General features: G+C 38.4%; 8 protein-coding genes and 1 pseudogene across 12 annotated transcripts; 8 read left to right on the top strand and 1 right to left on the bottom strand.

Moving 5' to 3' along the window:
• Positions 1–5042: 5042 nt before the first annotated feature.
• tppp3 (tubulin polymerization-promoting protein family member 3) lies at positions 5043–16488 on the top strand. Of its 2 annotated transcripts, none has more exons than XM_017706146.2 (4): positions 5043–5189; positions 11318–11515; positions 12418–12571; positions 14806–16488. In XM_017706146.2, the coding sequence occupies exons 2-4, from the start codon at positions 11328–11330 to the stop codon at positions 14995–14997; spliced, it is 534 nt and encodes a 177-aa protein (XP_017561635.1). In that variant the 5' UTR covers positions 5043–5189; positions 11318–11327; the 3' UTR covers positions 14998–16488. The 2 variants fall into 2 exon arrangements, with proteins under 2 accessions (XP_017561635.1, XP_017561633.1); XM_017706144.2 differs by lacking the exon at positions 5043–5189 and adding an exon at positions 5213–5332.
• A 9278-nt stretch (positions 16489–25766) lies between these two features.
• LOC119262474 (leucine-rich repeat-containing protein 36-like) lies at positions 25767–32376 on the top strand. Of its 2 annotated transcripts, none has more exons than XM_037534728.1 (6): positions 25767–25943; positions 26185–26338; positions 27494–27762; positions 27869–27959; positions 28052–28169; positions 31501–32376. In XM_037534728.1, exons 1-6 carry the CDS (start codon positions 25830–25832, stop codon positions 31511–31513), a joined length of 759 nt encoding a protein of 252 aa, XP_037390625.1. In that variant the 5' UTR covers positions 25767–25829; the 3' UTR covers positions 31514–32376. The 2 variants fall into 2 exon arrangements, with proteins under 2 accessions (XP_037390625.1, XP_037390624.1); XM_037534727.1 differs by lacking the exon at positions 31501–32376 and adding an exon at positions 28876–29447.
• Positions 32377–45391: 13015 nt separating this feature from the next.
• Positions 45392–47800, top strand: LOC108432396 (low choriolytic enzyme-like). The gene is made up of 8 exons (XM_017706183.2): positions 45392–45555; positions 45965–45995; positions 46088–46153; positions 46341–46499; positions 46587–46704; positions 46959–47137; positions 47295–47376; positions 47474–47800. Exons 1-8 carry the CDS (start codon positions 45487–45489, stop codon positions 47598–47600), a joined length of 831 nt encoding a protein of 276 aa, XP_017561672.1. The 5' UTR covers positions 45392–45486; the 3' UTR covers positions 47601–47800.
• An 8129-nt stretch (positions 47801–55929) lies between these two features.
• Positions 55930–61906, top strand: LOC108432397 (high choriolytic enzyme 1-like). Its single transcript, XM_017706184.1, has 9 exons — positions 55930–56013; positions 56134–56155; positions 56257–56322; positions 56513–56665; positions 58342–58459; positions 58821–58999; positions 61385–61466; positions 61580–61723; positions 61834–61906. Exons 1-8 carry the CDS (start codon positions 55945–55947, stop codon positions 61704–61706), a joined length of 816 nt encoding a protein of 271 aa, XP_017561673.1. The 5' UTR covers positions 55930–55944; the 3' UTR covers positions 61707–61723; positions 61834–61906.
• A 3884-nt stretch (positions 61907–65790) lies between these two features.
• Positions 65791–65979, top strand: LOC119262480 (annotated as a pseudogene).
• Positions 65980–70979: 5000 nt separating this feature from the next.
• On the bottom strand, positions 70980–77427 carry LOC108432398 (low choriolytic enzyme-like). Its single transcript, XM_017706186.2, has 10 exons — positions 77355–77427; positions 76125–76197; positions 75991–75994; positions 75850–75894; positions 75597–75746; positions 74556–74673; positions 73220–73398; positions 73039–73120; positions 71361–71485; positions 70980–71156 (listed from the first exon to the last, which is right to left on the bottom strand). Coding segments are annotated over exons 2-10 (765 nt in total). The 5' UTR covers positions 76185–76197; positions 77355–77427; the 3' UTR covers positions 70980–71154.
• Positions 77428–78489: 1062 nt separating this feature from the next.
• Positions 78490–89168, top strand: LOC108432362 (low choriolytic enzyme-like). 3 transcript variants are annotated; one of them, XM_037534435.1, is made up of 9 exons: positions 78500–78566; positions 79520–79604; positions 80340–80343; positions 81455–81520; positions 84702–84857; positions 85269–85386; positions 86218–86396; positions 86555–86636; positions 88382–88514. In XM_037534435.1, the coding sequence occupies exons 2-9, from the start codon at positions 79533–79535 to the stop codon at positions 88512–88514; spliced, it is 810 nt and encodes a 269-aa protein (XP_037390332.1). In that variant the 5' UTR covers positions 78500–78566; positions 79520–79532. The 3 variants fall into 3 exon arrangements, with proteins under 3 accessions (XP_037390333.1, XP_037390332.1, XP_037390331.1); XM_037534434.1 differs by lacking the exon at positions 78500–78566 and adding an exon at positions 88632–89168 and having other exon boundaries at positions 88382–88506; XM_037534436.1 differs by lacking the exon at positions 80340–80343 and having other exon boundaries at positions 78490–78566; positions 81454–81520.
• Positions 89169–92673: 3505 nt separating this feature from the next.
• On the top strand, positions 92674–98221 carry LOC108432363 (low choriolytic enzyme-like). Its single transcript, XM_037534437.1, has 10 exons — positions 92674–92698; positions 92889–92965; positions 94015–94018; positions 94156–94221; positions 94489–94638; positions 95623–95740; positions 97365–97543; positions 97674–97755; positions 97858–97982; positions 98114–98221. Coding segments are annotated over exons 2-10 (798 nt in total). The 5' UTR covers positions 92674–92698; positions 92889–92893; the 3' UTR covers positions 98116–98221.
• A 4161-nt stretch (positions 98222–102382) lies between these two features.
• On the top strand, positions 102383–118183 carry LOC108432364 (low choriolytic enzyme-like). Its single transcript, XM_037534298.1, has 9 exons — positions 102383–102507; positions 103390–103393; positions 103510–103575; positions 104778–104933; positions 105021–105138; positions 106084–106262; positions 106384–106465; positions 106582–106762; positions 118001–118183. The coding sequence occupies exons 1-9, from the start codon at positions 102436–102438 to the stop codon at positions 118181–118183; spliced, it is 1041 nt and encodes a 346-aa protein (XP_037390195.1). The 5' UTR covers positions 102383–102435.
• The last annotated feature ends 11817 nt before the right edge of the window (positions 118184–130000 follow it).

Genomic DNA, 130000 nt, shown 5'->3' with positions numbered 1-130000 from the left:
GGTCAACTTAGTAAATTGTTAGTTGGGGACAGTTCTGTTAAATGATAGGGCTGTGATTTAATAAAGTTAATTATTATTTCCTTAGTGCCTTTCAACGTCTGATTTAATTAGCATGTGGCCTGCAAGTCCACGCATTAAATAACCACTCATTTTCAATGTTTTGCCATTAATACCCAAAAACTAAATAAATTAATACAGAATTACTCAAATACGTCATTTTTCTTATACGTCTTAGCGTGTTATTAGCTTTCATTTATATGTTTCTGTGTGTATAGTCATAATTAATTTTATATTTAATAAATATATTAGAAAATGTTCTGTTCTTTAGGCTATTTTGGAAATTTAAAACTGATATAAGTTATGTAAATAACATCTGTTGTGAATTGCTGTTCTGTATTATATTATTCAATAAGCCGTCTGATCTGAAACGCAGCTTATAAAGTGAACTGTTAGGGCTTAACAATTGCAATCCTGTTTGCAATTTTTTTTCACTGTCTGCAAGCACTCCTGTCAATCAAAAAATGCTATAATATGCTGCCATAATTACAAAAAACAATGAATTCAGTTCAAAGCAGGATGTTTCACAACTATTCGGACTGTATAGCATAGCTTCACTAACATTATTAACATCATCTGATACCTCCATACAGTGATATGTTTTGGAAATATTGTCATGTTAAATATGAACACTTCCTAGCATAATGTTGGAAAAAGAAAACTTTGCTAGTTAGCACTTCATAAAAGAAGAAAGACAGAAAGGAGCAATAAGAAGGATTAAGGGAGGAGGAGAAAGAGAAACATTATGAAAGGAGTAGAAGGCAAAGGACATTGGGCGGGAGAGGTGGGAGGAGAGTAAATCAGTGAAGCCAGTGAAATTCAGGATTTGTTTAAAGCATTGCAGGCCATTAACTGGTGGGACCGGCTCCAGCACAGGCTCGCTTCGCCTCCTTAATTTGAAGCAGAGATAATTAAAAATATATTTCTCAGTGACATCAGGCAGCGCTAGATCATATTTGGCCCTGAGCTGGTCCAAAGTCTCGTGACTCCTCTGTTTATTCATCTTGTACAGACAAAATGGATGGGGTTGGGTGGTGGGGTGGGGAGGGGGGCAACTCTGGAAAATGTAATGCCATTGCTGCAGACAGTGGCCAAAGAGAGAGGCCAGGGATTCAGTCTGGTCAGAACTGTTCAGTCTGCTCACTTCTTAACTGAGGACTGGCACAATAGAAAAGAACTAAAACAAAATGTCATAACGTTACCTGTTATAACATTAAAATTTACAGCAATCTTTCCATCAAATTACAAAATTACAATGTATACATGCAGAAACATGCATGACTGGTGGTATATACTCTCCTAAAAATATACACTATATTTCCAAATGTATTCACTTACCCATCCAAATCAATGAATTCAGGTGTTCCAACCACAATCTTGGCCACAGGTGTATAAAATCAAGCACCTAGGCCTGCAGACTGCTTCTACAAACATTTGTGAACGAATGGGTCGCTCTCAGGAGCTCAGTGAATTCCAACATGGTACCATGATAAGATGCCACCTGTGCAAAAAGTCCAGTCGTGAAATTTCCTCACTACTAAATATTCCACAGTCAACTGCCAGTGGTATTATAACAAAGTGGAAGTGAATGGGAACAACAGCAGCTCAGCCACAAAGTGGTAGGCCACGTAAAATGACAGAGCTGGGGGCAACGGAAGCTGAGGTGCATAGTAAGTGCCATATGCAGCAGTGTAAAGCACCGTCACTGGACTCTAGAGCAGTGGAGACGTGTTCTCTGGAGTGACGAAACACGCTTCTCTGTCTGGCAATCCTATGGACAAGTCTGGGTTTGGCTGTTGCCAGGAGAACGGTATTTGTCTGACTGCATTGTGCCAAGTGGTGTGGGGATGTTTTTCAGGGGTTGGGCTCGGCCGGTTAGTTCCAACGAAAGGAACTCTTAATGCCTCAGCAGATCAAGAGATTTTGGACAAATTCGTGCTCCCAACTTTGTGGGAACAGTTTGGGGATGGCCCATTCCTGTTCCAACATGACTGCATACCAGTGCACAAAGTGCAGTCCATAAAGACATGGATGAGCGAGTTTAGAGTGGAAGAACTTGATTGGCCTGCACAGAGTCCTGACCTCAACCTGATAGAACACCTTTGAGATGAATTAGAGTGTAGACTGCGAGCCAGACCTTCTCATCCAAGATCAGTGTCTGACCTCACAAATGTGCTTCTGGAAGAATGGTCAAAAATTCCCATAAACACACTCCTAAACCTTGGGGAAAGCCTTCCCAGAAGAGCTGAAGCTGTTATAGCTGCAGAGGGTGTGCCAACATCATATTAAACCCTATGGATTAAGAATGGGATGTCACTCAAGTTCATATGCGTGTGAAGGCGGATGAGTGAATACTTTTGGCAATATAGTGTACGTATTTGTGGTTCTAAAAAAGTCCTTTAACTGGTATAGAATCTGTTAAAGGTTCTGTAACTTAAGAATTACAAGCAGTTCTTACTGTAGTCCATGTAGTTTCTGAATTTTCTACAACAGTCATTTCCAACAACACAGTCTGATTGGATGAGAAGTGTTCTACCCATGTCATATATATCGTTTTTTACAACTGCCTTTGTCTCAAAGCAGCTTTACAGAAAATCTGCTGTAAATAAAAACAAGGGTAACAAGAAAAAAATCCCTAAGAGCAAGAGTAAGAAACCTTGAGAGAAACCAAGACTCAAAATCTGCTGTCCTCTGGTCAACACAGCAAGACCAATATAGAGGAAAAGATTTTATTTCTGATAACAGCATAGTTTTCACAATAATTGTAGCATTCAGTCAAGTACTGGTTGCTAAGTGACTGCAGTTCAGCAGTTCAGGCAAAAACACTTCTTATAACGTGAATGAGTTAAACTGCTGTAGGCTGTACGGATGTGTTTGTATATACATACAGGCTTGCAAGCACAGCATAGCATATTAGTATTCAGGAACATGGCTTAATTAACTTTATTAATGCAAACTTATGCTGTGCAAAATGTAAATAAAAACGAAAATCAATGATGTGCAAATCATTTAAACCCTATATTTTATTGAAAATAGTACAAAGACAACACATGTTGAAACTGAGAAATTAGTTTTTTGAAAAATATATGAACATTTTTTATTTGATGGCAAAAAAAAGATGGGGTGGGGGCATGTTTACCACTGCCTTTTATCACCTCTTCTTTTAAAAATACTGCAAGCGTTTGGGACCTGAGGAGACCAACTGCTGTAGTTTTGAAAGTGAAATGTTTTCCCATTGCTTAACACAGGATTTCAGTTGCTCAACAGCTCAGAGTCTTCTTCGTTGTATTTTTCACTTCATAATGTGCCAGATGTTATCAGTGGTGACTGGTCTAGACTGCAGGCTGGCCACTTTAGTACAGAGCCATGCTGTTGTAATACATGCAGAATGTGGTTTGTCATTGTCTTGCTGAAATCTGGGTGGCAGTATATGTTGCCAAAACATATAAATTGTTCAGCGTTAATGGCGCCTTAACAGATGTGTACATCACCCATGCCATATGCACTAATGCACCCCTATACCATTATGAATACTGGCTTTTGAACTGAGTGGTCTTTATCTCGGAGGACACAGTGTCCATGATTTACAAAAAGAATTTCAAATGTTGATTTGTTGGACCACAGGACACTTCCACTTCCCCTCATTACATTTTAAAAGAGCTCAGGCCCAGAGAAGGTGGCAGCATTTCTGGATCCTGTTTATATGTGTTTTTTTCTTTGTGTTCTTTGTGTTTAAGTTTATTTAGCATTTGTGGATGCAGCGCCGAACTGTGTTCACAGACAGTGGTTTTCAGAAGTGTTCCTGAGCCCATGCAGTGATTTCCACTGCAGAATCATGTCTTGTTTGTAATGCAGTGCTGTCTCAGGGCCCAAAGATCACGGGCAGCAAATACTGTTTTTTTAGGCCTTGTTCTTTACACTTAGAGTGTTCTCCAAATTCTCTGAATCTTTTAGTTATATTATGCACCGTAGATGATGAAAAGCAAAAGTTCTACATTATGTTGATAATTGTTGCACTATTTGATTGTGCATTCTTTCACAGAGTGGGGAACCCCTCCTCATCTTTACTTCTGAAAGACTCAGCCTCTCTGGGATGCTTTTTATACCCAATCATGTTACAGACCTGTTGCCATTTAACCACCAGGTGTATTTTTTAACATTACACACTTTTGCCAGCCTTTTGTTGCCCCTGTCTGAACTTTTTTTGGAATGTGTTGCTGGCATCAAATTTAAAATGGGCATATATTTTTTCAAATATATGTTTTCCAGTTCATTGAGCCCCAAATACCAAGTTAACAGAACAATAATCTGTGTTTTACATTCTGTTAATTTATTATTTGAGGTTCAACTCAACTCCAGGTCCAAGTTAAAACACTAAATTATTTTTACAGAGTACTTGCTTTAGGCTGTGGCTTTTCTTTTGCTTTAACACAGAAAAGAATACTTTAGATCATTTTTATAAAATAACATTTGATCTGCAGCCCATTTGGTCAGATTCTAAAGAAAAGCCTATATCGCATTCTAAATCTGTCATTGCCCAAAGGAGGGTTTTGTTTGGCAGCAAGAGACAACCAGCTAAACAAACTGGACTTAGCCAGAAACCAGTAGAATATAAGTCAGCATACAAGGGCTGTGAAATGCTTTGCTTATAATTTAGTAGAGGGGATTACCAATATTAAAGCACATTTAATACAGGGTTTTTTTTTTCACACACACACACAGACACACACACTTGTAGTGTCTAAACTACTTACTCTAACCATCCTTTCTAGTTAAACATAAGATACTATTTCAGCCCAGCTGATAAATGACCCTGGTCACTATGGCTCAAGGAGTCTCTCTCTCACACTCTCTCTCTTTCTCTCTCTCTTTTTATTGCCCTCCCTTGATGTTAAACAGGATGTCTCTATGGATACAGGCATAAACAGATGATAACAAGCCCTCAGCCCTTTAAAGCTCAAATGAGAAGAGAGTAACAGGACAGAGAGAGAGAGAGAGAGAGAAAGAAATAGAGCAGGTGGTGCAGCAGACCAAAGCACTGTATATAGAACGCTTTTCTGGCTGTGTGTGAGAGTGCATGTGTGTGTATGTGTGTGCGGAGTAGCCGTGCAGGAAGGAGCAGGGAGGCACAGGTAAGAGCTCCGTAACCGTTATTATTCCAGTACACACACGCACCTGCACACAGCGCTGCAACATAGCTTCACACTCCGTGTGCAGGTCGACAGCTTGCTGTATTCTTTCATGTCTCTCACACATCCTGCATATTGCCTGCATTGTAAGTATATAAAGCTTTCAATATCCCTTCTTTATTACTAATATTATTACTAACACTGTGGCAAAGCTCTTTCTTTTGCATTCCATGATGCAGAGGTCATGAGCAAGATGAGAGATTTGTGCATGTATATTGCAAGCCAATATATGTCATTGCAAAACAACTGAATGTTTTGGGAAACCAGACATCATATTTATCATATTCAGCCAGTTTCCCAGACCCAGAGCAAGCCTAAGCCTAGGCTAAGAAGAATTTCCAGTGGCAAATTGGTCAAGATTGGCCAGTTGCATTGGATATAGCAAATTGACTTAAGTAAAATTGACTTAAGTAAAAATACTTAAAAATAGTTTTAGAAAAAAAATCATATTTGCTGTTTCTAATGCTGCACTTTAATTGCACATTAATGCATAGGAATCATATCATGAACATAGTGTTATTATATTGCAATATACTTTACTGAACAGATTCATGTTCAGCATTTTATGCACAGGCTTGCAACCAAGAATCCTGAAGAAGGAATCATTTTATAAGACCATATTTTATTACAGGCCAGACCATATTTAGACTGAAGTATTGCTTGCATTGAACTGCACTGAAATGCGTTTAAACACTTTCAGAAAAAAAGTGCTACACTGTACTTTTCAGGGTATAAACGTTGTCAATGGGGTCTTTGGTACCTTTAGTTCTAGGGAGAGTCAACGCAGCGTAACTATGTTTATGGCACATCATTTGGACCATTTTTGCACCTTTCATGGTACATTTACACGGTTTGTACCTTGGGGGATAAAACTGTACCCCTTTTTTAAGACAGCACTGAGACGTCTTTCCTTGGCAAAGTAATACGATACTATCATTGCAACACAATAGCACTCAGTCTAAGCCTGTTTAATAAATACATCAAAAGGGCAGATGATATTTCCCAAGAGGCATCAAATGCCAAAGATTGATGTCATGACTGTAGTGGGTAATGACAAACGTGGAGCACTGAAGTGGATCAGGTTGTAATTAAGTGCAATTATACCTCCGCAATAGAATAGCACAGTTCCAGCTCATTCATATTAAACCACAATTGCCTAGTTCAGTGAGCTCATGCAGTTAAATGATAGGGAATGTTTCTCTTTATCAGAGAGATTTAGATCAATCAAATAAAGTCTCAGAAGGTCACCAAGCTGCAGGAAAAGTAGACAAGTAGTAGTCAAGAAATGACTAAAATAACCGAAAATTCTCATAAAATGGGTGTAAAACTGCAACTACAGCACCAAATCAAAGAAATGCAGGAGAAAGTATTTTTTCTTATACTTGTGATATCATATCGGGCAGTTTTAGTGTATAATGCTATGCTTATGTAAGGTGTGTGTGTGTGTGTGTGTGTGTGTGTGTAGATAGGTGTTTCCCAGGTTTATGTAATGGTTTCTATGGATACTTCCTGAGGCTGGACAAGCAGTAGTCAGAGTGAGAGAATCTCTTCAGAAGTGGACAGTGTGCATGTGTGCATGTGTGCATGTGTGCATGTGTGTATGTGGTATTCAGGGTGAGGTTCACACACAATGATGTCTTTATTCCGTTGCCTCGCTGTGTTTAAGAAGCAAGCGTTTCTTGAACACACACACTAACACACTCAAACACAGGGTAGTGGTCTGTTACGCTACTGTGCCAAAGCCAGAGACCACCTTTTATTTATTTAAATTTCTGGCCATTAAGTACAAAGCACTCCTTTTTCAGGTGATATTTCTGAGGAGATTAGACATATGATAATCAACGTTCACAAGGAAGGAAAGTAAGTGAAAAAGTTTTCTAAAAATAAAATATTTAGAATAAATGGGACCCCCAACAACCATGCGACCTTGCATCAGATAAACAGCACTAAAAGCTTTTATCTTGGAGAGAGAGGAAAAATCAAGCTCCGCTCTTAAGGTCTGAAAAAGTCCACAAGTGTTTCCGTCCCTCCTTCCACTGTGAGAAGACAACACTATGAATCTGAAAGGATAAGAAAGAAAATGCAACCAACTTCTAAGACTGACCTTTGGTGGTGTGTTTGATATTATGTTTAGTTGCTGAGGCTTTTGTGTAATTTTCTGTTAAATGCGTTTTCTACTTGTACAGTTTTAAACAGGTCCCCAGCAGTTCCCAGACCACTCATACATCACATGATAATTAGCCTCATCATTCCATCTCTATGTGGCTGTCTGCATATGTGTATGTGCATATGTGTGGATCTGCACGTGTTAGTTTGAGTGTGTGAGCGTCTGCATGCATGTGTTTGTGTTTTAGTGCTAAAAACAAACTACAGATGGTTTTGGAGGCTGCTAGTTGAATTCAGGCCAAGCCCACCCACTGTCATTGTCCGCTCATCAGCTCTGTGTAGAGCTCTCCCTGCCAAACCTCTGACATCCATCTGAAAGATTCCACAATAATACAATCCTTCAGGCCCATCACACCATCCACATACCTCCTCACACCTCCCCTCTTTCTACAGTCCTAGCTTTTCCCACTTCTCACATCATTCACATTCTGGAATTTTACATAAATATTATATTCATATGAAGCTCTTGAGTAATTTTAAATTGCATTGTAATGTTGGTGTGGCAGAGACGCAAGACAAGTGCATAATACATGCTGTGCTGAAAGGGCTCTTCTTGGCAGAGTAATTCAAGATCAGAATACCACATCAGCAACAGGCTCAAAGAGTCAAAACCAGGAGATCAATCAAAAAATAAAGTCCAGAGAAAACAAGACCAAAACATGGAAGATGGCTACAAAATGTTATGAAACAGGACTAAGTACTAAAATCAAGAAGACTGAGTGAAACTGGCTCAGAAAGGCAAATTAAACTACATCAAGACCTTGCCATGGTGTTCCTTTTTCAGGTGATATTTCTGAGGAGATTAGATATATGATAATCCACTTTCATAAGGCAGCGAAATAAGTGAAAATATTAAAAAAAAATTGTTTGAAAAAATATATACACACAAGTACTAAGAACAGAAAGAGTAAGAGTGAGACTGACTCAGAAAGGCACATGAAACTACATCAAGACCTTGCTAAGACAACACTATGGAAGCCTGTTCTTGCCAGGTAGACGAGAAAAAAATCCCCTATACATTTATTTTCTCCTTCTCTAAATCTGATAGTAATAGGTCATAATTTTGACTAGTATCTCGAAATAATTACTTGTTGTCTGAAAGTGTGGACTTCCAATGTCAAAATAATGATGTATATTCTTAAAATATTGATTTATCTTGACTTACTATGTCAAATTAATGGCTTATTGAGATATAAAGTCAGTATTTTGCTAAGATGAGTCAATATTTTTAGATATAAAGTCAGTTTATATTTGAGAAAATAAGTCAATATTTAAAGAAAAGAATTAATTATTTTTGGATGATAAATCAGTAATGTGAGAAACTAGTTAGACAATAAGAAGCAGGAAAAAGAAAAGAAAAGAAAAATGGATGATTTGTCCTCCTCTGCTTGCTGGGAACAGGCCTCTACAAAACACAGCAAAGGGGTAAAATACATAGACAATCAAAATGAATGATCACATAGAGGTGGTCACTGATGGTTTGAAAGTGGCTTTAAGCTTTCATCCATAGTGCTGTGGCATAGATAATAAGAACATTAAGAACAAATAAGAATACATTTTATTTATATAACACTTTCCAAAGCGCAGTGTCACTTAACTGAGTGTTAGCTTCAGAACTCGACACACTGTTACACAGTGAGGTGATTACACCACAGGGTTTATATGGAACCTTTTTACTACATTTCTCAGTGCAGGTATCATAGGCAAATGACTGATGATGATGTTGATGAAGTAGACCTGAGAGCTAGAATAGATGCTTATGGTAACCACAGTTAATGTCACACTGATGCTAGTGTGTTTGTGCTTTCAGTGCTAAAGCATTGCTTTACAGTAAGCTGGTTTGTCTGTGAGGCACCAGGCAGAGTGAGGTCACACCTCTCAGCTAAATAGCGCGCGCACCCCCCCCCCACCCCCCCCCCCCCCCCCCCCCCACACACACACACACACACACACACTGACACAAAAGAACAAAACAAAAGAGAGAGAGAGGATAGGGCCAGCAAAAGATCAGAGTATAACACATTTACAGAGAGGAAAAGTATACACAAGATACTGAGTAAGAGAGAGAGAATCTAAGACACTCTAACTCATTTAATCTGATGAACTCCTTCATTAAAAGGCCTCTCCTGTCAGCAGTGTATAAACAGCACTGCCTCTTAATCTCTATGTCAGCTCTTCAGCTCTTCCACTCCCCCTAATGTGCTACTTTTGGCTCTTTCTCAAAACGGACAGTGTGAAATTTTTGAAGCACACAACGTTTTTGGGTAAAGGCCTGAAGTCCAGCGATGTGTTGCTACAGTGTTGTGAAAGATTTCAGCTGGTCTTCTCAAAACCTTACTCAGGCCTAGAGGGCAAAAAGTCTCTACTTAACCTCCCTGAAGGGGAATTCCACTGATTACTCAAAATGTGTGCACAATTACGTCATTGAGATGTAAACAAACTCATTCTGAATGGCTTGATGTGAAGTGGTGTAATGTAGAGAAACCTACACACTCTACACTCATTCACCAATATCTGCCCAGTTTTTTTCCTTAAATCTATTCTTGAGAAAGATTGTAAGAAAAGGTGTACATCAGTTTCATGGCGTGTTCTTAAACTGCTGAATTGTTAACTGTGTGCTCTTGAGTGTGTGTAGATTCTGTTCTTATCTAAGAACAAATCCCAAATTAGAAATCACTGGTGAATGTCAGAATTTAATGAGAAATACATTAAAAATGCGTCCTCTGAACACTGACAGTTGGTTACGGAGCCCCGCTGGTGATATCCTGAATAAATAAAAATAATGCGTGGACACGCCTTATTACCCCATGGGAACGAGATCACGGCTTACTAAGACATGGCCACGCACTAGGATCTCGTTCCCATGCTTTAGTAAGTCGTGGCCACAACGTAATCATCTCGTTCCCATGCCTTACTAAGTCGTGGCCATGCATTATTTTTATTGATGCAGGATGTCACCAGCGGGGCTCTGTAGTTGGTGAATGAGGCCCACTGACTTTCTTATGCAGAAATGAAAAAAAAAAATCTCCTTTAAATTCTTTTCTTTCGTAGGGAAATATATTAGGCTATGTATTAGTCTTATAGTAGGTACTGAATAATTCATGTAAAAGTTTGCACACCCCTGGTCAAATTACATTTAGTGAAAATAAGTGAAAATAAACTCTACAGGAAACAAATTTAAATATGCCATATTTATTTCTATTTATTTCAAAACAACGACAGCAAACTAACAGTAATTGCATTAAAATGTGTAGACGTGTGTTCTGTGTAGAGGGTTTGTCAACTTATTTTCACTTAGGAAACCAACAAAACATGCAATCTGATCAGGGTGCCTAAACCGTGGCATGCAGCTGTAGTTACTGAGACTAGTAAGTCTCCTATATAAGTTGAAATTAATCATTTATCATTTATAATAAATAAATGAATAAATAAATAAATAGATAAATACATATTTTATTACTGTGTCATGACAGCACAGTGTGTTGTGATATAAACCTCACAATGCCGTAGCTTGTTCTATGTTTATATGGGGACATAAACATGTTCAAGTCTTTGGAATTTCCTAAATTAAACTTTCTGTATTTGTATCCCCTATTAAAAAAAGTTCTGCGCTTGAAAGACTTCACACCACCAGTTTAGATCCAGACCAGCTAATGACAGCTTTTAATTAACCCTGAGTTTACAAGCATTTACTGAAGTAAATGTCTGAGCCTGCATGACGACCCTTTCCATTTGTTACTTCCATTATCTTCAGTAATGCCACCTGTTTAATGATACCAATATAATATTTGCAGACCCTTTATGAAACCTAGTAGTGATTATTATTATCATTATGATTATGAACCATATATAAATTTCATACAGTACATTATAATTCTGCATTTTCCTCTCTTTTTCCTCTGCAGGATAGCTAAGATGGCAGAGAGCACTGATGTGGATGAGTTGCTGAATGCTTTTAAGAGGTTTGCTGTCCATGGCGACACCAAAGCCTCGGGGAAAGAGATGAATGGTAAAAACTGGGCTAAACTCTGCAAAGACTGCAAAGTCATTGATGGCAAAAACATCACAAGCACGGATGTGGATATTGTCTTCACTAAAGTCAAGTGAGTTGACTTTGTCTGTTTCATTTAACAACACTGGTAAAGTTGTAACACCACTGACTGCACCACCACTGACAACATTATATAACTCTAGGCTTTTCTTAAATACACTTTTATCAGTTTTCACTTTTAGTTTTAAACTCATAATGTATGTAAATTCATATTGCAATTTTATTTTAGTTTTGAACTTAAATAATGTTTCATGAGTAACACCCCTGATGCAATCAGTTTGCAACACATGATGGTGTTAGTATGTCACTAAGCGAGGACTTTTCAGTCTTTCTTCCTCTGAAGAGGAAATTAAAAAGTTATTAAAAACAATAAAATCAAAAAGAAGAATTATCCACGTTTTTTGTTCGTTGGTTAAAGAATAAAGCAAAGAATACACAGACAAAAGAATAACACAGACAGTTCTGAATTTTATTCTTATTTTAAGCTTCAAATCTGTAGGACACAGTTTGCCATTGCAATGGAAGAACGACCCAGCTACTGAATTCAGATACCATGATGTATAATTGACATGGCCCTACATAAAGGAATATTAAATACATATTTATATTTTGTATATTGCTGTTGTCGGAAGAAAACCTTGTATCTCCATTTTTGACTTTTTTCAGTTTTTGACATAATTTGAAAATGCCTGTTGCTCCTTAGATTGTATGTAAATTTCATGATGAATGGACTAAAAGAAACAACCCAAAATGACTTGAAAAAACATTTGGTTCCATTGAAAATTGAAAGTAAAGTATGTTTTTTCTTTCTCCTGTAAAGTTACCATTTTGGAGATGTGAGGTTTTATTCTGACAACAGTGATATATTTTTATGATAACTCTGTAAAACATTTTAGTTAGATGTTTGCAGCTATATATAAATTAAAACACTACCTGTTACACGTTGGAATTCAGAGCAAAGTCATCTCGGGTCATGACTTATGAGGAGTTCCAGAAGGCTCTGGAAGAGTTGGCCCCAAAGAAGTTCAAAGGCCAAAGCAAGGAAGAAGCACTGCAGTCCATCTACAAGCTGATTGAGGGCAAAGAACCCACCAACGTTGGTGTAACGGTGAGAAATGTTCCTCTGAGCCATGCACTGTACAAGAACATACATGGTTAAAAATGAAGGTCCAAATAGGTTCTTTGTAATGATGCTATTGAAGAACCACTTCTGGATGCCAAAGGAAACTTTCAGATGTGCAATGTGAAGCATCAATGTTATATATAGTGAAAGGTGTTTTAACCCCTTCACATTATGTGTAGATTCTTAAAATTTTGCACTTCATTTACAAAAATGGTTCTTTGAAAAATTGATCTTTGGGGAAGCAGAAGTGATTCTTGGCATTGCTTTTCACACTGTTACTGTATGTGTAGCTCTACAATATCTTACTGTGTAGCTCTGTAGGACATGTTCCTAGACACAAATTTAAGACTATTTGAAGATCAAATTTGCTAAACCATAATCAGAAACCATGTCAAATATGGAGTGGTATAAACAAGACTGAGGAAAAATGGTGTAGAGAAGGAATTTTAGAAGGAACTGAGGCCAATCCTCCACACAGGATCAGAGATCCTATTGTACTCTACTCTGTTCCCTCATTCTCAACAGCTACCACTCAAACCGCAGGAACCTTATATGACATCATCCATATTATCACAGCTGTACCTTGACCTCTGGCAAACTATTGTTGTCACAGAAATCTGACCCTGGAAGTCAGCCAAAATGCAATAATCCTGTAGAAAGGTGGTCCCAACAGGAAAACTCAGTGAACGGAAGTAGAATCAAAATGCCCTGCTTAACAAAAACAATTAAACGTGTATATTATGCAGCATTCATAATGATAACTGGTGTTAAATATATCGATTCTGCTTCAATAAATACAGAAAACTGTAATATTCACATTCAGTTTACAACTTCTATAATATTGTTTGACACCGGGGGGCAGTAGAGAGTTGGATGATGTCATTTTTCACAACTGTGTGTGCAAAGTGATGAGTGAGTGGCCTGTGTCACTGTCATGTAGCTTAAACAGCAAGAGTTCAAGAAGAGTTCTTTTTCAGCGTGGTGTCCTCTTAGCCCACATTTGGCATGTAATCTACACACCTGGACTTGCTTGGGCAGGCCACACAGTAAAACATGCACTGCTAGCCAAGATTGATTTCACACAGGCCAGTAAAAGAATGCCACTTAACACATTTAGTCCTGAGTCTGTTTATGTTTTTTATTCTTCAACATCTATAGTGCATGCCAATCTTTTAGTATGTTATACTTGGCTTTGTCATTGCATGATAGTTCAGCCAAAAATCAAGGGTACACAATTATCCCCTTAGCCAAATTGTAGCTGATAACACTGCAGACGTTTGGTGCCTGAATTCTGCTTCTATGGCTTTGTGCTGGAACGAAGTGGCTAATGTAAATAATGCAAGCTTCCAATCACCAATTAGCATTGTGCTAACAAAGATATGGGGAAAATGCAGGCTTGCAGATAGCTGCTGCCACTGTTTTAGCTTTGTTTGTTTCTATGGATAACAGTGTGTCATACAGTGCCAGAAACCACATAAGCAAGCCTGTTTGAGATTGCTTAACGACTTGACACGGTTTGAGACGAAGGAGTGAAGATTTAGGCATGCATTTAGCACAATACTAACAGATGGCTACAGCCTTCCATTGCTCCCGCATGGAATTCTAATATATGGCAATATGTGGATTTACAAAAATATGACATACCTTAGTATACATGGATTACAGCCAGTGTATATTAATTACTTATAGACATATATGTGACACATATAATGGGCCATTTTCAAAAATGGGAAATATATATAAACATTTATGTGTAACACACACATTTAACAATATATGATAGGAAACATTTGTATGTGGCTGCCACATATTACTCATATATGCTAGCTTCATGTTATATAATGTAAGGTTTTTATGTATCTTCTTTGTTCCTAATGAAGTGAAAATGATTATAATACATACATAATTACGCTCTTATCCATGCACACTGTAATCTAAGCAACCTGTAATCAATATATTATGCATATGTCCAGTGTTTGATATTTGACACAACACATATGTACATATATTTAAGAATATGTGCTTGATCTGCTTTGAAATACATCCATTTATGGCCATATATCAGTTTTCCGTATGGTCTCCAGTGCAAAGCTGAAGAAGCAGACTTCAGAGACTTAACATGTCTGAACTGAGTGACTGCATTTGAGCTAAAATTGTGCACATTTAATCTTTCCCCAATTCTAATTTTAAAGGCGTTCTGCGTTTTGATTCCTTTCTAGAAAGTGGCGAAGACCAAAGCGGTGGATAGGCTAACAGACACTTCCAAGTACACAGGCTCCCACAAGGAGCGCTTCGACGAGAGCGGGAAAGGCAAAGGAAAGAGCGGGCGAGAGGAGGTAGTGGAGAACACAGGCTACGTAGCAGCCTACAAGAATGCAGGGACTTACGATGAGAAGACCAAGGCCAAGTAAAGTGGCCAGTGGAGCATGAGAGGAATATGGAACTCCGTTCCCATCAGCACTTAGACCTGGACCAAAGCCCACATGAACTCTGTCTCCTGCAGCCTGTGAATGACAGGAAATTATGTAAAGAGTTGTCTTTGAGGACACAGGATGCAGTCGAATAGATGCATCGATGCTCAAGAGATTTTTGTTTAAGATGTTTCTGCAGATTAAGTCAATCAAAGGTAAAACCATCTGGTGTTGTATCCATATAAAATGAATTTCAGTTCATATTTACGTCAGTGTTTCCTACGTACCCCATACTTTCCATTATGTTGATGTCAGCAAAGTGGGCAGAGCACAGATCTCTGTCTGCTAAATTGGTCATGCACTAATTATAACATTGTTCATGCTGCCAGAACTGGCTTTTAAATGCAGTGGCCTAAACTAGCTCATGAGTTCATCGGCATTCGTTCATTCTTTAGCAGCCTTATATGGTCAAAAAAGGTAAGTTACCGTAACAAATCAAATGAACTGCTTTAGTGTGGTCTTCTGCATAGATGCAGTGAAGGAAATAGGTGAATCATATCATGGCTGAATCATATCAACCTCTCCTTTCATTGGATATAGAAATTAGAAGACGCCAAATCCAACAAAATCTCATTTGGAATACTTCTTGCTTCCTGTTAAGTTGCCGTTTTGGAGCTATGATGCTTTGCTATGACAGCAATGATATTGTTCCTAATTATATTCATTAGGCTAAGTATAGCCTAATGAAAAATGTAAACCATGAATCATTTGGATATTCGATTCGCGTGTTCTGCTAAAACAGGACTCTGTGAGGACTGTTGCGTTTGACCGCAGGGTCTGTGTTTATAGAAATGTGCCAAATTGTCTGGGAATAGCTGCATTACTAGGGCATTTGGGCAGGAAGTCTGCTTTTTGATTAAAAAGAAAAACCAAACAAGCAAAAAACCCTGGTGAGAATGATGTGCATTTAAACTGATATTAGCCAAAAGTCAAAACACCTTGTGTTTACAGATCAGAACAGTGCAAATGTACATTGAAGAAATGTCCACCAGTGAAACTATTGACCATATAGTTGACCATTGACCATATAGACCATATATTCTTGGCCCCCATATTTTGTACAAAGTGCAAAATGCACTGGCATTTAGTTGCCTTGTTTAGGCTGTGCTCCAATAAGTGCATCTAAACTTTAAATGTACTGTATATGTTGACAAAAATGAGAAAAAGGAGATGAACAGTTCTTTCTCTACTGGCAGAATAAGCATCTCATTTTCACAATACTTTCATTAATCTGCTTAAACTTTTTCCCTCTCCTTGTTTATGTATTGATGAATAAGATGTACTATCGTTATATTGCATAATGTGCATGGTTTTGCATTTCTCTCCTTTTTTCTTTTCTGTAATGTCATCTGTTGAATCTGTTGAACTGGAAGATAAGTGCATTTACAGTACATGGAGTTGTATAAAGTTACTAAATTGTCACAAGTGTTACTGTTGGTGCTGTTTTGTGCTATAATGCTATTTACATTAATGTGCTAATCATTTTTCAAAGCTTCTCTTTCTCTTCAAGAATGCAGCTTGCAATTCATATTGCAATTGACCCCTTAAAATCTCAGGCTTATCACATACTAAGGCTTATTATTCAGTAAGTACAGAAACTTCAGTGCAAACTGGTTGAGCTAGTCTGAAGTTATAGAAGTGTGTGATAAAACTTTGGACTCACCGTTAGACCCAGACCATCTAAGGGTTTAATAAAAAAATTAAAGAATTAAAAATTAGGATTACTAAACATGAATTTAATCCGTCTAATTTTGATAATATTTTTACATACACATTTTATCCTTATCATATAAGAGACTATATACGTTATTTATATATATGTATATATATATATATACATATATAGCAATAATATGTTGTGCTAATTTTTAAGTGAAAATAAGAAAATATTAGCATTTTTCTGCAAATTTTAGTGCACAATTTGTATTTACTCGTGCACTAATATTTGCATGTGACTGTATATGGTCACGACCCGTCCAGGGTGTGTCCTGCCTTCCGCCCAAGGACTGCTGGGATAGGCTCCAGCACCCCCCGCGACCCTGATGGAGAAGCGGCTTGGAAAATGGATGGATGTATATGGTCATATTAAAAATATGCATCACATACATTTTTAAATGTAGGTTTTTACTTGTAAATGTAAATATAACCATATATATTGAAATATATGCAAATGTGTAGTTAAATTTATGTTAAACTGTCAAAACTTTAATATTTGCATATGTGTAAAAACAAATTACATATATATAAATATGTTGCATATACATATATACACATATATACATATACATATATAAATACATATATAAAAATATGTTTGCCAGACCCATATATTGAAAATAATATACAGTATTTTGCAAAAATAAAAAAAAATCTAAACTATTTTAGCAATAAATCTGGACAATAGGTGTGTGCGGTTTTTTTTGCCAGTAACAAACAACATAACATTAGAAAAAATACAACAATTAAATATGAATGCAGCAAAAATAGATGTTTTGTTTTCAAAAAAGAAGAAATCAGAAAATCAGATAAATAGCTTAAATATATTTTTCTAGGTGCCTAAACCTGCACAGTTCTGTAAATTTGCTCATATAAAAGTTTATATGCACAATATATATGACTGCCAAATATATTTAAATTAAACCTTTTATTGAAAAAGTCAGCATATTCTTTTTTTTCTCACTATGATGAAATACAAGAACATTACAGATAAATACGTCACCATTTCATTTTGATGAAATGTAATAAATACATATATAAGTATATTTCAAAATGGACTTTTTGTAAAAAAATTATATTTATATATATATATATATATATATATATATATATATATATATATATATATATATATATATATATATATATATACTGCTCAAAAAAATAAAGGGAACACTTAAACAACACAATATAACTCCAAGTAAATCAAACTTCTGTGAAATCAAACTGTCCACTTAGGAAGCAACACTGATTGACAATCAATTTCACAGCTGTTGTGTAAATGGAACAGACAACAGGTGGAAATTATTGGCAATTAGCAAGACACTCAATAAAGGAGTGGTTCTGCAGGTGGGGACCACAGACCACTTCTCAGTACCTATGATTTCTGGCTGATGTTTTGGTCACTATTTGGTGGTGCTTTCACACTCGTGGTAGCATGAGGCAAATTTGCCACTGGCGCCCTGTGCTCTTCACAGATAAAAGCAGGTTCACACTGAGCACATGTGACAGACGTGACAGAGTCTGGAGACGCCGTGGAGAGCGATCTGCTGCCTGCAATATCCTTCAGCATGACCGGTTTGGCAGTGGGTCAGTAATGGTGTGGGGTGGCATTTCTTTGGAGGGCCGCACAGCCCTCCATGTGCTCGCCAGAGGTAGCCTGACTGCCATTAGGTACCGAGATGAGATCCTCAGACCTCTTGTGAGACCATATGCTGGTGCGGTTGGCCCTGGGTTCCTCCTAATGCAGGACAATGCTAGACCTCATGTGGCTGGAGTGTGTCAGCAGTTCCTGCAAGATGAAGGCATCGAAGCTATGGACTGGCTTGCCCGTTCCCCAGACCTGAATTGAGGTCTTTGATTGAGCACATCTGGGACATCATGTCTCGCTCCATCCACAGACTACACCACAGACTGTCCAGGAGTTTGCAGATGCTTTAGTCCAGGTCTGGGAGGAGATCCCTCAGGAGACCATCTGCCACATCATCAGGAGCATGCCCAGGCGTTGTAGGGAGGTCATACAGACACGTGGAGGTCACACACAATACTGAGCCTCATTCTGACTTGTTTTAAGGACATTACATCAAAGTTGGATCAGCCTGTAGTGCGTTTTTCCACTTTAATTTTGTGTGTGACTCCAAATCCAGGCCTCCACTGGTTAATAAATTTGATTTCCATTGATGATTTTTGTGTGATTTTGTTGTCAGCACATTCAACTTTGTACAGAACAAAGTATTCACTGAGAATATTTCATTCATTCAGATCTAGGATGTGTTATTTGAGTGTTCCCTTTATTTGTTTGAGCAATATATATATATGTGTGTGTGTGTGTGTGTGTGTGTATGTGTGTGTGTGTGTGTAAATATATTTCCTTGGTATAATGGATATTTGTGCAGTACATGTCTGCCTCTGTCATATAATCTCTATTAGAAAAAAGCAGCTCATATTCTCTGAAATGGTGAATAGGTTCTTAACATTATTTATTACTTTTATTTTCACAAGATCCAAATGTCCAAAATGTTCAGACAGTATAAAAGGCAGCTGGTAAGGCAAGTGGTGTAAATAAAAAAGCATCACATTAAAAAAAAATGTATGTCACAAGGTTTTCTTATGTCACTGAGTATGAAAAAGAGCCAATAAACTTGTCCTTAGCTTTTAGGTCCAGCCCTCTTACTGCCCTGCCTCACCTCGGTCTAATGAAGACAGTCTAGTTTGTCTTTACAGCGGACAGAGCGCTGTGTGTGTCTGCTTCTGCCCCCGTCCTGCACTGAAACAGGAACAGGATGCCGAAGCGGGTCCCTCTGTTGCCATGGCAGCAGGAGTGTACACAAAATAACAGCACGGCACCTGGCTCCAGCACTTCTCGCCTGCCTTTCTGTGTTTGTAACCAAACACACCAGTTCATGGCAACGTTTGTTTGGGACATCTCCTTGGAAGCATCTAATCAAAACCATATCTCGCCCGGGCTAAGCGATCCGTTCTAACCCAGCCTTTGTTGCCTGCCATCACAGCTTGATGGATGGCGACCCGCAGGGAGGAGTTCTTGCATACTTTTCCTCAGGCGAGCTCTGTGGCTCCTGCTGGTTACAATAAATTGCTTGATTAATTGCCTGTTAACTCACTTAGCACTCTTGAATGAAGCAGTTGACATTTCTTGCCACACATATGGACTGAAGTTACATTAGTGTCAGCAAAATAGTTGCCTTCACTCCACCGGCCATGTATATCTGTTCAACATGCAACAGCAGCATTAGCTGATACACTGCACACAGTGTAAATGAATGGAGTTCAAATTCTAAATTGAAACATGCAAGAAAAAAAAATTCACATTCACATTTGGAATATCACACATGTAAAGTTACAGTGAGCAGCATTCAGCTCCTGAAGAGTTTGGACACTGTCTGATGAGAATCATGAGGGAAAGCAGTATACATTGTTTCTATACCCTATAGCTTCATACCAGCTTCAAACATTACAACTGAGTGTTGAAGAAATGGAGTTACACTCTTAAAGTGAAAGTTTCTAAATGGTTCTTGGCTTGAATGTACAGTTCTGGAACCGAACTGGATGTGTTATGGGAAACTAGGCCTGTCAGAGTCTTGAAATTTTGGCTGACCATTAATTGCAATTTAACAATGTAATTGTCTTTTGCTGTTTATTGTATATAAGCATAAAGTACAGGCCTCAAGTGGCCAAACTGCCTCATTAGCTATCTTTCTTCCTCGCTGTTGATATTTAGAAGCACCTAACCGACAACAGATACAACTCGAGCTCAAACAAACCATATTGACCATTGCTCTCTGAACGTGTCATATCAATGGTATCTTGCACTCTTAGCAAAAAGGGTTCTATATAGTACCAATACGTTTTTTTTTTTAGTTTGTCCAATTTTCTTCCCAGTTTCTTTATGTCTAATTCCACCCACTAGTTAGGACTCCCCCAGTCACACCATGCCACTAGTGCTCGAAGGGTGAAGACAAACACAAGCTTTCTATAAGTGATGTGAAATGAGCCACCACATTTTTTCAAACCGCCTCTAACTCAACATCACTACACAGCCAAACATGCTTGGAGGAGAATGCTAATCACCAGTTCTGTTACATCAGCTATCAGACACTTGCACTGGCTAGCATCACGTTTAGCAAAGGGTGGAGAAGGAGGGCCATTCTTCCCACCCAGAAAGCGAGGTCGAATGTGTTCTCTTGGACTCCCGGCCACAGATCAAATCAAATCAAATCAAATTCATTTCTATAGCGCATTTCACAACCAATGTTGTCACAAAGCAGCTTCACAGAATTCCAGTAAAGACAAAGTTTTAACATGAATGTAAAAACCCCCAGGTGAGCAAGCCAGGGGCGACAGTGGCAAGGGAAAAGGTTTACAAGGGGGGACCGATCCTCCTTTGGTCAAACTACCTACAAAATTATTATACTACTAATATTAATAGTAGTAATATTAATAGTAGTAATAGCTAGGAGTCCATGAGAAACTTCAATCTAGGGTGGGCAGCTAGTCCAAGGCAAGTGGCGGTATCTGGGGCGTGGGCAGCTGGTCTGAAGCGGGTAGCAGGAGAGCTCGACAGTCAGTCGTCCATCAGTGTCTGGCCGGACAGGTGGGTGGTCGTTTACTTGTAAAAAGGTAGGGAGATGCAATTAGTTTTGTTCTGTTTGGGTGTAATTAAAAAATGATTCCCTGTTGATTCACCACTCTTCAGCCCCCAATAACGTATTTTTTAAATTCTCTAAAGTAGTCTTATTTTGGTGCTATATAGAGGTATATCATGCTTTACAGAACCATATACAATAGGTTTTCCATCATAGAGAACAGCAGTTTGACCAGGCAAACAACCTTTTAAGCATTCAGTCATATGACACAGTTTAAACAAATTACATGTCAAATTCCGCGTTTTGCTGACTGAAGAACACGTCAGACAGCACACATAAATATTTACATAAAATGTGACATAACTTTTGCAGAGGCCCACATATTTCTTCACAGAATTTGTGCATTAAAATATGCAGAACTTTGTTCCCTGCAGAGGATGTGTTCTTATTTTGACATACCATTGAAGCTGTAATTTAAACAGGGCACCCAAACTTTTGCATATGACTATATATAATCATTGTGTTTTTGTGGTGCGGAAAAAGGTTCTTTACAGAACCATCTACTGAAAAGTTTTAATTTTTTAATTTAGGTAACCAAAAGCTCTTCTATGGCAGAACCTTTTTATTGCACTTTTATTTGGAATTTGAATTCAATCCTAACCTCTTCACATCTATGAAACCTATGATTTTGCTATTGTTGGAAACTTATATTTTGAAGCCTTTAGTTTAAGAACACATCAAGCTGATGATCTAGTTGCGGCTAAAAGAGCTGCAATCCAACAAGAAGTTATATAGTCAACTTGATCTCAAGAAGATTTCATAGAAAGTAGAATGAGTGAGAGTGATTTTGTTGGATTTCATATGACTGAAGTCATAAAAAAGATATGACTGCAAAAACCACCCAGACCTAAACGGCTCGTAAGCTTTTGTATTAGTTGGCTCGTGTGAATTCCCACAAAGCCACAATCATGAGACCATGTTGATATAGCAGTTTTGTGGGATATTAAGGGAAGAGACGAAAATCAAGCATTTTATATGCTGATAGAATGACCACACTATTTTGAACATGTCACTAATGTACCTAATACATCTACTTTACCAATGAAATGTATTTATATGTATCAGCCAAATGAAGCAATTTGATGAGATTGTAGAGTCAGGAGTGTTTCCTTGTATATATGAGGAATTTGTGTAAGCCACACTTTTTCTCTGTCTTATCTTTATTCCCTGTTTTAAGCGATTTATCCAATAAACTGGTCTGTAAAGCACACTAGTGCTTAACTTGTATTTTGAGTTAAGCACAAAGTTTTATTGAGTTGTAAATGTCAATGTGCAGACGCCATGTTAATAAAAAAAAAAACTGGTTTACAGGACATACAATCTATTTGCACTGGCCCAGAGCTTGTGGTGTCATTTTTCATCATACCAGCACTAGCGGTTTGCAGCTAATTGAGCGCAAGTCATGGGTGTACAATTTCCACTAGGTGTACAGCAAGCAGTAGGGCCTTTAAGCAGTGCTACTATGTTGATATATAGCCTTTAAAGTCTCCACACCTTCAGCTGTGACGCTGTTTGATCAAGTGAACAGATCTCTATGGCTACTAAGAATGTAAGGAAACAAATCGTTTTGGCCTTCACTGCATTTAGTGGACATAACAATACACTGATCATGTCTTTTTCTCTCTTCAGAAGCTAAAATCTGAATAAATTACAGGAATTTGTCAGAACGTGAAAAGTGAGAAGGCCTGGAAAGGATGGTGCATGAGTAAGCAAGGGATGAATACTGGGAAAGAGACCAAGGAGAAGAAAGCAGATCTTCAAAGTGATCCTAAGAGGTGAGCATTGTACAAAAGATATGTACTAAAATGATGACTTACATCATGTTTAGCTAAGATAGAGAAGTTTATTATTTAATACTAGTTAATGAATATTTCAAGGAAGTACAAATGGTACAGTCACACTGCTTCTTACAGTGAGCAACAGGTATAAATGCATGCTGTTGGTAAACTGGAGGTCTGGTGTGAAGTACAGTACTCTGCAGAAGTCTGAGACCACCTTTCATTGCTTCATTTCCAGTCAAAGTGGCCATTAGGTACAATATTAAACAGATAATTACCCAGAAGCTTCAACAACTAAACATAATTTCTTACAGCTTCCATTCTTTTCTGGACACTTGTTTGTGTTTTTCAAGGAAATCGGCAGGGATATTTTTCTACACTTCCAAAGTTCAGTCTGGGAAGTTGTTTGCATTTTTTGCTTCATATGGTTTAAGTAATTCCAAACACATTCAATGATGTTGAGATCTGGACTTTATGTTGGTCAATCCATTATTCTGAGAACACCAGCATCTTAGTTAGAATTTCAAATTTTCTTTTTTTCTATTTTTTCTCAATAATGTCTTCTTGTCAGCTACACATCCTTTCAGACTCATAGTGTTGAGTTGTCTTCTCACAGTGGAAGGATGGACAGAAACACTTGTTGATCATTTCAGATACAAAGCAAGAGTGGAGCTTGATTTTCTTCTCTCTCTGAAAGATGAAAGCTTTAAGTACGGTTTGTCTAATGGGGACCGTTTTGGGGGTCTACCAAGTCTTGCATGGTTGTCAGGAGTCCCATTTTCTCTATATTTTTAAATAATGTTTGGAAACTCCAGTTTTGGAAAGTCTTTTTTCCCCACTTACTTTCCCTTTCCTTATGCAAGTGCATCATCCTATATCTAATCATTGGTGATGCGTTCCAACCTTTACGGACATTGTTTCAACACATAAAATGCTTGAAGTGAGGTGGTCCCTAATATTTCCCTAAAGACTCCACAAGTCTTCTGGACTAATAGTTTCACAATTGTAGATTGTTGGGAATTTACATGAATCAGCTAATACAAAAACTTATGAGCTGTTGCGTTTTGGTCTGTGGTTGTTTTTGCAGTAATAGTTTTTTCTCCTTCAGTCATGACAAAATTACTCTCACTTATTATAATTCCTATGAATTCTGTGGTTTAGCCTTTTAGTTGGATTATCAGCAATATTCTCATTGCTGTACGTAATTTGTCATTTTAACTCTTGAGCAGTGGCAGCACTCAGCTATCAGGTGAAGAAAGAGGCTGCTGTGTAAGAAAATGGCACACTTCAGGCTTTAATGAAGGTAAGGGAAATGTGGCATTTTGAAGAGAGACTGTAACTAAAGCTCACCAGTGATGTTATCTTACTGGATGTTTCAGACTATAGACCACTACCCTCTCCTTCCCGCTCTGCTCTGCGGTCCTCCTGCTCTCCTCCACGATCAAGTAAACTCAGAGTGACCTTCCAACAGGACAGCTCAAACAAATCCCTAAAGAGCAGTCATTCAAATGACACTGCTTCTCCTGCACTATGGAAAACTGGCCAACAGCCGCTACTCACTCCTACACAATGGAAACATAAGACAGAATCTTCATATTCCGACTCTGTGCCTACAGAAGACCCCACACCACAAAGCCCTGATCGAGTCTTGGACTCACAGTATTTCACAGATGCCTGCTGGCCTGCTCTCAAACCCAATGTGATTTCAGGGACTTGGCCCTTGCCTCACAACAGCTCTGAGTTGGAGTCACGCGCTGACAAACTGCTCCAACTTACCTCAGGTACAAAAGCAAGAGTATTCAATCCCAGACCTTGAATCCAATTTCTCATTCTGGATTTAAGAAATGCAACTCTGTCAATTAGTTATGAGTGATTATAAAAGCCAACACCAGAAACTAGATTTAAGGTCTGAAGTTATTGTTTAATAACTCTGGCTACAGTTGAATGTATTTCTATCATATTCTGTTGTCAATTTTACAAGTTTGCAAAGATCTCTACAAAGAAATACAGCAACTAGTGTTTACTTAAATATTTAAAATAATTTTAAATGAATTATTTAAATGAAGCATTACCTGTACTGTTGGGAGATCACAAGTTCGTTCCCCAGTGATGCCACAATCGGCCGTGAAAGCATGATTGGCCTTACTGTCTCTGTATGGGTGGAATTATCCTCCTTATCAGAAGATTGCAAGTTCATTCCCCAGCGATGAAAAAGTGATCTGTGGCTGGGAGTCCATGAAAGTGTAATTGGCCTTGTTCTATCTAGGTGGTCAAGTTTGCCCTCCCTCTCCCCCATTACTCAGCGTGGTCCTAGCCAATGCTGCATCTGTTGGCTAACATAACAAAAAAAACGCTGATTAAAGTTCTCCTCCAAGCATGTTGAACTGTACGATGATGTTGTATTAGTAGCAGCTTGAAAAGATGCAGTGGCAGGCCTCATGTGAATCGTCATGCACTGTAATTTACTGCCCATTTAAATTGCATTAAGCATGTGTAAATATACCCTTGTTCTCTAGATTTGTATGAGGTTACTTACCTGCCAGACGTTGCCATACCTGTGTGGAGTTTTTCTGAGGAGTGTCCAGAGCAAAGTTCACCACACTGCACTTTCTTTATGGAGTCCTTACTTCAGCCCTACAAACACAAGCCACAACAGACACTGTCAACTCAAACTGCTCCCTGGAGGCTGGATGAAAGACTTGCTAGAGGCCTGAAAACCAAGAAGCAGGTTTGTGTTTCTTGTGGAAGAGAACTTTGAATGTAACTGAACACAGGACACTATTTTCCATTAAGGACTTACTTGTAAGGAGGCTCTTTTTAGCCAACAAAGGGTTTGTGATTCGAAAGAGAATCATTTTTCCATTTTTATGAGCTGTTATAGTGAGGTCACTGGCCTTTTTTGATGGACAGAGAATGAAAAAAGTATCTGAATCACCTGCATTACAGAGTGGTGCTTGATATGTTTCTAGACTTTGTTGCCAGAAGGCATGAGGGCCTCTTGGCTGGGTCCAGTATTCCAGGCTGATGGCCCTGATCTCTGCGATGTGCTGAGGGCTCTGCTAGATTTGGTAGATCAGCACTGGAGCGGCCCCCTCTCTCTCCATCTCAGCCCCAGCTTCATGGGTATGTGTGCAATCCAGAGGCAAGTGTCTGGTACTAAGTGAGCTTTGACATTGCAGGTTTCACTAGCAACTGAATAATGAGTCACTGTGGTACAAATGATATTATACAGTCATTTTTTTACTGTTCAATGAACTTACGGTTTTCATTTATGTCCAACTGAACTTACATGAACACAGTGAGTTCATTTAACTCTGTGGGTGTTCACTCAGCACTGGGTGTACTGTAATGTTGGTTTACTATTCGCAAAATAGATTTGATTAAAGATTACATTGCAGATTAGATTAAGGAATACAGTCTGTTATGAAAAAGGACTACAGTAAGACTACAGGGATTTCTGTAGGGGTCCTGTATTTGGACTTCTGTTGCTTTAGTGTACTACAGAATACTTTGCCAGTATTTTAAATTACTATAAGGCAGAAGTGCACAACTCTGGTCCTGAAAGGCCAGTGTCCAGCACAGTTGCCCCACTCAAACACAACCACTTAACCTGCAAATTATCAGATGAGTTGAATCAGGAGGGTTTGAGCAGTTAAATCACCAAACTGCCCTGGACAGTTGTGTACCCCTATTATAAAACATGACTACATAATGCAGCATTAGAGCAATATAGTAGGAAGGCAAAAATATCATATCCTAAAGTAGACATATCCCAAAGCATTTAAATTATTATAGAGGTGAAATCACTGGTCCCTAACAATATTGACATAGATGAAATTTTGTTGGAAAGAAAATCTGGATCAGTGATTTATTTGTGAGGAATTTGATTGGATAATATCTCCAGAACTTAAGGAACGGTTATTTCCACCATATTACCAAAGATATCCAATATAGAATATTCAGATGGCATACTCAATAACAATAACAACACAGCTATATCTGTTGGCAGGTTTTGTTATTACAGTTAGGTTGAACTGGATTAATATTACTGGAACAGGTCCAGGTTCAGTGACATTATATTCTGTTATTATAGAAAGTCATTCAGTCTAGAATTAGTACTTCTCAGAACAATGGACACTGGATATTCATACTGGATTCAAAGATTTTCAGAGATTTGATTGATAATCACTAAGCACAATACCTCCCAGGTAAAACTGAACATACTCAAACTGAGCTAATATGTGAAATACTGCATGTTCTTGCTCATGTCACTCACAGCTAAAGCAATTCGCCTTCTAATGCCTCTGACTGACCCTGTTCCACCACTCCAAAATGAGACCACAAAAGAAATAAACAATGAACGGAATGAAATGGAGGACAGTAGAGAACAATGGCATGTGAGGAATGCAACTCAAGAAAAGAGAGAACAAGAGAATAAGCAGATTGGAGTGGAGGAGAGGAGATGCTGGAGACAGAGCAGGTTGGACTTTGATGTTAGTGAAGCTGGCTACCTCAAAAAACAACTTGCCAAAACTGAGAAGGAACTGGTCTGTGCATTGATTTTTCTATAACAGTGCAGCTTTTCACATTCATTTGCTCTGTTTTTTTCCAAATGCATCAGGTTTAAATCGTTGAAAACCTCTTGTGTTGCAGGAATTACTGAAGAAAAGATTAATCTCCTCTGTAAAGGAGAACTACACTCTGAGATCAGACAACAAGAAGGTCACTGCATGTTGGAAAACTGGTGAGCATCTAAGCAAAGTGAACGAGAGAACATTGTGTATTACAATATGTATTAGACCACCATTCTCTCTCTCTCTTTCTCTCTCTGTGAAGAGGTTCAGCCATTGGACCTTTGTGCATACCTGCAGAAAGAATCAGAAGTCCTTCAAGAGCATGACAAACTCTTAAAGCAACTGGAACAGACATTATATCTTCTACAAAGCAACCAAAGGTAGACTTTCACTCACCTCCAATAGTCACTATGCAGTCATATTCATTCATTATTTGAGACAGATTAAGTTTTAAAGGGAAATTCCAATGATTTTTCAAAATGTCTGCACAATGAAATCATTAAGATTTAAACAGAGTAATTAAGAGTATTTTTGTTAAATGCTCCATGCTAGAGAAACAAAATTGCTTGCAGCAGTTGTGATAAGAGCCAGATGAGTTTAATGTCTCTAAAACCTGTATGTGAAAACTCAGAAGAGGTTCACAGGCCATTTGGAGAGTAAATAAAATGGCTATACACCAAAAGCCATAGCATTAAAACCACCTCTTATACTTGTCCATTTTGTCAGCTCCACTTACCATACAAGACTTTGTAGTTCTTCTATGGTCAGAACACCCACAGGACCACCACAAAGCAGAATAGATTTGGGTGGTGGATCATTCTGCATGTATGGTGCAGTGGTGTAGTGGTGGCATGTTAGTGTGTGTTGCACTGGTATAAGTGAATCATGAAAAATGGAGCTGATAAAATGGACAATGTGTAGATACAGGGAGGTGTTTTTAATGTTATGGCTGAGCAATGTATGTGGGTTATATTAGACACCGCAACCTCTGGTTCCTCTCACTATCAAATGCAAAGAGTTTCTCTGGCGTTTGTTACATCTCAACAACTGAATTATAGGCCTTACTTATGTATGCATCTTCCTCAGGTCCTTGGTGACCCACAATAACTCACTCCTGGATGCGATCAAAAGAAGAACAAGCAAACTAAGTGACACAGTATAACTTTAACAATTTAACGGATTAATGATTATATTTGTGTATATTTTGGATTTTTTTGTTTTTTTGCAAGACATTAAAACAATATTTGTATATATTATATTCCTAAGATACTACATATAAGACAAAGCAGAACTTTTTAATGCACAACACTACATTACATTTAATGTACGTTTTCATGCTGGATAATTTTAGTTGTGAAGTTTAAAACTGTGAAGATGAGCACTGAACAGCTCTCTCTGTGGCTCTTTCACAAAGTTGCATTGCAAAGCACAAAGTGTGGCAGACCGTGTCCATCATTTCAAAGACTTGTGCCCGCCCACTGGCTTCATCTCTGTCCTACTTCATACCCAATATCCAGTAAACCAGCTCCCATAGTCTTAGACATGGCCTATTTATTAAATGACCCACTTTCCCTGTGGTTTGCGCAGTTTGATTTAACAGCTTTGACAGTCTGGCCATGCAGTGTGGAGAGATGCTTTAAAAAAAAAGGTTAAGTTCTAATGTGTGTAACTAATCACAGTTGTGTCATAACTGTTTAATCAATTATAAACTTTTTACTTTCACTCCACTACATTATAAAGTCAGATATCTGACTTTTTACTCCACTACATTTTGAGAAATCTGTTGTTTCTTTTGGTTTTTGTGTGTATAAAAATGTAACATGTCAAATTAAAAGTAGTGCAAAGCAAGAACAACAATCAGGGCACAGCGGTCACTTTGTTCTGAGCTTGTTTTGACCTGTTGGTCACAGCGGTCACTTTGTTCTGAGCTTGTTTTGACCTGTTGGTCATACCAACCCAGTGCAGCACACGGTTCAACGTCAGTGCAGCAGCGTAAACATTTGGGAGCACATGCGTCACCTAAATGATGAACTAACCTAACTTTGTGTAAATAGAGCACAATATAGAAATATGTCCACATATGCAGTCGTGACTGACGTGTTTCGTTTTTTCTGAATTCATACAAACACTTTCATTTTATAGTAAATTAGTTTCAGATAGTTTATGTTTATGAACAGAGACCCACAGATCAACACAGTAAATACAGTAAAGGAAATTCATATGTGATCCTGAGTTTAAAGCCAGTTTTTATTCAATTTGTTACTAATTTATAAAGTAATCTTAAACTGAAACTTTGCTTATTTAAAAAAGTGATTTCAGAGCCACTCGGTTCTCCCTGATGGAAACTCTTTACCTTCAGTGTTTTGTGCTTATGATCATTTTAATAGACGTCAGTGTCACTAATTAATGACATTCTATTAAAAGACTGGTTTACCAAGAGAGACACTGGAGGATTTTCACCTAAAATGAGGTCATGAAGTGAGTCTTGTTATAAAAATGATAACAGGACATCAGAGCCATAATTACTCTTTCAGTATTTTTACTTTTGATACTTAAGTACGTTTGAAGGGAAATACTTCTCTACTTTTACTCAAGTTGAGGTCTAGTGTAAGGACTTCTACTTTTACTGGAGTAATATTTTACCTTGGGTATCTCTACTTTAACTCAAGTACATGATTTGTGTACTTCGTCCACCTCTGTCCAAAAGTGTAATGCACTTTAAAGAGAATCTGGATATCACCAGAGGTTTCACATTATTACACATTATTATTGCTTTACATTTTGTTGATTTTGTGAGTGAAAATAGGTTAAAACATCCTATACAGTGAACACACTTAAATATGGCATGTATCTGTAAATTTTACTGCACAATATCTGTTTATTTGATGATTTGAGCATGTTGGAAAAAATAAAGCACAAAACATTAAATTTGCCATAACTTTTGCACAGGCCACATTTTATCTTAGTTTTTTCAACAATTTGTTAAATTCAGCAAATAACCAGTAACTGCCCTTTAAAATTTGCATAAGTACTTTCTTTGTAGAGGATGTGTTCTTACTTTCATGTACAGAAAAAACAAAACATATAACCTATTCATAGAATCTTTTGTTGGGAAACTTTGCAACAGGAACACTCTGTACTAATTCCTTCAAAGTATAATGTAATGTTTTTGCAGCTGTCAATGTTATTTGCTACCATAATTACCATAACCACATGGCAGGCGGCCACAGATGTGCTTCCGAATCTGTAAATGCCATTAACAATAACTGATTTGCGACATGAACCTCATGTTTTTTAGATCTTTCTATTTGTATGAGTCATTTGTGATAAGCAGTCTTGATTGGCTATTTTCACTGTAGTGTGACTACTGGAATCTATCATTTATAATCTATGAGATACTGACTAGTATTTAATATATTTTCTCTTAGATAATGAACAAAATGATCAGGTGGACCAGGTCTTTTACATATTGACTGTAGCAGACATTCCTCAATGAAATATTGTCAAAGAGTCAACAACATTCCACACAATACTGTAAAAAGCACCACATTATTGTATGGATGAGTCGGGACTGATCCTGATTAAAATCATTAATCTGTGCAGTTCTGTTCTTTTTTTCACTCAGTTGGCTGGTAGGAAGGTGAAAGATCATGCCTACTGGTCACCAGTCAGAACACTGCAGCTAAATCAGGTCTTCCTTCTCTCTTATAGAGTCAAAGGATGATGACTGTGAGAGAATATTCCCTGGCCTCCACGGAGGAAAGTGTGCTAAAGTATCATCCTCTAGAGCTCCATCTACCATCTTTGAGTATTGCCATTGTGATGGTTAAAGGATGTCGACTGAAGTAATGTGTCAGTTTTGAAGAGCCAGTTCCTACAGTAGTAACAAACAAGCCAATATTATTATCTGCCATGTATTTCGGAGGATCATTACAGAAGATTAGGGAACATTATTCCATTTATTAACTAAATTAGGTTACCTTGAGAATGGTTGTTTTTGTGATTAGCCTAAAAAGGCAATGAGTCAATGGCTTGACCTTGTTTCTGTTCCAGAACAAGCTCATTATCTTAAAGAGGAATCTATAAACACTGGAATATGAAAATTGAATACTAGTCAGTATCTCACCCATCATAACAGATAGATTTCAGAAGATTAACTATGTTTGCTTTATGGTAAAAGTTGACATTCCACAGTGAAAACTCTGCTGATCACAACTGACAAACACAAACAGAATGAACTACCAAAATAAACCTATATCCAGTTTATTACTTGAGGTCCTGGCGTCCATGTCATAAATCAGTGATTTATTGGCATTCACAGATTTGGAAGCACATTCATGGTCACTTGTCATGTGATTATGACAAGTATGGTAGCAAATAACATGGACAGCTGCCAAAGCATTACTTTCTTTGTCTGAAATATTGAGTAAATGATGTTCTGGTCAGTAAGTTTCCTAATTCTATGAATAGATTTTAAGTGAACATCTTCTACACATTCTGCACTTTTTAATTCACAATTACTGCTCATTTGCGCAAAAAGTGAGTTGCAAAAAAGCTAAAAGATATGTTTAATATTCAGCAAATATAAATTGTGCACTAAAATAAAAAAATGCCATGCCACGTTTGTTTTCTGTACAGTGTGTTAACTTATGTTCTTTTAAAAAATCAACAAAACATATCATTTGACCGACGATGCTCAAACTTTTGCATATAACTGTATTATAGCTGCTTTCACTGGTAGGCCTGTACTTCTTGCTTATGCTTCAGCTCCCTCTGGTGACAGAAGCCCTTGGTTGCAGACTCTAATTCAAATTCAAATCAGCTAATTCCACTGCTCAGTCAGAGGATGCTAAGTAACATCAAAGACTTAGAAAGTCGATAAAGGCAGTTTGGGGACAGTTACTTCTACTCATGTGAGACCAGAATCCTATCAGCAATGCCACTGATACACTAATAAGAGTTACTGCTCCAGACAGAGGATGCCTTATTGTCTTGGATGTGCAAAACAAAACAATGTACAAATAAAGAAGGTAAATAACTTTGAAACTGAGTTTTTAAAAATGTATAACAATAAAATGTGTTACTAAAATCTTCAAAAATACAATTTTAAAAAGGAATGTAAGATTTCAGTAAGTTATGAAGGGTATAAAAATAAGTCTGCTCTCTAATTGAGTGAAGGGCTGGAGTTCTGTGCTCTAGATCCCAAATCCTGGGTTCTACTAATGTTGTAAGTCACTCTTGATTAGAATGTTTGCTAACTATGTAACACTGCACTGACCCTGAAGCCAGCATTTGACAAGAGCCAGCACTGCTGGAGCAGCCCTCCTACTAGAGATGGAATCACAGTGACTTTTGACTTTTTAAAATAATTACTCTTTCAATTTTTCTGTTCTTAAAGTTCCACAGAATGCATTTATTGATGTCTACATAGAAGGTGTGTGACTTTAGTTGTGGTGAAAAATGCGCAGATGTGGTTTTACATCCTCTTTTACAGTCCTGTCATTTGGCCCTAGAATGAAACAAACATTTCATTTACACAAAGATTTAATGCTTTATGAGCAGCTTTATTTAAATTATAATATATTACCAGAACTGTATATTTATGTGTAGTGTGATTGTGCAATAATTGTCAACATGATCACTAAAATGTAATATGTGTTATATACATTTATGCTCTTTAATAATGTTTTTGAAACTGCATTATCAAAGAGAACACCAAGCTAGAAAGAGGGCAAAATTCAGATGTAAATGTGAAATAGCGTCTCTCCTCTTTGCTGTTACATATTATTGCCCATTGAACTCATTCTGTGTCAAAATGCCTTTGAAAATTCTCCAGACCAGGCTGCATTTTTATTTTCATGATTGTCCCACGTTTTACCTTTTCATTTATATTTCATTACCTTTTCATAATATGGATACTGCTGTGCTGTTATTGAACTACGCCAATGTAAATACTTTTCCATTCTATGGCACCTTTAACAACACAATTAGAGGATTGTGATCACTGAAAAGCAGGATTCTTCTTATTGAAATAAAAAGATTGTTAATAAAATGAAATGAAAATACTATTAATACTATTATTCACACTAAATGTATTACATCGATATAGATAATATTGGTATGGATACTTCTATACTAGCTTAAATTAGAAACTAGTAGTCTATGATAGCTACACCAGTATTAAGTGTAAAGTATAGACATACAAAAACTACAAAAATCCAGTGAATTGGAGAAGGTGGATCAGGTCTGACATCTGGACGAACAGAAGAGCAAAGGAGGATCTGGAATATCTTCAAAAACGACAGCGTATGAACAATTGATATCAATGTGTGCAGAACAATGATATACACTAATTTCATATGTATTCCATACTGTTCATGTAGATAATCTTCATTTTACAGAACAACCACATTTCATTGTGAACTAAAGGACAACAATACATTTAATCATTGAATCTTTCCTCATCATACTAAATATATCTGTTGGACATCAATCATGCTACTTATGTATAGGTATCTGTTTGTTTGAATATACATCCAGCATAAATAAACTTAATGTTGGCAAAAATCATGTCAAAATGTTCCTTTCTCTAACAGATTACCAAACATATTTTAATGAACTGGACATGCATCAAAAAAATCACAACCTTAAAAAATAACATTTTTTTCCAGGTTCTACGGGCAATATAGATGTTACAACCAAAATGTTTACACAAGACGTACAGACTACAGAGTAGAAAATAAACAACACAAAACAAGATCTTCATTTCACTCCATCAGCTGAGACTCTCCAGACTGATTTACAGGATCTGGAGAAACACAGAGAACACAAACATTATGAAAGAACAATAAAAACAAAACACAAAAATACACTCTAAAGAGGACAAATGTACATTAAATGGAGTTATGAGGTGAATGAATTTGGGTGGAGCACCACGTCTGCAGCTCCTCCTCCTACAATCTGACTTATTTTAATTTCCATCTATACCTTCAGTTTTCTGTGAGGAAGTGTTCACACCCATGTTGCATGTCTATCAGCTCTGTTGCCGTCTTCTCTCACCACTCATCATCACTTCTGATCCATATCGACTGTACTGTAGCTGATAATATTTTTAAAAATTATAGAAACATAAAATTTTTAAAAAGGAAAAGTTTAGATTTAGCTATTAAAGAGCTCCTCAGTCAGTGTGGTCAGTAATCAGAGAATCCATCTTCATGTCTTCCTGTAAACTGTAGTGCTGGGGTTCCATCATACAGACATACAGAAACAGAAAGAAGTGAAAACATAAAATGGGGTGAGAAATGCTGTAAACATTGTTGGAATATAAAGACAGTTAGACCATTCAAAATCCAATCAGGCAGCAATATAATCATATTTATAATACATTTAAATGCACAATTCATTGAGAATAAATTGTTTGTTCCACAAATTCCCATGGGTGGCTCAAGTTGAAGCATTATTGCCCAGACAGACAAGTGCTACACTCAATAACTTTAACAGCACAGTATAAGGCCTTATTTACTACCAGGTTTTAAATGTTACATTACCATGACATTCGGACAAGGCTACTATTACTTATGAAGGTATAGATTTCTGAATTACAGGAGGTTTTTAAAACAACAACTATTTTTTAGATTTGTGTTAGATTAAACTAATGCACCAGCTGCAGTACTTTCTGAAGTGAAACTAATGCAGCTTGAATAGCGTTCCTGCTCAGCACATTGTGGTAAAAAGAGAAACATGTTTTGCATTGAGGGCAAAAGAACTTCAACTCACCCCAATCTGTGCCAGCTCCATGCAAATACACTATACTGCCAAAAGTATTTGCTCATCTGCCTTCACACACATATGAATTTGAGTGACATCCCATTCTTAATCCATAGGGCTTAATATGTCGGCCCACCCTTTGCAGCTTTAACAGCTTCAGCTCTTCTGGGAAGGCTTTCCACAAGGTTTAGGAGTGTGTTTATGGGAATTTTTGACCATTCTTCCAGAATCGCATTTGTGAGGTCAGACACTGATGTTGGACGAGGCCTGGCTCGCAGTCTCTGCTCTAATTCATCCCAAAGGTGTTCTGTCAGGTTGAGGTCAGGACTCTGTGCAGGCCAGTCAAATTCTTCCACACTAAAGCACCGCACCCAACATGGATCTGATCCATGCCCAAGCACATTTCCAACTGGAACCTTCCCGATGGTGGAAGTATCCGGACCCGACATCGGACCCGACATCGACACTGGACAGACAAGGATCTACTGGAGGCTGCCTCAACCCTGCCAGATCCAGCACAAGTTGGCGGACACACTGGATCAAGCCATGCTGATCAGGTGCAGCCATGGGAAGCGCATCTATGCAATAGTTTCCTGTTGGGGCTGAAACCTGAACTGTCGAATGCGATCAAGCAGCACTGTGTGGGCTATGCGCGACAACCCCTCAGTGTCATCAAAGACCATGCCAAGAACCATGAGAATCTCCTCAACTCCCAGGCAAGGAAGAGGTTTTGAGCGAAGCAGAGGAAGAGGATTCGCAGGAAAACGGGCCAGCTTTTCAGCCAAATCAACAACAACAACAGCACTATGAGGAGGATGGCGATGAGGACTGGACTAACAGGTGTTACACCTGCGGGAAATATGGACATTTTACCAGAGACTGCTCACAACAGAACCAAGGGTCCATTGTTGTGGTGAACCAGAATGATGGGTGACAGGCAGCGGAGGGGCAGGACAGTGAGAGGGGACCCACTGATTCAACGAAAAAGGGAAGTGCCATCTTCTTCTCCCTACTTCACCTTAATGCAACAACTTACAACATGCCCATTGACAATGCCTAAAATAACAGTAACTGTGGAAGGGAAAGATTTAGAGTTTATGGTTGATAGTGGAGCAGGCTATTCTGTAATTAGGACAACCGACCTCCAATATGAAACTCAGAAGGGTCAGTTTGATAGGGGTGGGAGGAGAAGTTGTTAGAGAAAAGGTGTCTGTGCCCCTCCAATGTTTAGTAAATGATGCAAGATTTTCTCACTGTTTTCTAGTATCTTCAGTTTGTCCAGTGAATCTCCTTGCGTGAGATTTAATGTGCAAACTAGGGTGCACTTTGATTAGCTCTCCTGAGGGATTAGCTATAGATTTTGCCGTGCCAAATATGGTGCAAGTGGGGTATGTGTACATGTGGCATTGCGTAGAAGAACAAAGTGAGACAGTCAGACATTTCCTGTCTGAAGTGAAGAAAAAGGTGCCTGAGCCATTGAAATGGAAACAAACAAATTTGCACTGCACTTCTCATATAAGCAAGGGGCCTGATCATGAATATAAGTAATCCTTTTTTTAGTCATGGTACTGAGCCATTGTCAACCACACCATTAATATGGGATGTAGAAAAAGCAGCTGCCATAGCCTTGTTAACCAAACAACAAGATGCTTTGTTCACAGTGGGAAATTCTTACGCCCACATTTCCCTGGCCAGAGTTAGATACACCATCCCATGGAAAGACGTCAGTCCATGGGCCTTACAGGTGGCCAGGGCCAAAGATTGGGCAGATACAAAATGCCCCAATGTACAGTACAGCGCGTCCACTAAAACGTGGAAGTACCCTTTTCAGTATAGGTTGAAGGCAGTGCCGACAGTGGAGCTACTTGGCCCACCTCCATTGGTGCAGACAACCACACTGATGGAAGAAGAGGAACTGGAGCTTGCTTCACTTCCTCCTCAGCTGTGGGCCTCCAGCAAATATGATGTGGGTCTAATAAAGGACTGTGAACGAGTGTCTATCACGCTAAAATCAGCTTATACTACGCTGCCTGCTTCAACACCTCCCAGCGAGTCTTCCCTATCTTTCAGCTTATAGCGACTCTCAGCTTCTGACATTTCCTGACACAAAGATACACAGAGATAAAAACACACTGTAAAATCATCTCTCTAATTTAGCTCAGTGGAATAAAGATAAAAGATGTCCTGCTTAATTCAGGGGCAGCCTGAGTGGCATTATCTGCCAGGGCCTTGGCTTGTTGTTCTGTGCCTGCTGCCTGTTTTGCCTTATTCTTTAACATCCCCACTCCTTGAGATATATTTGCCAGCTTGTCCTCCAACTGGCTGCAATGTTCAGGACAGAATGTAAGAGAAAAGGATGATTATGATAACAAATAACATTGACAGCAAAAACATTACATTATTCTTTTGAAATATTGGGTACAGAGTGTTCTGCTTCTCTGTGCAATAACAACGTCACCTAAATGAGAACAGTTAATAGAGCTCTGGCTAATTAATAATGGAAACTGAACACCTACATGTCCCTGGCTCTACTTACATATCAGGAGATCTACTCCTGCCCATCCCTCAGAGGGAACTCCTGTGCCATTATCTGCAAAAAATTAAAAGGATGATCAGTAAATATGACATTGCGGGGCTGTAATTTGACATTAGGGTTTATTCCACCTATGACATCCTCACAATGGTCAATTGTCGGTTGAGCCCCTCAAGAAAGCAGCATTTGGATATGGCATCTTATGTCATTTACCTGACACTCTGTCCATGAATATCATGAACAGGAGGGGAGACTGGGCACAACCCTGGCAGAGTCCAATGCTAACACTGAAAGAGTCTGACTTAATGCCAAGTATACAAACACAGCTCTCACTCCAGGAGTACAGAAATTCAATGGCCTGCAGTAGTAGCCCCGGTACCCATACTCCCAGAGGACCTCCCACAAGTTTTCTCAGGGAACACAGTTGTAAGCCTTCTCCAAGTCCACAAAACACATGTAGACTGAGTTGGCAAACTCCCATGCACCCTCAACAATCTGTGAGATGGTGAAAAGCTGGTCCATTGTTCCAAGGCTGGGACAGAATCTGCATTGTTCCTCCTCAATCTGAGGTTCAACTATCAGTCAAAGTCTCCTTTCCAGCACCTTGGCATGGACTTTCCATGGAGGCTGAGCAGTGTGATACCCCGATATTTGGCACAAGAGGGAAATGGAACTTGAAACTCTGGCCCTGGCTCCCATGAGAGAGGCATGTCTTCCAGATTAAGAAGTTAATCAAAGTGCTCCTTCCACCAATCGACAGTATCCTCATTTGAAGTCAGAGTCCACCCTTGCCGAATACAGCTTGGGCGCAGCTACCCCAACTGCTCCTGAGTCACCAGACAGTTGTCAAGAACCTCCTCAAGGCCAACTGAAAGTCTTTTTCCATGGCTTCACCAAACTCCTCCCATGCCCTAGATTTTTCTTCTGCCAACGTTGCGGCTGCCATCTTTTTGCCTGTCTGTACTTATCTGCTGAGTCATCCAGTCCCTAAAGGCCTCTTTCTTCAGCTTAACGCCCTCCCTCACCACCGGTGTCCACCAGGGGGTTCTTGGGTTGCAACCCCGACAGGCACCCACAAGCTTTTGGCCACAGCTATGCCTGGCAGCTTCCAAAATGGAGGTTTTGAACAGGGTCCATTCAGACTCCATGTCCCCTACCTCCTTCGGGACATGAGAAAAGCTATCCCGGAGGTGGGAGTTGAAATCATTCCAAACAGGGGCCTCCGACAGTTGTTCCCAGCACACCCTCACTATTCGCTTGGTTCTACCGGGTCTGACCATCAGTCTTTCCTGCGATCTGATCCAACTCATCATCACATGGTGATCAGTTGACAGCTTAGCACCTCTCTTCACCTGAACATATGAACATATGATCCCAAGTCAGATGAAATGATCATTGAGCTTTGACCCAAGGAGCTCTGGGGCCATGTACACTTATGAACATCATTATGTTCAAACTTGATGTTCATTATGGACAATCTATGCCTGGCACAGAAGTCCAATAACAATTCACCATTCAGGTTTAGATCAGGCAGGCCGCTCTTCCCAATCACGCCTCTCCAGGTCTCCCAGTCATTGCCAACGTGAGCATTGAAGTCTCCCAGTAAGACTATGGAGTCTGTAGGTGGGACCCTGTCCAAAACCCCACCCACTCACTTCAAGAAGGCTGAATATTCTGAACTCTTGTTTGGTGCATAAGCACAGACAACAGTCAGTGTTTTCCTCTCTGTGATTTTAATTCGCATGGATCGACCCTCTCGTCCACCAGGACAAACTCCAACTGCACAGCCGCCAGCCAGGGACTCATGAGTATCCCCACATCTGATCGGCGCCTCTCACCCTTTGCAACCACTGGGTAGGAGAGGGACCAACTCCTATCCAGGAGTTTGATTCCAGAGCCGACACTGTGGGTGAAGGTGAGCCCAACTATATCTAGTTGGTGCCTCTCAACCTCCTGCACAAGCTCCAGCTCATTCCCCCCGAGTGAGGTTACATTCCATGTACCAAGAACCAGTTTCTGCAGCAGGGCCTAGGCCAGCAAGGGCCTCCCCACAATCTCCCACTGCCTAAACTGCACTGCACTGCTCCCCTTTGCTGGACCCTATGGGTGGTGGGCCCACATAGTCTCCCTACGTTGCCTTTTCGGGCTAAGCCCGGTCGGCTGCCGGTTTTTGTGGAAAGTGTCTGTTATGAATGCTGACCAACATCATGCAGACCAAATTTACTGAAGTTACAAGTGTGAGAAACAAGAAGTTTCTGAGCAAAGGCTCAGACAAGGTTGCATAAAGCTGACCTCACTGACTTCATGACCACTGTCAAGCATGGGAGAGGCAGTTTCATGCTCTACAGAGACTTTTTTGGTCATCTAAGCAGGACCAATAAAAAAGCTTTGAGTAACACTTAACTAATCCAATCCTGAATTTTCCCCACACATGAAAATATCCAAGTCAATAATAACTCTATAACAATCAATCATATATTTTTTTTAATTGTCATGGAAAAGTATGTGAAAAACTGTTTTATAATCAGTCACAATTGTTACTGGTGGGACAATGTGTTGTATACTGAATTAACATATTTCTTTTATGCAGTCACTAAAAATCTCATATATCCCAGTCCAGTTTAAACTCATTTAAAACTCTGTCACTAGCCGTTCCCAGCGTTGCCACTAGAATGCTCCATCACAGTCTAGTGTGTCTATTGTATATATCAAAAACCCTTTGTGGGGGGGGGGTTACTGTGAGTGAGTAGAGGGCAGAGCGCAAAGCCCGAGCTCCACCGAATGACATGAGTGATGCCTGGAGGAGGAAGACAATGAAGAGAGCTATGAGGGAACAGCAAGAGAGAGGGACGAGCAGCAGCGACAAAAGCTTGAGTGAAAACAAACACATCATTTGATCATTGTTCATCATTTGAACACATCATTTGATCATTGTTCATCATTTGAACACATCATTTGATCATTGTTCATCATTTGAACACATCATTTGATGTGTTTGTTTGGTGAGTGAAAATAAAGAAAATGGCTGCTGCAACCCTGAATCCTGCCTGCAGCGTCCTCCTTGAGCCTGGGGTCGCGCATGACGTGCACCTTATACATCACCTATATGAATATTGAGAACAGTGACAATAAAACAACAACCATCAATGTACATCAACATTGTTACTTTATTGTAACACACAAGGTAACATTGTTGCTTTAGTGCAACATGTATTTAAATATTAAATATTAATAACTTCATTGTAACATTTGAACTTGTACTTTAGTGCAGTATCCATTTTAACACTGTCATTGTGACATTGTAGTGCAACATTCACTAACACTTGCGTAGCAGACACGTGACTCTTTCACACTGAGTTAAAATAAAGGTAACATTTGGGACAGAGGTAGCCTGTAGAATATTCATTCAAGTAGAGGCCTAAACTGCACACAATAAAATCACAGAGGTAGGCTTCAGAACCAAGTGCACAAGTAGTTTGCATCACTATTTTGAACTACGAATAAGTCGGACCCACTGTCATACAGCATGTCTTGAATCAGTTGTACTTCTTTTCCAAAATATTTCCGTCATTTTGATTGTATTTTCCCTTTTTTTGATTGTATTTTCCCAATTTTTGTTGACTTTTCTTCCTAGAGTATGTTGTGCTGCTTCTCCTCACCCTCTATTGTCTTTTCTACTTTTCTTTTACTTGTTTAACAGCCGCTTTTCATTCACTCTTATCTCCTTTTCTACTGTCTGTGGTATATCTTGAATCAATATGCAGTGGTGCATTGCATTTTTTCACACATTGCATATGTAGTGTGTTTGTCACAGTGATGGCGCCTCTGGAATCGATATATCGTGTGGCTAGGGAGAAGCTTTGACATAATTTATCTGATCTTCAACAGTAGCAGCCAGGAGAGATCTCCTTCCATTGCTCAGTGGTTTTGTGCTCAAGTTTTACATAAGAGACTGTGCCACTCTGTGTGAGAAGGTAAGCAGGTTGATGGTCAATATGGCTGTTTACAAGTGTGTTGTACTCTTTTACCCCAACTCTTACATTAAACAAAGGTGGTTCTGACTCTGCACTTGACCAGCAAGAATGGTAATACCCTTCTTCCCAGCTCTCACAAAGATGTTTCTACAGGTCTCATCATCTGAAGAGCAGACACCAGAGATTCCACTGCACTTCCATTGACTCTTGAAATAATTAGTGGTTTCGTAATGACAGTGGTATATAATTTACAATCTCACAGCTTGTAAAGTTGTAATTTATAAAAATATGTGACTCAGTAAGGTACATGATTCACTCTGAGTCTTTAACTCTTTCTAATCAATATCTTATTAAACAGTTAAGGCCATCTTAACGGTTCTGATGGATACTACAGTGTGAAACATAGTGTCACGATTGGCCCCTCCCAGTCCTGTCCATGTGTTCCTGTTGTGTTTTGGTTAATCCCGCGTGTTCTTTGTTTTGGTTTTTTAGTCCAGCCCCCTCGTTTCGTGACTCCACCCCTAATTTTTTCCACCTGTGTTCCCGCCTGTTCCTCACTTACCCTTATGTATTTAAAGCCTGTGTTTTCCCCTGTCTGGTTACTGGTCTTTGTTTGAAGTGTTGTTTGTAACGTTTGGATGTTTGGTCGTGCTTGTTTGATTCTGGTTTGTCTGTCATGTCTGTCCCTCCTGCTCTCCATGTTGGATGTTTGAACCTGGACCTTTTAGTCTATGACCCTGGATTTGCCCTTAATAAACGTGGCTTACCTCAGCACATGCGTCCGCCTCCTCACTCCCAACCGTCACACAGCATGAATAAAATTAAATGGGAATTTGTTGAATTTGTTTTTGAGATTGGAAAAAGAAAGATGTAGAGTAATAATAATGACAAAGGACCCTATTGATGACAATGATGATGATAATAATAATTATTATTATTAATAATAAACCATATCTGCCAATACAATAATCCATTATTTCGTACATTTATTAACAACACTTTCAGTGTGATTAGCACTTCAGTCATTATTCCTCATTATCAGATTCTGTTAACCCTTTTGAGTGTTCATGCTTTTATGTATACTTGCCTCCAAAATGTTAGCAATAAACCATTTCAGTGTCCTCAGCAGTCACTACATGAGAAAATACACACTGTCCCACAAAGTGTTGCAAAAACTGCTTACATTTCTTAAACACATTCTGTTGGCATAAAGTGTTTCAAAACTATGAGCGGTGGTTAACTACTTAAAATCACAGGCTTTTTCCATACTAAGGCTTATCATTCAGTAACTATAGGGGCTTCAGTGCCTGAACTGGCTGAGCTATTCTTAGGCTATTCTTATAGAAGTGTTAAATGGCTCCGGCCTTTTAAGGGGTTAACAGAAATTAAACGATGAAAATAGTGTTGATTCACTAAAATGCACATACATTGAAATTTTGAGTTGATCAAATAAACTGTTATTTGATTTAAACAGTATCGATTTGATGAAATATGAAACACGTTGTATCATTCATCATCTAGGTGGTTTTGCACAAAGGTGGAAATATTGTTTCTGTTTTCATCCTTGGTTATGAGCGCTGAACAACATCATGCAGGCCAAATTTTCTAAAGTTACAAGGGTGAGAAACAAGCCAGATTGCATAAAGCTGACCTCAACATTTACCACTGTCATGCATGGGAGAGGCAGTTTCATGCTCTGCAGAGACTTTTCTAGTCAACTAACCAACTAATCTAGTCAACAAAGTAGTTTTAAGTCTCAACCTTTAAAAGGAAATTCTACCAATATTCAACAGGTCAGCACTAATGAATGACTAAACTGTCAGCTAAGTCATTCAGAGTGGTTACTCTGGGTTCTCTGTTCTAGAGAAGCTTTTAGAGAAAGAGTCAGAATTGGTCACAACAGTGGTGATATAAGATTCAGACGTCTGAAGTGTGTAATACCTCTTAAAACTGCTTCACAGAAGGTTATTATATGAAATGTGTAAGAATATGCTGTCTGATGTCTGAGACATTGTTTAATATTGGTTTTGAGATAAGGATATGCCCTAAAAGGGATTTTAAACCCACTCATAATGGAGAGGTATATTGCTGCTGTTGGAAGAAAACCTTTTGTTGTTTTCTTTTTTTGCCCTTTATATTGTTTGTAAAATTCATGATGATTGGACCAAAAGAAATGGCTAAAAATTACTTAGAAAAATATCTGGTTGCATTGACTTACATTAAAACTTTTACAAAGTTTAAATTTTAAACGACAGTTTAAAATTACATTCCTTCTCCTGTAAAGTTATCATTTTGGAGATACAAGGTTTTGTTCTAACAACAGCAATATGCAAGTCATTGGAAGGCAAGACAGTCCTCACTGACTGATTTAATTATGCAGCATTTTTACTGTTTGTGTTCTGTTACAGGTCTAGATCATAACACGCTCGAAGAATTCTGTTCATTTTTCAGTATAAATCTCTAAAATCGCCTATTTTGGAGTCCAGGATAACACGGTTTCTAAGAATATGTTGGGGTCCCATGGAAGAAAATAACACCACAGTGTCATAGATGCAGCAACAATTTCATAGGATTTGGTTCTGAATGAAGTCTTTTAATGCTAAATTTGGTTTGCTACCAGCAAGCTGTTTCATCTCATGTCACAAGAATCTGATTCCAATCAATTCTGCAATAATGTTTAAACTCAAGATTGCCGACCTATGTTTGTGGCTTAACAACAGCAGAAGCAGACAGTGTCTCTGCAAATCACTGCTTAACAACTGTCCCTATGCATTACTTTCTCTGTCAGGCAAAGTAAGAACTCAGACAAAAGTCCACATAACAAAACAATACTTTAGAGACGGCATTTATCTTGATTATGTGAAGGGTGCCAAGACAAATATTAACGTACTTGTATGTGTGCTAAAAGAGGTCTGAGGTCAAGAGGCCATAAGACTTTGTGGTAAGACGTCCTTAGCTTTTAATTTAACTATGCACCAAATATGTAGCTCCAGTGTTCAGTTCAGTTTTAACTCATCTGAAGGCACAGATGCCATCACTCAAGCCTCCTACTCATCAATCACAAAAAGCTACTATGTAAGCAGTTTCCATGAAATCATTTTTACATGCAGAGATATTTCGTAGAAAGCCACAGTTTTGCTTGAGTATCCAATTTAACACAATTAATTCAACACGTCTGCTGCTCGCCAAGCGCTTCATATGTTGAACCGACATGTTAGAATAGCAGAAATACTGAACTGTCTTGATTGAAAACAAACTTGCCTAATCTGTTGCCAAGTGTTGGCTCATATTTAGGTTTGCCACAGCTTTGAGTAACAGGCACAGAGCTCTCTGAGAGGGCAGTTTTGGGCCATCATCAGTGTATATAAACTAAAGTTCTGCCTGACCCGTTTCCATCTTCAGTATCACTAGTAGAGTCTCATCATGCACCTGACTCTGGCCCTCATCCTGCTGCTGCTGGGTATCAACCAAGCTCAGAGTTGGTCCATAAAGGTAAGACCACTTACATTAACATGAATAAACTTGCGCACACACACACACACACACACACACACACACACACACACACACACTCATGCACAGAAATTTCTGATACAAAAGTAACTATACAGAAAAAGGAAACTAACATTTATTTAATGCAAGTTAATGTACAAAAATAAAATTCCAGGCAATTTTGGAACATTTTTACTAGTCCATTCTTCATGAAATTTTCTTACAGTGTAAAGGACAGCCATCACGCTCAAATGATGCAGAAAGATTGAAATCATCAAATATGAACTTGTATGTTTTGTTGGTTTTTTTCTTTGGTTTTTGGACAGTGATACTTATTGCAAATATTAGTATTGCAGATGCAATTGTAAACTTAAAAATGATCGAAAATTTCATGTTTCCTCTACTCTAGACATCCCTCAAAGAAAGCCCTGAGGAGACTGGTAAAAAATGTTTTAAGTACTTGTGTGAATTGGAAATGTCAGTTTTAACAGAAATTCTCAGTATTGCTCATTTGTTACATAAACTTTCACAGATAACAACATTGAGGAGGAGTTTCCTTCTGTCTCAGCCTTAATCGAAAGAGCTAATAAGAACATCGGTAAGACAGCAAATTCATTTTTATCAATGATCAAATCATTTTATCAAAATGACAAAATTCAGTCAACCACTCTGCAGCTGTATGTACTTCACCACACTGCACTATAAAATGCTACTGTCCTTCTGATGCACTTAATTAACCATAAAGTAATGCAGGGTGCTTCATGCACATTTCATGTTTGGCACAGAAGAGTCACAGGAAGGTCTTACAATTAAGTTTGGTGACATTGTTGTGGAGGATGGGTTGCAGAATGCAGACCAGTGCACGTCTGGTCAGCCAGGGTGCAAATGGCCCAGACATAAAGACAAAAAGGTCTATGTGCCCTATCAGATTTCCAACCAGTATGGTAAGTGACACACCTCACCTGGCTTAAAAGTAAAATGCATAACAATCCCCTTCTGCTCTATCTAATGTGCTACTTTCTCTCTGATAGGACCCAATGAAATATACATTATCAAGGATGCTCTGCGTTCCTTTGAGAAATCCACCTGCATCCGATTCATACCTCGTTCACAGCAGACAGACTACCTTCAGATTATGTCTGACAGAGGGTATGTGAGCTGAGTTTTGTAAAAGTTTTACTATCAAAGATTCTCCAGGCAGAGACACTATAACTGCTTTTTTAACAGACTAATTTGCACATGTATTACAGGTGTAATCAGGAAAAAAATATTCCTTTTAAATCTTTGTGTTGTCTTTAGCATTTTACTGTTTCCCTGAGGTAAAAAGAAGAAGAATTTGATTCTAAGAATCTAAGTTCTAAGAATTTGATTCATGCTATATTTGTTATTGATGTGACTCATAGGTGCTACTCCTTTGTGGGTCGCAGAGGGGGAAGGCAGATCTTGTCTTTGCGACACCCTGGGTGTATATACAAACGTGTGATACAGCATGAGCTTCTCCATGCTCTGGGCTTCCATCACGAGCAGTGCCGCAGTGACCGTGACAAGCATATACAAATCCTCTATCAAAACATTTTAAAAGGTGAGAGAAATGGAAATATCTCCATCAACAGTCTCTCCAAAATGCTGCTGCCATTTGTAATTTTGGACCTTCACCAGTTGTTGATTTTTTTCTGACAACAGAGGAACACAAGATTAACATTTATGATTAAATCATAATCTCATTTATTTACTCATAGGAATGCAATACAACTTTGACAAAATCAACACCAACAACTTGGGCACCGCTTATGACTATGGTTCTATTATGCAATATGCAAGGTAAATTTCTATTTTTGTTTGGTCATTTCTCAGCTTGTTTTAAAGATAGCCCAGTTGATGGCCAGTGAAGCCACTAATGTGATCTTTATGGTTTCAGGACCGCTTTTTCCATGAATGGTCAGCCAACCATGGTCCCTATTCCAAACAAGAATGTGGTCATGGGACATGCCACTGAGATGAACGCCAACGACATCCTGCGTGTCAACAAACTCTACTGTAGCTGAGCCTCTCTTTTACATTTTAGTGCATTTAAAATGCTTTTGCACTTTGAGATGTTGACGTCCAAAAGGAAAATGCTGTCATCCTGTCATCTGCTGTCATCATCTTAGATTTCTGTTCAAAAACAAACCAACAAAAAAGAATTGAATTGCTTTCACAGTCTGTTTTGTTTCTGTTTTCATGTATTAAAAAAGCAATGGTTAAAGTTGTGAGGTCTCTTAATATAAGCCTTGATCAGACGTGTGCAGATAAAATTAGAAGGTTTAAGTTTACTTGACTGTTTGGGACAGTTACAAAGAGCAGAACAGGCCAGGGTCATTACCAAAGAGCAGGATAAACGAAACCTGTCCAAGATCGAAAACCAAGAGAGCAAATAGTACACAGCAATGCAATCCAAAAGGCCAAACACAAAATGGTAGGTCCCAAACAAAAAACAGGTCATAAACAAAAAGACTTTTCAGACAGAGAGGTTAGCAGTACTTCACAAAGAGCTGAACTGAAGCCTGGGCTTTTATACTAACTAATGACATGAAATGATAAACAGGTGTGAGGATTGAGGAAGAGTGTCGGTGAGGAGGAGCGATAGAATGAATGTTCATCATTGGTGATGGTAGGGAGTCATGTGATCTCCCACTGACTCATAGGAGTTGGAGTCCTCTAGGCAGTCCATGGAATCGAGTGACTGCAGGAGAAAGGGAGCAGATAGAGGAGGCATCCTTGGCAGAAGGCATGACAATATGTTTATTGTTATCTAGATAATCATAAAAGATGTGCATCATAAACACAAATGCCTTCTTCATGCATGGAACTTACAAAATGGCAAAAAAAACCCAAACCTTTAAAAACACTTTTACAAAAGCGACCTACGACAGGTAGCCTGTTTACTCATTTTCTTTCAACATGAAGCACAATAATCATGTAGGTAGTTCTATAAGAATCTCCATTTCACACACACACACACACACACACACACACACACACACACACACACACACACACACACACACACACACACACACACACACACACACACACACACACACACACATTTCGTAGGACTGTCGCTCATGCTGTCAAACACCAGTGGTCCAGCCAGCCTCATGGCTGCAATGTTATTTTCATTCAAACAGCCAACCCATGCAGCCACATAGTTACAATTTAGACTTGAGATAACCTTCTCAGCATTCTGGATCCCTGCGACTGACACAGTATTCCTCGCTTAACCAGCCAACTTTAAACTTAGTTAAAGGCAGAGTCCAGCTGGTCTTAATCCTTTTCAAGAAAATCTGGGCATGTGGCATGGTGACTAATAGGTAGTATTCCTCGCTTAACCAGCCAACTTTAAACTTAGTTTAAGGCAAAGTCCAGCTGGTCTTAATCCTTTTCAAGACAATCTGGGCATGTGGCGTGGTGACTAATAGGCTGGAACTGGTCCTTGCACAAAGACAAATTAGCGTTGTTGTATGCAGTTTCATAGTACAGAAAAAAAACAAAAAAGGGAGTACTTAAAAAAAGAGATTTGTCAAGAAATAAATATACATCACAGAAACCAATAATCAAATTTAACATTTGTGGAGTTCCACAAGGTTCAGTTTTAGGGCCTTTTATATTCTATTTATTTATTTATTATTCTTTGTATGTTGCTTCTAGGTGATGTCATTAAGAAACATTATATCAATTTTCATAGCTATGCTGATGATACTCAAGTATCCATTTCCATTTCTCCTGAAAATCAAGACCCTATTGACAGGCTTAGCAGTTGTTTGCCAGATATTTGTCAGTGGGTGTCTCAAAAATTTCTACAAGTTAATCAAGAAGAAAATGAAAAACTAGCTAGCTAGCTTTCTTCATATACCAAACCTGAAGTACAAAACCTAAGACTAAACTAAGACTTTTAGCTTTTTTATCCTGGCTTTAGTCATTATTCCTCATTCACAGATTATGTTAACCGTCTTGCATGTTCTTGCTTGTGTATGTACTAGAGCGTTAGCATTAAGCAACAGCAGTGTCCTCACTGAAATGAACACACTCCAACAAAGTTTTGCAAAATCTGCTCCTTGAATTTCTTAAACACAATCTGTTTAAACAGAGTGTTTCAAAACAGGTGGTGGTCATCGAGCAGCCACTAGACATTATGGTGGAGTATTTTCCTTGCAAGAGTTTGTATTGTTAGTGCTATTAGTAAAGAGTTAGTACTGTTATTTTGATAGTCTGTTGTCTTTAATTACAAAATTGCATGTACAGTTAGTTACATAATATTAACTCAATAATATCTTCCTTTAGCTTCACCTTATTCAATCATGGAAAGTATATCAACAAAATGTAATGACTTTCTTTCAAAAGATAGTCCAAGGTGTTAATTAAGGTCTCAGACCCTCCAGGACCCCTTGTATTTTGTATTTTGGTGTCAAGAAAAAGGTTAGAATTTTTGACAGAATTTCTATTCCTGTTTCAAAGAATATAAGTGAGAAATAAAACTTAAGAAGAGGTTTTTAAGGAATATACACCTTAAGGGACCATGATATCAAGCCTCTATCAACGGGTCTTTGATCAGGTCAAGATAAGACAGAAGTTACACCAAAATATAAAGTAGACTATTAATGCCTATTAATAGTGGACATGAAAATATTTTACATATGTGGCCGGTCTTTACACTACGAAAAGGTAGGCAGCTGTCTAGAGCCCCATGAGCCCACTGCATGTGTATATATATATATATATATATATATATATATATATATATATATATATATGCAGACCATATTAATAACTTAGTTTAGTGCCATCCACAGTAAAAAAAAATAGAATTAAAAGGAAATTGAGTATTCACACTTTAATTTATCTACAAAGATTATGTTGTGGTCTATTTAAACACACATCATTAATTGATATTATACTAATCTAAATATAATGGTATAATCATCATCGATACTTTTTATTAGGAGGTGTCTGTCCCAAACCCTAATCAAAACCCCCAAATTTCCATTAATAAAACTAATACCACATTTTTTTATTTATTAGTTTTTTATTTTATTAGTTCTTTTTGATTTATTTCATAGAGAAGTTGAAAGATTTTGATTTCTTATGTGTTTAATTTTTAAATTAAACAATCTTTATTTTAAAAAGTGCTGTTCAACATTTTCATGCCAGTATCAAAACACAAAGAGTTTTCGTTCTTTCTACTGGGAGGTCCAAAACCCAAACCCAAAATTTCTACATGGGAAAATAATGCTCATTTATTTTCAATTTTCTTTAGGCTCAAAAACAAAACAAACACCTGGGTTAACTGAATTAAGCCCTCTACCACAAGATAGGCTACAATAGAGAGTTATCTCCAACTAGTCTACTAGGCTTTAGTTTGATCAGCTAATTTGCTTTATGTACTTAATGAAGCAATATAGCTTATTAATGGCTCTGGTGGTTTTAATGGCTTTTATAACAGTGCTATATGACTTTTTATAACACCAATATTATAAAAGCTACCAAAACTTTACGTTGTTAACCTTTTTAAGTGAACAATGATTTTGATCATTCAGCAAAGACTATTTTTTTTAGCATACCAACAATTTATTGTTATACTGTTTAGCTGATGTCAACTGCATTTTAATCCACAGATGTTTTATATTTCTATTCATCTTTGGAAATGGATAGAAAACAACATACTACAGTCTGTACTGAAGCACATCTTATCATCATATCTTTTACATTCAAAATCTGGCAAATTGGCCAAACTGAAGACTTGACTGAGCAAAGGGAGGATAGAAATGGTTGCTAAGTAGTGATTTGAGGGCCAAGAAAAAGACTGAGGTTGTTAAACATGCAGGAGTCATGAATGATGCATTCATTAAAATTCAGTCCACATCATTTTTGTGCCTTCCTTGGATTAAATGAATAGTTATTAAGGGGCAAAGGGGCATACACTCCACCACCCACGAGACAGCATACTAGTACAGTAATAATCCAGAAGTTGTTAGGGGCCCCCTGGAGGCTGTGAGATTCAAGCTGCTGCTTATGTTGCTTAATAGGCAGATAAACAAAGTCTAACCCGTTTTCAGGTCTACATTAAAAATATTTAGGTATCTCATGAATGAAATTGCTCCAGCAAGTAGGAACATGTGGCTATACCATCAAAGAAAACAACAAGGTCCAGAAGCAGCCCACTCTTGATTGTATCATTAGTGATTTCTTTGCTGTAATGTTTTGGTCTGTACTCATGCACTTGAGGACACAGTGTAGAACACAACAAGGCAAAGCCGTGGCAAACCCGTTTAACAGGAAACACTTCCATGCCCAGACAGAGAATGCAAAACATTGTTAACCCTTAAAATTCCTTAAAAAAAACCCATTAAATTAAAAAGTAAAAATCTGCTAATTCAGCTTGCCTTTTGTGAACCACAGTAAGATTCATTAAAAAATGTTGGGCCTAAAAAATTATTTGTTAAACATTAACAAACAGTAGTGACATTCTTACTCATGTTTTATAAATTGCCTGTTCATTACATATAAACTATCAATACATATAATTTACAAACTAAAGTCCTTCTGTTAAGTCATTTTTATACATTAATTGGTCAACATTTATAAAACATTTTGCAGCCCCTAATCTAAAGTGGGAACTATTCCATATATATAAATATCTAAAAATGCCTATAAGTCACTTACAAACTAAAGTCCTTCTGTTAAGTCATTTATACATTAATTGGTCAACATTTATAAAACATTTTGCAGCCCCTAATCTAAAGTGGGAAAAAAAAAAAACATTCATGGACATTTACTCAATATAAGTGTTGAGCATGAGCTGGTATACATTTGTTTTTCACCTGCCTTTTGCCTTTAGGACCTTAAAATCACAGGGAAACCTCAAAAGGAGATAACAGGGTAGTCAGAACTTCATTGAATAAACCAAAAAAGCAACTGAATAATCAGGCTGTAGTTTCTTTACTTTGTAACAAACACAGTAGCAAATATTTTTATTCTCACTTTGAAAGAATTTTAAAAGACAAAGAAAACACAGAGGGCTCTTAACAAATGTCCTCTGAAAAGTGCTAATTTGACTCTATTATGCACAACGTGTAACTCCTAATTCAAGAGTACTGACAGTTGTAGTAAATAAAAAACAAGCTTATTTTCTTTTCATTAAAGGTAAAAGTTTGTTTTTCTTTTTGTACATTTCCACAGTGGTCAACAGCTGTGCATCATTGTTTAAAATATCCATGCACTTCTTTGCAAACACTTGCAATTTCTCTTGTCGTGAGAGACCCTCCAACAGCTTACTGTACTCTTGAGGTGCCACAATAGCAAGCTCTGCAGTGGGAGCACTGGTCACCACAGTGTTTCTATCTACACTAATGGCCTTGTAGGCAGTATGAAGATTTTTCCCCCTCTTGTACTGCTGCAAAATCTTTCTGCCTGCTGAGGATTTCCTGCTATGGAGAAACAACACAAAGATAAAAAAAATTAAATTAAAAATTAAAAACATTACAAACAAATCAACTGATATATTCCCTTAATGTTCCATCAGTCCATTAATCTTATTTCATTTTATACAGCAGGACTCTAGTCAGCAACTCCTGAATGATTTAAAACTCAAGACTTAGGACTTGTGAGTTTTCTGACAGAGAACTGAAACTGATTGAACGGCTAACCTTAATGCAGTAAATGAGTAAAATATTCCAGATCTAATCTAGTCTTTACCTTTTAGTTTGGTAACTGATACAGTCTTGGGCAGACATTACTTCAGTGTTGCTCTCCTGTACCTCACCAAATTATCTGCTTAGACAAAACTTTAAACATGAGCCTTTTGTTAGAAAAAACTGATAGGGCAGAGATGTTTACAAGCTTACATAATATATAAACTGCAGACTAACCATCTGTTTCAAGTTGTGTTGTCTTTTTTTTAAGCATTGTAATGTTTTTGTATAATGGCAGGCCCATTATTTTAGTCAGATTTTTAGTAGGCTTTCACTTATGACTCAAGGCTCAACTCATAGACTCAGACCCCAAAACTTGTTGCTGAGACTGCTTTGATATTGTATCAGTGCAATACTTACATATATAGTGAGATGTTTTAAAATGTGATGTGATTTTTACATTTCTCAATAACAAGCTTCTTTTCTATTTATTGAGAGCTGAAAGGATAAATATTCTAAACTATTTCTGTGCGTTATACATTTCTCACAAATCCTAACAAGATAGCATCAACAGAACATTAGCTAACGTTAGCCCAACAGCCATGGGAGAAAGCTGGCTGACTGAAATGCTGACTGATTGAAATGCTGACTAAAATACTGACTGACTGAAATGCTGACTAAAATACTGACTGACTGAAATGCAGACTGACTGAAATACTGACTGACTGAAATGCAGACTGACTGAAATGCTGACAGACCTAAATGCTGACAGACTGAAATACTGATTGACTGAAATGCTGACTAAAATACTGACTGACTGAAATGCAGACTGACTGAAATACTGACTGACTGAAATGCAGACTGACTGAAATGCTGACAGACCTAAATGCTGACAGACTGACATGAGTAAGAATGTCACTACTGTTTGTTAATGTTTAACAAATCATTTATAGGCCCAACATTTTTTAATGAATATTACTGTGGTTCACAAAAGGCAAGTTGAATTAGCAGATTTTTACTTTTTAATTTAATGGGTTTTTTTTGCTTGTTTGTCCATCATTCTTTCTGTATAAATTGCATTCATTGCATATAGCAAAAGCACTTTTGGAGAGAAAAGTGAGAGTCTAAAGATAACCCTGAGCTAAGATACTAAAGTCGGTGGAGACACGCAGTACAGGGGTGAGGTTTTGCAGAAGCACTAGATTACAGTTCATTTAAATGCTTCACAGAGAGATGGAGCTCCGGTCGCCTTTTGAAGATGGTGAGGAATTCTGCTGTTCAGTGGAAGTTTGTTCCACCACATGGGCTCCAATGGAAGAGTCTGGATGTTTGTCTTTTATGTGCCGTGGGTTAAGCTGGGCTGTACTTGAAGCTTAAATTGTTCTACGTCATCAGGTAGGAAGGAGCTGGTCCATTTTTTGGCTTTGCAGGCTGGTGCCAGAGTTGAAATCTGATGTGAACAGTTACTGGACACCAGTGAAAAAAATGCAGCAGTGGGGTGATACAAGTAAACCACATGAAAGGTGACCGTCCTAGAGAGAAAGGATCAAATCGTCCAGATGATGTAGTGGAGAAACCTGCATGACAGGTTTGCAGTGACTGTAAGTGGTCATCAACAACACCAGGTCTTCATACATATGCAGACAGAGAATAAGGAGTTCTCCATAGAGATGTGATGCCAGTTCTACATGTAATTATATATGGGCCATTCTAAAACCCTGACATCTTGTAAAGAGGACACATTGTAGATTGTATTGCCCAAATGCCACTACTGCCATTAATCTATAAAACAATGAAGAACAACTCTTAAATACTTGATTAGTTCATGATTAATAGATCATGAAGTAGAAGTTTATAGATGTTTCATTTTGATGTTTAGTTTTTTGGCTAAATAGCACCTAAACTTTAACGTTTGCAACTATACTACTAACATATGAATTTTTATTGTAGTATGTACATAACTGAATAACTGCTGAATTCCTGAGCTATTCCTCATTTGTTAATCATGAAGTAAGAGCTTATAGATGTCTTATAAAGTGCTGTTAATATATGAATTCATGATTTAAAGCTCTAAATACATCATTAGTTCATGATTAGTTAACTATGAATTAAAAGCACATAAATGTTTTATAAATAACCGTTATTATAAAGTGTTGCCCTTTTTTCTCATTAATAAAGTGATTTTTCCATTAATGAACAATATAAGTCACACTTTATCGTTGTTCTTATTAAACAAGAGAATTGCAAGCTTTTATAAATCTGTTATGCACTCTGAGTGCAAAAGAAAAATTTAAGGTTTAAGAAGTGGCTTTCTTTTTGGGGCCCGTGGTTAAAGTTAGTTCAAGTGCATGACTTGTAAAATTGGCACACGGAATATATCTCTACTAAATGTGTAATATTTGTTACGCAGAACAAATGTTTGCGCCCATTATCATCATCCCATTGAAATACATGCTGTTATTTCCTCTCAGCTTTTTGACACCAAAAAGCCAGCACTCACACATTGCCTTATAAAGAGCTGTATGTCACACAGTTTGTATGTCACACAGTTTGGAAAGAGCATTGCTTAAGCTTTTCCCATTTTCTGGGTTACTTCATGGATTGTCACAAGCATTGTGTTACTACAAGATCTGTTGGAATGTACTTATTAGCCCATGTATTTCAGCTGTAGCTCTGCCTTAACCATTTTCCATTCTCAGTGTCTGTGAAGGCTTCCATCATGCACCTCACTCTGGTCCTCATCCTGCCGCTGCTGGGATTCAGTCCTGCTCAGAGTCGCTCTGTAAAGGTGAGATCACTCATAGAAGGTGCAGATATGAAATATAATATCTTATTTGGCAACAGCTTCTTGAAAGTTGGCAACAGTGTACTTACCAAATTTTATCCTCTACAATGTTTTGTTAACCAGGTATTCATTCAGGAAGAGACTGGTAAGATGTTTTTAATTGCAGTCTATTAAGTTTAGATTTATGTTTAATTTGAAACCTTTACTAACAATGGAAATCAATAACAGTATTACTTCATTCCACAGATAACGGCATTGAGAATGAAGACTTGTCAGTAACTTCTATAATTGAAAGAGCAAACAAGAACGCAGGTAAGAAGTTTTTTTTATTGCACTGCCGCATAACTAAATGATAAACTCAGCATTGCTAAAATACTCCTTCATAATAACTTATTTTACACTGTAAAATCAGCACTGCTGAATTCTCTCCTGCAGTGCAATATAAGGAACTGCATTTTTCAAAGTAACATAACAAACCAGCATCTCATGTTTTATTGCTCAGGACAGGCACCGGATGAACCCAAGGTCATGTTTGGCGACATTGCCACATATACCGGCTTTCAGAATGCAGACCCATGTACATCTCGTGGGTGCAAGTGGCTCAAAGACAGAAACGGAAAGGTCTATGTGCCCTACGTCATTTCTAACCAGTACTGTGAGTGACACCTGGGTTAACAGATTACTTTGTAAAAAATGTTAAAAATTCAATCTGAGGTCAACTTGAAATTTTAAGGCAATCTTTTGCAAAACTGACTTTAATCAAAACTGTTTTAGTACTGCTTCTATGTTCTAAACCTACTTGTATGCTTGTAATTTTAATTTGATTTTTTTTAGAATCCACCAGTTACACACGGTGAGAAACAGATGATTTGTTTCTCCACCCCATTTCATAGCCTCATAACTCAACACATACAATCTTGCAGTGAGAACCAGTTTATAGGGAGACTGGCCTCTTCCTATTACCCCGTTATATATAAAAAAAAAAAAAAGACTGCAAAACAGCAGAGGGTGCACATGAGTGAGTCCTCAATGAATGGGAGTAAATGGAGCTCAATGGCTAAAAACAAAAAGTTAAAATAGTTTCTAATCACTTGTCCAGAACCTTCCTGTACTTTTAGAAAGTAGAAAGTGTTAGATCCTAATGTCAGTGCATACTGATCAATGCACAATCCTGGGATCATGACTACATCATGACCTATGGGCCTATGGTACTCATACAGAGGCCTCAGCTTATGCTTGTGCATTCATATGGTTAGTTGTAACTCATAGCGACAATGATTAGCAATGTCCTAACACTATTTGTTGTTTAGGCTCCATGTTCCTGGACGTCATAAACGTCCTTGGTGGCCCTTGTCCACCTAAAGCTCTTATTCATCCAATCCTATCTCTCTATTGTCTTTTCGCATGATCTGTCTTGTCTTTTCACGCTCACTGATGTCATGGATGCAGCACTGTTTTAAACTTCTATAACTCGAGTTTAACTCGGGGATGAGCTCTTGCCTCAAGTGGTGGAGTTTAAGTATCTCGGGGTCTTGTTTAAGAGTGACGGTAAAAGGGAGCGGGAGATTGACAGGTGGATTGCTGGGTCAGCAGTGATGCGGGCTCTTTACCGGTCTGTTGTGGCAAAGAAAGATCTGAGCCATAAGGCAAGGCTGATTTACCGGTCGATCTACATTCCCACCCTCACCTATGGTCATGAGCTTTGGGTAATGACCGAAAGAATGAGATCGCCAATACAAGCGGCCTCATTGCTTAGGATGCTGCCCCCGTGACCCGAACCCCGGAGAAGCGAATAATGGATGGATGGATGGACCTCAAGTTTAAAAACTCTTAAAAATATAACAGTGGTGTTATTAAGTTTTATGCTGATCTGAGTTCAGGAAATTGATGCATTCTTTTACATTAATATTATTTAAGTATATATAAACTATGATTATGTTCAAATGCTCCATCTTAATCCATTCATTTTGCACTCGCTCAGGAGTGCCTTCTAGTGTTTGTGCAACCCAGAAGACATTACAGAGCGGAAAATCTCCTCTCTGCATGTTTTCAGGGGTGTACTCTCTAGATTCTGGAAATGTCTGAATGACATTTCTGCACTGTAAGGACACAAATTTTATATATATATATATATATATATATATATATATATATATATATATAAAGATCAAATTTGACACGTGGGTGACTTTGTGGACCCCAGAGGGTTAAAGGAACATTTAAATGTAAGTTTTAAAGCAATGCATAAAGTTGACTTAAAATTTCAAGTTGTCTTACATTTTTATAGCATATAACTACATTATTTACTAAGCTTTTATATTTCCTTCGCAGCATCCCGGGAAATAAGCATTATTCAGAATGCTTTGATGTCCTTTGAGAAATACACCTGCATTAGATTCAGGCCTCGTCGCAGACAACGAGACTATGTTCATATTCAGTCTCTTTCAGGGTACATCAACTAAATACTATTACTAATACTAATAATACTAAATACTAATACTGAAGAATTTTCTGTTCTGGTGGAGTGTATGCCCCTTTACCCCTTAATGACCGTTTTTTGTTTTCTTAGCTTAGTGAATAATCTTGTTAAATTTTGCAAGGAATTCTCAGGAATTTTGTCCAAGACTAAGTTTAATTTGTATAAAAAACGAATAAAAGAAAAATTTTGGAGGTTTCTGTTAGTGTGAGTTTATTACATTATGAAAAACATTTAGTCTGCTCTCTTCTGTCTCACTGAAGTCACAGTTAGGGGGAAGGTGGAGTAGCTCTTAGTATTTGCTGTATTTGTAGTTGCTGTTTTTGACACACAGGTGCTACTCGTTTGTGGGTAGAAGTGGTGGAGGGCAGGTTGTGTCTCTAAATCGCAGAGGATGTATCTATTACGGTGTCATCCAGCATGAGCTCCTCCATGCTCTGGGCTTCAACCACGAGCAGACCCGCAGTGACCGTGACCAGCATGTCCGGATCCTCTTCCAAAACATCATTCCTGGTGAGCTGAGCAGATGTTTCCTCCTACATCTGTGTGTTCTTTTTATGAAGTCTATAGATTGTTCATTTGCATTCTAATCTTAGTTTGTGACTGTACACTTCTATAGTCAGTTAAAATTCATACGCAAGCAGACAGGATCCCCTTCACATGTTGTTTAAAATAAATAAGCAAGGAAGTTTAGAAACAAATATATAAGCTGCAATGCTAATTAATGAAGATCATGGAAGAAAGTGCTATACAAAAGTTTTAGGCAACTGAGAAAATTGTATTTAAAAAGTTATTTATCTGATCAGTAACTTTTATTTATTTGTTAACTTTTATATGTTTATTTGCTTAGAAAAACACTTTTCTTAAAATAAATACAAAATTAATTAATGTAATAAGTAGTAGTTTTCTACAACCGCATTTCCAGAAAAAGTTTGGATGCTGTGCAAAATGTAAATAATAAAAAAAAAAAGCAATGATGTGCAAATCAAAATCAATATTTCATTAAAATACATTTTTTGTTGTTTTTTTTTTTTTTAAAGATCTGCCCATTTTGAATTTGATGCCTAAAACACTTTCCAAAAAGTTGGGACAGGAAGCAACAAAAGGCTGGTAAAGTTGTGTAATGCTAAAAAAAACACCTGGTGGAAACAGGTCAGAAACATGATTAAGTAAAAAAGAGAGAGGCTGAGTCTTTCAGAATTAAAGATGTTGAAGGGTTCAACACGCTGTGAAAGACTGCATGAGCAATAATTCAAGAATTTCTCAATTTAAAATAACAAAGAAAGTGGAGATTTCATCATCTATATTACATAACATTGAACGATTCAGAGAATCTGGATAAAACTCTGTACTACCAACGAGTATTACTAAAAACTAGTATTTGCTCTCCATGCCCACCCTCAGATGGTATTGCATTAAAAACAGACATAATTCTGCAGTGGAAATCACTGAATGAGCTCAGGAACACTTGTGAAAACCACTGTCTGTTAATACAGTCCAACACTGCTTCCACAAGTACTAGTTAAAACTCTAAAGCACAAAGACGAAACCAAATATAAACAAGATACAGAAATGCTGCCAACTTCTCTGGGTCCAAGCTTATTGAAAATGGACTGAGGGGAAGTGGAAAAGTGTCCTGTGGTCCAAAAAATCAGCATTTGAAATGCTTATTTAGAAATCATGGTTTTTGTGTCCTCTGGACATGGCATGGGTGATGTGCACATCTCTGAAGGCACCATTAATGCTGAATGATAGATACATGTTTTGGCAACATATGCTGCCATCCAGAAGGCATCTTTTTCAGGGAAAGCCTGTGTTGTTTCAGCAAGACAATGTCAAACCACATTCTGCATGGATTATGGCAGTATTGCTCTGTATTAAAAGAGTCTGGGTGCGAAACCGACCTGCCTGCATTACAAACCCTGAAACACTGAAAACATTTGCCATTTTATGAAATGAAAGAGACCCTGAACTGTTGAGCAGCTGAAATCCTATATCAAACAAGAACAGGAAAACATACTGTATCACTTTCAAAACTACAGTACTCGGGCTCCTCAGTTCCCAAACGCTTACAGAGTGTTGCTAAAAAAGAGGTGATGAAATACAGTGGTAAACATGCCCCTGTCCCAGCTTTTTTGAAACCTGCTGTTGCTGCCAAATTCAAAATGGGCATATATATTTTTAAAAATGATAAAATTTCTCAGTTTCAATGTTTGATTTGTTGTCTTAGTACTACATTAAATGAAATGTAGAATTGCATTTTGTTTTTATTTACATTTTGCACAGCATTCCAACTTTTTTGGAAATGTCATTGTGTTTGCTTTACCATTTCCACACCACTTCTCAAGGCAGTCCCATATCTTTCAGTACCTGGTTCGGCTAATCAATCCTTCATTAAAGGGAAATTACACAATTTTGTATAATTTCTGCAAAATGTAATCAGTCTAAATAAAGTCATTTGGTTTGATGTCAAATTAAATGTGCTGACTCAGATTTCTTTACAGTGGTGGTGATAGGAACCAGAGTTTGCAATGTTTACAGTACAAATGTATCTACTTTATTTACTATCCAGTATGACCAGTTAACCTACACATGTCCTCTGAGTTTTTGAAAACAAATAGACAGTAAAATATTGTTAAATCTAAAAAATAAAAGTTTTCTTTAGGGACTATTTTACCTAAGAAAATTGGTTTTATCCCCTTAAATTGCCAAGTTCCATTACACGCTTCTATAACCTAAGACCAGTTTGCATTATAAGCCTTGGTATGTATAAGCCTGAGATTTTAAGGGGTTAACAGTTTCCTTTTGCACAGCACTGTATGTTTAACAGATTAATGAGGATCACAAAATCAGCTTTACTTTCTTTCACTGACTATCATTTTCTGGTTGATTTATTAGGACAGGAGTATAACTTCAGGAAAATCCAAACAAACAACCTGCACACCCCATATGACTACAGCTCTGTCATGCACTATGGAAGGTAAGGTTTACTTTTGTATAGTCATTCATTCCTTCATTGTGTTTGGATGTGTTTTTTTTTAAATGTATGGTGATCATCAGAGAGAACTCTGTATATGATCTGTGTGGATCCAGGTATGCTTTCTCCAGGAACAGGCAGCCAACCATCCTCCCCATACCAGACCCTAATGTTGCTATTGGACAAGCCACTATGATGAGCCGTATGGACATCCTACGCATTAATAGACTCTATTGTCAATAACTAAGTTTCTTTTTGAGGTATTAATGCACTCATATTGCTTTTCCTCTGCATTTTCCTCATGTTTGAAGACAGCGGTGGTTGTACCTGAAAGATTTGATGTTTTTTTCTCTTTCTCTCTTCCTTTCAGTGGAGTATGAGGAGTGCTACATGTTGAGCCATCCAGAGTCAGTTTTTTTCAGTATTGTTCAGTTACTTAAAACCTTTAAAATTTTGTAATAATTTTATTGTTATTATTTTTTTAGATTTATTATTCAGTAATTACAAAACATTATCCAGTCACTACTGTCAAACTGTTGAGTAAAGTACGTAGCTTTCAGAGAGGGATTGAACTGTATGCCCACAAGTAGGGAGAGGTTTAAATATATCATCAGAATTAAAATATTTTTAGTAATGGAAAGACATGAGCTGTAATTTTGAAATGAAACTATGCATTTTTCTTGTTCATCACAATAACAATGAGATAAAAAGAACATTGTAAATCTGTTCAGAATATGAGTGACTTAATTTTGTGATATTAAACAGTGAATACAGGCAAGCATTATAAAGTGCTTCCAACATTGTTGACATTGAGATTTTAGAAGCCCTATTGGAGCTGGATTAGTATTACCTTAGCAGGTGCTGTAATTTGAGTGTGTAACAACTTTTGAAGGGTGGGAGGAGTGAGGACATCAGGAGCAGGTGTGGAGATGGAGAACTACTTTTATTTTTACACAATACACAAACCACTCGGCTGTTCAACCCACAAACAAAATAAAACAACCTGCTCACTGGGACTTTTCAGTCTTTGCTTTGCTTTCTATTAGCTCAGCTCTCCTTCTCTCTGGATAAAGAGATGGCTATGAGCAGACTTGCAGAAACAGGTGAATATCATTAGCTGCTTAGCCCGCTGGTTCAGCCTGACCGGCTCTCCATCCTGCATGTGACACTCAGCCACATCCCCTTCTTGACAGAGTGATTACCATCAAGATCTGTGATGTTAATCCAATATTGATCTGCACTGTTATTATCTATTAGAAGTCTGCAGTAAAAATCAGGTTCAAATTATCTTCTATAATGTGCCAAACCCGGAGTTCCTAATAGTATTGTTCAAATCAATCTCCTGTAATGTAATAATAAGTCCTAGTAATAGATAAAAGCCTCTCTTTTCTTAGTGACTGGAAGACAAGGCTAACTTCTAAAATGGAGCTTGGCTTGAAACATGTTCAAGTTCAAATAAAAATAATGGAGAATTTTTCATCTAATTAGAAGAGAAGGAAAATTAAATATTCTGAAAGCTGTATTGCTTTTCTTTGCCTCAACCTGTTTAATTTTAATCGTACCACTGATGTAAATGTCAGGGCTGTGATGTCGCAAACTTGGCTATCTGGGGTTGCCTATGAAATGTGTAAAGATGCTTTATCCTGCATGAATTTGCCAGTACAAATCCCTGACAAATGATGTTGCTGGATCTCCTCTGGTAAAGTTTATCCAGCTTGAGTAGTTGAAATGGTTCACAGAAAATGAATGTATGCCATTGGTGTGATTTTTTTCACAGTTTTAATTGGTCATATTAACCTATGCTTAACCTATGCAGTCACTTACATGTGTAGGCAATGTATTATAGTATAATGAATTATAGGTCTGTTTAGTTCAGTGCATATACTGCTCAAAACTTGGCACTGGTGAAAAGGAACCAGTGTTTGCCAAGTTTTGGGAAGTTTATTTAATCTCAGTATACTAAGCAGTAGACTTCTAACAAATGAATCAAAGTACCTGAAATGCAAACCAATTTCTGGCATAACTTTTAATTGGAAAGGTGTTCAGCTAAAAGAATTGAATTATAAGAGATTCATCCCTCATCTACAGAATGCAGGAAATAATAGAAATAAGATTTTTAGAGCTTTTAAATCTTTCTTTGTGCTGTGGTTAACCCTAAAGGCCAATCTGTGTCAGATTTTGCATGCATAGACTGAATGACAATCTATATATGTCTTTTAAATTTGGTTAATCATTTTCAAAATTTTATAAATTTAAATTAGAAAAGTTAATGCCATAATGATTGAAATGTGGAGACCATTGTGGCCAAAAAGTACATTTTTAGTTTTGATAATTATATACTTATTTAGGCTGCAGATTATTTCAAGACTGATTTCAACATGATTGCCTTGTTCAAACAATTAGTGCCTGTGAAAACACTTTATAATCAACAAATAAAATTTAGTTAGGGATGTACTTGGTAACACTGGAGACTTGAATATAGCCCTCTAGTGGCCAAATCATATAGTACATTCTAAGGTTACAGAGTGTCCTTACTTTCTGCTTCTGTTTGAGTTTCATAATAAATGTCAATATGAAGCAACAGTGCTTGGACCCCTACAAATAATCACAGTAATTGATCCACCATGCAGTGTTTGTTAACGGTAGTCTATGGGTGCCAAGAAACATGAACATCTATACTTGTCATTTATACAGAATTAAACAGATGTTTACATCTGGTCATATGTGTGTATATATTTTACATTGCAGCTCAGTCAATCAGATTTATGGACCAGAACTATCCCTTTTTTATAATATCAGTTATATTCTGGTTTTAATGTGGATGTTGATGCCTACCCACTATCAGACTGAATGTAAATGTAATCCCTGTCATTGGTGTGTGGTATGAAATGGATGCAGGAGGCATAGGAGAAGGAGTCTAGACCACGCTGAATGACCTACAGGGCAATAAAGATAAGTCCAGTGTCAGAGTAAAATCATTTTCTAGAGCAAGAATGAATGAAACTCAAATAATTTCCAATAAAAGGAATCAGCAAATGGCATTTTTCAAAGATAAGCTCTGAACACATAGGCGCAAAAGAACAAAATGAATTGTGTAGGTGAGTAATTGGAATGAAATGTAGTTAGTTTGCCAATTCTAAGTGTATTTTATCAGCTGTTAGTTAGCAAATAAAAAGTTACTTATAATTTGTGACTTATTTAAAAATATAACAGTGTTGTTCAGAGTTAAATGAGTTAAGATCAGTGTTAGAAAGTAAGCTGGCACTCAGTACAAAGAATAGGCAGTTAACAGTGTTTGAGGTGCAATTATTGCTGACATACAGTACTGATTGGCAATGACGTATGGCACATAGACAAATCCATCACTGGACTTGGGCCATTTGCAGCCTTCAGCAGTACACGAATCAGCGTTCCTTCCAGTGTCAGCCACAGCAATGTCTCCTATAACTCTCGGCTCATTAGGACCACAAACTAACAAACACAACAGAAAGGTTACTTTTATTCCTTTTACATTCATAAACACATTGGTAAAACAGTGGGTGTGCGCTCAAAATGGTCTGTACCAATGTTTCTGTTAGCTCTCTCCAACTTCTCCCCAACTAAAATAATTATTACATCATACTATATCAACAAAGCATATTAGTATATTTCATGCATAAGTAATACAGAAGCCTTAAAGTATATGATAAAAATGTTGAATTTTTTTTTTAAATGAAAGTGCGTTCCTGAAATGAAGTTGCATTTAAAATACTCCTCATAATACTTTTTCACTGCTCAGGTGCACAACATGGGTGAAGTATGAAAAAACATGTGCACTGGCTAACACATCACATAATACACCAACTTTGACCAGCAGGGGGCAGCTGTTTTTTCCCTTCATCCTTGATGACCAGGTGAGAAAAAAATAAATAAATATGCTATTAAGTGGCTTACAATTAGGATTCTGAATCAGCTTTGACCAGAAGAAAGTAGTTCAGTTCAATAGACTGGCAATCCAGAGGCAAGCAGAGAAATGGCCCTCAGGTGAGGCCTTTTATCTTATAAATGTTGATTGAAACAGCTCTGGAAGAAATTGTTAGCTTATTAAGTGTGGCCTGAAGAGATTAAAGCTGCATCTCCTATGTGGTTAGCTAGAGCTTTTTTACTGTTTGCTGCAGACTGTGATGGCTCACAAACCTAAGTAACTGTTCTCCTAATTATACCCTGTATTTAGCTAAGGAAATAAGATGTATGACAAATGATGAAATTTCATTAAAATATTTGCACAAAAGAGCGACTAAACATTTTCATTCACCAGTCTTTGGAATAAAATGACCCCTTATGGTCAAAGTCTATACTTTCGGGGATCATTTCTATAATGTTTGACTTTTGATTTGAAAATGTTGCGTCATGATGAAGAGTACCCATACTTAATTCTGAGTGCGAATTGAATGGAGTGTAATTAGTAATCTGCTCTTTATCATTGATGGCTGTTTCTTCTGTGTTTCACAGTTAGGAGGAAGGAAGTATGGACAGTTCCCTTCCTGGATTGAGGCCTTGCCATGTTGGAAGGGCTTGTGTGGTATAGGGATCTTCAGAGCTAAGTCATCAGGTTCAATATGCTCCTGGTAGGATCTCCCAGGGTGAACAGGTGTGAGTGAAGACCCTGACTAATTGAACTAGAGTGAAGACCCAGACTAACTCAATCAAAAAAAAAAAAAACCTCCATGAAAAACAGATACAGACGATCCTGCCCGGGAGAGGGTCACCAGGACTTACCCGTGGAGCCAGCGCCTGATGGCCCACCACCCACAAGGTCCATCATGGGGGAATGGTGCAGTGCCGTATAGGTAGTGGGAGATGGTGGGGAGGCCCTAGGCGGCCTAGGCCCTTGTGGCAGAAACTGGCTCTTGGTACGCAGAATGTAATATTACTGGGGGGGGGGGAGCCAGAGCTTGAGCAGGAGGTTGAGAGGTACCAACTAGATATAGTTGGGCCCACCTCCACCCACAGCGTCGGCTCTGGAACAAAACTCCTGAATAGGGGTTGGTCCCTCTCCTACTCAGGGAGAATGGTGGCCATGCAGTTGGAGTTTTCTCCCGGTGGACAAGAGGGTCATCTCAATAGGAATTAAAATTGCAGAGGAAAACTCTGACTGTTCTGTCTGCATATGCACCAAACAGCAGGTCAGAGTATTCAGCATTCTTGGAGCAAGTGGACGGGGTTCTAGAAAGGGCCCCGCCTACAGAGTCCAAAGTCTTACTGGAAGACTTCAATGCTCATGTTGGCAATGACAGGGAGACCTGGAGAGGCTTGATTGGGAAGAACAGCCTGCCCGATCTAAACCATCATCATCATCGTTGACCGCTAGTCCAGACAGGGTCGTGGTAGCAGTTGGGAGAGCAAAGAATCCCAGATGACCCTGTCCCCCGCAACTTCCTCCAGCTCATTCCCGGGGACCCCAAGACATAATCCCTCCAGCGGGTCCTAGGGCGACCCCGGGGTCTTGTCCCAGTAGGCCGTGCCTGGAACACCCCCACCGGGAGGTGTCCAGGGGGCATCCGGATCAGATGCCCGAACCACCTCAGCTGGCTCCTCTCAATGCGGAGGAGTAGCGGCTCTACTCTGAGCTCCTTCCGGATGACCGAGCTCCTCACTCTATCGCATAGCGTGTAGCCCGCCACCCGGCGAAGAAAGCTCATTTCCGCCGCTTGTATTCGCGATCTCGTTCTTTTGGTCATTACCCACAGCTCATGACCATAGGTGAGGGTTGGGATGTAGATTGACTGGTAAACAGAGAGCTTCACCTTTTGGCTCAACTCCCTCTTCACCACTACAGTCTGGTACAGTGACTGCATTACTGCTGCCGCCTGTCCCAGCCTACGGCTGATCTCACGATCCCGCTTCCCGTCACTCGTGAACAAGACCCCAAGATACTTAAACTCCTCCACCTGGGGCAGGTCCTTTCCCCTTACCTGGAGTGGACATGCCATCCTTTTCCGGGCCAAGACCATGGTGCTGATCCACATACCAACCGCTTCACACTCAGCTGCAATCCGCTCCAGTGAGTGCTGGAGGCATCCATGTGATTCCGCCAAAAGAACAACATAATCCACAAATAGCAGAGACGCCACCCTCCGGCCTCCACACATAATGCCCTCCTGACCCCGGCTATGCCCTGACACTCTGTCCATGAATATCACGAACAAGAGTGGAGACAGAGCACAACCCTGACGGGGTCCAACGCTAACACTGAAAGAGTCTGACTTAATGCCGAGTATACGGACACAACTCTTACTCTCAGAACTTTGATTATATTCCATATAATGTAATATGCCATTCACATTAGACACAAATCAAACATTTTAAAGGTTTATTTTCTGTATTCATGTGTAGCTGAAGTAGTGTTGTATTGCTAAAATAACATCTATGTGCTTTTCCCATGCTTATTACATCATTATTACATGAGAATTTATCATTATGAACATTATTATTATATAGTAATTATATGGAAAACATGTATGTTTGAATATGTTTGGGATTGCTTGGGTCGTGAGTAGCAAAAAAATGAAACCAACTGCTAAAACATGAACTGTTAAAAATCACTTAAAAAGGGAATCTGTAAAAGGTAAAGTGTGACATATTAAATATAACTGCAATGTTGTATTTGGTTTTTGAGGCTTCTGTGTACTTTTTGGTTAAACTAACATTTTCTTTATTTGCCTGATATTTTCCCTGAACATTGTTCTTAATGACCATTTAAACTATAAAAAACAACTCAGCCACTTGGAACTATTTTCCTTGTAATTACTGAATATCAGATCTAAAGATGCCATAAGACCAGAAATGTAAAATGTTAGAAGAATGACAAGAAACAAGCTTTTCCTTACCTCAAACCTGCAAGATGAAACAAGCATCTGTTTTTCAGCAGAGTTTTTATACACTGATCTGTGTACCAAATGTGATAAAGTGGGTAAAATTGTTTTCTAAAACAAATGGAAAAATTATATTTCTTAAAATGTTCCAGTGAAACAGGTAAATCAATATATTTTATCAGGTGTATGTTTACATAAGTGCAGCCTTGCTTTGGAGGCCAGCAGGTGCAGTTTTTCCCTGCTTGGTGTGCTGGTGTTGTATCTCATTTAACTTTAATGTTGGAAGGTTCTGCTCATTTATGAGTGCAACATGCTCATTTAAATATAGCATCTATTTTAATTGCTCACTTACAGATGTAAGTGAGTTTCAGGTGTCAGCAACTGGTCATACTGACACTCAATGTTTTCTTTTAGATATTTTAATTAACCATTTTCAGATTTCTACCTCCTCTTCCATTGGACAGGCTTCTGCATCTGAAGTGATCAACCTTCTTCAGAGAGTCCCCTACCACTGACTGAAACTAAACATAATAATGTATTTTTATGTATAATAATGTATAACAATGTGCTTTATAATAGTTTACAGTAGTCAAATAAGATCTTTGGTGCATAAACTCAAAAGGCTGCTTCGTGTTTTAAAGGTTTATATGTGGAATTATGGAGAAGGCCTGCAGTGAAAGACCAATCTGGAAGGCACGATTTGGGCCACAGCTTAGGCATTCAGAACTGCATTGAGGTGTTATGTAGCGAAGTGCTTTCAAAACTAGTCATGAAACTTTATAGTGAGTTCTAAATGAAACAGGCATTCAGTCGAGTGACACTAAAATGGGTTTATTTGAGTTAATATGTGTTAATATTCTTGTTGCCACATTTTTTACAGTTGTAGTTTACTTGCTTTTGTTGTAGGAAGTGTTGTGAGCAATGCATTACAATGATCAAGGTGAGAAAAAACAAAAGTATGTAAAATATTTTGGCATATTTTAAGCAGAGATAGTGTCTGTTTTGTTATATTCTCCAAATGATAGAATATAGTTTTATTAATACCATTAATGTGTGGTTTAACAGACCAGAATCATATCATGATCTCTAACTTCTATTTTCAACTGTAGAGCCAAGTCCTCTTTTCTCTTTGATTTACTGTCACTGAGTTTGATATGACAGTATTAAGTATTCTGTTTAATGGGTGTTTGAAACTGATTCCTGATGGATTCCTAATGTAAAGGTGTCCTACAGGAAACTATGGTCTCTATTGGGTAACCTTTAAGTCAATTCCCAATGAAAAAGCATGAAGATTTTAATCCTAATGGTTCTAATGGTCTGTTGTCAGCAGGGATTTGTAAATAGTTTGCATGCTTTCGATACAACTTAAGCAGTCTGGGCTAACGATACACAAAATGTAAAAAAAAAAAAGTGCACACACACACACACACACACACACACACACATGCATTTCTAAGCTTCTTCTCCCTCAGGGTCCCAGCGGTCATTGGGTGGAAGGCAAACATTTTTTTTTTTTTTATTTTAGATTAGCTTATTTTCTACTGGAATTTTCAAAGCTTCCTTTCATGCTCACAAGCGATAAATAATAAAAACAGTGATGTGCCACCTACTAAAGTGATGCTCAGTTCAGCTATAATCTCATCTATGGTCTACCTGAGACACATTTGTTGTGCAAATTTTGCTTTTTTAGTTTAGCGCTGGAGCCATGAGGTTCATGTTGCTAACAGTCACTAGAAGTCAATAGTCACCCAAATCTTTTCAAGAAATTCATCCCCAAAATTTCTCTCACCCCACTCAAAACACATTGAGGTCTTTAGTAAGACTGTACAGACTTCTCAGTGGGATGTAGAGCACAGTATGAATTACTGTAAACAATGAAAATAAAGAAATTCTCACCATGAACCTGAACTCTACAAACAGGTGTTGTGCTGAATTCGTGCTCACTTCAAACATAATCTTCCTTCCATATTCCTGCTTGATTCATGTTCAAACAAAGAGGAATCTGAAGAACACCTCACGTCTAAATGGCTACCTGCTGCGTTTAGCTACACAGTGTTTTCCTCACTGCTAATGTTTATAGCTCACAGTGAGCCGTACTGTGTCCTGAATCACACTGAAAAGTCTGCATGAACGTAATGAAGACTTGTTTGCAGTTTGAGAGAGTTTTGGTCATGTATTTGCAGAAATGTTGTGGGTAACTATTGACTTCTATTGTTTGTAAGCAATGTTACCCTTGCTACAGTGCTAAACTAAAGATGGGAAACATGTCTTGGCTGATTGACCTCATCTGGGGTCAGTGTAATTTTTTAAAATTTATAATAAAACTGTTTTTTTAATACCATCAAAGATATACTCTTACCCTAAATGCCTCTTAGCTCTTATCACTTTCCCTGTGGGTAGTTTCCCTGTATTGCAATGCGTGATATTGCATATTGCAGTTGTACGCTAGAGTGAAAAAGTGATATTGCAAGATCTGTGCTCTTATTTTGATGAATGTGATAAAAATGGTATCATTTGGAACAAAAATTATGCATTGAAGTGCTTAACAGATAGTTCTTTGTTCAAAAAAATCTAGATATCTATATATTATAAACAGTTTCTATAAATATATAAATGTTTGTATGCACATGTCAGAAAGACAAAGGTTTCAGAAAGACATAGATTGATTACATTGAGTGCAGATTTATTTGAGGGATGAGTTTTCATTAATTACATCAACAGACCATCAATTATATCATCAACAGACACTGAGGCAAATAACCCCATTGGTGATTAGTCAGTTTTCCATTGGTCTTCTCCTGGTGTGCATGACTGTTCGATAGAGGGATTTCTTCAGCTCCTAATGGCATAAAAATAGACTAATTAATAGGAAGAATTCTTAAAGCATATTAGGTTCATTTTAAAAACATTTCAACATTGTTGACAGAAAGTCAAACATTTCACGTTAGATATTACATTTATTATTTTTAATTACTGTGCTGTCAGTAAGTACAGCTGCTCTGAGAATCTATGCAAGGCACTGAAGTGTTCTATGTGTACTTACAGCACTGGTAGAGTCTCTGCAGTCTGATAATGTCATTGTTGCTCATCTGAGTTGCCTGACCAATGACCACATTGCTGTTGGGGAAGGGGATCATGGTGGGCTGACCATTCTTAGAGAAAGCAGTTCTGGAGTGACCAAAAGAAATAAATGAATGAATGAATGAATGAATGAATGAATGAATGAATGAATGAATGAATGTCCTACAGACCTACATTATGTTTAAGCCTAGACTGAATAAATGACCATTGGTAATGCAATATTGTCCAAGATAAGGCTTTATCAGTGACCAGCAAACCAGTCCATGTTCATCATTGCATAAACATGTGTGTAGTAGTTTACTCAACATAAAAAATTAGTGGGTACAGAAGAGGATGCCCAGTTTTGATCATTCCAGCCTCATTTTGGTATTATTGATCGGAACTAGGCATAAAAATTGAATTCTGAAAAACTCTTTAGGTGCTCACCAAATTATGTGAAAATTGGGTCCACTGGCATTCAGTACTTGACAAGTTTAATTATTACAATATTTCGGGAGATATTTCTGAGGAGATTATATATGAAATAATCCACTTCTACTAGATTGTGTGTGTGTGTGTGTGTGTGTGTGTGTGTGTGTGTGTGTGTGTGTGTGTGTGTGTGTGTGTGTGTGTGTGTGTGTGTGTGCGGGGGGGGGGCGGCTTTTTGTAGCTGGATCATTTCTGATTTAAAATATGTCCTCTCTGCTCTTAAGCAGTGCTTGCTGTAGCTAGTTTCTTGTCAGTGGTGGACAAAGTACACAAATCATGTACTTGAGTTAAAGTAGAGACATCCAAGGTAAAATATTACTCCAGTAAAAGTAGAAGTTCCTCCCTTTTGACCTCAACTTGAGTAAAAGTACAACAGTAATTCCCTTCAAATGTACTTAAGTATCAAAAGTACTAATAGATTAGTTCTCTCATTTTAGGTGAAAATACTGCAGTGTAGCTCTTGGTAAACCAATCTTTTAATAGAATGTCATTAATTAGTCACTGATGTCTATTAAAATTACCATAAGCATAAAACACTGAAGGCAAACAATGTCCATTAGGTAGAACTGAGTGTCTCTGAAATAACCTTTTACAAAAAGCAAAGTTTTTTTTTAGTAGTTACAAGTATAAGTTTAATAAAAACTTGTTTTAAACAGGTTCACAAATTAGTTTTCCTTTATTTATTTACACGAAGTTAGGTTAGTTCCATCATTTATGTTGAATAGAAATAAAAAATTTTGCCGTGGTCTGTATGTCCAACAGGTCAAGACAAGCTCAAAACAGAGTGTGCGCTGTGCCCTGATTGGTGTTCTTGCTTTGCACTTCTTTCATTTTGATATGTTATGTTTTATACACACATAAACCGAAAGGAACAACAGATTTCTCATAAAAGAGTGGAGTAAAAAGTAAGATACTTTCCATATGTTTCTGAGCTGCAACTAATTATAATAACACAGCTGAATGCAATGAGAAGAGTACTAACTACTCAGACCTGTGTATTATGCCTGTTCTGTCAGTCTGAATAAAGAGATCAGCTGAAGCATACCTCCCATCCAGCATAACCAACCGCCAGAGTAGCCAATTGTGCTGTCATGGTCTGTTGAAAGTCACTTGTGGATGGTTAATAGAGGTACTTCACATATTTGAGTGGAATTGTTTGGTAAATGACTGACCTGTGGTACTGCATCACAGAGTTGTAGTCGTAAGGAGTTCCCTGGTTCAGAGTGTTGATCTTGTCGAAGTTGTATTTCATGTCTGTTGGAAAAACAACCAAAGCACCCAAAATATTACATCCACCAAATTGATCTTAAACCTGCAAAATCTAAATCTGAAAATTAAAAATTGATACTGTACTCTCAATAATGTTCTCCCAGACAACACGGATGTGGTTGTCACGGTCACTGCGGGTCTGTTCGTGGTTGAATCCCAGAGCATGGAGCAGCTCGTGCTGGACGGTGTTGTGGTAGATGCAGCCATTGCGGTCCAGAGACACAGTCTGGCCATAACCAAGGCGTCCAACGTAAGAGTAGCATCTGCCCAGCAAAGAGAAGTGAATCTAATTTAAACTGAATTCAGACCTATTTTATGATTTTAATCTTGATGCATATTCAGTTTGTAATACTAGTTTAAATTAAATTTAATTAATTAGGTCTTGATGCATTTAAGTTTAAATTCTAAATAAGCCAGCCAAGGCTGTGGGTTTTTACCATGGTTACTCTTTCTGCAGTAAACTCACTGTAAATAAAGGCCTTGAGTGGTTGCTAGAGTGAAATAAATGGACATGCAATCTAATTAAATACACCACTCTTCATATAATAAATAAATAATAAATAAACTAATTACTAGAAATGTTGGTAAGGCTTTATAATAACAGGCCCCTATAAATAGCAACTTCATCATTATCTACTAGTGATGATAGTTAATGATCGTGAAAAGTAATATAATTTTTTCTTGTGCAATTATAAGTGCAACCATTTAAATGATTAGCAGCTTCCTTCTTGTCATACTCTTAATTAAAGCAATAAGTGTAAACATTTTCTTAGGAACATATTATTGGTATTAGTAATAAGTAACACAATATATGTTCATAAACACATTTCAGTCATTTATAGCAGGAGATAATAAGTTTAACAATAAATAATGGTGAAGTAATCATTACGGAAAGGTTTATGCATCTCAAAGTAGCAAAAGAGTAATATACGTATTTACTTGATGATTAAAAATGACATAGAGAAATGGTTCATATTTTAAGGTTTATAGTTTTTGAGTTATGTGTATTAAATAGCCAAATTATTGTGAAAACTACAATTAACCCCTTAAATGGTCAGGACCTGCCAGGCACAAAGGTTTATTACATATTTCCATAACTTAGGAAAAGCTCCAGTTTGCACTGATGTGCCTGAATAATGGCACATCAGTGAATATTGAATAATGCGAATTAGTATGTAATAAGAATGGGATTTTAAGGGGTTAATGTAACTAATGTGTGCAATATATTTGGAACATTTACACTCCAGCACAGTCTGCTTGGTTGAGAAGTGTTCTATCCGTGTACAGTTTACACTATACCTAACTGTTACTAAAGTTTTTACTTTAGCAAATACAAATATACAGTAAATTAATAAATTAATACAATTTAATCATGGGCCAGCCAGATTTTAGAACCAGAACTATCTGGTTTTGTGCCTACCCATTGAGAGACTGAATGTAAATGTAATCCCTCTGATTGCTGCGTGGTGTGAAACGGATGCAGGTGACGGCTGAGAAGGAGTCTAGACCACGTTGAATGACCTGTAGCTCACGGGAGGCTGAAGGGAGAAAGGGCAGAGGTCAGTAAAGACCGGCCAAATGTCAAAATGCAGTCATTTTTCTGAAGCAAAACAGAACATAGAAGCTCAAATAATGTCCCGTCTAGTCCGTAGGCCATTTGCTAAGATCAGCTCTCATTGCATAGCAGCAAACAAGTAAAATGAACTCTGTAACTGAAGTAACGGAAATTAAGTTTGAGGGAAATCAACATAACCAAACATAAGCGAGATAACCATCTGCTTATGTTTTTCCTAAACTAAGTACAACGCCTTAGCAGGGTCTCATTTTACAGCTGATGTGTCAGTGTTACTCTTAGACTGAGGTATATATATATATATATATATATATATATATATATATATATATATATATATATATATATATATATATATATATAAACGTGGTATAAACTGTAAATTTACAGGGGAAGGTAAAAACATACTCTGCTTTTAATGTAACCAGACTTTTTTCCAAGTAATTTTAGGTCATTTCTTTTGGTCCATTCAGATACAAGATTTTATTCTGACAGCAGTGTGGTTGGTACAGTGTAGTGGGAAGCACTTCTGCCTTCTATGCTGTAGACTGGGGTTCAGTCCCCTGCTTAGACAAGCACCCTACACTCTACCAATAAGAGTCCTTGGGCAAGACTCCTAACACTACCTTTGCCTACCTGTGTAAAATGATCAAATTGTAAGACACTCTGGATAAGAGCGTCAGCCAAATGCCGTGAATGTAATTTATATATGTTTATATACATATGATGTCCTATTTACCCATACTATAAAACAGTCAGGTCATACCGTCGTTAACATACGTCAGGTTGTCCAACAAATTAAGATTTTTAAAAGATTTACTGATACTTGGACACAGTGAACAGTTTCATAGTGTATGAGTGTCTAAGATTCAATTATTGCTGACATACAGAAATGGTTGGCAATGACGTATGGCACATAGACCCATCCGTCACTGGACTTAGGCCACTTGCAGCCTTGAGAGGTGCAAGGATCAGCGTTCCTTCCGGAGTCGTCCACAGCAATGTCTCCTATAACTCTTGGCTCATCAGGACCACGAACTGACAAACACAACAGAAAGGTTGATTTGATTACATTTAAATTAGCTTACATTGTAAACAAGTTTTAATGATTTAAGAAAAAGACAGTTCAAAATCTCCATACCAACATTTCTATTAGCTCTCTCCAGCAGCTCCCCCACAGACAGCACTAATAGAGAATTGATTGATAAAATACTTAGTACACCATCCAATAAAGTATATTAGAGTATTACAGTATATTACATTCTGAAGTGTATCAACTTACGGGGCTACACGAGAACCATGTAAAAACAAATAGCAGAAGATACAGAGACATTAGATTCAAGTTATTTAAGAACAACATGACTGCATGATTGTGTACATTGAAAATGTGTGGGTGTGTGTCTCTGTGTGACTTACCTCCTCAGCTCGGACAGAGCAGACCAGCAAAAGGGCCACCAAACCCAGAGCCTTATACATTATCGCCAAAAGTCTGCCAGATGGGTTCAGAAACAGTTGCACAATTAGCTTATTGTGCTTGGCTGCTGTTTTACTATGGAGCCATGACTGTTTGGCACATAATGTAATATGTCGTCCACATCAGACACAAATCAAACATTATAAAGGTCTGCATTTTCAGTAGTTCAGTGAAGTACTGCTAAAATAGTATTCATGAGTGACATTCACAAGCTTATTTAATTCTAATGCTTATTATTCATTTATTATTTACATATTCATTGTGTATTTACATGGAAACCAAAACTGAGCTATTTCTAAGTTATTTTAATTTACAGAAGCAAAGTGAACTTACAGGACTGCATGAGATCCATGTGAACACAAATGACAGTAGTCAGCACTCTTTTGCCTTTGCCTCATGGTTTCCATTCTTTTTTGGGACACTTGCTTACTGTCTTTTAAAGAAATCTGCAGGCATATTTTTCTACACCTCCAAAGTTCAATCTCAGTTGGTTGCATTTTCTGTTTCATCCTTTCAGACTTATAGTGTTGAGTTTCTTCTCACATTGGCAGAATGGACAGAAATATCTGTGAATTGTTTCAGATACGACTCAAGAGTTGAGCTTTACTTACTGTTTATCTGATGGGACAGTTTGGTGGTCAACCAGGTCTTGCACAGTTGTTAGGAGTCCCATTTTCTCAATATCTTTTCATTTGTAATCATTTTCTATACTCCTCTGTTGCAACTTCCTATTTTTCTCTTGTTTTCCCCTGACTGTCCCTTCCTTATGTGAGTCGATGCTGTTATATGTAATCTCATTCGAAGTGTCTTAAGAAAAATGAATAAGTTTACTTTAATGAAATCTAATGAATGTTCACATCTTGGCCCATACTTTCCATACATGGAAACTAAGCTGCTCAAGCAGCCCGTTTTGAATTCATTGTTTTTGTGATGTTGGTATCCAGCACATTTGCAGTGTTTCAGCCCTGCTTTTGGTAAATAAAACCACATAGATGTTGTAAGCAGACTTTAAGTAAAGAATAAATGATTCAAGATAATGGTAGGCCCTTTGAGAATAGAGGTCATTTTGCACTGTAATTTTCCATGTATAAACTCAATAATGAGCCTCTGGATGTAATGAGACAGGGGATTTAAGATGTTAAAAGAATGACAAGAAACAAGCTTTTCCTTACCTCAAACCTGCAAGATGAAACAAGCATCTGTTTTCCAGCAGAGAGGGTTTTTATGTCTTACTCTGTGTATCAAATGTGATAACATAACCTGAGGATTTTATTAAACAAATAAGAAAAAGATTATATAGCATGCCAGAGAAATAGGTGAATCAAGATATTTTATCAGGTGTATGCTTAAATAAGAGTAACCTTGCTTTTGAGGACAGCAGGTGCAGCTTTTCCCTGCTCAGTGTGCTGGTGTTGCATAAACTTCTATCTTTAGTAACTTTAGTGTTGGCACTTTCTGTTCATTCATAAGGGCAGCATGCTCATTTACATGTAGCAGAAATTTAGAGCACCTGTCTAATCTGATATAAGCAGTAGTTTAACATGACCAGTAAAAAAAAGCACAGGCCTTTTAAGTTCAAAGCAATTTTGCCACAGCACATCATACAGCAGCAAACCACAGCAAGAAAAAAAAACTGAAAAGAATTTAAAAAGTTGGTAAACTTTTATGGTTTCGAGTCTTTCTTGGTTTTTAGATGGATATATCTTAGCTCTACTCTGCTTAGAAGGAAGTGATACCTTGAAAAGAAATGCTAAATTTTCCTTCACCTTCACTGAAAAAAAAGGTTAATATTTTTTGTGGGTTTTTAATTTATTATATTATTATAAGTCCCGGCAAATGGCTCTTTTGACAAACATCTGTACAACCCTTACAGATCATTACTGATATCAAAATGATTCTAAGTAGCTCAGCCCTAATGACAGTAAATAGCCAGGGCCCACCAGTGGGTCCAAAGCCAGCACTGAAGTCCCTGTAGCTACTGAATAAAAAGTCTGAATTAAAAGATTTTAAGAGGTTAAAGCTTTATGATTATTAAAAATGCTGTGGTCATAAAGGGGCAAAGTAAATACAATCTGCTCAGCTGATGATGAGGAATCAGGGCATATGAGCCACATCTTTCACTGATAGTTGTAACCTTGGTTCATATGAAACCACCACACACCACAGTGAGAAAACAGCACCTGTGGTGTTTCCAGTGCAACTGTACATATTTAAACTTGATAAACCACCTCTGTATGTTACTATATTTCATAGTTTGTGAGTCATGTTAAAAGATAAGGTTTCTTCAGGAATCATCATGTTCTGTGGTGGGGATCTTGTCATATTGGGGTATAAAACCCCCTTCTGTCTCAAGAACAGCATTGGTTTCTTCTCAGAACTTTGAGGTAAGACTGTATTTGCATCACACAGACTTGCTGTATGTTTTAGCTCTTTGCTAAGGCTTTAATATATTTGTACATCAGACACAATGAAGTAAACCATAAATCTTTGAATGAGGAGTGATTTTATATGGGGAAAAAAGCACAAAGGTGGTTGAGAAGACCTCCAGGATAACAAAGATAATGAATACCTGTATATCCCAGCTGTAAAAAAGAGTGTTTTAAATGAATATCCTAAATGGCATGTAACAAATGTACAAAACATGTGTGTTTATTATAAAGTTTCAGCTTTTTACTGTTATTAATATAACATATGTATATACTTTCTGTTAAGCATAGCAGCATGCGCTCACCTCATTAGGGTGAATTAGCAATCAGCTAGTTTCTAAAATGGCATTAATTTTGAAGAGTATGTGTCTTACATGCAATGTGCTGCTGTCTGAGACCACTAGTGAAAATGCTTCTACTTTGAAGTGTGTCATTATTTTTCCAGAATTTCCTTGTGTGTGGTGTGTCCCAATTTTGCCTTAATGACAGTGTGCACTCCAGCTGTTAATAAGTCACTGATGAGCAGATCAAATCCATGTGAGTCAGCTGAACACCAGCTTCAATGAAAGAGGAAAGACTAAAAAACTGTCATTTTTGAATAAAGACCATAACATGGTCAATGTCACAAATTTACTTACGTGGTGAACCTAAATTAGTTTACTTTAGTTTAACTTATTGCCTCTTAAAAATTAAGTGACTTAACAGGGTCAAACTCAAACTATAACTTTATATATCAGTCATAGTTAGTTTCTAAGTTTCAGTGATCCTCACTCCTGCAGCAAGTCAGGTTAACTCAGTGTTGTTAGATTTGAAATATAAGGTAGCAGAGCAACTTTAATCCTAATAGGATAAATATTTACAGGAATTTGACAATTGAAAAGAAATGTGCTGTCTGCTGGCTCCCTCTACAGGTCATTGGCCGTCATGTTCATCTATAAGGTGACTGTGGGTCTGCTGGCCCTGCTGCTGGTTTGCACTATCAGAGCTGAGGAGGAGGTATACACACACACACACACACACACACACACACACACACACACACACACACACACACACAAATAAAGTGAGTGTATGTCAGTGCTGTATTCCAGTCACATTAAGCTTAAGAAAGGAATGTTTCATTGACAACTTTGTCAAGCATAGCATGTCCAACCTTGTCATACAAAGAATACAGATAAAAAGTTTTTGGTTAGAACTTTTGGAATATTCACTGAAAAAAAAATCTATATACTGTTGAATCTAATGTTAAAAGGTCTAACTACAGCTTTTATACAACAGTTCTGCAAAATAAAGAAAAAATTAAGCTAAAGATTGAATAAAATGTGCGTTAATCCTGGCAATTCTTCCCCCCACCAAAACTAGCCAGTGTGTAAATCATCTCACAGCCAAAGTGTGTTTGTTTCTCGCTAGTCCAAGTCTATTTAGATATTCATAACAGCTGCTGAAAGAACAGCTTGGGGACAATGTAAGGCCTGAAATTTAATGCAGCATCCAAGCCTGATAACAATTAACTGCAGGTTAAAATTTGTGGTTGCTTAACAACTAGTGCTTAGAATGATAGTTGTTGTAAATAAAAATGGCAATAATGGCCCATATGGATTCTCAACCTATCAGACCGTGTGGTTGGAACTAGTGTATTCAAATATTGCAAATACTCCTTGGCCTAAAGTTTGTGTTTTTGCTTGTTTTTTCTGTTTTTTTTATCTCTGCCATTTACAACATCACATCTAGAAGGGTAAGTCACTTTTAATAAATATGTGTATAAATAAATACATACACTGACAAACCATGACATAGACCTACGCCTTTAATCTAAGTGATCATTTCTGACGAGGCCATCCTAAGCATAAACAGTGCAGCAGTTATATTCAGGCACCTCAGAGCACCAGAATGTAACTGCTACAGCATTTGAAGTGGAACAGTTAATTTGTTAGCACATAAATGTAACTGCAGCATTGTTTAATGTAGGACAGAAACAGTCCTACATTCTAGATTCAACCCAGACATTTGAAGCCTCTAAAAGACAATCCATGTTTGACTTAAAGCTTATGAAAGACATATTGGCATACAGTTTACCTTAGTGGTTTCACAGTGATTCAAGGATTCAAGGAGGTTTTATTGTCATTCGCATCACATGGTACATGAGGTGGAACGAAATTAAGATCTCATGGTCCAGTTTACACCCAAGAGCTGTTATTAAAATAGATAAATATAAGGTAAATAACACAAGAGAGGGAGAGTAGGAGAGTAGGCAGTTAGCAGCAATATGAAGTCCAGAGTGCAAGTTTGCTATAGCAGCATGATATTGAATTGAGCAGTAGATAAAGTGTCTAGAAAGTGTCTAGATTCAGCCACTAATTGGCTGCCGTTTGTATTCAGTCAGTGATGTATCTAGGACTTCTAGTAGGACTAGAGCAACATTTTCGAAACATGATTGATTGATTCATCTGTCACTTTGTAATTAGGCTGATGGTTAATGTAACATGTTAGGCCTTCTCTAGAGGTCTAGAGGTCACAAACAATAGGATAGCTCCCTTAGTTATATTTTCCTAGCCTCCATCGAGAAAAACAGTTCCTGATTGACCAATTTTACACTCGGCACTTCACAAATCTATTACCGTTGCATCTGTTACTTCTAAACTTTAATGAAACAAGCAGTACTGTATGACTGTAATACAGTTTATAGATTCCAGAGTTCATTAGGCCATCTCTGAAGGCCTAAAAGGCCATGAGGGTTCACCACTGAATATATTAATGGAAGCTTATATTATTTCTGCAATGAAAACTCACCTTACATGACAAATATCTATGATTGATTACATGTGCGGATTTGTTTTATGTGACAGTGGCTGAGGAGAATTCTGCTGAATTATCTGTTGGTGAGCTGTTGGAGAGAGCTAACCGTGGCATTGGTATGACCTCACACACAAGCGCACACAAGCAAGTTCACAGTTTGGTGCACATATGGGCCTTTAGTAGTGCTTTTCTTCACCTGGAAAAGTTAGGAATTTGCTAAATGTTTGTTGGCTTCAGTGCCAAACACTTGCTAAATAGAATGCTCTTGAGTATTATTAGGTCCTGTTGGTCCTGGATCAATGACCACTGGGGAAAAAAACCTTTATGCAGTAAAAATTATAACCTCAATTCCACTGAAGTTGGGACGTTGTGTAAAACATAAATAATAACAGAATATGATGATTTGCAAATCCTTTTCAACCAATATTCAATTGAATACACTACAAAGACAAGATATTTAATGTTCAAACGGATAAACTTTATTGTTTTTGCAAATATTCACTCATTTTGAATTTGATGCCTGCAACACGTTCCAAAGAAGTTGGGACAGGGGCAACAAAAGACTGGGAAAGTTGAGGAATGCTCAAAAAACACCTGTTTGGAACATTCCACAGGTGAACAGGTTAATTGGAAACAGGTGAGTGTCATGATTGGGTATAAAGGGAGCTTCCCTGAAAGGCTCAGTCGTTCACAAGCAAGGATGGGGTGAGGTTCACCACTTTGTGAACAGCTGCATGAGCAAATAGTCCAACAGTTTAACACACATACACACATTTTCCAAGCCGCTGCTCCCTCAGGGTCATGGGGGGCTGCTAGAGCCTATCCCAGCGGAAGGCAGGATACACCCTGGACAGGTCGCCAGTCCATTGCAGGGCAAGAACAACGTTTCACAACGTGCAATTGCAAGGAATTTAGGGATTTCATCATCTTCAGTCCATAATATCGTCAAAAAAGATTCAGAGAATCTGGAGAAATCTCTGCAACTAAGCTGCAAGGCAGAAAACCATCAATGAATGCCCGTGACCTTCGATCCCTCAGGTGGCACTGCATTAAAAACCGACATCATTCTGTAACGGATATTACCACATGGGCTCAGGAATACTTCAGAAAACCACTGTCAGTGAACACAGTTTGTCACTCCATCTACAAGCGCAAGTTGAAACTCTGCCATGCAAAGCAAAAGCCAAATATCAACAACACCCAGAAACACCGCCGGCTTATCTCGGCCTGAGCTCATCTGAGATGGACTGACACAAAGTGGAAAAGTGTCCTGTGGTCTGATGAGTCCACATTTCAAATTGTTTTTGGAAATCAAAAAATAAAGCCAGCATCTCTGATGGTCTGGGGGTGTGTTAGTGCCCATGGCATGGGTACCTTGCACATCTGTGAAGGCCCCATTAATGCTGAAAGGTACTTGCAGGTTTTGGAGCAACATATGCTGCCATCCAAGCAACGTCTTTTTCAGGGACGTCCCTGCTTATTTTAGCAAGACAATGCCAAGCCACATTCTGCAAGTGTTACAACAGTGTGGCTTTCTACTAAAAGTGTGTGGGTACTAGACTGGCCTGCCTGCAGTCCAGACCTGTCTCCCATTGAAAATGTGTGGCACATTATGAAGCGCAGTATATGACAATGGAGACCCCGGACTGTTGAGCAACTGAAGTTGTACATCAAGCAAGAATGGGAAAGAATTCCACCTACAAAGCTTCAACAATTAGTGTCCTCAGTTCCCAAACGCTTACTGAGTGTTGTTAAAAGGAAAGGTGATGTAACACAGTGGTAAACACACCCCTGTCCCAAATTCTTTGGAACATGTTGCAGGCATCAAATTCAAAATGAGTTAATATTTGCAAAAAACAATAAAGTTGAACATTAAATATCTTGTCTTTGTAGTGTATTCAATTGAATATAGGTTGAAAGGATTTGCAAATCATCATATTCTGTTTTTATTTATGTTTTACACAGTGTCCCAACTTCACTGGAATTGGGGTTGTAGTGCATGTTCCAAAATCTAGACCAGTGATGGACTGTCCAAATTACTGATGAACATTTACTTCTTTTAGTTTTTTAGATTGCATTGCTCCGAAAAAACCCTTTTGGCCTCTTTATTTTCAGGAGAAAAGCTGCCAGTAGGCCTTTGAGCAAGTCACTTGATCCCTAGCTCAAGAGCTTTCCCAATATGGCACTGCTTCTAAGCTAAATAAGCTTAATAATGAACAGATCATTTTAATCTATTTTTCATATGGTGGCAAGATGGTAAACCCCACAGGTCTTTCATCTTTACAAAGTTTTGACATGGAGCCAAGCACATCAGTGCCACTGGAAGCCAAGAGCTTCAACCTCTTCCAGCAAATATTCCCTACAGGCCAATCCAGCAGTTCTGCAATGCAAGACAGTTTTAGTTTGACATTATATGGATGGAATATTAAATTAACTCTGCATTATGATGCAACTGCAGTGCAATTTAGGATTGTCATCCATGACCCATAAACAGGTCTAAGACTAAAAAATATTTAAATTGCTTTTATTGCAGCACTGACACCCCATTTTGCTGCTGCAATAGAAAAACATCATTTTTCCTGTTTTGTTTATAGTGTGTAGAATGCTATTTTTCCAGGCTTGAGAGTTTTTATGCCATGGAAAATCTTTTACATGTTTTGTGATTCCATGTGATTCTAGTGGCAGCAGTCATATTCTCATTATCAGCAAGATTCAGTTCAATTCATTTTATTGTGTTTTGTGCTTTTCACAATCAAGATTGTCATGAAGTGCCTTTGCAGGGGTTGGATTAAGGTTAATGCTAATAACTGATGTGGAGATTCTGCAATTTATTCATAATAAATAGTCAAAACACGTACTGTGCTGACAGTACAGGCTGGGATAACAGAAAAGACAGAGATAAGAAGGTAAACATTAGAAAATAAAGTCTTGTGAGCAGATTATGATCAACAGATCAATAAATATTACACAACACATGCTGGCTGATATCACTAACCAAACGTTAGTGTAAATGGGTAGGTTTTCAGTCAAGGTGTAAAAGTCGAGTGTATGAATTTGTCTATGTGTGTATATACACACACACACACACACACACACACACACACACACACACACACACACATATATATATATATATATATATATATATATATATATATATATAATTTTTTATATATATAGTTTTATTTTTAATGTAAAAGCACAACATTTTGGCTCAGATGGTGTGTTGTCACCACAAGACCAAAGTGATTCTGAATGTAAGTGTTGACTGTGCAATCTTTATGCTGTTTGTGACAGTTCGAGGTCCTGATGAGCCAAAGGTTGTTGGAGACATTGCTGTTGATGATGAAAACGATGTGAGGAACGCTGATCCCTGCACCTCCCAAGGATGCATGTGGCCCAAGTCCAGTGATGGGTGGGTCTATGTGCCATTCGTCATCGCCAACCACTTCAGTATGTCAACACTACGGTACCCCTTACAATCTCATTCAGCATTGTAAATGATCTAACTTTATTAGTGTACTGTTACCGCTCATTTAAGGCTGAATCACACTTGCATTTTCCAGTGAAATGTTAAAAGTTAAACTGCATTAATTTAAATTATTTTCAGTTGGTGCTACGAACAGAAAATAAAGATACAACATTGCTTCTTTGGTGAACTCAATTTTACTGAACAAAACAAATGAAAAAGTAAGGATAGCTCATCTGTAAACAAATAGGTATTAATATTGCAAGATCATCAGTGTTCTTAATGCACTACTGGGTGTAATGTCTGTTCAAGGTTCTGCACTAGTTTGGAACCACAACAAAGTGACTTAGTATGACTGGCCAGACCTTACTGACCTCTGCCCTTTTCTCTTTCAGCCTCCCGTGAGCTCCAGGTCATTCAGCGTGGTCTAGACTCCTTCGCTTCCGTTTCCTGCATCCGTTTCACACCACGCTCCAACCAGAGAGACTACATCAGCATTGTGTCTGACAGCGGGTAGGACGAAGGACTAGAACCAAAAGCTTTAGACATTAACACATAAATCAGGGTGAAAATGAAAATGTTAGAAGAAAGCATGAGCAAGCATCCGGAAAATAGGTACCAGGATGATGACCACAACCACAGTATAAGATAGAACTATTCAGATACCAGCATTCAGATTTTCTTTTTGTTCAACTACAATCTGCTGTTTTTAAGGTAAATGTATCTTGTTATATTTATGGAAAACTCTATTGTATCCTCTTCCGGATGTAGTTAATGGAAGTTTTGGATTCCATAAGTGATCATGTAGACAACAAAAGAGTGGCAGGAGCACTACTTTGATTCTTTGATTGTGTATTCTAAGGTATATTTGCATTTATGCTTTAGTGGACGTTCCTGTCCAGTGTGACTTACAATTTAATCATGTTACAGATACATGATTATCATGGCACAATACTGTCAAAGACCACCTTTATTTATTGACATTTCTTTCAAAATATGTTTTCCACACTTCAAAAGTTCAGTGTTAGAGGTTGGTTGCATTTTCTGCTTTTCCTTGGGCAAATGCATTATCCTATATCCCATATCCTCAGATATATGTCCTGAAATTAATAAACAATTAATGGCTGTTTTGATTAAAAATGAAATAAATGAAGGATGGTCTCAGACCTTTGCACAGTACTGTAGATGTATGTAGAGTCAGCAGTCTCAGACTCTTTCTGGTGTAGTGTAGTGTGCTTGTCTGTGCGGAGAATCAAATCCCAATCTACTGTGTAAAGGTATCCACTACATTACACCAACATCTTAAAGGAAAAAATGACAAAAATAGTTCATTCTTACTCACAGATGCTACTCTTATGTTGGACGCCGTGGTTATGCCCAGACTGTGTCTCTGGACCGCAATGGCTGCATCTATCACAACACCGTGCAGCACGAGCTGCTCCACGCTCTGGGCTTCAACCACGAGCAGTGCCGTAGTGACCGTGACAACCACATCCGTGTTGTGTGGGAGAACATTATTGACGGTAAGCATATGTTTTAATACTTATGCCATTGTTGTAGATTAGAGATTTAAGATGAGGTTGCAAATCTAGTTCTGTAAAATGATCTTGACCATTAAGCATTTGTCAATACTGTGTGAGGCCACCATTAATGTTGTGGCTTGGTTTACTTTGTTCATCAGGCTACAAGTACGCCTTCAACAAGATCAATACTCTGAACCAAGGGACTCCCTACGACTACAACTCTGTCATGCAGTACCACAGGTGATCAACACAAAAAACCCAAACTTTATCTAACATCTAACCTTGATTTCATTTGGATCATTTACCTCCAACAAATCAACCACAGAGGTACAAAGACCATGCCAAACCCACACACCACCATAACAACATTAACTGGAGTTTCTAAGACTATATTAGTCTATATTAGTATTAATATTAAAGACATATTCCTAAATAATAAAAATATAATTTACACAATTATGCTCTTACTTCAAACATAACTGATCAACCTAGACATGTTTTTTTTTTTTGCTGGGTTGAAAGAAACTTGGGGCGGCACAGTAAGAAGGGCCTGGGATCACTTCCCTCTCTGGTAATCAGGTTCCTTTCTGTGTGGAGTATGCATGTTCTCCCAGTGCCTGTGTGGGTTTCCTCCCGAAGTCCAAAGACATGCAGTCAGGCCAACTGGAGATGCTAAATTGTTCCCCTTAGATGTGAATGTGTATGTCTGTGTGTCTGCCCTATGATGGATTGACGACTTGTCCAGGGTGTTTCCTGCCTTCTGACCAATGACCACTGGGAAAGGCACAAACACCCCCTGCAACCCAGAAGGATAAGCTGCTTAGATAATGCACGTGTTAGTGAAAGAAACTCCACATAATGTAAGGGTTCTCTACCAATTAAAAGAGTTTCTTAGAACCATATATCCAAGTCAATAACCATTTAGCAAGGATCTTTCTTCTTTCTCCTATGATGCTGCAGACAAACCAAGGACTAGTGCATATATATATATATATATATATATATATATATATATATATATATATATATATATATATATATATATATATATATATGTGTATATATATATGTGTATATATATGTATGTATATATATATATATATATATATATATATATGTATATAAAAAACCCTGCATATATTTGAATTATGGACCCCATCTTGGGCCTGCAGATTACCTTTGTTAGCTGGTTCACTGTGATAAGTTCAGAACAGATTGCAGGGCTTACATAAACACTTAGTGTTAGTGCTACTAGCAGGTATATATATCAGATTTATAATGAAGGTGTTCAAATATTAAGTTCAAAACATACAAGCCCAATTCCAATAAAGTTGGGATGCTGTGTAAAACATAAATAAAAAAAAATGATGATTTGCAAAAATTTCAACCTATATTCAATTGAATACACTACAAAGACAAGATATTTAATGTTCAAATGGATATTTTGCAAATATTCGCTCATTTTTAATTTGATTAAATTAATTGGAATTGGGGTTGGAATTGTGGTTGTATACAAAAAGTCAATCTCCATGGCAGTCTTCTTAAAATTAAAAAAAGCTTTTTGTCTATAGCCATGTTACAATAAGTTAATTTAATTCTAACAAGAGTGGCACACAAATACACTTTTTTACATACTATATTCACACATTCAAATGTTCAACATAAAATTCCAAGTTTAAAATATATATTATCAGGCATATTTTACATAATTGGTTGCAACTGTAATAACTGCAATTTCTCTCTGGGATCAATAAAGTATTCTGATTCTTATTCTGATGTTATTCCGTCTGTATAAGTCATCATATAAGTACATCCTAATAACCTATTACAGAGAAAATAAGTACTAAAGTAGTGTCAGTTATGTCTATGTAAGAGAGGAGTGCTTCTTGAGTGCTTCTTAGCCTTATTGTCTTACAAACCACTAGCTTTGAAAGGCAGCATAGCTGGTGGTCCACTGAAATTAAGCTCTTTTTTTCTCATTACAGAACTGCTTTCTCAAAGAATGGTAAGCCCACCATGGTCCCCATCCCCAACAGCAACGTGTCTTTCGGTCAGGGAACCCAGATGAGCCAAAATGATATCACCAGACTCAACAGGCTCTACCGGTGCTGTAAGTAGCAGATATACCATCAAATGACACTGTAGGCAGTAAAAATTGTACCACATCCCTACGATGAACATACTGAATGCAATAATTCTTATTTCTGATTCATCTGAAACTTGTTTAATCATCAGAAAGAGAACTCTGTTGGTCCAACAAGGACAAGCCACAGATGGAGAAGACCAGCAGGGAAGATTTGTATCTATGTCTGCATACATATGGAGATCTTTTCATGACTATGTAATTAACAGAAGAAATAAAATGTTTTAAAAGTCAATATTAATGAGCTGATTTACTGTGTCATCAGTTCTGAATATACAGCAGGCTTTCGAGCTCATATAGAGATACTGTTAATGTTACACTTCCACAGTTTATTCACACATTCAACACAAAAATCTATGGTAATATATGTATTGACAGGTGAATTGCTCTGTCTGTATTGTCCTTGTATGCGTACAGTGAGAAATGTATGTGCTTGTATTAAGTGTGCATCCAAATTAATGAAATATAGTGTAACTTTGTCTTTCAAATTTTGGCAATAATTGTGTTAATTTCATATGTTGTAGTGGCATGGAAATGATCTGCATTTTGGAATCAAGTAACTTCATGGCATCCCTTATTTCACTGTATAGCATAATACACAGAAACCTCCCCAAATTAAACATGTTTTAGTGACATCTTCTGCATTCTGCATATTGTGTTTGACATCTAAAATATATTATATGTATATCTGTGTACATTATACCATATATCATACTTTCTAAAGATATTTTTTATTGAGTAGTGCGGGCAGCACACTGGCACAGTGGGTTGTGCTGTCACCTCACAGCAAGAAGGGCCTGGGTTTGATTCCCGGCTGGGTGGCCAGGGTCCTTTCTGTGTGGAGCTTGTATGTTCTTTCCCTGCCTGTGTGGGTTTTGTCTGGGTACTCAGATTTCCTCCAAAGACATGCAGTCAGGTGAATTAGACATGTTAAACTGCCCCTAAGGTTAAATGTCTGTCTGTATGGACCTTTCCAGGGTGTGTCCTGCCTTCTGCTCAGTGACAGCTGAGATAGGCTCCAGCGCCCCACCACGCCCCAGAAGGATAAGTGTTTTAGATGGTGTGTGTGTGTGTGTGTGTGTGTGTGTGTGTGTGTGTGTGTGTGTGTGTGTGTGTGTGTGTGTGTGTGTGTGTGTGTGTTGAGAAGGGCACTGCTTGTATGTGACCAGGTGATGGTGCTGTTGTCACAATATTATTTGGTTTGAAAGAAAAGGACTATGTGCCTCTGTGTGCATCACTGATTCATACCACAGCAGTAGTATGTTTAGTTTCCCTTATAAAATAACTCAGGTATTTAGAAAGAGAAATAGAAATGACTGTGTCATAAAGTGTAGACTTAAGTAGAACTGTAGTTTATTAGTTCTGAAGAGAAGAGAAAGTTTAAAAGAAACTACTAAAGTGAAAGTGTGGCTACTGTGTCAAAATCTCTCTTAGTAAAGAGTGGAACTATAAAGACAAAAATATAATATACTTGAGTGAAATCCAAAATGATCAACATGAATCATACACAAGTACATAAAATACAAACTTTTAACAGATGAAATTAAGGTCTAGGACATGTTTTTTATTTTTGGTGGACTAATACTCAGCACCTGTCCATGATTTTATACTGATATGAATGAATTCAACTGATCTGTGCTGCAGTTAAATCTTAGTTATACTAAAACTAGAAAGTTTACATTTTTCACATGTGAATTCATGCAGTTCTGGGCTAAAAGTATGAGCTAATTCAATCTGATTCCAATTCACAATAAGCACAATGCCCTAGCCTGGCAGTATCATCTGAAAATCCTATATTATCAGTAAAACATCAATGGATCAATCAGCATCAATAAAACCATATTGATGAGGTCTGTGTGTAGAAATTGAGCTGACAATTAAATGTTACACTTCCTTTCATATTGGTGGATTAAGAACTTAATTTTGAAATTTTAAACAAATTTTTAAAAGAAAAAAAACTAAGATCTGTTGCTTGATGTTGTCCACTCAACTACAAATTTGATTGAATACCTTTTAGTTTACTGTTAGATTCATCCCTGTTAGGGATGACAATAAATCTGCTTCACTATGTTTCTAAGTCCTTTAATGTAGCCATTCCTGAAGAAACCACTTCTTGATGCATCTGATCTCTTCAGTTCTCCAGTACCAGCCCATTTCCAACACAGCCCATTTCTTCTAAGATTCTGTTGAAAGATAAAGATGTTGCCCAATGGCTCTGATCTTTTTCATGTAAGTTTAACAGGTATGAATTATTCCAGTCTGACTTTTGGAAACATCATAGTATGGAGTCAGCACTGGCTAGAGTGGTCAGTGATTTAGTAGTTGCCATAGACTTTGGAAATGTACTCTGATCTTAGTTTTGGCAGTCATGTAAAGCAGACCTGGAGAAACTCTTTCAAGCCTTGTCAAGCAGGATTGATTACTGTAATGGTCTCCTAACTGGACTCCCAAAAAAGACAAATCAAACAACTTCAGCTGATTCAAAGTCTCACTAGGAGTAAAAGAAGGAAACACGTCACCCCCAATCCTTACATCGGCTACCAGTCTGTTACAGAATAAACTTTAGATACTTAGATTATTGGTTTATAAATCACTCAGTGGTTTAGGAACAGTATATTTATTTCATATATTGCAGCGATATGAGCTGAGCAGAGCACTCAGATCATCAGGAACTAATCAGTTAGTGCTGCCAAAGGTAAAGACTAAACACAGAGAAGCAGCATTTAGCCATTCTGCTGCTCTTAAATGGAACCCGTTCACAGAGAACATTAGAAGAGTCCTGATATTAGACACTTAAATCCAGGCTTAAAATGTTTCTATTTGAGCAGGTGTTCAGAGCAGTTTAAACCACTGCTAGCATTTCTAGTTTTCTTCTGTAAAGGGATTTTTTGTCCTAATTTAACTTCTAATCTTTAACCAATTTTTAATTTCTAATTAGATTGATAATTTAATGATTTTCTCTTTTAGATATATTGTCTTGATCATGTTTTAATCACGTTTTTAATTTCTATTCTCCTTTACTTTTTTAGATGAATGTATTTTCTCATTTGTAAAGCATCTTGAGTGATGTATGAAAGGTGCTATTTAAATAAAGTTGCTTTGCTTTGCCTCTTCTAGTGCTGCTGAAGCTTTTCATATAATTGGCCGTTACATATGAAAGACTTGAAAACTCAATTTAGACAGACAAGTTCTTGGCTGGTTTAGATATTGACAGAGCACTTCAAATTAATTAATGACATAGGCACTTCTTCCATGTTCTCTGGAATAGCTCCAGTCAGTATATTGGGAATACAAGCTTAATACCTGTTTAAATCCATAATAAAACTATATTTGCTTAGAAAAGCTTTTGCTTACCTGGCAATCTGTCCCTAACATTATTTGGTTTCGTCTGCTTTGTCCTTCACACCCTGTCTCTCCACTGAACCAAGTTTGCTTTCAATGTAATCCTGATATCCTGCATACTCAGATGATGAAAATCATTGACTGGTTGTTTGATGGATTGTTTGATGTGCTACACTAAGAAAACACTAAAAATGAAAAGAAAAGAAAAATGTTTCAATCCCAAAACAATCTCCAAATGTTTCCAGATTTCCATTAGTTGCTATGAAATATAATAAAAGAAGAGTCAAGACATAAAAGAAGACTTGCCATTTCACATTTCTTTCAGAAAAATAAGTTCTTTATTCTAATTGAAAAGTTAAATCAAATGTACTCTGTCTGCTCATAATGTAAAACAATCAAATAACCAATCAATGACTTTCATCCACGTAATAAACAATAGCAGAAAATAAGAAAAAGAACTCATGAAAAGCTAAACAACAAAGAAATACAGCATGTCCATGTGCGACTTACCTCTAAGTGTCAAATCCAACTCTAATCTGTGAATGAGGTATGCAGTCCTGATTTGTGGGGAAAACTGCACCTGTGTTCTTTACATCAAGGCTACATGTATTTAAACTTGATAAAGCACTCCTGTATGTCAAAAATTTCCAGCAGAACCGCTTATTTTTGTTCATGTTCAAAGACAAGTTTTTCCACATGTCAGCAGCTCCTGTTCTATATGTATGTGACATTCTTATCATGTTGGGTACACAAAAAGAGTATAAAACCCCTTTCTCTGTCCGACACTGTACAAGTCACTCCCTTTTGGAAGTCTGAGGTAAGATCTCCCACTCTGCTAGCATGAGCATGTTTATTTATTAAATGTTTAGATGTTGAAATCTCATAGTGATCACAGTTTTTTTTATTGTAATTGAACTTTCATGCAGTCCACCGTGTTTCATCACTGGACTGACTGTCTTTGATGTTTGATGTACATTAATGTTTCTGTCTGCTGGATCTCCCTCCAGCCATCATGTTGGTCTATAAGGTGACTGTGGGTCTGCTGGCCCTGCTGCTGGTCTGTTCTGTCCGAGCTGAGGAGGAGGTGAGACAGACACATACAAGTGCATATGCTACATTTTACATACTGCCAAACACCCACACATGTACGCTTAACTACACTCTCACAGGCATCACTAGGATGGTACAGATGTCACTGGGGTGGTTTTCCAGACCTTTAGTTAGGGAACACAGTTACACTATATTGCATTGCAGCTGCATTAACTCCAACCCCCATAACAAATAGGAGATCTTGCTTAGCCATATCTCTCTAGATGCCACAAAAAAAAATACTACAGCTCCTGATTGGCCAATTTTCCACTCAGCACTCGAGAATGTAACCCTTTTGTTTGTATCCAAAACTTGACACTGAAATGAGAGCAGAAGTGTAATGCTTGCAGAGTTTTCTTGAATAAAAATGAACTAAACCTTATAAACATGCATAGTTCCCAGAAATCATTAGGTTATCTCTGAAGGCTTAGAAGGTTCTGAGAGTTTCCATCTGCCTATAAGGTACACAGTTGGATCCTAAGGGCCATGCTGTACCATTGAGGGTATCTTTATATTGTTTGCACCTCGAGGGACAAATATCTATCTGTACTCCTTTTTCTGAAAGTGTAAGCTAGGATTAAACAAGCAAGAACTAGGGTCCTATGATACTTTAAAGAGGGCATATCAAACATTACTATTATATTTATAGTCTGCTTAAGGCATTTACGTGGATTTATGTACCAGAAACAAGGTAAGCGTTTAGTTTCGCTGTAATGTAAATGCAGGACAAATGTAGGACAATGCAGGACAATGTAGGACAAATTGCGGCTTTATGTTAAATCAACACAAAAGCAATTCAAAATTAGCTTTCTTTGCTGCCTCATGTATATATAGGGACTATATAAATTGTGAACGGCACATAAACAGTGTTTACGTTCTACACCAAAATTTTATACAAAAAAAAGGAAGCACAATGTGGTTTTCTATGATATGAGCCTCTTAAATGCAGGTTATCTGCTGTGCTGTGTTTCTCGGTACAGTATGTAATGAACTCCTATTTTCTCTGTTCTTTTTTCCTGTGGCCATATGTGGCTTCTCCTGTAGCCTGGTAAGTTGACGCAAAAAACATTACATAAGCATTTGATAAGAAATACAAGTGAATCTATGGCACTGGAGTGTTAAATATGTAAGCAGAGGTCAACAGTATATAGTGAAATGTTAGTGAATGTGATGTGCTTTGTTTAGTTTTTGAGGACGCCTCTGCTGATCTGTCTGTGGGAGAGCTGCTCGAAAGAGCCAACAGAAACATCAGTAAGTACATACACACACATAATACAATTGCACAACATACTACACTTTTATGTATAGGCTGTTGAAATGGTACTCAGAATAGCACTGGCAGCTTTAGCATTATTTAGTCTTAATCAGGAAACTTAACAGGTCTGTTATATCACTGACATCATACACACAAACATTAATGTAAAGTTTAATATACGCTGAATTGAACCAGACTGAGATCTTTGTGTTGGCTTTTGGCCATGCTACTTTACTATTATGTATTCTATTTCTACTATCTAGTTCGTGACTTTGATGAGCCTGAGCTGACTGAAGGAGACATTGCCATTGACAATGAGAGGAATGCTGATCCCTGCACTTCTAGCGGCTGCATGTGGCCCAAGTATAGTGACGGCAAAGTTTATGTGCCCTACGTCATCGCCAACCACTACTGTACGTGAATCCAACGCTTTTTCTATTTCTCTACTGTTACTGGGTTAGGTAGAAAAAGGCTTTTAATTCATACAGCGGTGGAGTATCAGGCCGCGGTCTTGAGGTAGGTAATTCAGACTGATTACTAAATAGTTCCACAGAAGTGGTAGTGCTCAACTTCACATTTCATTTCCCCTAGGTCTACTTGTGATATTTGTGTGTTTTTATGTTCAAAAAAACAGTTGTACTTCTGTTTTACGTGACCATTTTACAGCCTCTCTTTATCCATTATTTAAATAGGCTGTTTTTGTTATTGTGCTTTTAAGACTGATATATGAAAATGACCTCAATTCTCATTGATTGTCCTGAATAGTGCCTGTGTTGAAAAGCAGACCAGGCAGAAACTGTCTTTATAACTCTAGCATGATATAAACTTCTAAAGGCCAAATTGCCAGATATATGTAAATTGGTTGATTTCTGTGACATTACAAAAATGATGCATTCAAAACAGGCGGCTTAATTTACACAAATAATACATCAAAGGCCACAAATTCCACAGTGTGGTCCCTTTAATATACAATTTTTATTTGTGAAACTCAGTCTTGCAACACATCTTAGCTTAAAGTACTGGTGCTTGCTACATGGGCTTATTCGAGGAATGGACACTGGGCAATTATATAGGCAGAATTTTCTACTAGCAGGTAAGTGATTAGAGCCATGCAACCCAATAATGCCATTCAAGTTTAGATTTCCTCATGGAAACAATATTCCAGTGATCTGTTACCAAGACTAGAAATCCCCTGCTGCGTTGTGTACTGATGGTCCTAAATTATTTGTGGTCTGTTACTCACAAACTAATGTTAATGAAACAACAAGTGCTACATGGAATGTACTGAAGTTGGCAAACATGACTGGATGTTATGTGTGTTTATATTTTTGTGCTGCTTATGCTCCAATTTGACTGGGTAGGTGGTGTGTTTTGACATTTGATCTCTCTACCCTCAGCCTCCCGTGAGCTTCAGATCATCCAGCGTGGTTTGGACTCCTTCTCTTCCATGTCCTGCATCCGCTTCAAGCGCCGCTCCAATGAGAGGGATTATCTCAGCATTGAGTCTCGCGGTGGGTAGGTATTAAAATCAGACTCAAGAGCAAAATCAGACTTTTCCCGATATGTACACAAAGTATAGTTTGTATTGCTGCACATTTTCATTGGCTTTTAAAGGAGCAGCCCCATTCTGATATGCAGAACTTCTCCAACTTCAGTTTCTCCTCCTAATATTAAATGTTAAATAAAGTGCACATATCAACTGTGAAGAACTCATCAAAAGTACTTAGCACAAATGATTCTTCACACAAAATGATTGAAGAACTGTAAATTAAAAGGTTAACTAAAAGGAGCCGAAAAGTGTTTCTTACCTGGCATCACGTCTTCAGTATCACCTCTACACAGTTTCCAACTCATATGGCAAATATGATGTCTGGCCAAATTGCTCTACCACCCACAGCACATTTTTGCAATGGTCCTGATCTTCACCTTGATGCTGTCTGACAGCACTGTCCAGACGTCAGAGACAAACCTTCATGTAATAGCCAGTCAAAATGGTCATTAAGTACAAGTCAAGCTAAAATATATTTATAGGAAAATTACATAGATGCATCAACAACTAAATACAGTATCAACTTTATAGTTCGTATTGCTGCATATTTTCAATGGCTTCCAAGGGAGCCTTCTAACCCTGTTTTGTCATGCAGTTCAAGTTTCAAGTTCATGCACAACATGTCAGGACATTTATGCATTCAAATGCTTGTGGTGAGGCTCAGGTAATCACTCTACAGAAAATAAAGTAAAGAATTATATATATATGTATATATATATATATATATATATATATATATATATATATATATATAAATTGAAATATATTAAATATTAAATATGCACAAAATCTAGAGAAAATGCTAAATATACGCAAAGTATAGAGACAATATACACAAGATATAGAGACAGTATACATTTTAAAGTGACTTGAGTGACTGTGTTGTTGTTCTTTAAAGTGGCTCGGTGTTAAGTTGTTATTGTCCATAGCAGAGATGATATGATATAATAATAATAATACTGACAGAGTGGCCGAGTGAAATGGTAGTTGGGGACGAACCTACAGCTTCACAGCTTATTCAGAAGCCTGACAGCCTGTGGGTAGAAACTGTTCATTAATCGGGTTGTTCTAGTCTGGATGCCACGAAATCTCCTGCCTGATGGCAGGATGGTGTACAGGCCGTGTGCTGGGTGGCTTCTGGCTGACCGGATCTTTTTGATCTTCCTGAGGCAGTGGGACTGGTACATGTCCTGCAAGGCTGGTAGTTTGTTGCCTATGATGGCTTCTGCTGTCCTCACCACTCCTCTAAGGGCCTTGTGGTGGCAGGCGGTGCAGCTGCTGTACCAGACAGTGATGCAGCCTGTGCAGAACATTAACTAAAATAATTCTTCCCAATTATGATTTCAAAACATTAAATATTAAATGAAGTGCTTTATGTAGCAACTGTGAATATTTAAAGTACATATCAAAGGCCATCATCATTGTTATTACCATGCCCCGAATTAATATCACAAATTTGGTGGATATAGCATTTTACAGTAGATGCAGCAAGCTGATTCAGAAAGGGCTGAATCAGAAATGAGTTTAGACTGAAGACCAGCGTTTCTAACAGTGCTCTGGGCAAATCTTCGCTTTCTGTTTACTTTCCAGATGCTACTCTTTCGTTGGACGCCGTGGTTATGCCCAGACTGTGTCTCTGGACCGCAATGGCTGCATCTACCACAACACCGTCCAGCACGAGCTGCTCCACGCTCTGGGCTTCAACCACGAACAGACCCGCAATGACCGTGACAACCACATCCGTGTTGTCTGGGAGAACATTATTGATAGTAAAGTCCAAATTTTTACCACTCTCAGGCAACATTTGTTTTTCCTGCAGAACATTTTTGACCATAATGATTTTTAGGGCTTGTATTGCTTCACCATTTGATGTTTGTTTTGAATCTGCTTTCTCATCAGACATGAAGCACAACTTCAACAAGATCAACACCCTTAACCAGGGAACTCCCTATGACTACAACTCAGTCATGCAATACCACAGGTCAGTTGTTCACCACTTAACAATCCAATCAGCCTGTCAGCTCAATCTCCAAGATTTTACAGTGAAAACATGAATGACTGACTTTGCATTATGTTATTTCAGAACTGCTTTCTCTAAGAATGGTCAGCCCACCATGGTCCCCATCCCCAATAGCAATGTTGCCATTGGCCAGGCAACTCAGATGAGCCAAAACGATATCACCAGACTCAACAGACTCTACAAGTGCTGTAAGTATTTGCACTTTAATATCCAATATCCTTTCATTTTGTATATGAAAGCCATCAGTACATTAAATTAAAACCTCAGAAAAGAAGTGAAAATCATGTTTGTTTGCAAACATTTTTTTTTCGCTGTGCAGAGACTGATGAGTGCTGCAGAGACCCTGTCTTCATAGTTGCCTCCTGATCAAACTTCTCTGGGAGTTGAGAGATACGCCTCTGTTTGTTGTGACACCAGTTCGAGGCTGCTCATCTTCATTTTTATTTTGAACAATAAAATCAGTAAATGCAGTTACTACTCTGTTGTCATTCTTCTTTTTCTGGATGTACAGGGGATAAGATTTTGTCTGATCTTTTCCATTTTCCACATATTCTAAGACCTAGCTGAAGTCAAGAAAGATGGGGAGAAAAACAAGGGAAAATGAGAAGAAGGGAAAAAAACTTAAAGGACCTTTATGATGTTTCATGAGTGAGAATGCTCAAAATGTGTCAAAAATGGTCGCCAGCATATATAAAATCTGCTGGTTCAACCGCTCTTAGACAATGGATGGATGGATGGATGGATGGTTCAACCGCTGGTAATATACTTCAAATGATCAAGTTTAAGATGTGAAATAACCTCTTTGATCCAGTTTTTATGAGATGGTGGCTCGGCTCTCTTCCACCTGCGGAGGATCATGCACCTAGCTAGTAACATGGAAAAGGCTGTGATTTCTGACTGCTCTGAAGTTACTCATATATCTGGAACTACACCAAACAAAGTAGTAAGGGCATTAGGTTCTAAATGTGTATTCCAAATGTGTGAAAGTGTATTAAAGATTCCTAGATACCATCCAGCAATTTTAGGCATGTCCAAAACATATGGCTTAAGGTGCCTGGGTCTCATTTACACCTAAGACAAGTTGGGTCTGTATTTGGATATATTCAATTTATTTCTGGATAGATGTAATCTATGGAGCACTTTAAACTATAATAGTCCATTTATTATGCACATTGATAATGAATGCTTCACAGCCATTGCCAAGCCTCCTCTGGAATCTCCTCTCCCAATTCTTCTTCCCATTGCACCTTTATATCAGTCAAAGTGGGGGAAGCCACTCTTTGGATAATTTCATATAGTACAGATAACATTCCTTTGACTAAAGGGTTTATGGTTAAGCATTCATCTCACAAGAGTTGTCAAAGCGAAAAATATTTTTTGATGAAAGTGCGCACCTGAAGATATCTGAAGAAATTAGACTGTAGAATACCAAGGTCTGACTTAAGCTGTTCAAATGAAACAAATATCTTGTTTTTAAACAGGTCTTTCACACATCCCACACCTCTCCTGGCCCATTTCTGAAATGCAGAGTCAATGCGATGGTGGAAACAGGGCATTTGCCATGATAGGAGCAGAGGGGAGAGCCTGCCTATTATTGAAATGCACCCTAAACTGAGACCAAGTTAAGTGATACTTTATTAATCCCACAAACAGGTAAATATTAGCTGCCCATAAATAGTACAGATAATTTGGCAAGGCTAATCCCCCCTCCTCCTTCTGTCTTTCTAAATATTCCTTCCTAATCCGAGGAAGGATCTTGTTCTAGATGAAAGTGGAAGTAAATTTATTTAGCTCTTTAAAAAAATACTTTAGGAATAAAGATTCAAATAGTTTATAACAAGAATAGAAATTTTGGCATCACAGACATTTTTACAGCATTCATTTTTCCAACAAGGGACAAAGGAAGGGCTGACCACCATTCCATATCTCGTTTAGCCTTCTCCAGTGCAGGTTTGAAATTGCTGTCAAAATAATTTTTATATTTGGCTGTTACTGATACCCCTTAGCAGGTAAATTTATCCTTGGTTACTAAAAATGGGAAGTGATGGAATGACTTCTGATATGCTTTCTCATTGATGGGGAAGAGGAGGATCTTAACCAAGTGTATTTTATATCCATTCATTCTGGACAGGCTGGCATTGTTTCCCAGTGCAATTGCAAGGGGCTCATTAGCAATATTAAAAAGCAGTGGTGACAGCTAACAACCTTGCTTTGTCCCTCTAAAGTAGGGAAAAAGCTGGATAGTATACGATTCGTTCGAACTGCTGCCTGGGGTGTTTTATATAAAATCCTAATCCAAGAGATGAAGGTTGAGCCAAAACCAAATTTATTAAGCACTGCAAACAAATATTTATACTCAATCCTGCTGAATGCTTTATGAGCATCTAATGATATAATAACTTCTGGGCTGGCCACACTATTAGGCAGATATAATGTATTATATAAGCGGCGGAGGTTGTTGGATAGCTGTCTACCAACAATGAAGCCAGTCTGATCTGGATGAATTATCTTAGACATGACTGGTTCAAGCCTGGCTGCCAACACAGAATTTTGTAATCACAGCGAAGCAGACTCACTGGGTGATAAGATTCGCATTTGAGTGGATCTTTATTCTTTTTCAGAGGGACTGATATTATGGCTTGTGTCATGGTTGGGGGTAGCGACTTCATTTCTAGGATCTCTTCAAAACCACAACATAACAGGGGCAGTAATTTGGCTGAGAATGAACGATAAAACTCAATCAGGAACCCATCCATGCCTGGCGGCCTGCCGGACCTCATTCTCTTAATCACATCATCTTTCTCTTCTATGATTATGGCGCTTTCTAGTCTGAACTTCTCAGATTCATCAAGAGAGGGAATCTGTAAGTCGCTGATGATCTCTTCTCTTAATTCAGCATTGCCCTCGCTCTGATGTATATAGATTTTCATTAAAGGATCTAAACTGGTCATTGATGCCCTCTTGATCAATTGTAGCTGCACCCTCAGAGTTGTTAATAGCTGATATAAGACCTAGGGATGCTGACTGTTTCAGCTGGAGGCATAGGAGCTTCTTTGTTTGTTCTGGTATATATATGTATGTATGTATGTATATATATATATATATATATATATATATATATATATATATATATATATATATATAATTATAGATATATTCTATATTATATATAGAAGAATTTAAAAACTTCAGAAAAGAAGTGAAAATCATGTTTGTTTGCAAACATTTTTTTTCGCTGTGCAGAGACTGATGAGTGCTGCAGAGACCCTGTCTTCATAGTTGCCTCCTGATCAAACGTCTCTAGAAGTTGAGAGATACGCCTCTGTTTGTTGTGACACCAGTTCGAGGCATCTTAAACACACGCACTAGGGGGCAGTGGGCAGCCCTATCCACGGCACCCAGGGAGCAATTGGGGGTTAGGTGCTTGCTCAAGGGCACTTCAGTCATGGACCGTCAGCCAAGGGGATCGAACCAGCAACCTTCCGGTCACAGGGCCGGTTCCCTAACCTCCAGCCCATGACTGCCCCCAAACACAGCACCCCGGTTGGCGAGGACGGGCCAGACCACTAGCTGTCCATGTCTGAACCCCAGGATGAGAAAACATAACTGAGAAACTACAAAAGTGAGTTTGGAGAACATTTGAATGTCCTCAGTACTGTTTTTTCAATGACATTTTATGTGTCTCTAGCACCACAGACAAAAAACGGCCCAGGTTTATTATACAAATACAATTATATTTATACTTTTCAACTTTTCACATCCAGAAAGGACTGGGACAGCCTGAGATCACCTGTTGTATGACGTTCTTCCTCCTCAGAGAAAAGACCAAAGTGGAGTCCAGCGAAGAAACTAACTTCTGTAACATTTTTCCTCGCTTTGCCTTCATAAAGCTACTTGTTGTCATGGAGCTATAAGAAATATGAGCATTCTTATGTACTTTTTGTTACTTTGCTTGCTTTTGATTGCTTAATTTAACAGACTGCATGGTTTTAGCAGTTGTGTATACACACACACACACACACACACACACACACACACATATATATACATATATATACATATATATGGTGCAGGTCATTGTGACCAACAGCCATTCCACTCGATACTTTATAAAGTTAAAGGTAAACCTATGGAAACGTATGATTCCATCAGAAATAAAGCATTTTATGAACAAAGTCCACAGAGCTAAAGTGAATAAGGCATAAATCCAGAAAACACGTGTGACTTCTGAGATGAGTTCATGTGAAGATTATCTCTACAGTTACATATGTGACTTATTGGAAACCAGTGAGGGGAAAAAGTGCACCTGCTTTCGGTACAGCAAGGCTATGTGTATTTAAACTTGATAAAGTACTGCTATACATTAACATATGTCATAAGAACTCTCTGTACATTCAGGTTTAGAGATACCGTTTTTTAGAAGTCAGCAGCTCCTATGCTACACATGAGACATGCTTATCACTTTGGGTACACAGAAAAGTGTATAAATCCCCTCTCTCTTTCTGCCACTGTACACTTCATACCCCCTTGGAAGGTAAGAGCTCCCACTCTACTAGAAAGTGCCATTCATTTATTTATATATTAAATGTTCAGATCTTGACATCTCTAAGTGCTGGATCTCCCTCCAGGTCAGTATCCATCATGTTGGTCTGTAAGGTGACTGTGGGTCTGCTGGCCATGCTGCTGGTGTGCTCTGTAAGAGCTGAAGAGGAGGTGAGACAGACACATACAGTTGAATGTAAAAATGTATGATAACAAATGACGTTTCATTGATTTTCTAAGTGAAAATAAGTTACACTTCATTTACAAAGAACACACTTCTTTATATGTTAATGCACAATTATTGTTTATTTGCACATTTTATATTTTATGTTAGTTTTTATAGTTTTTTATGTGAAAGAAAAAAAGAATAAAGTCAGGGCAAGAGGTGATACATGTTTGATGTTAATGTAAGCACCTATGTATAAAAAGAGTCTAAACTTAGTCCTGACCTTAATCTTAGTAACAAATGAAAAATAGTCAGAATCAAAGACCCCCTTTTATTTCCTTAAATTGTAAAGGTTTATTTATAACAGTTTCCATGTTTTCAGGAGACTTGCATTCAGTTTTTCAAACAGGTTTGCAGGGATATGTTTACACAGTTCAAGTTCAGTCTTAGAAGTTGCTTGCATTTTCTGCTTCTAACAATCCAAGTAATTCCAAACACATTCAACGATGTTGAGGTCTAAACTTGAGGCGTAGTAGACCCATTGTGAACATTGAGAAGACCAGCAGCTTTTTTGCTTGATTCGCAGGTGGTCTCTGCCTTTGCACAAAAATCCATTTGTTGGCCTTGCCATTGCAGGTTACCACTGATTTTCCTGCAAAGTCAGGATGTCTTCTGTAATAATTGTTGTAAGAAACAACATTGCCTCATGATGTATGAAAACAAGAGCATATCTGCATATAGCTCATCTGCAGGTTCAACAGGCAACAGCAAGGCTACTGTAATGCATTAATCCCACATTACTCTATTCATCTGTATTATTCTTTTCAACATGTAATAAATGAATGTTTTTTCTGTTTTTCATATGCCACATGTGACTCCTCCTGTAGGCTGGTAAGCCATGCACTTTAGATTAAGCATTTAATAACAAAAATGTAATGAAGGATAATGATCCGTCAACACAATAAGTGAATATGGTTCTGAGTGTAAACGATGGCTTTTCTCTATAGCTGTTCAGGACGCTTCTGCTGAGCCGTCTGTGGGAGAGCTGCTTGAGAGAGCCAACAGAAACATCAGTATGTACCCACACAAACACACACTGACCTTCACAAATACACAATAACCCTGAAACCGAGAAGCATAATACGCATTCATGAACTGTTCAGCATATTTTTTATTGCTTTTTATGTGTATTTACATATTTGATCAGGAGTCTCAAATTCAAAGGGGGAGGTGGGGTTGGTTGTAACCTGTGACTACAGTACCTAACACACACTGTATATAACATAATACAGTACACTGTATGTACAGTATATAACATGATAACTGTATATAATGTTTTTGACAATTATTCACTGTAACTTTAATTTCTTAACTTAAATTAATCAAACTTAGTCATTAAAAAATGCACAAAGTTACTTAGTTTCAAGCTTATTTACTTGTACATTTCTTATAGATACAGCTACTTTCTCACTCTTGTTTCTTATTTTATGCATAATAATTAACTGAAACATTGCCATTATTTTAAATGGACTGTTTTATACAGTAATCAGCCTATAGCTCAGATAAAACAAGAGTCACCCATTTCTGAGGACTTAAATGAGAATATGCTATGACACAAAAATAGCATTTGGCAAAGAGATCTAATGGAAAAGATGAATAAATCAACAGCATAAACTTAAATCAATAACAACACTAAGAATACTGTGAAGGTTTATAGGCAATAGACTATGCAGATGAATTGAGTAATTTTTTCTGAGTAATTAAAGCAATATACAAAGAAATTATCCATGTTATTAGACAGTTGAAGGTTAACAGATGAATAAACCAAAAGGATAAAAAATGATATTATTATAGCAGTTGTATTGCTGTCCCCACTATTTGCTGTGTGGGACAATGGGGTTATCCACTACACAATCCAACTACTACATAGTCAAATATATAAATAATTATCAATAAAAAAGCCCATAAAAGGTTTGCAATTGCTTTTGCTGCAAAACCCAAAATGCAGAAAATGAAAAATAGATATGTGGGCTGGATTTAAGGATAAACTATACACATGTGACACAAAGCTGATTTTGTGGGCCAGACATGGTCTGTGGGCCAGTAGTTTGAGACCCCTATTCAGCAGACAATACACCAAAACTGTGTGTGTGTGTGTGTGTGTGTGTGTGTGTGTGTTTTAAATGTAAACTAAACTCAGTACATACTGAAGTGTTATATGATGTATAAAAGGATCTGAAGTTCAGGTATGTAATTTCTCTGTTTTGTATGCTAGCTCCTGACTTTGATGAGCCTGAGCTGACTGAAGGAGACATTGCTGTTGACAGTGACAGTGAGAGGAATGCTGATCCCTGCACTTCTAGCGGTTGCAGGTGGCCCAAGTCCAGTGACGGCAAAGTATATGTGCCCTACGTCATCGCCAACCACTACTGTACGTCAGTGATATACAGGAACTTTTTTTCTGTTCCATTAATGTTAAGTGCAGGAATGTTTTAACATCTCATCTCTAAATCCTCAGCCTCCCGTGAGCTCCAGATCATCCAGCGTGGTTTGGACTCCTTCTCTTCCATGTCCTGCATCCGCTTCAAGCGCCGCTCCAATGAGAGGGATTACCTCAGCATTGAGTCTCGCAATGGGTATGCATTGCAGTTACACTCAGTCAGGAGGAATGGCAGGATGAGGAAGACTAAATGGAGGATGTGTGCTTTGCTGAATGCAGGATGAATCATTCTCCTGAAATACGGTGAAAGCCAGTGACACACGTGTACAACAAATAGTTTGTATGATTTAAAATGTTTGATAAAATCATAATTGAACGATTTTCCCTCCATTCAGCAAAGCAGACATCTTGATAAAAACTGATAATAAATTATCCTCGTTGTTACAAAGGTGCAAATTATGTGGTGAATTTTGGAAGGGTCTGCTTTTTTTCTCACAGACCTTTGTTCACTTTACCTACTTCTGGCCAAACAGTTCTTAGACATGAATTCTGATATATTTTCTAGAATTGGCAATAGAAGACAGCACAAAGGTAGCTTAAGTACAAATTAAAAACTTTCTAAATCCAGTTGCTGATTAGCTATCTAGTTACCCAGTTAACATTAGCATATAGCCTTTGTCATTTCGTGAAGCGACACACAAATAAAATAAACTACAAAAGTCAACTGGTGTGTCAGATGAATGCATACAGGAATTAACACAGTTCTATTTAAAGCTAATCATTAAGCGAACAAGCTTGTTCATGTAAAAAGGTTTTCCTAGATACTAGGAACTCTACTAGCTCTAACAGGGATACAGGATTAGGAATGTTTGAAATTGGTACATATAAGTAGCAGACCCCCTTCCAATTTGCACTAACATGCCCAGAATGGAAATTGGCTGAAAAACTTTAAACAAGAAACAATTTTTATAATCCTTTATGGTCTTGGGGGTCAGAGGTGTAGCTAATAGCCCTAATGCAGATGAAACAACACGACACAGCAGGTACTGTATCAATTTAAACAGTATCAAGGAACAACATGCTGGTGTAAGTTTTAGATGAAAATAATTTTTGCAGTTAAATCTCACTTTTTACTTGGCAGATGCTACTCTTACGTTGGTCGCCGTGGTAACGCCCAAACAGTGTCTTTGGCCCGCAGTGGCTGCATCTACCACAAAACTGTCCAGCATGAGCTGCTCCACGCCCTGGGATTCAACCACGAACAGACCCGCAGTGACCGTGACAACCACATCCGCGTTGTCTGGGAAAACATTGTTGAGAGTACGCTCCCAATATTTCAAAATCAACCTCATGTTAATATAATAATGCACCTATATTTGAATGCATGTTGCTGTTGTTAGTGAGTCTTTTTAGAGACTATGTATCTTTTCATACTCATTAGACATGAAACACAACTTCAACAAGATCGCCACCCTGAACCAGGGAACTCCCTACGACTACAACTCTGTCATGCAGTACCACAGGTCAGTGACTCTTTATAAAACTGTACTAATCAGCCTCATGTCCAGACTACACACCTGTGAAATTTAGAAGTGAAAACATGATTGACTTTCTTTTGTGTTTGTGTTATTTATTTCAGAACTGCTTTCTCTAAAAATGGCAAGCCCACCATGGTCCCCATTCCCAACAACAACGTGTCTTTCGGCCAGGCAACTCAGATGAGCCAAAATGACATCAATAGACTCAACACACTGTACAAATGCTGTGAGTATTTGACATCACATGACACAATTTACTGTCTACAGTTCAATAAGATTTTAGTCTGTTAGTTTTGAACCATATTAAATCTCTAACAGAGGTGAAAATCATGCTTATATGCAAACTAAACATTTTTCTTTTTGCACAGAAACTGGTGAGGACTGCAGAAGGCCTGTCTTTATAGCAGAGATCCCTCTTAAGGCATAAGAGGGGCATATGAGATGATATCTCTGTTGCTTTGTTGCTGAGCTCCACAGTTTTAACAATGAATTAAAGTTGCATTTTCAGTTCACTGTCATTGTTCTTTCTCAATGCAAACATAATTAATGCATGTGCAATTGTGACATCAGAAATAAAACTAAATTAATACTGTAGCCCAATTTTAAACAGCTATGGAAAAAGACTCGGCCTTACTCCTTGACAAACTGGCTCACAAAACTAAAAAAAGGATAATAAATAAATCCATGACATAACCCCTCTTCTGATTGTCCAATCGTAACCACTGTAACTTGACCACTGATACCTTTTGATGAGCTTTCAGAATGACCGCCTTATGCCTTAAAGAAAAAAAAGATAACAAGCTGGTTGTTTGGGAGACTTATTGTTTGGCTGTTTTGCAAGAAATTAAAGTGAGTGTCGCATTGATAGCTGATAGGTGTTTTTCTAACAGCCACTTATAGTACACCTCTCAACTTCTTTAGAGTAGACTATACCACTGATCCTACATTTAGACTAGTAGCTAGAATGCATATTCAGAATACAGAATTAAAGTATCTGTATTTAGTCCAAGTTACATTTTGTAAAGTATTCAGGATAGCTACCCTTTACATTTTTCAGAGAATAATGTTAGAATGCTTACCCACTACCTCTCCATGGATCACCACCTTATCGTGGTGGAGAGGTTTGTGTGCTTGAAGGACCCTAGGAGCTATGTTGTCTGGAGCAAAAGCTCCTGGTAGGGTCTCCCATGGCAAACTGGTCCTAGGTAACAGGCCAGACAAAGTGTGATCCATAACCACCCCTATGAGGACAACAAAGCAGGACTCGTGTACCCTGCCCGGATCAGGGTTACCGGGGCCCCACCCTGGAGCCAGGCCTGGGGGAGGGGCTCGCCAGCGAGCGTCTGGTGGCCGGGCATTCACTCATGGTGCCCGGCCGGGCCCAGCCCGAAGGAGCTACATGAGTCCCCCCTCCCATCGACCCACCACCGATGGGAGGGGCAGTAGTAGGGGTGCGGTGCATTGTGGATCGGGCAGTGTCCGAAGGCGTGGGCCTTGGCGTTCTGATCCTCGGTTGCTGAAACTGGCTTTTGGAACTTGGAACGTTACCTCACTGGCGGGGAAGGAGCCTGAGTTGGTGCGCGAGGTCGAGAGATACCGGCTAGACATAGTCGGGCTCACCTCAACACACAGCTTGGGCTCTGGGTCCAATCTCCTTGAGAGGGGCTGGACTTTTTTCTTTTCTGGAGTTGCCCATGGTGAGAGGCGGCGGGCAGGTGTGGGCTTTCTCATAGCCCCTCGACTCGGCGCCTGTATGTTGGGGTTTTCCCCGGTGGACGAGAGGGTAGCTTCCCTACGCCTTCGGGTTGGGGAACGGGTCCTGACTGTTGTCTGTGCTTATGCACCGAACAGCAGTTCAGAATACCCAGCCTTCATAGAGTCCTTGGAAGGGGTGCTTGAAAGTGCTCCTCCTGGAGACTCGATTGTCCTACTGGGGGACTTCAACGCTCACGTGGGCAATGACAGTAAGACCTGGAGGGGTGTGATTGGGAGGAATGGCCTCTCTGATCTGAACCCGAGTGGTGTTCAGTTTTTGGACTTCTGTGCAAACCACAGTTTGTCCATCACGAACACCATGTTTGAACACAAGGATGTCCATAAGTGCACATGGCACCAGGACACCCTAGGCCGCAGTTCAATGATTGACTTTGTAGTCGTGTCAGCGGACTTGCGGCCATGTGTACTGGACACTCGGGTAAAGAGAGTAGCTGAGCTGTCAACTGATCACCACCTGGTGGTGAGTTGGATCAGGTGGTGGGGGAAGATGCCAGTCAGACCAGGCAAACCCAAACGTATAGTGAGGGTTTGCTGGGAACGTCTGGCAGAAGAACCTGTCAGATTGATCTTCAACTCACACCTCCGTCAGAACTTTGACCAGATATCGGGGGAGGTGGGGGACATTGACTCAGAATGGGCCATGTTCCGCTCCTCCATTGTTGAAGCGGCTGACTGTAGCTGTGGTCGCAAGGTAGTTGGTGCCTGTCGGGGCGGTAATCCTCGAACCCGGTGGTGGACACCCCAGGTGAGAGATGCCGTCAAGCTGAAGAAGGAGTCCTACCAGACATGGTTGGCCTGTAGGACACCAGAGGCAGCTGGCAGGTATCGACAGGCCAAGCGATCTGCGGCTTCAGTCGTTGCCAAGGCAAAAACCCGGGTGTGGGAAGAGTTCGGTGAGGCCTTGGAAAGTGACTTTAAGTCGGCTCCGAAAAGATTCTGGCAAACCGTCAGGCGACTCAGAAGGGGAAAGCAGTGTGCCACTAGCACTGTATATAGTGGAGATGGTGTGCTGCTGACTTCGACTGAAGACGTCATTGGGCGGTGGAAGGAATACTTTGAGGACCTTCTCAATCCCACCGACACGTTCTCCAGTGAGGAGGCAGAGTCTGGGGACACGGGAATAGGCTTGTCCATTACTGAGGCCGAAGTCGCTAAGGTAGTTAAAAAGAGTTCCTCAAGGCTCTGGATGTTGTGGGGCTGTCTTGGCTGACACGCCTTTTCAACATTGCGTGGACATCGGGGGTGGTGCCACTTGATTGGCAGACTGGGGTGGTGGTGCCTCTTTTTAAAAAGGGGGACCGGAGGGTGTGTTCCAACTACAGGGGAATCACACTCCTCAGCCTCCCTGGTAAGGTCTATGCAAGGGTACTGGAGAAGAGAGTCCGGCTTATAGTCGAACCTCGGATCCAGGAGGAGCAGTGCGGGTTCCGCCCTGGTCGTGGAACACTGGACCAACTCTTTACCCTCTCCAGGATTCTCGAGGGTTCATGGGAGTTTGCCCAACCAGTCCACATGTGCTTTGTGGATTTGGAGGAGGCATTCGACTGTGTTCCCCGGGGTATTCTGTGGGAGGTGCTTCGGGAGTACGGGGTACATGGCTCTTTGCTACGAGCCATTCAGGCCCTGTACAAACAAAGCAGGAGCTTGGTTCGCATGACCGGCAGTAAGTCAGACTTTTTCCCAGTGAGAGTTGGACTCCGTCAGGGCTGCCCTTTGTCACCGATTCTATTCATAATTTTTATGGATAGAATTTCTAGGCGCAGTCAGGGGATGGAGGGTGTCCGGTTTGGTGACCTCAGGGTCACATCGCTGCTGTTCGCAGATGATGTGGTCCTATTGGGGACATCAGGCCGTGAACTTCAGCTTTCACTGGATCGGTTTGCAGCCGAGTGTGAAGCGGCCGGGATGAGGATCAGTACCTCCAAATCCGAGGCCATGGTTCTCACGCGGGAAAGGGTGGAGAGCCCTCTCTGGGTCGGGGATGAGCTCTTGCCTCAAGTGGAGGAGTTTAAGTATCTCGGGGTCTTGTTCACGAGTGATGGTACAAGGGAGCGGGAGATTGACAGGCGGATTGGTGCTGGGTCAGCAGTGATGCGGGCTCTTTACCGGTCTGTTGTGGTAAAGAAAGAGCTGAGCCATAAGGCAAGGCTCTCGATCTACTGGTCGATCTATGTTCCCACCCTCACCTATGGTCATGAGCTTTGGGTAATGACCGAAAGAACGAGATCGCGAATACAAGCGGCTGAAATGAGTTTCCTCCGCAGGGTGGCTGGACTCTCCCTTAGAGATAGGGTGAGAAGTTCGGTCATCCGAGAGGGACTCGGAGTAGAGCCGCTGCTTCTTCACGTCGAGAGGAGCCAGTTGAGGTGGTTCGGGCATCTTGTTAGGATGCCTCCTGGACGCCTCCCTTGGGAGGTGTCACAGGCAAGTCCACCGGGGAGGAGACCCCGGGGAAGACCCAGGACACGCTGGCGTGACTATATCGCCCAGCTGGCCTGGGAGCGCCTCGGAATCCCTCCCAGGGAGCTAGTGGAAGTGGCTGGGGAAAGGGAGGTCTGGGCTTCATTGCTCAGGATGCTGCCCCCGCGACCCGAACCCCGGAGAAGCGGAAGATGATGGATGGATGGATGGATGGATGGATGGATGCTTACCCACTAATCAAACAACATTAAATGAAACACCTTCAATGTGTAACTATTTTAAAATCAGTCCATGGCCTGTAAAGACATACTCAAAAGAAGAATAATAAAAACATCCTGCTTAAGCCTGAGTAATCATGGTGGTGATCCAGTTATTAATCTCAGTGTTTCTGAGCTCTGCTAAAGCCTGAGTAGACTGATAAATCAACGTGATGGTCATTTATTAATCCCAGTGTTTCTGAGCTCTGCTAAAGCCTGAGTAGACAAATAAATCAATGTGATGGTCATTTATTAATCTCAGTGTTAGTGAACTCTGCCAAAGCCTGAGCAGACTGAGAAATCAACGTGATGGTCATTTATTAATGTCAGTGTTACTGAGCTCTGCTAAAGCCTGAGTAGACTGATAAATTAACGTGATGTCAGTGTTACTGAGCTCTGCTAAAGCCTGAGTAGACTGATAAATCAATATGTTGGTCATTTATTAATCTCAGTGTTACTGAGCTCTGCTAAAGCCTGAGTAGACTGATAAATCAATGTGATGAGCAGTTATTAATCTCAGTGTTACTGAGCTCTGCTAAAGCCTGAGTAGACTGATAAATCAATGTGATGGTCAGTTATTAATCTCAGTGTTACTGAGCTCTGCTAAAGCCTGAGTAGACTGATAAATCAATATGTTGGTCATTTATTAATCTCAGTGTTACTGAGCTCTGCTAAAGCCTGAGTAGACTGATAAATCAATATGATGATCAATTATTAATCTCAGTGTTACTGAGCTCTGCTAAAGCCTGAGTAGACTGATAAATCAATGTGATGATCAGTTATTAATCTCAGTGTTACTGAGCTGTGCCCAAACCTGAGCAGACTGATAAATCAATGTGATGATCAGTTATTAATCTCAGTGTTACTGAGCTCCACTAAAGCCTCAGTAGACTGATAAATCAATGTAATGAGCCAGTTAATAATCTCACCATTACTGAAGTCTTTTGAGGAATGAACTGAACAGTCTCCTCAGTGGTGAACATGAGTGATAAGCGCAACATCAGTGCTATATGCCTCTTGTGGCATGTTACACACATCTCTGAAAATAACATAGCTACCCACTGTATAGTCAAATTTGCATCTGGGACATGATGAATTGTTTGCTTAGTTAGTGAAACACCACAGGGATTATGAGAGCAGCAGTTGGCTGAAGCAGGCCACATTAATAACTGAGTTTATAATGGTTGCTGTTAAATTCAGTTTGCTCAGGTTCCTCTGTTTTAATACTGTGTTCTACATTATACAAGGGGCTACTCGCAGAATAAAGAAAGGGTGGGATAGCGATTAAAAAAATTCTAATGGGAACACACTTAATATGCATTAAAACTTTCTCAATAATTGCTCTTTGTCGAGGTGAACAGCTGCCCATCTTGTACGTCTGATGCTATTGCTTCTTCTGGCTTGGTCGGGTGCCACTGCTCGCCAGCCTTCTGGACCGGCTTGACCACCATTGAGCTTCTTGCTATACAGCACTGTGCAGTCCTCACCCTCAGATGCTGCTGCTGCCATTGCATAATTATAGACTAATCAAATTAACCACTGCCCCCCACCTGTTTGTCCCACTTTGTACTATAATACTTTATACTAACAATGTCTGCTATCCGGTGTTAACCAGAGGTGGATGGGTTCATGGGTTCCCCTTCTGAGTATTGGTTCCTCTTGCTTTTTTGGTTTCTTGCTCTTAGGTAGTCTGTTGTGAAAAGCACTATATAAATAAACTTTGCTTGCTTGCTTTGTCTTGTGTTTATTCAGGCCAAAGAACCATAGTGCAAATGTCTTTCTTCTTTGCCCTTTGCCTGCTAATTAGCCAGCTATCAGAATAAAAAAACCACGATTTCTGGGCAAGATCTGCCACTGGAGTCTAAATTCTTGTTAACTTGATAATCCATCCCTTGAAAGGGTCACCCAACAAACTTCACCTGAGCTAACACAGTAAAGGAACAGCTCTTAAAATGGCTGTTTCCCCAAGAGGAAATAGTAAGGGCAAGTTGAGGAGGGCATGCTAAAAATAGAATTAAGAACAGAGTGGAGAAGAAAACCTGAGGTTTTTCCTGAAGAACTGCCACTATCATCATTCCTAAACTGAGGACCTTCTCATAGACTGTTAAGTTGGAATGAGAAGAAATGACTACTTTTTTGACTAGGAAATGAAAGGGCAGCAGCAATGCCACTCCAAATATATTGATAAAAAGGACCAGTCCACCAAAAACTCACCTGAGTTCAGGGAAGAAAAGAGGCACAGGATATGTGTGTCATACTGTAAACAATATGCATCACACAGGTCACCTGCTGCATGACCTACTTCCTTCTAAGAGAGTAGACTGCAGTAGAAGACAGGAGGAACAGTCCCATGAACATGATAAACTGGCTTAGGACTTCTCTATTATCTGTAGCTATAAGACTGTTTATCAACTAATCGACTAAGCTTTCTAAAGATGTTCTATGTTTCTAATGTTTGTTCTATGTTATATATATTTTATATATATATAAAGCCTCTTAAACTTACATTCTGGCAAATGTTATGTCCAGATGTTATGTTAAACCTTTCCACCAGCTAATCTGTAAGTGATCTTAGGGGTTTGCAGCAGGCCTCAGACAAATTGGCAGATATGCTGGAGCTACACTTTTTAAAAAGATTCTTCAACAGTTCTTTAGTAAAAAAAATTTAAATGAACATGCAAAGGACCATTTGCATGATTCAAGGTTTCTTTGCATCTTTAAAGGGTTCTTTTATGTTGGTGGAGATTATGCTGTAGATCTTAAAAAAGATGGTTCTTCAAGGGTTCCTTAGTAAAGAAAATAGGTCTACATAGAACCATGAACACGCAAAGAGCTCTTTGCATGATTAAGAGGTTCTTTTCATCTTTCAGGAATTCTTTACATTGATGGAGAATGTGCAGTAGATAGTTCTAAACTCTTAAAAAAGATGGTTCTTCAAGGGCTTTTAGTAAAAGAAGGGATATTTAAAAGAAGGCACCATATTTTGTAAGTGTTTATGTACAACCTTTTGAAAATGGTTCTGAATAGCACCCAAAAGTGTTCTTCCATCAATACAAGCTTGACATTGTAACAATGAAAGAACCAGGTTGAGTGCTACATAGAAACCTTTTCAGAAAGGTTCTATATGGCATGATATACACTCTCTGTCCACCTGAAAAACCCTTTTGTGATGCAAAGAACCCTTTATCCATGCATAATGTTTATTGAGTAATCATGGTTCTATATAAAACCATTTTCGTTAGTAAAGAACCCTTAAGGGCTCAGTGTAAGGCATTGTACTCAATGCAAAACGTAATAGGAAGGTAGTAAAAACTGAGAAAGATGCGAAAAATATCAAGCCCATTTTCCTCATTTCAGCTGTATCAATATCAACTAAAGTGACCTAATCTGCTAAATTTCGCTTTAAATATACAATATTGTACAGAGGTCCTGGCCAATCAGAGAAAATAATGTACAAACAAACTAAACAATACACTGTGTGTGGGTGTGTTACATTAGCAATATCCAAGGTTCAGTATTTACAGTAACCATCATTAATTTGTCTAATCAGCCCTTCATGAAACTAAATCAGGTGTGCTGCTGATGGAGTTTAACAAATCCAGTGACTGCAGTGCAGCAGGACCAAAACCCGTGTTCTTCTAACCAGGATACAAATACTTAATACAAAACCATGGAATTTATGATACTATGTACTGTATTAATGTTTATTTATATTTTTGTAATATTATAATGTTTTACTATCAAAAACCACTCACTGGAAAGTAGTTATAAACAGTTGTAAACAAAGACCTTGTGGGTGTAGAGCAGATATAAATCAAAATGTATCAGTAAACAAGTAAATAAATAAACATAAAAATATAAGTCTCAAAGTGCTGACACAATTCTGGAAACATATGGATGTCATGTCATGGATAAAGTAAAACAGCACAGTTCAAACAATAGTGAAAAAAAGATGTTTTGTCCTATCATATCCAGCAGTCCCCACACGGACACCACTGGTCAAATGATCATTTCAGAGGATTAACAGTGGGCTCGTTTTTCTCATAAGTCTGAGATGGAAATGTACTTGTCAGGTTAAATACAGCAAATAAAGCTGCAAGGCTGCTAGTTTGAAAAGGAGCTTACAGCAGATTAGCTCTTGTCTTCTCGTAGAGATTCACCAAGTTTGAGCCTGAGGAACATCTCACAGTATGGGGTTGTCAAACTTAATTAGATTAGTTTAAAAAAAAAAAGAAGCATAAAATACAAAATGTGCCAAAACGTTTAACCTAATTTGAACAGGAGTGTGCAAACTTTTACACACAATAACGTTTGTGTATGCATATCTAACCAAAAAAATGCATATACATGGATATGCATTTAATTCAATAATCGTGACAGCATTATTAGAGATATTACTAAATGGTGAAGCTCTGTGAATGTAAAGGAGTCTTTAAAAATAGATGCTCTCAGACTGACTCAGATAACATCCATATGGGAATAGAAATAAATAAATAAACAAGCAAACAAACAAATAAATAAATAAGCTACAGCAACTGCATAAAATAACACCTCCAACTGATAACTGTTGTTTAGGTGCGATCGGCCTTCTCTGAGACATTGACAATTGTATGGTTCTCTTTAGAGGCGGCTCAACCTTGTAAAGTATGAAGGAATGTGTGTGTGTGTGTGTGTGTGTGTGTGTGTGTGTGTGTGTGTGTGTGTGTGTGTGTGTGTGTGTGTATGTATGTTGCAGAGGGAAGGTACTCACTCTCTCCAGGCACAGGGTGTGAAACTGGTGTGTGCTGAGGATGTGTGAGGTACTATGTGGCAGACAGCCGGTTTCTTAGCAACAGCCCACGAACAGAGAGAAAGGAGAGAATATGGAAGCAGGGGATGCTCTTCTGATTCTATCTTCAGCATGACACGTCCTTCTGCTACTGATGCACTGATACTGTCTTTAGAAAGAGTTACACGACTCATCGCTCTGCCATGACCCAAAGTAGTAGAACATCTTTCAGCTCAGACTTGTGAATTAGAAAATGCTACACTCCTAGCAAAAAAGGCTCTATATAGTACCAACAAGGTTTTTGACTTGTAACAATCATATAACCCTTTCTGGGGCTCTATACACTATATGATCAAAAGTATGTAAGTACCCCTCCTAACTACTGAGTTTAGGTATTTCAGTTAGACTTATTGCTAACAGATGTAAAAGATCAAGAAATCTCCACAGACAAACACTGGCAGTATAATGAGTCATACTAAGGAGCACAGGGGGCCTCATTCACCAATAACTTTGTATGTTTTTTCTCAAATGTGTTCTTGAGTAAGGTCCTAAGAAAAAAGTCTTCGTCAGATTAATGATGAGTTCTTAAACGGCAAAATTGTTTACACCTTTGTGCTCAAGTGTGTGTAGATTCACTTCATGGGTTTTAAGAAGAAATTTCTTTTTAAGAGTGGTTAGTCAATGAGGCCCAGTTACTGACTTTAAAAGTGGCCACCTTTGCCCCAAGTCTGAAATTTCCGCCCTGCTAGATCTGCCCCGGTCAACTGTAAGTGCTATTGTTGTGCAATGGAAGACTCTAGGAGCATCAACAGCTCATCCACAAAGCTGTAGACCATGCAAACTCATTATGTAGGGTCACCCAACTGCAGCCTTGTGTAATGCATAAAAATCACCCATCTTCTCACTTCAGAGGTCTAAGCTGCCTCTAGAAGCAACATAAGCAAAAGATCTGTGCTTTGGGAGCTACAGCTACAGCTTAGATCACAATGCACAGGCCTCAACTGGAATAGTGAAAAGTCCACCGCCACTTGGACTAGGGTTTAGCAGAGGCTAGGAGAACACTACCTACTGGAATACATAGTGCTAACAGTAAAGTTTGGTGGAGGAGGTATAATGATCTGGGTTTTTTTTTTTTTTAGGGTTTGGGTACCTTAGTTCCAGTGAAGGTTAATGTTAATGCTACAGCACACAAAGACATTTTAGACAGTTATATGCCTAAAATTTTTTGGCAACAGTTTGGTGTGGAGGAACTCCAGTGACTTCCATAGAGCCCTGACCCCAACCCCACTGAACACCTTTAGGATAAACTGGAACATCGATTGTGATCTAGGTCTTTTCATCAAACATCAGTGCCTGATTTCACACATGCACCTAAAACTGAATCGGCACAAATTCCCACAGACATCCTCCAAAATGTTGTTCCAAAGAATGATTCTGGCATGCCAAGAACACTTAAAGTTAATCTAGCTGAAAATCAGCAGAAATGTGTAAAAAGCTATTCTCCCAGTGCTCAATTATAGCAGTTCCCAGTTGTCAAAAACCATAAGTGTTGATGTGTATTACCAGGATTTGTTATTACTTTACCATCAGTTCGACTGGAACAAGACTACTGTTATCAAAGCCCTTGACTCTAACACTAACCACAGTAAGAAAAAAGAAACCTTTTGGTTCACTTGCTTCAATTCATTTTTCAAAGGAATGGTACATTTTGTGTCCTTGAGCAAAATATCCCAAAGACACTTGTGTCCCCATGATGATAGTAAAACACAGTCCAGACAAGAACATACACACATTTGAATTCTTTATTTAGGTTCATAATTAAAAATATAGAACAAAAAGGGCCCATTAGCATCCAGTCATGCATAAACCCGCACACACGCACACATGTATGGACTTCACTTTGTCTGGTCTGACCTATTTACACCCTTTGATTCTCCCTCACACCTGACTACACTCTCCTCTCACCTCCATTGAGCACCCTCCCCTAAAATAGACCGAATAGCTCTGAATATCAGCCATGCTAACTCAATCATCACCGGCACTGCCTCGCCACCTCCCGAGCAGCTTTGCCTGCCAGATCATCGGATTCTGCCTCCCTTCCACACACCCCCATCTGTCTCTGAGCTCCTCGGGAGGTGAGAATGGATTTGAGAACTCCCCCGGGCCTGGCTCGCCTCCCTCCTTCTCTCTCTCTTTCTCTCTCTCTCTCTCTCTCTCTCTCTCTCTCTCTCTCTCTCTCTCTCTCTCTCTCTCTCTCTCTGTGTTTCTTGTTCATATCTCTGCCTTTCGCCATGCCAGATGGTGGTTTATCAGGGAGCTCATCGGAGCAGGACTCAAACAAATGCTGATGACACTGTGCAGCCTCCCAACTCTCTGTTTGGGTACACTTCACTGAGGCCAGAGCCGCCCTTTGGCTTCACAAAGCTGTCCACTCGCCTTTTAGGTGAAGCTCTTGTGAAAGCTCGCAGATGGAGTCGTTGAAGGGTTTCGCTGTCGAAACAGAAAGGGCAAATGTCATGCCCATATGGCCAAAGTCGGACGAAAAGTCCTAAAGAACACAAGCTCCGAGAAGGCTGTCTCTCTCTTTCTCTGTCTCCACTCAGCTCGATTGTCCTATCCATGCTCCATCCACAACTATGCCCACAAATTTTTCATAGTTACTATTGCTGTTGGCCAAGCTATACAGAATACTATTCAATCCTGTTCAATCTAATGATAAATGGTAGCATACAACCTTTTTTGTCAACATATCTTGGAGATGGTATTCATGGAGAATAAGTATGTACTGGACTGATATCAGTTCAGAAATCAGTGATCAGATATCAAAGGGAAAAAGAGTGAATCTGATCAAATTCCTTAGCAAATCTTAACTCTACACACATTGTGTGATGTAATGTTTGCTGTGTTTCACCTTTAAGAACAAGTAATAAACACATTTGCTCATTCAGAAACCAAGATTACCTGCATGTTTGTATGATGTGAGAAGCAACCATGCGTTTATCTTATTTAAATGTAACGACAGCAATTAATAGCACTACACAATGCAAAAACATCATCTAATTTCCTCATGATTTAAACCTCTAACTGTTGTAGGAGAACAGCAGAGACAGACAAAGCAGGTTTATAGAAATGCAGGTCTGCTCCATAATGAGCAAGTTTCATATGACAGGATCAGGAAAAAGTCCCTAAGTACAAGAGAAAGAAAGACAGAGGGGATCCAGGACTCAAACACCCACCCTCTTCTGGTCCATATAGGGCAGTGGAGTTACAGTGAGCTAATAAACCAATTCAACCATTCTTTAATTCTTTTTCCGAGTACAGGACAATGAGCATTCTTATCTGTGGTTAAAGATATTGTAATCAATCATACGATACAGATGTAGCAGATAGAGATTAGGTTGAAAAGCACTGGAGGCTGGAGTATTTCTTTAAATAGAGCCATTCAGATCAGAATCAGACAGAAGACAATGTGAGATAAAGTAATGACTAATGTAGAAATGTATCCAAATTAAGAGAAAGAGACTGCGAGAAATACATCTGGAGGACTGGCAACAGGGCTAAATATACAAAGCGTGTCTTTTTTTCTCTTTCTGTACGCAATTTGATTAATGTGATTTGTGAACTGAGCTCCTCGATAAAATATAAGCCTTTATCCTGCGACCTACGGAGGCTAGCCACAGAAGACACAATGAGGCAGTCACACCCCTCAAAATGCTAAATGTAGATAAATGAGGGGGGGGGGGGGGCTATGGAAAAATGTAGCTGCAGCGTGGTATTTCACCATTCCTCCTCCTCCTTTCTTAAACAGCCACTGTCTCTCTCTCTATCTCTTCCTTTCTTTTTCCATCTCTCAGAGTGCTATTAGAAAGAGAGAGTGCAGGAAATTTGATCCATCAAAACCTCATAACTTGAGCAATATCAAGGAATGATATACCTTCTGTGTTTGTCGCAATAGCATGCAAACACACACACACGCACGCACGCACGCACACACACACACACACACACACATAATTTTGCCACGGATGTTGTGAGGCTAGAAGTTTAGTGCTTGCCATCCCGAAGCAGCTTGTCACAAGCTGAGCGTGAAATCTTGTGTATTCTTGATTTCATGTTGCTCACTTAGCTTCCACAGCCAAAGCTGCCAGACACATGTCACGCTAACGCTAGCACTGCTAAAGAGCTAAACCACAGCCTCTGCTCTAAAGCCATTCTGAAGCCAACACAGCTATCCAGCAACAGTTAGAGGCAGATTTACTAATGTTTTGAGCTGTTGCAAATTCCATTTTGGCCTTGAAAAGCAGTGGTGGATGAAGTACACAAATCATGTACTTGAGTTAAAGTAGAGATACCCAAGGTAAAATATTACTCCAGTAAAAGTAGAAGTTCCTCCCTTTAGATCTCCACTTGAGTAAAAGTACAACAGTATTTCCCTTCAAATGTACTTAAGTATCAGAAGTACTAATAGATTAGTTCTCTCATTTTAGGTGAAAATACTGCAGTGTAGCTCTTGGTAAACCAATCTTTTAATAGAATGTCATTAATTAGTCACTGATGTCTATTAAAATTACCATAAGCATAAAACACTGAAGGCAAACAATGTCCATTAGGTAGAACTGAGTGTCTCTGAAATAAAATTACTTTTCCACTTGAGTAAAAGTACAAAAGTATTTACTTTCAAATGTACTTAAGTATCGAATATAAAAGTACTAATAGATCAATTATGGCTCTAATGTCCTTTTAGCATTTTTGTAACAAGACTCTTCTTCATTAACTCATTTTAGGTGAAAATATTCCAGTGTTGGTAAACCAATATTTTAATAGAGTGTTGTTAATTAGTCTGACACTGATTGCTACTAAAATTATCATAAGCGTGAAACACTGAAGGCAAACAATTTCCATTAGCTAGAACAGAATGACTGTGAAATCACTTTTACAAACAAGCAAAGTTTCAGTTTTAGATTTATTTGCAATTTAGTTACAAGTTTAAGTTGAATGAAAACTTGTTTAAAACAGGTTCATAAATGAGTTTCCGCTATATTGCATCTGTAGGTCACTGTTCATAAACATAAACTAGCAAAAACAAATTTACTATAAAATGAAATAATGTTTGTATAAAGTGAGAAAAAAGACGCATCAGTCAAGACTGCATATGTGGACATATTTCTATATTGTGGTCTATTTACACAAAGTTAGGTTAGTTCATCATTTATGTTGAATAAACACTCCCAAAATTTTACGCTGCTGCACTGATGTTGAACCATGTGCTGTACTGGGTCGGTATGTCACAACAAAGTGCACAGTGTGCCCTGATTGGTGTTCTTCCTTTGCCCTTTTTAGTTTTGATGTTATGTTTTTATACACACACAAGCCAAAAGGAGTGGCAGATTTCACACAATGTAGTGGAGTAAAAAGTAAGGTATTTGACTTTGAAATGTAGTGGAGTGAAAGTAAAAAGTTGCCCAAAATGGAAATACAGTAAACTTCAGTAAAGTACAGAAAAAACTACTTAAGTACTACTTAAGTACAGTACATTTACTTGATTAATGTCCACCACAGTTAAAAAGAGGCTGTTGCAATTGACTATATATTTGCATGAAGGTTCTTAGTAGATAACCTACTAAACTGGCCACCATAACCTGCACAAAAAGTTCATAGACTGTAATTACTGCCTCTTTTAGTAAATCTGCCTCTTAGTGTTTTTATTGCCCCAGTCTACCCTACAAGTTTGTCCCTCAAGCTATGATAACCTTTATGATCATAATGTATTTGTTCTCTCAAAATAAACTTTATGGCCAAAGCTCTAGGTTAAAGCAACTGCTATGTCTGAATGTTGATGGATATAAAGCAACTAGTTTGAGTTGTGAGCTACAGTTTCTTGTTGAATTGCACATTGTGTAAAGCTTGTCCAACCTCATCACCGCAAATATGAAATTGTCTTATAGGAAGTCAAGGTGTCTGGATATGCTGTAGAATCTGGGAGACTCTTGTATGAGGGTCTGCTTTCTTCATGTTTCTATTTGTCGTTGTTCAGGAGTCAAGATATCTGCATGCAGAGGTGGGTCTAGGTGAATCTGAAGGGCAGAGGAGTAGGTACTGGTGCAGAACTAGGTGGCTCATATGCCTTATTAAGGGTATAGTGTGTATGCACATACGTGTGTGTGTGTGTGTGTGTGTGTGTGTGTGTGTGTGTGTGTGTGTGTGTGTGTGTGTGTGTGTGTGTGTGTTTGTATGTTTGAAGAGGCAAACATCTAAAAATAGCCATGCTTACGCCTGCCCACTGCCATACACACACTGCAAAGACAACACATCCTAAGCTGATTATGAGCATTACAGAGATACTTTTGTGCCCTCTTTTTAAAATAAGCAGCTACATGATGTTTTATCAGTGCATTTTAAAATCATCTCACCAGAACTGATTTTACCCATTGGTGACATAGTTTATAGTTTACTTACTTTTACCAATAACTGTGTGGATGCAACTGTGTGGAGTCAGACAGCTAAAATGCATGCTTTTTTCATTTTATGCTCCATTAATCTGTATTCCTGATCAAGGCCTTCATATGACGCACATGTGAGAACATCTGAAAAAACAAGTTTTTGTTTAGGCTCAGAAAACACTCTTAGCAAAGAGTTCCAAAAAAAAGAGTAAGAACTCTAATATAGTACCGAAAAAGGTTCTATGACTTAAAATAATACTAGGGGTGCAAGTTCAGCCAATGATGAGCGTTACAGGTGATCAGCAACTGGTCAGTCTATTATGTTGGCTTTCATTGATATGTGTTGCAATTTTATGATTTAAATCATGTGAAGCAGGTAAGTGCCCTCACGCTGTTTTTGAGTGCTGTTGCTACACCTCCCAAAATGTTATAGCACAATTTTACATGACTCATTGCACTAAATAGCTGGTTGCCTCTTACTTTCAATCTAACATTTATTTGATTCATATATTTAAATACGTGACTGTTTTTCATCTCATTTAAGATGTTTTTCTTATTAAAGAGCACGTTTTAGCTATTTTTATAATTGTAGTCAAGTTATTTTGCAACTTTGGCTAATGAATAGTACTGGAAATGTGCTAGTGGGATTTATCTGTTTTATTAAAACAATATTGCATAAATAGTGGCCAAAAATAACCTGTCAGTGCACCTTTTTGTTGCCATATAGAATCATTTTAAGATTCCATAAATACTTTTATACAGCACGTTCTTCATCATGAAGAAGAACTACTTATTTATGCAAAGCACTGTTTTCAACATTTAAATGGTTATTTGAGTAGCAATTGTGTATAGCCACTGCCTTTGCCAAAGAACCCTTAAAAAACCCATTTTAAAAACTCAAATTTCAAATGTAAATTAGAAGCATGAAAATTCAGCTCCAAAAGTTTTGGTTAAAAAAATGAGTGAGCTCTATCATTGTGCGTTTGAAGTGGGAATGGTGAAGGGTGGAGGGTGGGAGAGTGGGGAGGTATATTGCAGCAAGCATCATATCACTGTTGAGACACCTGTCCCAGAAATAACGTCTCACCCAGGAGCTGAATTAAGATTAAAATGTCAACCGTGAAGCTGCAGGAGCTCCAAAAAATAACTCAGAAAATCCCCAAGCTTACAGACTGAGATTCATTAGAAAAGCATCTCATTTCTCACTGTCACTAAGACTGCTGTGGCCTCGACCAGCCAGCGCCAAGCTTCAACAGATTCAGTTTCACTCAGAGTACAGAGAGAGAGAGACAGGGAAAAAAGAGCTAGACAGAAAGAGGCAGAGAGAGAGAGAGACAGAGACAGATAGACAGACTTTAAGAGATTAAGAGAGAGACAGACATAAAGTGAGAGATGGACAGAGAGGAAGATACCGAGACAGAGAAGGAGAGACAGAGAGATAGAGAGACATAGACAGAGAGAGAAAGAGAAAGAGAGAGAGAAAGAGAGAGAGAAAGAGAGAAAGAGAGAGAGAAAGAGAGAAAGAGAGAGAGACAGAAAGAGAGAAAGAGAGAGAGAGAAAGAGAGAGAGACAGAGACAGAGAGAGAGCTTTCATTGTGACTCACACTGGTGAAGGTCAAACGAGCCCTGATCAATGCATCTGTCTGTAACTGTATGTCTGGCTGAACATCTGAAGCTCAGGAAACAGCACACATTAATGGTCAGTGAGGCAGATGGCTAAGTCTCTAAATTTATCAATGGACAGATCGATAAAACAATCATTTAGATGGTGTCCTAACCCTATATGCCAGTGCCTTTACTACAGCTATGATTAAGCAGATTTAAAGGTGAAGGTCACACCTTTCATGGAATGTGAAATATGTGAAATATACTTCATAAAACACATCCGATGTCTAATACTGACAAACTGGCGATCCTATTAGATCAGACTGTGTCAGATCAGTCTGTCCACATACAGAGAGGCGTCATTCTACAGATATTTTCACTTTTTATCACTTCATAGGTATAACAGGTGTTGCAAATCCTCATTGGTGTTACACATATGAAAGGTAACACCAGAGACAGTAACACCAGTGACATTTTTAATGAAGAATGCATTTTATCCAATGGCTGCTACAGAGCATCAAACCACATGTTGTCAGTCATGAAATATCCACTACAATGTGTAATTTGATCCATTTGTGTTCTATTTTATCACAGTTACCTAAGAATAAAGGTCATACCAGTGACTTCAACTAAAAGCTTCATATGAAATCATGAGCTAAATGAGAAAATATCTGATAACTGAAAGACACAGTGGGCTTGCCACGTAATTTTCTTCTTAAATCCTCAGAAAATAGGCAAAAGGAAGTCAAGTGATGCGATGATTTCTATTTCAAAATTAAGAGATTTTTTGTTACGCAGTAACATCAGTGGCACGACTCCTGGGCCTATGACTTTCATTATATATTTGGCATTCGTTTTCTTTACGTCACTTAATACATATATTCATTACAGGCATTTGGCTGACGCTCTTATCCAGAGCGACTGCATGTCTTTTGCACTGTGGGAGGAAACCGGAGAACCCGGAGGAAACCCACGCAAACACGGGGAGAACATGCAAACTCCACACAGAGAGGACCGCGGTCGCCCGGCCGGGGAATCGAACCCAGGCCCTCCTTGCTGTGAGGCGACAGCGCTACCCACTACGCCACTGTTCCATAGTCATGTATAGATTATGGTAATTAAAATTGCAGTAAAATGTGTTTTTTCCTTCAAAATATTTCTGAGGTGATGAGCATTTATACATGAGTGGGGGGATGAGCATTTCTGTGGTGCATGGAATTCTAGATAATTGATGTAAAATAAAATTGCTAAATTGAGGCTCAAGAAAGTATAATTGTTAAAATAGCAATGTTTTATTTAAACATGTAAACAAATTGTAACCTTAACATGTTTTTCAAGTGTAATATACACTCGCCGGCCACTTTATTAGGTACCTTGCTAGTAAAAGGTTGTACCTCTTTTGCCTTCAGAACTGCCTTAATTCTTCATGGCACACTTTCAACAAGGTGTTGGAAACATTCCTCAGAGATTTTGGTCGGTTATTTGAGTTACTGTTGCCTTTCTGTCATCTCAAGCCAGTCTGCCCATTCTCCTCTGACCTCTCACATCAACAAGGCATTTTCATCCACACAACCGCCGCTCACTGGATATCTTATCTTTTTCTGACCATTCTCTGTAAATCCTAGAGATGGTTGTGTGTGAATATCCCAGCAGATCAGCAGTTTCTGAAATACTCAGACCTGCCCGTCTGGCACCAACAACCACGCCACATTCAAAGTCACTTAAATCCCCTTTCTTCCCCATTCTGATGCTCGGTCTGAACTTCAGCAAGTTGCCTTGACCACCTCTACATGCCTAAATGCATTGAGCTGCGGCCATGTGATTGGCTGATTAGCTATTTGTGTTAACAAGCAATTGAACAGGTGTACCTAACAAAGTTGCCAGTGAGTGTATCTGTAAACACTAGGGACACAAAAATGAATGTTTCTGTAAATGACCCAGCGATTCAGTGATGTTTGGAAAAAAGTAATATGGAAAAACAAATTTTAATAGAGATACGTTTAGATGAGTCATCCTCTACCATATTTTCCACAAGTGGGTGAGTGTGTGTGTGGTCTATGCCAAGAGAAAAATTAAATAAAATTAAAATTAGATAAAATTAAATACACAGTCTTGATAGACAAATACTGTAGAATGGGTCACACTGATGAGCTCACTGACTTTAGACATAGCACTGTAAAAGGATGCCACCTCTGCCACAAGTCAGTTTGTGAACTTTCTGGTCTTCTAGATCTACCCCAGTCAACTGTAAGTGCTATTATTGTAAAATGAACACACCTATAAGCAACAACAGCTCAGCCACGAAGTGGTAGTGCTCAGTGCCGACCTTCTGTTGAATCACTTAGTAAAGAGTTCCAGGTTACCTCTGGAAGCAACATCAGCAAAAGTGCTGCACATTAGGAGCTTCATAAAATGTATTTCCACGACTGAGCAGCACCTTACTGAAACACCTTTTTGTCATCCGTCTGTACATCTGCCTGACCCAAGCAAACCCAAAACAGCACACACACAACACACACACACAGAAGACCTATAGAAAATGTGTTGGCCTTTTTATTTTTTAATTTAATGTTAATGTGTTGTGATTGGGTGGCAGGTTTAACCAGTTTGGAGGGTGGTAGTATTTAGCTCATGAACTGTAGTTATACTTACTTGTTTACTTTTTTAAATAACTGGTCAGATTTCCATCTTACAGTGTGATTCAGATGCCACTTTTATATAGGACACTTTAAGGTCCGAGGCCTACAGTCATTAGAATTTGCTTTTATAAGAATTCATATATTGACATTGATCCAAAAGGAATGAAAAGAGCAGAGTTACAAAGGGGCTGATTTTCATCTCTTTTTATTTCTGTGACTGAGGGAACAGCATCCTCTTACATCCCTCCTCAAGTCAGCCACTCGAATTACTGTAACTATATGTGGCCATGCTGAGAAACTCACTCTACTGAACTGAACTGAAGTGAAAGATTCACAACAATCTCTCAACAGTGGTTGTAAATTCCCACGCAACAAGGGCTCCAGATCCACTTCATTTATTTAAAATGTATTTATTGATAATGACATGAGAGATTTTCAAAATTCAGAGCCAGAGTGGGGATGAAATAAGAATAGATTTGCCTGCTGACACCCTCCATCTGTTCAGGAGCGGAACGGGCAGAGCAAGGGAAAGGCTGGGAACAGGAAGAGAAAGAACTGGACCATATGGTGCCAAAAAGGGTTGGGGGGGCAATAGGGAGAGAGATATGGAGAAAGAGAGACAGAGAAAGAGAGGGAAAGAGAGGGAGAGAAAGAGAAATGGAGAAATGGCAAGAGAGAAGGGAGGTGGAAAGAGAGAAAAAACAGAGAAAGAGAAGTGGGGAAAAAGACAAGGAGAGAGAGAGAGGGAGGGAGAGAGAATAGAGGAAGAAGGAGGGAGTGGGAAAAAGAGAAAGAAAGAGAAGAAAAGAAAGAGAGAGGAGAAAGAGTAAGAGGAAAAGAGAGGCAGAGAAGGAGGGAAATAGGGATATGGAGAGAGAGAGAGAGAGAATGAGAGACAGTAAGAGATAGAAAGAGAGAAAGAGAGAGAGAAAGACAGAGATAAGGAGAAAGAAAAAAATACAGAGAAAAAAGGAAGGGGAGCCAAATATGCAAATAATAATTGAAAAACATAAATAAATAATGATAACAATCCTTATTCACATGCTACATTTTCAAACAAGTGCTTTAAAGAGGAAATAATCAGAAATCGCATACATAAACATAAAAGACAATAATTGGCTTTAGAATAGAAATCAATGAATGAATAATTAATTAGTAAAAGATGGGATTCTTCACAAAGAATAAAAAAGGTTTAAATATAGCTCCATGAATGATTATTATATTTGTATGTTTTTCCACCTCATTGTTAGAGTAATGCTAAAATAAGTGTCACTAATGGAGCACAGGCTGATACATTTCTATCCCTCTCACTTCCCACACATACTTCACTGATCTGTTAAAAGCAGGAACGTTTGAATGTTGTCCTGACCAAACTAGCAAATCTCTAAAACTGCGGCATCACACATTCTGCCAAAAGAAAGGTCATCAGTTAGTGCACTAGCAGTCCACAATAAAAGACAGAGGCTAAAGATTTAAACTTCAGAGGAAGCACTCCATGTGCTCACAGACAGGGAGAGAGAAAGATAGATGTACATAAGTGATGGATATCAGTTTAAAATGATACAGTTGGAATTCTAATCTGCAGTGAACTCATCTCCAGCTCTGGGGGCCTCTTTAACGTCTTCCTCCTCAGGGGTGTGGGATAATGACTGGGATTATGTGCAGAGGTGTGAAATTGCCGCCACTATTGTGGCAAGACTAAATCACGTGTGCACTGCAATCTACTACAGTCCTATATCAGACTCAGCACAGCAAATAAAACTGGGAGGCTGCACTTTTAATCATGCCTTACCCACAGCTCGTTCAACAGACTGTAATGAGTAACAAATGAATCATTTCTGTTTTTCGTTATCAATTTTGCATGAAGAAGTGCCCACTAAAGACCACCAGGATTTGCATATACCAGGGGTCAGCAACCCTAATGTTAATAAGGGCCATCTTATCCTTTCAATAAAAATCAAACCATATTGGAGCCACATAACTTTATGTTCATTTTACCATCTTGGCTGTGAATATGGCCCAGTATGTGCTGATGTGCTAGGTAAGGCTAAAATATGGTAGTATGAACAAAAACACAGACTTATTTTGCTTTGCTTTAAGCTTCAGCTCAGCTATAGCTGCTTTTCTCGCATCTCCGGCAGGATACTTTTCCACAAAGTTAAAGGTTAAAGGGTAAATTAGCAGTTATACATAATATAACTCCATTGTTTAAGACCATTTATTGGTAAAATGTGTTTGAAGAATCAGTTTTATTGACTGCTAAGGAGGATTATTCTATTTCTACCTAAAAATCTAATTCTGCTGTGGAGCCTGCAACAGGGCAGTAAAAGATAGTCATGTGATGCTGACCCCTGACATATACCAACTCGAATATGTGCAATTATGCACATTTTTCTGTCATTAACATTAGGTATAAAATTTTGACACAAGAAAAAAAAATATTGAATAATTACTGAAATCTAATTCAAGATACAACCCCAATTCCAATGAAGTCGGGACGTTGTGTAAAACATAAATAAAAAGAGAATACGATGATTTGCAAATTCTTTTCAACCTATATTCAGTTGAATACACTACAAAGATGAGATATTTAATGTTCAAACAGACAAACTTTATAGTTTTTTGCAAATATTCACTCATTTTGAATTTGATGCCTGCAACACATTCCAAAGAAGTTGGGACAGGGGCGTGTTTACCACTGTGTTACATCACCTTTCCTTTTAACAACACTCAATAAGCGTTTGGGAACTGAGGACACTAATTGTTGAAGCTTTGTAGGTGGAATTCTTTCCCATTCTTGCTTGATGTACAACTTCAGTTGCTCAACAGTCCGGGGTCTCTGTTGTCGTATTTTGCTCTTCATAATGTGCCACACATTTTCAATGGCAGACAGGTCTGGACTGCAGGCAGGCCAGTCTAGTACCCGCACTCTTTTACTACAAAGCCACACTGTTGTAACACGTGCAGAATGTGGCTTGGCATTGTCTTGCTGAAATAAGCAGGACGTCCCTGAAAAAGACGTTGCTTGGATGGCAGCATATGTTGCTCCAAAACCTGTATGTACCTTTCAGCATTAATGGTGCCTTCACAGATGTGCAAGTTACCCATGCCATGGGCACTAACACACCCCCACACCATCAGAGATACTGGCTTTTGAACTCGTCAGAGCACAGGACACTTTTCCACTTTGTTGATATATGGCTTTCACTCTGCATGGCAGAGTTTTAACTTGCACTTGTAGATGGAGCGACGAACTGTGTTCACTGACAGTGGTTTTCTGAAGTGTTTCTAAGCCCATGTGGTAATATCTGTTACAGAATGATGTCAGTTTTTAATGCAGTGCTGCCTGAGAGATCAAATGTCACGGGCATTGAATGTTGGTTTTCTGCCTTGCCGCTTATTTGCAGAGATTTCTCCAGATTCTCTGAATCTTTTGATCACATTACGGACTGTAGTTGATGATAATCCCTAAATTCCTTGCAATTGCACATTGAGAAACGTTGTTCTTAAACTGTTGGACTATTTGCTCACACAGTTGTTCACAAAGTGGTGAACCTCGCCCCATCCTTGCTTGTGAACGACTGAGCCTTTCAGGGAAGCTCACTTTATACCC

This window comes from Pygocentrus nattereri, chromosome 25 (genome assembly GCF_015220715.1).
Source record: "Pygocentrus nattereri isolate fPygNat1 chromosome 25, fPygNat1.pri, whole genome shotgun sequence".
NCBI lineage: Eukaryota > Metazoa > Chordata > Actinopteri > Characiformes > Serrasalmidae > Pygocentrus > Pygocentrus nattereri.
Note: the sequence above shows the minus strand (reverse complement) of the source record. Positions and strands in the feature narration are given on the sequence as shown.

What these genes read in the sequence shown, in the direction of transcription:
- tppp3 (XM_017706146.2), top strand. Translation starts at nt 11,328, where the DNA reads ATGGCAGAGAGCACTGATGTGGATGAGTTGCTGAATGCTTTTAAGAGG. An exon ending in ATTGTCTTCACTAAAGTCAA is followed by an intron (nt 11,516 to 12,417) that starts GTGAGTTGACTT and finishes GTTGGAATTCAG; the next exon opens with AGCAAAGTCATCTCGGGTCA. An exon ending in CCACCAACGTTGGTGTAACG is followed by an intron (nt 12,572 to 14,805) that starts GTGAGAAATGTT and finishes ATTCCTTTCTAG; the next exon opens with AAAGTGGCGAAGACCAAAGC.
- LOC119262474 (XM_037534727.1), top strand. Translation starts at nt 25,830, where the DNA reads ATGGAGTCCTTACTTCAGCCCTACAAACACAAGCCACAACAGACACTG. An exon ending in GCCTGAAAACCAAGAAGCAG is followed by an intron (nt 25,944 to 26,184) that starts GTTTGTGTTTCT and finishes ATATGTTTCTAG; the next exon opens with ACTTTGTTGCCAGAAGGCAT. An exon ending in CACTGCATGTTGGAAAACTG is followed by an intron (nt 27,960 to 28,051) that starts GTGAGCATCTAA and finishes CTCTCTGTGAAG; the next exon opens with AGGTTCAGCCATTGGACCTT.
- LOC108432396 (XM_017706183.2), top strand. Translation starts at nt 45,487, where the DNA reads ATGCACCTGACTCTGGCCCTCATCCTGCTGCTGCTGGGTATCAACCAA. An exon ending in CAGATTATGTCTGACAGAGG is followed by an intron (nt 46,705 to 46,958) that starts GTATGTGAGCTG and finishes TGTGACTCATAG; the next exon opens with GTGCTACTCCTTTGTGGGTC. An exon ending in TCTATTATGCAATATGCAAG is followed by an intron (nt 47,377 to 47,473) that starts GTAAATTTCTAT and finishes TTATGGTTTCAG; the next exon opens with GACCGCTTTTTCCATGAATG.
- LOC108432397 (XM_017706184.1), top strand. Translation starts at nt 55,945, where the DNA reads ATGCACCTCACTCTGGTCCTCATCCTGCCGCTGCTGGGATTCAGTCCT. An exon ending in AAGAGCAAACAAGAACGCAG is followed by an intron (nt 56,323 to 56,512) that starts GTAAGAAGTTTT and finishes TTTATTGCTCAG; the next exon opens with GACAGGCACCGGATGAACCC. An exon ending in TCTGTCATGCACTATGGAAG is followed by an intron (nt 61,467 to 61,579) that starts GTAAGGTTTACT and finishes GTGTGGATCCAG; the next exon opens with GTATGCTTTCTCCAGGAACA.
- LOC108432398 (XM_017706186.2), bottom strand. Translation starts at nt 76,184, where the DNA reads ATGTATAAGGCTCTGGGTTTGGTGGCCCTTTTGCTGGTCTGCTCTGTC. An exon ending in CGTCATTGCCAACCATTTCT is followed by an intron (nt 74,674 to 75,596) that starts GTATGTCAGCAA and finishes TTCTCCCTTCAG; the next exon opens with CCTCCCGTGAGCTACAGGTC. An exon ending in TCTGTGATGCAGTACCACAG is followed by an intron (nt 71,486 to 73,038) that starts GTCAGTCATTTA and finishes TGGTCACTCCAG; the next exon opens with AACTGCTTTCTCTAAGAATG.
- LOC108432362 (XM_037534435.1), top strand. Translation starts at nt 79,533, where the DNA reads ATGTTCATCTATAAGGTGACTGTGGGTCTGCTGGCCCTGCTGCTGGTT. An exon ending in CGTCATCGCCAACCACTTCA is followed by an intron (nt 84,858 to 85,268) that starts GTATGTCAACAC and finishes TTTCTCTTTCAG; the next exon opens with CCTCCCGTGAGCTCCAGGTC. An exon ending in AGCATTGTGTCTGACAGCGG is followed by an intron (nt 85,387 to 86,217) that starts GTAGGACGAAGG and finishes TCTTACTCACAG; the next exon opens with ATGCTACTCTTATGTTGGAC.
- LOC108432363 (XM_037534437.1), top strand. Translation starts at nt 92,894, where the DNA reads ATGTTGGTCTATAAGGTGACTGTGGGTCTGCTGGCCCTGCTGCTGGTC. An exon ending in AAGAGCCAACAGAAACATCA is followed by an intron (nt 94,222 to 94,488) that starts GTAAGTACATAC and finishes TCTACTATCTAG; the next exon opens with TTCGTGACTTTGATGAGCCT. An exon ending in CGTCATCGCCAACCACTACT is followed by an intron (nt 94,639 to 95,622) that starts GTACGTGAATCC and finishes CTCTACCCTCAG; the next exon opens with CCTCCCGTGAGCTTCAGATC.
- LOC108432364 (XM_037534298.1), top strand. Translation starts at nt 102,436, where the DNA reads ATGTTGGTCTGTAAGGTGACTGTGGGTCTGCTGGCCATGCTGCTGGTG. An exon ending in CGTCATCGCCAACCACTACT is followed by an intron (nt 104,934 to 105,020) that starts GTACGTCAGTGA and finishes CTAAATCCTCAG; the next exon opens with CCTCCCGTGAGCTCCAGATC. An exon ending in TCTGTCATGCAGTACCACAG is followed by an intron (nt 106,466 to 106,581) that starts GTCAGTGACTCT and finishes TATTTATTTCAG; the next exon opens with AACTGCTTTCTCTAAAAATG.